Below are 142735 nucleotides of genomic sequence, written 5' to 3' on the forward strand. Positions count from 1 at the left end.
TGAACAGTCCCCAGCTCACACAACGGCTGCATCCGGCATCTTCTTTGCAGCTCTCAGTTTCCACAAAACAACAGCCTCCTAGTTATAAATCCTTGTGGAAAACCCACGACCCTTCATCCTGTAGGTGAACTCTGAGATGCCCTGGGCCTCTCAGCCAGGGGCGCCTGGGGATGTATTTTCATTAATGGCTAGATTTTTTTTTAATTTTATTTTATTTATTTATTCCCTTTTGTTGCCCCCGTTGTTTTATTGTTGTAGTCACTATTGTTGTTGTCGTTGTTGGATAGGACAGAGAGAAATGGAGAGAGGAGGGGAAGACAGAGGGGAGGAGAGAAAGATAGACACCTGCAGACCTGCTTCACCGCCTGTGAAGCGACTCCCCTGCAGGTGGGGAGCCGGGGTTCGAACCGGGATCCTTATGCCGGTCCTTGTGCTTTGTGCCACCTGCGCTTAACCCACTGCGCTACAGCCCGACTCCCTATGGCTAGATTTTTAAGGAATTTTTGTTTGTTTGTTTGTTTGTTTGTTTTCTGTGTCTGAGAAGGCATAAAACCCTTCACAAACAATCTGACATCAGAACTGGTGAAATAGCTCACCTTTTCCATATGAGAGACCCAAGTTCAAGCCCAGCTCCCACCACATTGAAGGAAGCTTGGGTGCTGTGGCCCCTTTCACTCTTTCTCTCTCCCTCTTTGTCCCTATCAAACCAACATAATGGTTATGCAAATAGACTCTCAATTCCTGAGGCTCTGCGATACCAAATTCAATCCCTGCCCTGTGCTGACCAGTGCTCTAGTAAAATAACAATAATAAATAAATAAATAAATAAATAAACAGGAAAACCTAGAAAACATTCAGATATTTGACTTTCAAGTGGGAGATACGTGACAGGGTCTGAAATCGAAATTGTTTACAACTGTGTGTCTCAACCATCCCCCCTCTAAAAGGAGGGGTGCAAAGTGCTCATCACGGCAGCCTGAGCTCTGTTCCTATCAGCCACCACGATGTCCCGACTGCTGTTTGGAGGTTCCTAGTAGTCTCCTGAGAGGCTGTAGCAGAAGACACTAACCAGCCCCCTGAAGAAGGGGTCTCCGTCTCTGCCCCTGCACTGAATGTCCCAGTGGTTGACCCTTCACACCTGCCATTTGTATGCGAGAAGAGGGGTTTACAGAATTGATTTACAAAAGTGGGATTACGGTACCAAAGGGGGCTTCTGTCAGTCCGAGGGGCTGGTCCCTGCAGGGATGAAGCCATCTCGCCTGCCCCCAGGCTGCAGCTACAGCTGAGAGCCTCTTCCCCCTGAATGAGAACACTGGGTGTCCTTTCCTGTCTCCTCGTCCCAAATAACAACCCCTCCCTTTGCTTTGCCCTTGTCCTCTGGTATTACCAGGGTTTCTCTGAGCGCCAGTGAAGCAGCTCAGGAGGAAAACAGTGCAGTATTTTTGCTTCATCAGTCACCAGAGTTATTGCTGGGGCTCAGAGACTGCACAACTCAACCCACTGTTCCCAGGGGTCATTGTTTAATTTCCTCTAATAGAAGCTAAAACACAGAGAGAGAGTACAAAAGAGATAGAGGAGGAGAGACACTACAGCAACACTCCACTGCTTGTGAAGCTCCCCCCGCAGGCACTCCCATGTGGTAGCTTGGGGCTCGAACCTGGATCCTTGTGTGTGGTGACATGTATACTCTACTGAGTGAACTGCCTGCTGGCTCCCCCACAATGATGACTTTGATGTTATTGTTGCTTCTGGGGTTTTACTTTTACAAACAGAGAGACAGTGAGATGGGGAGAGACACCACAGCACCAAAGCTTCCCCCAGTGTTGTAGTGTCCCCTGGTGGTGATCCAAGGTCTTGAACCCAATGGCACAGGTGGCAGAGCAGGCACCCTCCCCAGAGAGTGTGTAAGATGCTATGTGACCGAGTTCAAGCCCCTGCTCCCCACTTGCAGGAGGGAAAAAGCTTCACAAGTGGTGAAACAGGCTTGCAGGTTGTCTATCTTTCTCTATCCTTTTTTTTTTTTCCTCCTCCAGGGTTATTGCTGGGCTCGGTGCCTGCACCATGAATCCACCGCTCCTGGAGGCCATTTTTTTCCCCCTTTTGTTGCCCTTGTTGTAGCTTCGTTGTGGTTATTATTATTACCCTTGTTGACGCAATTCGTTGTTGGATAGGACAGAGAGAAATGGAGAGAGGAGGGGAAGACAGAGAGAGAGGGGAGAGAAAGACAGACACCTGCAGACCTGCTTCACCGCCTGTGAAGCGACTCCCCTGCAGGTGGGGAGCCGGGTGCTCGAACCGGGATCCTTACGCCGGTTCCTGCGCGCTTTGCGCCTCATGCGCTTAACTCACTGCGCCACCGCCCGACCCCCTTTCTCTATCCTTCTATCTCCCCTCCCCTCTTAATATCTCTCTGTCCTATCAAATAAAATTGAAAAGAAAAATGAAAAAATGGTCACTGGAAGTAATAGATTCATAGTGCTGGCACCAAACCCCAGTGGCAAAAAAAAAAACCAAAAAAAAAAAAAAACCTCTGTGGCAGCCCTCAGTTACAGCTCATGGGACGGAGAAGGGAGGGGGCTCCTGGAAGGATCCCTTGGAGTGAGGGGACACTGGGCCTCTTGGCTCCTCCCAGGCTGCCCTGCTGCTGTGGGTCACTTCAGCCTGGGGGGGGGGGGAGGGCTGGCACCTGTGAACCAAAGTCTCTCATTCTCCTCACTTGTTATGGGCTCCCCACCTTGGAAGGAGAGGTCTCATCCTTGAGACAGCAGGGGCAGCCTCCCCCTGCTTTTGCTTGGCTGTCTTCTGCCTGCAGAGCAAGCAGCCTTGCCAGCCCGAGGGTTTGAGGCACCCGAGGTGTTCGGTTTCCATGGCAGTGGCCCCCGGATGGGGACATGCAGCCAGGTGGCTCGGCACTGGCTCACCTGCTCGGTGGCTGGCAGCCGCCCCCCTCTCAGCTCCCCGAGCTCCCCAACAGCTTCTGTCTCTCCTGTTATGAGTCTGATCTCTGCGGACGAGGAGCTTCAAGTTGTGAGCTTAGACGAACAGGACGATGTTGTTGGGAAGAGAACTGAGAGGCAGGGATTCAGGAGGCCAGGATGGAAAAGTACCACGAGATGGCTGACTTGCCCCAAATTCAGATGATCTCCTCAGCTGAACTCCCCACAAAGAGGAGGCAAGGTACACACCTCCCACAACCCAGAGGTCACCCCCCCCAAAAAAAAAAAAAGGCCCAGGGGATTATTTTCTGCAGGTGTCCATGCACCCAGCTGTTAGAATCCGGGATCTGTCCACCCTTGCTCCATTAATGTAACTGCAGAAGGTGGTAGGTACATGGTGCAGCATCTCACCACAGCCTAGTAACTCCATTTTCATCACTGTCCATAGATTTCTGGCCAGGAGGGTGCGGTACCCTGGAGTTACCAGGAATTCAGAGTCAGGCAGAGAGAAATGGAGACTCTTAAACAAGAAACACCAAAGTCAGGTCCAAATCACTAGGACATTTTTGGCAAGTGCTTCCTGGCTTCATATCAGCAAGTGTACAGCCCCAGGAGGTGGGAGGAGTTGGTCTTGCAGGGTAGAGGGGGTCCACCTATGTGTGGGTCTTGCCCAGCAAGGACCCCAGGCTTAGGGCTCCATCCTGAGGGTGAGTTCTGGTCAACATGGACTGTTGTAATGATGGGGTAGGGACAAAGACTCTAGCTGGGAAATGAAGGTGCCGTGAGTGGATTCTCCCTGGCAGGACCCCCTCAGCGTGCAGCTCAGAACAGAGCCGTCAGGGGGGCGGAGCCAAGATGACGATGACGACTGGAAAACAGCTGCCGGCATGAGTTCTGACAACAACTGCTAGAAAGCCTTAGAGATCCTGGCCTTCAGCAGGACAAGCAAGAAAGCATTCTAAACGTGAGACCAAGGAGGTCCATGGTCATTCAACAATTTGTTTAGCTTTGTATGTTAACTCTCTTTTCAGCCACCAGGTTCCAGATGCCAGCATGATGCCGACCAGACTTCCCTGGACAGACGACCCCACCAATGTGTCCTGGAGCTCCGCTTCCCCAGAGACCCACCCTACTAGGGAAAGAGAGAGGCAGACTGGGAGTATGGATCAACCAGTCAACGCCCATGTTCAGCAGGGAAGCAATTACTGAAGCCAGACCTTCCACCTTCTGCAACCCACAATGACCCTGGGTCTATACACCCAGAGGGAGAGAGAATGGGAAAGCTATCAGGGAAGGGGATGGGATATGAAGATCGGGTGGTGGGAATTGTGTGGAACTGTACCCCTCTTATCCTATGGTTTTGTTAATGCCTCCTTTCTTAAATAAAATTTTTAAAAAATAACAGAGCCGTCCACAGCAGCTTGGGAAGTGGCCCCCAAGCCATATGTGCCTCTTGGGCATATTAGCAACAAACAGACTGCAACATATTTTTGTATTGACATGCTACTGGGGAACTGAGAAAAAAAAAAAAGAAAGAAAGAAAAGTATGCAATTGAAGCCCATGGATGAGTAAAAAACAAACAGATTTATTTACTTCCCCAAGGGGCCAAATATTCTTTGTCCTTAATAATCTACAGTAAAGTCATGAGCAATGACAATGGAATTCTGCTTGGTAAACTTCCAGACACATGAAACACATGTCTCTGGTTCCCTATTGTCACCACTGAAAGGGGGGTAAATCAGTCCATTTCGATTTCTTTGAGCAAACAGTTTTTGTACTCTCACTGTGATTTTCAGCTCTGAAGTGGGAGCTGAGTGAAGACAGACCAACCTTTGTCCCCAGGGTTGCATGGGTGTAGAGGGCATGCTGGGAAGCCAGGTGACAGGTGACATGGCTGAGGCTAAGGGAAAGTTGAAAGAAAGGAACCTAGGTTCTGGAGTGAGGCCGGTGCCAGGCATGGGGAGAAACGACAGGGGGGAGATGATTCCAGAGGGCTATGAACTCCAACTCCATCAGGACCCAGAAAGAGAAGAGGAAGTAGTAATAGGTGTAGGTGTAACTTAGAAAGGAAGAGAAGATAGGACAGTGAGGGGGTGGGCAAATGTGGAGAGCCATGTGCCGCGCCCCAAGATGGCGCCAGCCTCCTCTACCCTCCAGACCACAGGGAGAAGTAAACAACTCCATAAATGGTCTGAGACTGAGAGCGTACTTGCTTCCGCGATCGTGTGCCTATGAGCAGCTGCCTCGTGTGCCCTTGGGATTGGCTGACCCATGAGTATATAAGTTGGAGGTTAGGATATAGCGGGGCTTTTTGCTGTTCAAGGTTCCCGAATAAACTGCTTGAAGAAGAACTCGGCGTTGCGTGATCCTTGCAGGCAAGGGTGGACGCGACAGGCAAATATATATAAATATAGACAGATAGTTGTAGAAATAATACGTAACCCATATCTGCAACGTTGGGAGAACAGCTGTAGCTTCCAATGGAATCAATATTAAGCCTCCAATAAAACTAAATTAAATGTTTAAAAATGCATATATTAAAAGAAGAAACTGGGAGGGGAGAAGGAGATAGAGAGAGAAAGATAGACACCTGCAGACTTGCTTCACTGCTCTGATGCTTTCCCCCTACAGGTAGGTGGGTTCAAACCCAGGTCCTCATGGAACAGTCTTTTTTTTTTTAATATTTATTTATTTATTCCCTTTTGTTGCCCTTGTTTTAGTTATTGATGTCATCGTTTTTGGATAGGACAGAGAGAAATGGAAAGAGGAGGGGAAGACAGAGAGGGCGAGAGAAAGACACCTGCAGACCTGCTTCACTGCCTGTGAAGCGACTCCCCTACAGGTGGGGAGCCAGGGGCTCGAACCGGGATCCTTATGCCAATCCTTGTGCTTTGCGCCACGTGCGCTTAACCTACTGCACTACCACCCGACTCCCTGGAACAGTCATTGTTAACCTAGCCTCCAGTACTCAGCCAAACTAGCATGGGAATGAAAATGTAAAGCCTCTTCAAAGCACGTCACATGTGGCTTCACACCTCTTATAAACTCCTCCCCCAGAAAATCCAAGCAAAGTGTAACACAACTTATAAGCACAACCCAGGTACAATCCTAGACCTCACCACTCTGAGAGAGATTTTAGTATTGTGGTATCTTCCCTTCTGTCTGTTTCTCACTTTCTGTCTGAAAGACTAGACTCTGAGCAATGAAGCCCCAAAAGAAAGAGAGAAAGAGAGGAAACACTAAATCACGGAGTGAAAGAGAATGTTAAAACTTAAAAGAGTTGGGAAAGTGGGCTGTGGGACACCTAGAACTTTGACATGACTCTGAGGAGATGCTGATACCAGCGTGGAAAAACGGAAACAGGAAATGCATCCCTGACATGTACAAGAATGTTGATCACAACTGTATCCACAATGGAAAAGAATGTGCAAGCAACCCAAAGATTCATCAAGGAAAAAATATGTAAACAACCAGTTGTGTCTCTACGCCGTGGAAACCGACTCAACAACTGGGGGAGAAAATGGCTTTCTGAAATATGCACAACTGGGGACGGACCTCAAAACCCATGTGTTAAGGTACAGGCGCCAGCTCCAAAATAGTGCTGCTTGATGATGCGCTCACATGAAATTCAAAACTTGGATTGTTTAAAAACAAACTCAATCTTTTGGAGCAGAAAACTGAGTAGTGTGGTTGCTGGTGAGGGGAGAAGGAGGGAGCAGGGAATAGACTGAAAAGGCTGGCAGGGAGATCCTGGGGTGAAAACAGCCTCCTAGATTTTGATTGGGGTGTCAGCTCAGAAATACATAAGCATTTGTTAGAAATCAGTGAACTGGGCAGGGGTAGATAGCATAGTGGTTATGCAAAGAGACTCTCATGTCTGAGGCTCCAAAGTCCCAGGTTCAATCCCCCGTACCACCATAAGCCAAAGCTGAGCAGTGCTCTAGTCTTTCTCTCTCTGCCTCTCTCTCATAAATAAAATAATTTTTTAAAAGAAAGAAAGAAATCAGCGAACTAGGGCTGGGGAAATAATATATCGAGTTCTGCAGAATAACTTTCGTACTGGCCGGCCAGGGTAGACAGCATAATGGTTATGCAAAGAGACTGTCACGCCTGAGGCTCCAAAGTCCCAGGTTCAGTCCCTTGCACCACTATAAGCCAAAGCTGAGCAATACTCTAAAAAAAAGGAGAAGGTAGCTCAGGGAACAATGAGCAGGACTTGCAGACAAGAGATGAGATCTCAGGTTCAAGCTCCAGGACTGCAAGTGCCAGAGTGATGTTCTCGGTCTCTCTCTCTGTGTCAATAAATAGATTTTTTTTTTTTGCCTCCAGGCCTATTGCTGGGGCTCCGTGCCTGCACTACAAATCTACTGCTCCTGGAGGCTATTTTTTCCTTTTTGTTATCCTTGTTTATCATTGTTGTTGTTATTATTATTGTTGTTATTGCTGCCATTGTTGTTGTTGGATAGGACAGAGAGATATTGAGAGAGGGGGAGAGAAAGATGGTCCTTGCGCTTTGTGCCATGTGCGCTTAACCCACTGCGCTACCTCCCGGCCCCATATATATATATATATATATATATATATATATATATATATATATATATATATATATTCCCTTTTGTTGCCCTTGTTGTTTTATTGTTGTAGTTATTATTGTTGTTGTTACTGATGTTGTTGTTGTAGGATAGGACAGAGAGAAATGGAGAGAGGAGGGAAAGAGAGAGAGGGAGAAAGATAGACACCTGCAGACCTGCTTCACCACTTACAAAGCAACTCCCTTGCAGGTGGGGAGCCAGTGCTTGAACCGGGATCCTTATACCTGTCCTTGCACTTTGCACTACATGTGCTTTGCACCATGTGTGCTTAACCCACTGCTCTACTGCCCAACTCCCTAAATAGATCTTTTAAAGAGGAAATCATTGAACTGTACACTCAAAATCTATGCATTGTACTGAACCCTACCTCAAAACTCTGAGTGTGTGGAGTTGGGGAAATGAAGCTGCCACCCCCAATGAGCTCCTCTGTGGAGTGGCTCTGGGCAGACCAAGTCTGGCATCTCACAGTGAGTCCCCAGCACTGTTCATGGGGTTCAAGGTGTAGCCACATCTCTAGGGTTTTTGAGAACCCACAGAATCCACAGGAAAGAATGTGGGGGCGGGGGACAAAAACCCCCGCCTCTACATGAGCAGAGGGAAAACAGAAGCCTGGCCAGGCCCATCTGGAGCATCACAGGCCCTGGGGAGCAGGGGCACGGGGGCAGGAGGGGGTGGCAGGGAGAAGCCCTCCTCCAGTCCCTCTTATCTATTTACTTATCCTCTCTTATTTATTCTTTTTTTAATATTTTATTTATTTATTTTCTCTTTTTTGTTGCCCTTGTTTTTCAATGTTGTAGTTATTGTTGTTCTTATTGATATCGTTGTTGCTGGATAGGACCGAGAAAAATGGAGAGAGGAGGGGAAGACAGAGAGGGGGAGAGAAAGATAGACACCTGCAGACCTGCTTCACCATCTGTGAAGCGACTCCCCTGCAGGTGGAGTCGAACCGGGATCCTTCCACCCATCCTTGTGCTTTGCACCACCTGCACTTAACCTGCTGCGCTACTGCCTGACTCCCCCTCTCTTATTTATTTATTAATGAGAGAGAAAGGGAGAACCAAAACATCACTCTAGCACGTCTCAGAAATAAGGTGACAGTTCCATTCTCTGCACTTCTGGGTCCTGAAAGGTTAATTTAACTATTTGTTTTTATAGAGAGGGAGAGAGAAGGAGAGAGAGAGAGAGAAAGAGAGAGAATGAAAGTGACTGCAGCACCAAAGCTTTTTTGAATGCAGTCGGGGCTGGGCTTGAACCTGTATCATGCACATGGCAAAGCAGCACACCATCCAAGTGAACTATTTTGCCAGACCCTGATAAGCTTATAAGAAAAAGAAACCCTGGAGCTGGCTGGTGGCACATCAGGTTGAGTGAACACATTACAGTGCACAAGGACCTGGGTTCAAGTTCCCAGTCTTCACCTGCAGGGGAAAAGCTTCACAAGTAGTCAAACATTGCTGTAGGTGCCTCTCTCTCTATCTATCTCCCCCTTCCCTCTCAATCCCCCTCTGTGACGATCCAAAATAAATAAGTAAAAGTATTTTTAAAAAAGGAAAGAAAGCAACAGTGGGTGGGCCACAGTTTTTGCTTCAGGAGATCTCAGTATTCTCAAATAAATAGCATGGGCCTCAAAGAGCTTTTGATTCTATGACTTATAAGTATTACTTTCTGCTTCAGCAATTAAAGATTCAGTAATTAAATTAAGGGGACGGTTCTCCCAGGAGATAACACAGACTTGCATACCTGAGGACTCTAGGGCCCCAGGTTCAGTCCCCAGCACCACCATAAACCAGAGCTGAGCAGAGCTCTGATCTCTCTTCTCTCTCTCTCTCTCTGATCAAAATAAAAATCAATAAATATTTTTTATTCCCTTGTTGTTTTATTGTTGTAGTTATTATTGATGTCATTGTTGGGTAGTACAGAGAGAAATGGAGAGAGGAGGGGAGGAGAGAGAAAGACAGACAGCTGCAGACCTGCTTCAGTGCCTGTGAAGCGACTCCCCTACAGGTGGGGAGCCAGGGGCTCGAACCGAGATCCTTATGCAGGTCCTTGCACTTTGTGCCACGTGTGCTTAACCCACTGTGCTACCGCCTGACTCCCAATAAATCTTCATCAAGCAGACTGCAAAACGTTTGCTTATAGTGTGTCCTCAAGAGCAGCAATAAGCCCACTGCGCGTTCTTGAAGGCCTCGCACGTCTGCACATTCCTGCCGGCCTGGACTCAATGCAGGCAGCCCCACCCTCCACCCTTTGCTGCTTCTGTCTCTCCAAAGTCACAGTGTCGCCCCATCTCTGGAAAATTCCACTGTGTGCTCATGGGAGAGCAAGTCGGGGGGAAAAAAAAAAAAGCAAAAATAAAGTGCCATCTCAGTATTATTATGAGACTAGTTTTGGCCACACTTTGGAGAACTGTTAATACAGAGTATCATCACCGCCCCATAAAGACAGACAAAAAAAAAAAAAAAAAAAAAAAACTGAATAAAAGAAAGCGCTATCCTGTCACCTAGTGGTAACTTGGAGTATTACAACACCCCGTTACCTGGTGTGTGAGTGTTGTGTGCAGACCAGTGTGGTGTGATGAGCTGTGCATATGCCCCCATTCTGCTGTGATGTTTACATGTGATGGTGAAAACGGGATCCAGCACCCACTGAACCATGTGTGTTCTTGTGCAAATGAAAACATATCAGGTGTGAATTCTCGGTGGCAGCCACGCAGACAAAGCACTACAGTTTTTCATAGCTCGATTTTCTTCTTGGCTTTATGTATATTTACTTATTTATTTATTAGACAGAGACATAAATCAGGAAGGAAGGGGAAGACAGAAAAAGGAGACAGTGGTCCAGGAAGTGGTGCAGTGGATAAAGCATCGGAATCTCAATCCCCGGCAGCACATGTACCAGAGTGACGTCTGGTTCTTTCTCTCTCCTCTTATGTTTCTCATTAGTAAATAAATAAAATCTTTTAAAGAAAGAAAGAGGAGAGAGAATAACACCTGCAGAACTGCTTCAACTACTTGCAAAGCTTTCCCCCCTGTAGGTGGAGAGTGGGGAGGTGAACCCAGGTCCTTGCACACTGATCGCTGTGCACTCAACCAGGTGCACCACCACCCAGCCCCCCTAGTCTGATTTTCATCTCTGGTTCTGGCTTCTTGAAGCATGATCTAGTCCCTTGCAGGGAAATTCAGCCCCACCTGTGGTCACTTGGTCAGTCACGGCATGCCGTCCTCCCCTGCCCCAGACTTGGGGCCTTGAAGGGGTTTGCTTTTTTTTGTAAGATATGCTTATTTATGAGAGAGAGAGAGAGAGAAAGAGAGAGAGAGGATCCCCTCAAGCTCTGGCTTATGCCCAGATTAAACCTGGGAGCTCTGGGGCCTGGAACACGCAAATCCTGTGCTCTAAGGCACTGAGCTGTCTCCCCATCTCCCACCCTCCTGGTGACCCCTCTACCAGGCTCACTCCAGGAGGCTGGAGAGCTCACAAGTCAGATAGAGCTGGGAGTCTCCCCTCAGGTTCCACCACGTTCACTCCCCTCAGATGGGCAGCCCCCCACTCTCTAGAGAGCCTTGGGACACTTTCTCTTCCCCCACCCCTAAATCTGCCCTCCTTCCACCTGCTTCCTAAGACAGTTCCTCTCCCCACCCCAGCCCCAACCCCAGCCAGGCCCTCCCCCACTCCCCACGGGTTCTGCTCCAGCCACATTCTGCCCTGTCTCTGTGTCAGCAGCTCTCACCCTTCTAGAGCCTCACTGACTGATGATAAAAATACTGTCACTTCAGGAGTCGGGTGGTAGCACAGCGGGTTAAGTGCAGGTGGCGCAAAGCTCAAGAACTGGCGTAGGGATCCCAGTTCGATCCCTCAGCTCCCCACCTGCAGGGGAGTCACTTCACAGGCAGTGAAGGTGTCTCTCTTTCTCGCTCCTCCTCTCTCTTCACCTCCTTTCTCCATTTCTCTCTGTCCTATCCAACAACGACGACATCAATAACTACCACAATAAAACAAGAACAACAAAAGGGAATAAATAAATAAATAAACTTAAAAAAAAATACTGTCACGGGAGTCTAGCGGTGGCGCAGTGGGTTAAGCGCATGTGGCGCAAAGCGCAGGGAACGGCATAAGGATTCCGGTTCGAGCCCCCGGCTCCCCACCTGCAGGGGAGTCGCTTCACGGGCGGTGAAGCAGTTCTGCAGGTGTCTATCTTTCTCTCCCCTCTCTCTCTGTCTTCCCCTCCTCTCTCCATTTCTCTCTGTCCTATCCAACAACAAAGCAATGTCAACAATGGCAATAATGACCGCAACGAGGCTGCAACAACTAGGGCAACAAAAAGGGGAAAAAATGGCCTCCAGGAGCGGTGGATTCATGGTGCAGGCACCTAGCCCAGCAATAACCCTGGAGGAAAAAAAAAAAAATACTGTCACCTCAAAAGAGAAGGATGAATGTGGAATGATCTCAGTCATGGACAGAAGCTGAGAAATAAGAACAGGAGGGGGCAGGCGGTGGTACACCTGGTTGAGCACACACATTACAGTGCTCAAGGACCCTGGTTCAAGCCCCTGGTCCCCACCTGCAGAGGAAAAGCTTCACGAAGCAGGTGAAGCAGGGCTACAGGTGTCTCTCTGTCTTTCTCCTTATCTCTCGCTCCCCCTCTCAATTTCCCTCCATCTTTATCCAATAATAAAATAAGTGTTTTAAAATATTAAAAGATATTTAAATTAAAAGAGAGAGAAATAAGAACAGAAAGGGGAAACACACAACAGAACTTGGGCTGAGTTTGGTGTATTATACCAAAGTAAAGGACTCGGGTCCTAGTGCATGATGGTGGAAGAGGACGTAGGCTGGGGATGAGGGCATTTTTGCAGAAAATTGAGAAATCTTACACATGTACCAACAACTGTATTTACTGTAAACCATTAATCCCCCAATATAAATAGATAAATAAATAAATCTGTTACCTCTCCCAGCTGAAGAACGACAGCAGCCCTGCAGTGAGGCCCCTCTGGGGGCACCTCTCTGGCTCCCTCCTGCTACCTCTGTTCTATAGCTCCTCTCAGGGCACAGGATTTGCATGAGAGAAGTCCCAGGTTCCATCCCCAGCGCCACCAACAAACAGCCAGAGCTGGGGGGGGGTCCAGTCAGGGAGCATCAAGCCTTCTGCCACTGAGACCCCATAGCCTATTCTTATCACATCTCACTGCCCCATTTTGGCCTCTCCCTCCTCCCAGGGTCCCAGGCGCCAGCTTCTGCTGCTCTTTTTTTTTTTTCCTTCCAGGGTTATTTCTGGAGCTCGGAGGCCAATTTTTTTTCCCCATTTGTTGCCCTAGTTGTTACTGTTGGATAGGACAGAGTGAAATCGAGAGAGGAGGGAAATCAAGAGAGGAAGGGAGATAGGGGGAGAGGAGATCAGCTTTACCACTTGTAAAACAACCCTCCTGCAGGTGGGGAGCCGGGGGCTCGAAACTGGATCCTCAAGTCCTTGCACTTAACCCGCTGCGCTACCTCCTGGTCCCCTTCTGCTCCTCCTTTTAGAACATTCCCTCCCTGACTCCTTTCTAGCTCCCCCAGCCCCTGGCTCCCCAGATGCGGAGCGCGGGCTGCCCGCAGAGGGGCGGGTCATTTCCCAGCATGGCCAGCAGGTGGCGTTCCCGCCGCAGCTCTCCGGAGCGGTCCGCGTGGTGACAGGCAGACTTCCCCAGAATCCAGAGGTGCCTGGCCGCTGAGTCACTTGATGAAAGACAGATGTCTTGGGAGCGAGCCCAGACCCGCAGCTGGCGCCTGGGGACTGAGCTGGCCTCTCTGCACCCCCGCCGCTGAGCCCCCTGCTCCTGGTCACCGAGGAGGCCAGAGGGCTGACCAGCACTGCTCCTGGCCTGCTCTCACTGCTCCAAATACTACCTGTGTCGGCAGGGCAGGCAGCATCATGGTGATGCAAAAAAGACTCACCCCTGAGGCCTCAAGTCAGATGGTGAAAGACAAGTGCTGCATGAATCAATCCTGTCCTGCATGGAGCAGAAGGAAGTAAAGAAAACAGCCAACACAAAGCAAAAGGCAGACTCCCAGACTGGCAGGGACCACCCCACCACCCTGCATCCCCATGGTCTGATGCTTGGGAAGTGGACAGTCAAGGACATGGTGGGTGGGGGAGCAGGCATCATGGTGATGCAAACAGACTCTCATTCCTCAGGCTCCCAGGTCCTACCCACGTTCAATCCGCACCACCATAAGCCAGAACTGAGTAGTGCTTTGGGGCGGGGGGGAATGGGTCACTTCTGTGAGGGAAGCTTGGGAGCAAGACACTATTGCCACCATTCCTACCCTTGGATGACAAAGGAAGTTGGGGACAGGGAAAGGGGGGAGAGAGGGGCTAGCCACTGGGTCTCTAAGTCAGAGGAAAGAGGTACAGCTTGGACAACCGTGGTGGTTGTATGACATAAGCTTGAAATAAACTCTTGGTGTTTGAAGCCTCTACCATAGAGAGATAGTTTGCTCTGAGTGCTGGGGGCTCAGCGAGAACATCCAAATGAATAAAACTCCCACCGGTGTTGGGCTAGTGATAAGAGAGAGAGAGAGAGAGAGAGAGAGATGACCCAGGAACCAAGCTCGTGGCAGCGGGGCTGTTCAAATCTTTATTCATGAGCACCCCAGAGTCAGGTGGTAGCACACCTGGTTAAGCAAAGCACGTGGCGCAAAACACTGCAATGGCGGTGGCAGTGTCCTGGTCCACCGCGAGCTCCTCGAGCCCAGAAACCAGAAGAGCAAGTGGGAAACAGAAGTGGCTTGACAATACCATACATGGTTAGGAAAGGGGTGGAGAGAGGTAAAAGGGAAGTGGGAAAGGTAGGGACTTCCTTAGCAACTGTTGCTAGGGGGTTAACTGGTAGGATTAATAATACCCTGCGGGGAATTAGGGAGGAGACCTTTCAGGCAAAACAATGATTCTGTAGATAATAAGGGAGCAGGCCATAGCATCAGGAATGCAGGGTGTGTTGTGAGGCAGCGAGTCTGATAAGACAAGGCAAACCTTGGGGGGCGTCTCATGTCCCTCCTCGTTCAACCTCTCAGTAGAGAGAGAGAGACTGACAGGATAGATGTGCCCCTCAGGTCAAACCCTGCCAAGCTCAACCACATCCTCACAATTTCCCTGCACACAGGAAAATAAAAACACATGGTAAGTACCAAGAAGGAAAGAGATCTGGGTGGAGCAGCAAAGAGCAGTCAGATGTGGGTGGGGTGGGTTGATATTTTAGAGGAAGTTCTCTTTGAGAAGCTGAGTTGAGCCTGACTCACCGTCCTGCTGACTGAAAACTGGTCAGGTCAAGGCTGGGAGAACACTGTCCCAAGCAGAGTTGGAAACACACACACACACACACACTAAATTCGATGCATTGACAGAATGGAAACTGAAGGGAACAGGCGGTGGTGCACCTGGTTGAGCACATGTTACAAGGCGCAAGGAACTGGGTTGAAGCCCCTGGTCTCTGCCTGCAAGGAAAACAGCTTTGCAAGCGGTGAAGCAGAGCCACAGATGTCTCTCTTTCTCTCTCCCTATCTCCCCCTTCCCTCTGGATTTCTCTCTGTCTCTATCCAATACATAAATAAGTAGAAAGGAATGGAAGGAGGGAGGGAAAGATCATGTAGAACTGAACTGTATTTAAGCAAATCACCTAAAAAGATTTTAAGTGGGGTGAGGAAGACTAGCAAGGGCCCAGTCACAGACAGCTCCATTGCTGTGATGGCTACGTGAATGGGATATGGATGAAGAGTGGATACAAGAATAGGGGTGGATGCATAGATGGACAGAGGGAGGAACAGATGGAAACTATCAAATCCTGTTTTATTGATAGACTTGCAAGTCCACTTTAAACCACTAGATGGAACCAAATGTTTGACATTTGTTGTGCATCTGGGCAGACATACTTCAAAACATTTGCGACATACATGCCCTCCTGGAGAGTCAGTCAGTCTTCAACTCCCTTCACAGCGGGACAGACCTTCCCAGCTTGTATAGCTAGGGCTGTGCAGAAACACTGATGCTCTAGACCCAGGAATGACCTAGTCAGATCCTGGGGAGCCAGACTCCCCCAGTGTCTCCTCTGCAGCATACAGACACTGTCAAGTTCCATGGTGCAGAAAAGGAAGCACAGTTTTAGAGAAGCACTCATTCTGATGAAGGAGTAAAAAGAAAAAAAAAAAGAAAGAAAATGACTTGGAACTCCTCCCTGCCCTAGGAAAGTAAATACTCATACCGCACTTTAAAAATGATGTCCTGGGACTGGGGAGGTGCTGGTAGAGCACATGCTTTACCAAGTGTGAGGTTCTGGGTTCAAGCCCAAGCACTTCTTCTTCTTCTAGCATTTGCCCTTCTTCCGTAGCCAGTCAACAGCGTCAGGTTGAGCCTGATGTAAAGTTTCAAGACCTCCTTTGAATCTGGAGAGGTGGCAGTCGTTGACTATGTGGGTCATAGTCTGTCTGTAGCCGCAGGGGCAGTTCGGGTCGTCTCTGGCTCCCCAGCAATGGAACATAGCACTACATGAGAGCACCAAGGACAGAGGAAATAGAATTCAATGGATAGTTGGAGGGGTGCTTTGGTGTGTGTGTGTGTGTCTTTTTTTATTATTAATTTATTTTATTTTATTATTTTGTTGCCCTTGTTTTATTGTTGATGTAGTTGTTGTTGTTGATGATGTCATTGTTATTGGATAGGACAGAGAGAAATGGAGAGAGGAGGGGAGACACAGAGGGGGAGAGAAAGATAAGACACCTGCAGGCCTGCTTCACCACCTTTGAAGCTACTCCCCTGCAGGTGGGGAGCCGAGGGCTCAAACCGGGATCCATACACCAGTCCTTGCACTTCGTGCCATGTGGGCTTAACCCTCTGCACTACCGCCCGACCCCATGTGTTTTTCTTTGAAGCACATACATAAAAGAAAACCTGGGTTTGATCACCAGCACTCCACAAAATTTTTTAACTTTTTTTTTACTTTTTTTTAAATTATCTTTATACAGTCAGAAGTCGAGAGGGAAGGGGGAGATACAGAAAGAGAGAGACAGAGAGACAGAGAGACACCTGCAACACTGCTTCACCACTCACAAAGCTTTCCCCCCGACAGGTGGGGACCAGGGGCTTGAACCTGGGTCCTTGCACACTGTCATATGTGCACTCAACCATGTGTGTCACCACTCAGTGCCCCCCCCCACAAAATGTTCTTAAATAAAATTACAGCCAGTGAAATACCTCACTAGAATAGTGCACTGCTTTGCCATGTGTATGACCCAGGTTCTAGCCCAGCCCCTGCTACCTGAGGGAAGCTTCAGTGCTGGGGTCTCTTTCACTATATCTTTTCTAAAACAAAAGGCTGGAGAAAGGGCGGGGGCACATAGCATGATGGTTATGCAAAAAGATTCTCATGCCTGAGACTCCAAAGTCCCAGGTTGAATCCCCTACACCACCATAAGCCAGATCTGAGCAGTGCCCTGGTAGAAAGAAAGAAAGAAAGAGAGAGAAAGAAAGAAAAAGAGAGAGAGAGAGAGAAGAAAAGAAAAGAAGAGAAAAAAGACAAGACAAGACTGGGGAGACAGTACGGTGGTTCTGCTTCAGCAAAAGACTCTCATGCCTGAGACTTCAAGATCTTACGTTTAATCCCCGTAAGCAAAAATGAGTAGTAGTTTGATAAATCGATTAATTAAAATAAAACGGCGCAACGATTGCCACCTCAACATGCTTCACCTCAGACTGTGTCCAGAGACTTCACATGTGGAATGACAGCCCTTCAGCTTCATTACTCGGGTGAGACCTTTCCTTTCTTTTTTTTTTTTTTTTTTTTTTTTTAATTTAAGAAAGGATTAATTAACAAAGCCATAGGGTAGGAGGGGTACAACTCCACACAATTCCCACTGCCCAATCTCCATATCCCACCCCCTCCCCCAATAGCTTTCCCATTCTCTATCCCTCTGGGAGCATGGACCCAGGGTCATTGAGGGTTGCAGAAGGTAGAAGGTCTGGCTTCTGTAATTGCTTCCTCGCTGAACATGGGCGTTGACTGGTCGGTCCATACTCCCAGTCTGCCTCTCTCTTTCCCTAGTAGGATGGGTCTCTGGGGAAGCTGAGCTCCAGGACACATTGGTGGTATCTTCAATCCAGGGAAGTCTGGCCGGCATCCTGATGATACCTGGAACCTGGTGACTGAAAAGAGAGTTAACATACAAAGCCAAACAAATTGTTGAGCAATCATGGACCCAAAGCTTGGAAAAGTGGAGAGGAAGTATTAGGGAGGTACTCACTGCAAACTCTAGTGTACCTCTGCTTTCTTACTTTGGTGCCATACTCCAAACTCAGTCAATTTCTGCTTTGCGTTTCTACTTCTTCTTTTTTTTTTTTTACATGCATAACATTCCCCAGATTCCCATTTAACAATACAACCCCCACTATTTCATTCATCATTTTTCATGGACCTGTATTCACCCCACCCACCCACCCACCCCAGAGTCTTTTGCTTTGGTGTAATACTCCAATTCCATTTCAGGTTCGACTTGTGTTTTCTTTTCTAATCTTGTTTTTCAACTTCGGCCTGAGAGTGAGATCATCCCATATTCATCCTTCTGTTTCTGACTTATTTCACTCAACATGATTTTTTCAAGGTCCATCCAAGATCGGCTGAAAACGGTGTAGTCACCATTTTTTACAGCTGAGTAGTATTCCATTGTGTATATATACCACAACTTGCTCTGAATGACTCTGAAAATGTCCAATAGTTCTAGGTTATCTATCTCTTCATTTAGCTCCCTTATGTCTTTACTGATTTTCTTCCTGGATGATCTGTCAAGTTGAGATAGTGGGGTGTTGAAGTCCCCTACTATGACTGTGTTACTGTTAATATATTGCTGTAGCTCTTTCAGTAGAAGTTTGATGTATTTAGATGGCTTCTCATTGGGTGCATAGATATTAATAATTGTTAAGTCCTCTTGATTGACTGATCCTCTGAGCATTAAGTAGTGTCCATTCCTATCTTTTTTAATCTTATGTATTTTAAAGTCTATCATGTCAGATATGAGAATAGCTGTTCCTGCCCTTTTTTGTGGGCCATTGGCTTGAATGATAGTTTTCCATCCTTTCACTTTAAGTCTGTGTTTGTCTTGTTACGTTAGGTGAGTTTCCTGTAGACAACATATTGTTGGGTTGTGTTTTCTGATCCATCTTCCTACTCTGTGTCTTTTAATAGGTGAATTCAGGCCATTCACATTTATTGATATCAAAGATTGAAGATATTTTAACGCCATTCTTGTAGAGTTTTAGAGTGTTTTGATATATGTTCTATTTGTGGTGGTCTGGTTGTTTATAGGAAACCTTTCAGAACTTCTTTCAAGGCAGGCTTGGTGATGGTTGCTTCCTTCAACTGTTGCTTGTCTGAGAAGGTTTTGATGCTTCCATCTAGTCTGAATGACAATCTAGCAGGATATAGTATTCTTGGCTGAAAGCCTTTCTCATTGAGCACTCGATAGATATCTTGCCATTCTCTTCTGGCCTGTAGTGTTTGTATGGAGAAGTCTGCTGTTAATCTTATGGGTTTTCCTTTGTAGGTGACTCTTTGTTTTTCTCTTGCAGCCTTGAGGATCCTTTCTTTATCCTTATTCCTTTCCAATCTAAGTATGACATGTCTTGGTGTCTTTAGGTCTGGGTTAATTCTGTTTGGGACCCTCTGGGCTTCTTGAATCTTTATGTCTTTGGTGTTGTCTAGACTAGAGAAATTTTCAGCTATTATGGCCTGGAGAATGTTTTCTTCCTCCCCTTCTCTTTCTTCCTCTGGTAAGCCAATAATGCGTATATTGTTTCTTTTGAAGTCATCCCATAGGACTCTGTTGTTGTTTTCAGCATCTCTTAATCTCTTTTTGAGATCTCTTACTTCTTTTTTAGTTGTCTCTAATTCATCCTCAATCTTGCTAATTCTGTCTTCAGCCTCATTGATTCTATTCTCTCTGCCCTCTACTGCTTTCTGGAGTTCATCTATTTTGTTGCCCTGCTCTGATACTGTTTTAGCTTGTTCAGCTAGTTGCCTTCTTAGCTCATCGATTTCAGCTTTCAGCTCTCTAATAACCATGAGATTATTAGAATTTTCTTCCATATTCTCATTTGTTGTTCCTGCATTTCTGATTACAATTTTTTCAAATTCTTTACTCACTCCTGTTATTATTTCCTTGGCTAATGTTTGGATGTTGAACTCGTTGTTTTGTGCTTCACCCTCTGGAGGACTTTTAGCTGGACTCTTGTCCTGGTTCGAGTCTCCAATATTTTTTCTTGTTGTTTTAACCATTTTATATAAGTTAACAGTTTTTTCAATCCCTGAGTTGGAGTTCAGTGGTGTAAAAGCCTTTTCTTTTTCCCCCTGTAGGCTATGGGAGCCTGAGGGCTTTTAAACTATCAATAGGCTTCTTTGTTTAATCACTGACTCCTGACCAAGAGATAAAGCAGGGTGTGGCAGAGATAATCCAGTAGTTATGCAAAGAGACTTTCACAGCCCCTCAGCTATGCCACAGAGGTATAGGTCTTCTCCTGAGTTTCCCGGTTAGATCTCTGTGCCCTGGTGTCCCTCCCTGTTGCTGCTCCAGATTCTGAGGGTAGTAGCAATGGAGACTCAGAGTTGCACTTGGTGAGTCTCTGGGGAGTCCTTTCCTCCCTTCAGCTGTCCCCTTGTTGGTGGAGCAGACTGGAGGTGGTGTCTCCACTGACAAACTGTTGAACTGTGAGCAGTCACTTAATCTCTCCTTAGGCCCCTCTCTCCTCTCTGTCACCAGCCACGCGTGTTTGTACTCACGGGTGATTTACTGGGTTCCTGTGGTCATTCTAGTCCTGTCTTGTTTCGGTCCGGGTGGTCTCCTTTGGTATTCCTAGTTGATCCGGGAGAGGATAGGAGAGGAGAGAAAGCGATCTGCTCGAGACCTTTCCTTTCATAGTATACTCTAATTCCATCTCAGGTGGTTCACTTTCTAACATAAAGTCCCAAAACCTAGATATACACCAGTTTCTGTGAGAGAGAGCTTATGTTCACACATATCCATAAACTACTGCAAAATATATACCTGAAAGCAGAAGTACACTAGAGTTTGCAGTGAGTACCCCCCTAACATTTCCTCTCCACTATTCCAAGCTTGGGATCCATGATTGCTCAACAAATTGTTTGGCTTCGTATGTTAACTCTCTTTTCAATCACCAGGTTCCAGATGCCACCAGGATGCTGGCCAGGCTTCCCTGGACTGAAGACCCCACCAATGTGTCCTGGAGCTCAGCTTCCCAGAGACACACCTTACTAGGGAAAGAGAGAGGCAGACTGGGAGTATGGACCGACCAGTCAACGCCCATGTTCAGCGGGGAAGCAATTACAGAAGCCAGACCTTCTACCTTCTGCAACCCTCAATGACCCTGGGTCCATGCTCCCAGAGGGCTAGAGAATGGGAAAGCTATCATGGGAGGGGGTGGGTTATGGAGATTGGTTGGTGGGAATTGTGTGGAGTTGTACCCCTCCTACCTTATGTTTTTGTTCATTGATCCTTAAATAAAAAATTAAAAAATAATAATAATAAAATAAAATAATAAAACGGGGGGCAGTAGCACAGTGGGTTAAGCGCACATGGTGCAAAGTGCACAGACTGGCATAAGGATCCTTGTTTGAGCCCCCAGCTCCCCACCTTCAGGGGGGGTTGTTTCACACACACAAGCAGTGAAGCAGGTCTGCAGGTGTCTGTCTATCTCTCTCTCCCTCTGTCTCCCCTCCTCTCTTGATTTCTCTGTCCTATCCAACAACAACTGCAGTAATAATAACAGCAAGGGCAACAAAACTGGGAAAAACAAATGACCTCCAGGAGCAGTGGATTTGTAGTGCAAGCACCGAACTTCAGTGATAACCCTGGAGGCAAAAATAAATAAATCTAAGATGGGGGTCAGGTGGTAGCACAGCTGGTTAAGTACACATGGCACAAAGCACAAGGACGGGCATAAGGATCCCGGTTTGAGCCCCCAGCTCCCCACCTGCAGGGGAGTTGCCTCACAAGCTGTGAAGCAGGTCTGCAGGTGTCTATCTTTCTCTCCCCCTCTCTATCTTCCCCTCCTCTCTCCATTTCTCTCTGTCCGATCCAACAACAAAAACATCAATAAAAACAACAATAACCACAACAATGATAAAACAACAAGGGCAACAAAAGGGGGGGATAGGCTCCAGGAGCAGTGGATTCGTGGTATAGTCACTGAGACCCAGCAATAACCCTGGAGAAAATAAATAAATAAATCTAAGATAAATCTTAATAATAAACAAAAATTAAATTTCTGTGGCTAGGGAGGTAGAATGTATGCCTGCCATGCATTAGGACCCTAGTTCAAACCCTGCCATGGCATCTAACTGAACAGTGCCACAGTCTCTCTCATAAAGTAAATTAATCCAATTAAAACATAGCATTATTCCTTCCCAAACAAACTTAATGACTCCACTTTGAGTCAGATGTGAACTGTATGATGCTGTGTCTTGATACCATGTGCTTTTTTCCAGAAAAAAAAAAAAAGAATTCAGCACTTATTCATCCTCTGCTCATTCTAAATACTACCATATGGTTGCAAACACAGAATACAAAACAAACTTTTTCTCATGGTTTTTGTTTTCATTATTCTAAATAAAACTTCGCCAAGACTTTTGTGGGGATTATTTTCTCCTGTTTATGAAATATTGATTCATATGAGTCACTATCCATGGTGGTTGTATCTTTTTAGTATAAAGATTCAGGCATTCTTGGGCTAGTGGCATAGCTCAGATAGTCCACTGCTTCAGCATGTACGTGGCATAGGTTCAAGCCTGTCCTCATCAAGGGAAGCTTTGATGCTGTGGTCTCTCATTTCTCTTTCTCTCTCTCTCTCTCTCTGCTTCTTCTCTATCTAAATAATAATAACAACAATTATCGGGAGTGGGGCGGTAGTGCAGCGGGTTAAGCGCACGTGGCCCAAAGTGCAAGGACTGGTGTAAGGATCCCGGTTCAAGCCCCCGGCCCCCCACCTGTAAGGTAGTCCCTTCACAGGCAGTGAAGCAGGTCTGAAGGTGTCTTTCTCTCCCCCCTCTGTCTTCCCCTCCTCTTTACATTTCTCTCTGTCCTGTGCAATAACAACAACAATAATAACTACAACAATGAAAAACAAGGGCAACAAAAGGGAAAATAAATATTTTAAAATTTTAAAAAATAAAGGGCGTCGGGCGGTGGCGCAGTGGGTTAAGCGCATGTGGCGCAAAGCGCAGGAACCGGCGTAAGGATCCCGGTTTGAGCCCCCGGCTCCCCACCTGCAGGGGAGTCGCTTCACAGGCGGTGAAGCAGGTCTGCAGGTGTCTATCTTTCTCTCCCCCTCTCTGTCTTCCCCTCCTCTCTCCATTTCTCTCTGTCCTATCCAACAACGAATTGCGTCAACAAGGGCAATAATAATAACCACAACGAAGCTACAACAAGGGCAACAAAAGGGGGGAAAAAATGGCCTCCAGGAGCGGTGGATTCATGGTGCAGGCACCGAGCCCAGCAATAACCCTGGAGGAGGAAAAATAATAAATAATAATAACAATTATCATTATTACTATTTAAAGAGTCAAGCATTAAGAAAAGCAGAGGCAGTATCAAAACACTCATGTAAAAAATAAATAAATAAATAAATAAATAAATAAATAAATAAATAAATAAATAAAACTCTCATGTACTTGTTCCCTAGATTTAAAAGCCATCAAGCCTGGGGCCCGGTGGGGGTGGTGTACCTAGTTGAGTGCACACATTACCATGCACAAGGACCCAGGTTCGAGCCTCCCTCCCCACCTGCAGGGAGATGTTTCATGAGCAGTGAAGCAGGTCTGCAGGTATCTGTCTCTCTTCCACTCTATCTACCCCACCCCTCAACTTCTTTCTGTCCTATCAAAATAAAGCATAAAGAAAAAAATGGCTCCCAGGAGCGGTGTGCTCCTAGTGCCAGCACTAAGCCCAAGCAATAACCCTGGTGACGATAATAACAATAGTAATAATAATAAATAAATAAATGCCATCAAGTCCTGCCATGTTTGCCTCATCTGGTTTCTTTTGCTGAAATGTTTTAAAGTGGAAGTAAGGCAACAGAGTCACAGTCAGGAGGAGAATGTCAACTGGGGAACAGCTAGGCAGAGGAAATAGGTCTGCAGCAGAGAAGAGTAAAAGGAACAAGCCACACAGAAGACGTTGGACAAGCAAGTCAGATAGAGGAGGGGCTGAGCCACATCTGTAGAGGGAGGCTTTTTAGTTATTACAAAACATTTAAGCATGTGGGAAATTATAGGAAATCTCCATACCCTTTTGTTTGGATATCATTTCAATTCTGTTATTTGCACCAAAATAATCACAGACACCCTTCTTGAGCAAAACCCTTTCCACCTAGCTTTCTCCAAAGCTGATCTTACTTGAAGGAAAACGTGCAAGGACTTAGAGGTGTCGTGTTTGTTGCAACGAAACGAATAATCACGTACAAATTCGATTCCCCTTGATTCAGACAGGCGACATACATCTTAATGTCTCAGTCACCAAAAGAGACGCTGGGATTTTTATCAAAATGACAAATAACACGAGGCTCTGAACAAATCGATCTCGTCGCTTTCTGGGGAAATGGAGGTGCCTTTTAGGGTGGTCAGGACACTGCTCACCCACATTCCCAGTTCTCCTTTCCCCAGACCCTAGACCTTCTCATCTGTCCCTCAAAGTGAGAGGTGACATGTGATTGGCTTGAGCCAGTGAAAAGCAGGTGAGGAGAGTTTGTCACCTTAGGGCTCTAGGTGGGTCGTCTTGATGCAAAACTGCTCCAAGGGCTGAGAATTTGCTCCAGCAGCCTGCACACCTGGGTGAGGCTGACACAGTAAGAAACAAGCTTGAACATGGGGGGCTCTCACTCATGGACAGAAGTTGAGAAGAAAGGCGAAACACAAAGTAGAACTTGGACGGTGTATTGCACCAAAATAAAAGACGAGGGGGAAGGGGGCTTTCTGGTCCTGGTGCAGGATGGTGGAGAAGAACTGGGTGTAAGAAATTTTACACAAGGAGTCAGGTGCTAGTGCAGTGGGTTAAGCACACGTGGTGCAAAGCGCAAGGAAGGGCAAAAGGATCCCAGTTCGAGCCCCCAGCTCCCCACCTGCAGGGGTGTCGCCTCACAAGCGATGAAGCAGGTCTGCAGGTGTCTATCTTTCTCTCCCCCTCCTCTGTCTTCCCCTCCTCTGTCCATTGCTCTCTGCCCTATCCAGCCATGACGACATCAATAACTATAACAACAAAACAAGAACAACAAAAGGAAATAAATGTTTTTTTAAAAAAGAAATTTTAGCTCCTTCTCCTCTTCCTCCGTTTCCTCCTCCTCCATCTCCTCTTTCTCTTCTTCCTCCTCCATCTCCTCATTCTCCTCTTCCTTTTCCTCTATCTCCTCCTCTTCCTCTATATCCTTCTCCTCTTCCTCCATCTCTCTCCTCATTCTCCTCTACCTCCTCCTCCTCCTCTTCCTTCATCTCCTTTTCCTCTACCTCCTCCTCTTCTTTTTCCTCCATCTCCTCCTTCTCATCTTCCTCCATCTCCTCCTTCTCCTTCTCTTCCTCTTCCTTGTTCCTCTTCTTCCTCCTTCTCCTCCTCCATTTCCTCCTCCTCTTTCTCTAACTCTTCCTCCAAATAAAAAAAGAAATTTTACACATATACCAACAACTGTATTTACTATAGAACACTAATCCCCCAATAAAATATATTTTTTAGATTTTTGTTTATTTTCCCTTTTGTTGCCCTTGTTGATTTATTGTTGTAGTTATTATTGTTGTCGTTGTTGGATAGGAAAGAGAGAAATGGAGAGAGGAGGGGAAGACAGAGAGGGGGAGAGAATGATAGACACCTGCAGACCTGCTTCACCGTCTGTGAAGCGACTCCCCTGCAGGTGGGGAGCCGGGGTTCGAACCAGGATCCTTATGCCGGTCCTTGCGCTTTGCGCCACCTGCACTTGACCCGCTGCGCTACAGCCCAACTCCCTATAATGCCTTTTTTACTTCCTTTTGTTGCCCTTGTTTTTTTTTATTGTTGTACTTAATGTTGTTATTATTGATGTCATTGTTGTTGGATAGGACAGAGAGAAATGGCGAGAGGAGGGGAAGCCAGAGTAGGGAGAGAAAGACAGACACCTGCAGACCTGCTTCACCGCTTGTGAAGCGATTCCCCTGCAGGTGGGGAGCCAGGGGCTTGAACTGGGATCCTTAGGCCGGTCCTTGCGCTTCACACCATGTACGCTTAACCCTCTGCGCTACCGCCCGACTCCCCCCAATAAAATATTTTTAAAATAAATTAAATGTGACAGACTTTTTTGAAAAAGGACAGAAACAAAATTTTGGTAGCCGGGTGGTGGTGCACCCAGTTAAGCAACACATTACCATGTGTGAAGACCCCATGTTCGAGTCCTTGCTCCCCGCCTACAGAGGTGAAGCTTCATGAGTGGTGAAGCAGTTCTGTGAGTGTCTCTTCTCTCTCTCTCTTCCCATCTTCCCCTTCCCTCTCAGTTTCTCTGCCCTATCTAATAAAAAATAAATAAAAGGAACAATGTCCCCTCCCCCCATGGAAATTTGTTGTGCAGGCATGGAGCCCCAGCAATAACCCTGGTGGCAACTTAAAAAAAAAAAGAGAGAGAGAGAGAAGGAAAGAGAAAGAACGGTGGAAAGGAAAGAGGGCCAAACGGTGGACCTGCACAAGGACCCAGGTTTGAGCCCCTGCTCCCTACCAGCAATGGGGAAGTTTAACAAGTGGTAAAGCAGGCCTGCAGGTGTCTTTATCTTTCTCTCTCTTTTTTTTTTAAATATTTATTTTATTTATTTATTCCCTTTTGTTGCCCTTGTTGTTTTATTGTTGTAGTTATTATTGTTGTTGTTGTTGTTGGATAGGACAGAGAGAAATGGAGAGAGGAGGGGGAAGACAGAGAGGAGGAGAGAAAGATAGACACCTGCAGACCTGCTTCACCGCCTGTGAAGCGACTCCCCTGCAGGTGGGGAGCCGGGGTTCGAACCCGGATCCTTATGCCGGTCCTTGTGCTTTGTGCCACCTGCGCTTAACCCGCTGTGCTACAGCCCGACTCCCCTCTTTCTCTCTTTTTCTTTATTCCCTCTCAATTTCTCTCTTTCTCTCTATTACTCCCCCTCTCAATTTCTCTTTCCTACAGGGAAAAAAAAAATAGGAAAAAATGGCCACCAGGAGCCATGGGTTTGTAGTGCTGGCGCTAAAATCCAGCAATAATCCTGGAGGCAAAAAAGAAGGGAGGGAAGGAGAGAGAAAGAGAGAGAAGAAACAAACTTTGGCTACATTAAGTCACTATCAGATTCCTGGGTTATATTTTTTAATTTTTTATTATCTTTATTTATTTATTTATTGGATAGAGACAGCCAGAAATCAATAGGGAAGGGGGCGTACAGAGAGGAAGAGAGACAGAGAGACACCTGCAGCACTGCTTCACTACTCATAAAGCTTTCCCCCTGCAGGTGGGGACTGGGGACTCGAACCTGGGTCCTTACACATTGTAATGTGCCCTCAACCAGGTGCACCACCATCTGGCCCCCAGATTCCTGGGTTCTTTGTTGCAGAAGCATAACCTAGCCTGGTAGATTTTTAAAATATTTTTATTTATTTATTTTGGATAGAAACAGAGAGAAATTGAAATTGAAGGGTGAGGAAGAGAGGGAGACCCCCACGGTACACTGCTTGCCACCTCACTGCAGGTGGGGAATAGGGGCTGGAACCCAGGTCCTTGCACACTGCACGATGTGCACTCAGTTGGGTGAACCACCACCCAGCTCCCTGGTAGAATATTTTAAACGTCCTTTTTTTAAAAGAAAGTTATTTGTCAGGCTGACAACACAGCTCACTTGGATAGTGTGCTGCTTTGCCATGTACACAGCCCAGATTCAAGCCTTTTCACTCCCTTCGCCTGTTTCTATAGAAGGAAGGGAGGAAGGCGGGAAGGAAGGGAGGGAGGGAGGGGAGAAAGAAATTTGCTTTGTGCAAAACAGAATGAGGGCCCAAGGTCAGATCATTATAAACAAGCATTTCACTAGGTGATGGTCCAGCAACACTGCGAAATCATGAAGGAACCAGGGCCACTTCTTGTTATTCCTGACTTGCTAGTACCTGTCCTCCCCAGGCCAGGAGGCTCATCGTGACACCCACCCGCCACTGCACCGAGAACAGTAACCTTCAGCACCAGACAGATGCTGAAAACTAGGGTGGAAGGCTGGACCCAGAAGCACAGAGAACCCCAGCAGCCACACCCTCAGCTAGTTCACTGCCATCAGGAAACACAGGGGCCCCCAGGCCTTCCCATGTTGCAAAGCTTAAAATCCAGACTTTTACACATAAATATATGTGCTAGATGTCTGCTATAACAACTTTTTGCTATATTTTGCTGTTGGGGCTTCATGCCTGTCCAATTCCACCTCTACTGGAGTATTCTTTTTCTTTCTTCTTTTCTTTTTTATTTTATTTTTATTTTTAAGTTGGTTTTCTCTTTCTTTTTTTGCCTCCAGGGTTATCACTGGGGCTCGGTGCCTGCATTACAAATCCACTGCTCCTGGAGGCTATTTTTTCCCCTATTGTTGCCCTTGTTGTTTATCATTGTTGTTATTGTAGTTGGATAGGACAGAGAGAAATGGAGAGGGGATGGGGAAGGCAGAGAGGGGAAGAGAAAGACACCTGAAGACCTGCTTCACCACTTGTGAAGTGACCCCCTCCCCCCCCCCCCCCCCCCCGCAGGTGGGGAGCCAGGGGCTGAACCGGGATCCTTACGCCGGTCCTTGCGCTTCACGCCATGTGCAATTAGCGCTACCACCCAGCCCCTTTTCTTTTTTTCCACAGAAAGACAGAAGAGAGGAGACATGGAGAGGAGAGACATCACAGCACAGCTCCACCATTCCTCAAGTTTCCCCTTTGCATGGTGTGCATCTTCCTGTCCCAGTTTTTTGTATTATTATTATTATTGTTATTATTATTATTATTTCAACTCTAAACACTTTGGAAGTCCATCAAGTCACTTCTGCTGACTTGGAGGCATATGAGGGGTACTTTGCAAAGGGCGGGATGTCTAGAAAACTGGAGTCTCCCCATTGGTCAAATCCCTCATGCTTGTCCAAGCCAAGAAAACATACACTAATTCTGAAGGAGGATGCGGGGGCATGTGCTCACTCCTTCAGGCAAAAATCTCATTTTTAATTGATTCCCTTCTGTTACCAGCCCCATGTGTAATAACTGATAAAGGAACTGGACATTCTGGAGCAAGGAAGCAGCATAATGGTTGCACAAGACTCCCATGCCTGAGGTTCTGAAGTCCCAAGTTCAGTCCCCCACATCTCCTTAGGCCAGAGCTGAGCAGGATTCTGTGTGTGTGTGTGTGTGTGTTTCTGTATCTTTCTCATTAAAATAAATAAATAAAACACTGTTTTGTTTTAAAGAAGATGAACCGGTTCTTCTGGTTCTTTCCTTGCAAGCTGTGTGGAACCACCTGCAGAACAGCTCTGCCTTCCTGCCCTGAGCGGCCCCACTCCCTCCCAGAGCCAGTTTCCAAGGCAGAAAAGTGAGAAAGGGGCCAGGTGGTGGCGCACCCGGCGGGCGGATGCAGGTGTCTCTCTGGCCCTCTCTATATCACCCTTCCTCTCTATTTCTAGTTCTGTTATCAAATAAATAAAAAGTTTTAAAAAATTAAATTATAGACCGGCGTAAGGATCCATGTTCGCGCCCCGGGCTCCCCACCTGCAGGGGAGTAGCTTCAAAGGCAGTGAAGCAGGTCTGCAGGTGTCTATCTTTCTCTCCCCCTCTCTGTCTTCCCCTCCTCTCTCCATTTCTCTCTGTCCTATCCGACAACGACTACAACAATAAAACAACAAAGGCAGCAAAAGAGAACAAATAGATAGATAAATATAAAAAATTAAGTTATTAAAATTTTAAGTTATTTTTAAAAAGGAGGGGCGGGCGGTTGCACACCTTGCATATTACTGTGTGTGTATTACCATGTGCAAGGACCTGGGCTCAAACCCCTGCTCTCCACCTGCAGGGGGGAAGCTTGACTAGTGGTAAAGCAGTGCTGCAGGTGTCTCTCTGTCTCTCTGTCTCTCTCTATATATATACATCACCCTTTCTCTTGATTTCTGGTTGTCTCTATCAAATAAAGACAATAAAAAAATTCTTACGTTATAAAAAAGAGAGAGGGGGGCGTGCGGTGGCACACACATTACCACGTGCAAGGACCTGGGTTCAAACCCCTGCTCCCCACCTGCAGGGGGGAAGTTTCACAAGTGGTGAAGCCCGTCTTCAGGTCTCTCTCTCTTCCCCCTTCCCTCTCAATTTCTCTCTGTCCTATCAAATTAAATTATATATATTTCAAAAGGAAGATATGTGAGGAAGGAGCCTACGAGAGGCTGGGGCTCCCCGGGACCGTGCACCCCCGTCACGCCCCCCCCCACCCAAGCCCGGGCCCTGGGAGCAGGAGGAAGCTGCGCGGAGGGCGAGCTCCGAGCAGAAAAGCCGCCCGCCCGCCCCGTCCGGCCGCTGCGCCCGCCCGCCCCGCGCCCGCCGCCCGGTCACGTGACGCGGCCAACATGGCTGACGGGGGAGGTGACTGCCCCGCGGGGCCAGAGTCGGAGCCGGAGCCGGAGCCGGGGTCGGGGTCGGCGCCAGAGCCGGCGGAGGACTTCGAGTTCGTGGACCAGAGCCAGCTGCCCGGCCCGGGCGAGCTCCGAGGCGCGGCGAGGCCCCGAGCGGCGGAGGGGTGGTCGGCGCCCATCCTGACCCTGGCGCGCAGAGCCACCGGCAACCTGTCCGCCAGCTGCGGGAACGCGCTGCGCGCGGCCGCGGGGCTGGGGGGCGCGGACGGCGGCGCGGACGGCGTGGCGCGCGCAGGTAGGCCGGCCCGGCGGGCGGACAGACAGACAGGGCGACAGGTGGCGGCGGGCGGCGGGGCGGCGGGGCGGCGGGGCGGCGGGGCGGCGGGGCGGCGGGGCGGCGGGGCGGCGGGGCGGCGGGGCGGCGGGGCGGCCTCGGCCGGCCTCGGCCGGCCCGGGTGGGGCTCACCTACCGGGCCTGCCCGACGGGAGTTCGGAAGACCGACCGCTTAGCTCGCCTTCTCGCTCCGCTCACCGCCAGGCCGGGTGCGAGTGGGTGCCCTGCCCAGGTGGGGCGACTCCCAGGCCTTCACGACGCACCGCTTCCCCCCGACGGTGTGGAGTTGCAGGAATGCGCTGTGCACACCTAGCGCACTACTTTTTTTTAATTTATTTTTTTCAATTTATTATTGCCTTTATTTACAGGGTAGAGACAGCTAGAAATCGAGAAGGAAGGGAAGAGAGAGAGACACCTGCAGCACTGCTTTACCACTCGCAAAGCTTTACCCCTGCATGTTGGGGACGGGGGCTTGAACCCGGGTCCTTGCACATTGTAACATGTGCGCTCAACCAGGTGCACCACCCCCCGGCCCTGCGCATTAGTTTTCTATGGAGGAGAAAGTGTTTCAAGGAATCCAGCAACTAGCTCTACTCTCAAAATGATGCAAATGTCAGAAAGACCGCCCAGCTCCCACCTGCAGGTGTCACAGCACACCCCAGCCCCGCAGGGTCAGCGCACCGCGGTGGGTGTCAGGAGGTGTTAGTTCCATGCCACCTAGACCCTTGGCTCGCAGTGTGGTGTAGACAGCTCACAATATTTCCCAGTCTGTAAAATAGAAAGAGGTTTTGGAATTTTTTTTTGTTTGTTTTTAATTCATTCAGTGAGACTTTTTCAAGTCCTTGTCATCCCTTGTCATGTATTAGTAGGATAGTTTCAGCACATCAGTAAGAAAGGAAACAAGACCAGAGAGCTCATCTGAGAAGGTGCCCGCTTTGCCATATGCCAGCAGTTCAGGTTCCAGGCCTGCGGCCCCAGCCTACTGAGGAATTTCAGTGCTGTGGTGTCTTTTTCTTCTCTGTCTTCTATATGAAAAAGTCTGCCTAGAAGTGGTGAAGCCCTACTAACTAGTAAGAAAAAGAAAAAGGAAGGAAGGAAGGAAGGGGAAAAGGGGGACCCGATGGTGTCGCACCTGGTTAAGCCCACTGAGCAACTCTGCTCCACCACCACCACCACCCCCAGGGGAAAAACTTGCAAGTGGTGAAGCAGTGCTACAGGTATCTTTCTTCCTTTCTCTCCCCCTTCCCTCTGAATTACTGGCTGTCTCTGTCCAATAATTAAATAAAGTTAATTTAAAAAAAGTAAATAAAAGAAAAAAAACTTTTAGGATCTGTCCACAGAAATAAGCAACACAATGAAATGAACTCAGAGCTTAAAAGAGAACTTTATGTAAAAGTTTATTCAGAGTTAAACTAAGGACCTCCAACACTTGAGGGACAGTCAACAGATTTCTCTGAGTGACCTACCTTCACAGGGTGGGTCTCAGTTCAGATAAATTGCTCTCCAGAAAAGACATTATCTAGACTATTTCTACTGTTTTCAGGTAACTGAAAATGGTTATCTTCTTTGTTTATTTTTTGTTTGTTTTTAATTTAGATTATAGAGACACACACACACACACACAGAGAACCAGAACATCACTCTGGCACATGTGATGCCAGGGATCTCATGCCTGCTGGTCTGGTGCTTTATCCTTTGTACCACCTTCCAGACTATAAAAGGTTAGTATCTAACATTCTTAGTTAATCATAAAAGAAAAGCACCAGAGGCCAGGTAGTGGTGCACCTGGTTGACAGGTTACAGTGTGCAAGGACCTGGGTTCAAGCCCCCATCCCTACCTGAAGGGGGACACCTTATTGAGTGGTGAAGCAGGGCTGCAGGTGTCTCATTGTCTCTCTCTCTCTCTATCACCCCCTTCCCTCTCAATTTCTGGCTGTCTCTATCCAATAAATAAATAAATTTTTTTTTTTAAAAAGTGACAGAAAAAGAAAAGCACCATTCATTACTTTACATTAGTCTTACCTAATCAGTTTTACCAGAACTATGTTCAGGCTGTTATCTCAGGCTTCCTCCAAGTTGGACTGGACTTGAGCCTTCCTGTCATTTTCATCACGGGCCTCTTCACAGCAAACAGAGCCACTGTCTGGCTGACTTCAGCCTCCAGGGCTGCCCTATGGGGGTGAAGGACACATTTCCAGAAGAACAAAGTTTAGAATTTTATTTTATTTTTCCCCAGAGCACTGACTCAGCTCTCTGGCTTATAGTGGTATGGAGGATTAAACCTGGGACTTTTGGAGCCTCTGGCATGAGAGTCTTTTTGCATAATCATTATGCTATCTATCCTCCAAAATGTAGAATTTCTTTTGCTGCCTTTTTTTTTCCTGCCTTTCATTTATTATTTATATTTTGCCCACAGATATTAAGAGTGTTGCATTAAAAGCCCTGTTAAGACAGATATTGAGGGCTATACTAACCAGCATGATAGCCACCACCTTTGTGTGACTTTTTTTCACTGTCTCAACCAACTTTTTTTTTTTTAATTTCTTTATTGGGGAATTAATGTTTTACATTCAACAGTAAATACAATAGTTTGTACATGCATAACATTTCCCAGTTTTCCATATAACAATACAAATCCCACTAGGTCCTCTGTTTTGTGTGACTATTTTAAAGATTTATCTATTATTGGGAGTCGGGCTGTAGCGCAGCGGGTTAAGCGCAGGTGGCGCAAAGCACAAGGACCGGCATAAGGATCCCGGTTCGAACCCCAGCTCCCCACCTGCAGGGGAGTCGCTTCACAGGCGGTGAAGCAGGTCTGCAGGTGTCTATCTTTCTCTCCCCCTCTCTGTCTTCCCCTCCTCTCTCCATTTCTCTCTGTCCTATCCAACAATGACAACAACACTAATAACTACAACAATAAAACAACAAGGGCAACAAAAAGGAATAAATAAACTAAATAAATATTTAAAAAATAAAAAAATAAAAAAAAAAAAGATTTATCTATTATTAAAGAGACAGAGACAATCAGAGCATCACACATGGCATATGTGATGCTAGGGATTGAAGTTGAGACTTCATGCTTCCAAGCTCAGTGCCTACCCACTATACCATCTCCTAGTCCTCAGAATTTTTTTAATATGGTTCCCAAAAATGAACTCAGGGCCTCGAGCTAGTTCATGGCACAAGGTAAACAAATCAATATAAGTTGACCACTGGTAAGATATGTCCCAGTGCCTAGAACTGTTAGTAGCACAGGAAAAAAAATAAGTTTTTAAAAAAAAAAAATATATATATATATATACAGCACTGTTCCACAACTTGTGAAGCTTCCCCCTGCAGGTGGGGACCAGGGACATGAACCTTGGTCCTCCTGCATATGACATGTGTGCTCTACCAGATGTACCACCCCCGGCACCCTACATGCACACACAAAATTTATGTGTAATATGAATATTATACAAATACTTATTCCGGGAGTCAGGTGGTAACGCAGTAGATTAAGCGCACGTGGCACAAAGCACAAGGACTGGCATAAGGATCCCTGTTTGAGCCCCCGGCTCCCCACATGCAGGGAGTTGGTTAGGAGTTGCTTCACAAGCGGTAAAGCAGGTCTGCAGGTGTCTATCTTTCTTTCCCTGTCTCTCTGTCTTCCCTTCCTCTTTCCATTTCTCTCTGTCCTATCCAATAACAACGATATAAATAAAACAATAATAATAACTACAATAAAACAAGGGCACCAAAAGGGAATAATGTTTTTTTTTTAATTTTTTTCCCTTTTGTTGCCCTTGTTTTTTTGTTGTTGTTGTTGTTATAGTTATTATTGTTTTTTTTTTTATTTAAGAAAGGATTAATTAACAAAACCATAGGGTAGGAGGGGTACAACTCCACACAATTCCCACCGCCCAATCTCCATATCCCACCCCCTCCCCCAATAGCTTTCCCATTCTCTATCCCTCTGGGAGCATGGACCCAGGGTCATTGAGGGTTGCAGAAGGTAGAAGGTCTGGCTTCTGTAATTGCTTCCTCGCTGAACATGGGCGTTGACTGGTCGGTCCATACTCCCAGTCTGCCTCTCTCTTTCCCTAGTAGGATGAGTCTCTGGGGAAGCTGAGCTCCAGGACACATTGGTGGTGTCTTCAATCCAGGGAAGTCTGGCCGGCATCCTGATGATACCTGGAACCTGGTGACTGAAAAGAGAGTTAACATACAAAGCCAAACAAATTGTTGAGCAATCATGGACCCAAAGCTTGGAAAAGTGGAGAGGAAGTATTAGGGAGGTACTCACTGCAAACTCTAGTATACTTCTGCTTTCTTACTTTGGTGCCATACTCCAAACTCAGTCAATTTCTGCTTTGCGTTTCTACTTCTTTTTTTTTTTTTTTACATGCATAACATTCCCCAGATTCCCATTTAGCAATAAAACCCCCACTATTTCATTCATCATTTTTCATGGACCTGTATTCTCCCCACCCACCCACCCCAGAGTCTTTTACTTTGGTGTAATACTCCAATTCCATTTCAGGTTCGACTTGTGTTTTCTTTTCTAATCTTGTTTTTCAACTTCGGCCTGAGAGTGAGATCATCCCATATTCATCCTTCTGTTTCTGACTTATTTCACTCAACATGATTTTTTCAAGGTCCATCCAAGATCGGCTGAAAACGGTGAAGTCACCATTTTTTACAGCTGAGTAGTATTCCATTGTGTATATATACCACAACTTGCTCTGAATGACTCTGAAAATGTCCAATAGTTCTAGGTTATCTATCTCTTCATTTAGCTCCCTTATGTCTTTACTGATTTTCTTCCTGGATGATCTGTCGAGATAGTGGGGTGTTGAAGTCCCCTACTATGATTGTGTTACTGTTAATATATTGCTGTAGCTCTTTCAGTAGAAGTTTGATGTATTTAGATGGCTTCTCATTGGGTGCATAGATATTAATAATTGTTAAGTCCTCTTGATTGACTGATCCTCTGAGCATTTAGTAGTGTCCATTCCTATCTTTTTTAATCTTATGTATTTTAAAGTCTATCATGTCAGATATGAGAATAGCTGTTCCTGCCCTTTTTTGTGGGCCATTGGCTTGAATGATAGTTTTCCATCCTTTCACTTTAAGTCTGTGTTTGTCTTGTTGCGTTAGGTGAGTTTCCTGTAGACAACATATTGTTGGGTTGTGTTTTCTGATCCATCTTCCTACTCTGTGTCTTTTAATAGGTGAATTCAGGCCATTCACATTTATTGATATCAAAGATTGAAGATATTTTAACGCCATTCTTGTAGAGTTTTAGAGTGTTTTGATATATGTTCTATTTGTGGTGGTCTGGTTGTTTATAGGAAACCTTTCAGAACTTCTTTCAAGGCAGGCTTGGTGATGGTTGCTTCCTTCAACTGTTGCTTGTCTGAGAAGGTTTTGATGCTTCCATCTAGTCTGAATGACAGTCTAGCAGGATATAGTATTCTTGGCTGAAAGCCTTTCTCATTGAGCACTCGATAGATATCTTGCCATTCTCTTCTGGCCTGTAGTGTTTGTATGGAGAAGTCTGCTGCTAATCTTATGGGTTTTCCTCTGTAGGTGACTCTTTGTTTTTCTCTTGCAGCCTTGAGGATCCTTTCTTTATCCTTATTCCTTTCCAATCTAAGTATGACATGTCTTGGTGTCTTTAGGTCTGGGTTAATTCTGTTTGGGACCCTCTGGGCTTCTTGAATCTTTATGTCTTTGGTGTTGTCTAGACTAGAGAAATTTTCAGCTATTATGGCCTGGAGAACGCTTTCTTCCTCCCCTTCTCTTTCTTCCTCTGGTAAGCCAATAATGCGTATATTGTTTCTTTTGAAGTCATCCCATAGGACTCTGTTGTTGTTTTCAGCATCTCTTAATCTCTTTTTGAGATCTCTTACTTCTTCTTTAGTTGTCTCTAATTCATCCTCAATCTTGCTAATTCTGTCTTCAGCCTCATTGATTCTGTTCTCTCTGCCCTCTACTGCTTTCTGGAGTTCATCTATTTTGTTGCCCTGCTCTGATACTGTTTTAGCTTGTTCAGCTAGTTGCCTTCTTAGCTCAGCAATTTCAGCTTTCAGCTCTCTAATAACCATGAGATAATTAGAATTTTCTTCCATATTCTCATTTGTTGTTCCTGCAGTTCTGATTACAATTTTTTCAAATTCTTTACTCACTCCTGTTATTATTTCCTTAGCTAATGTTTGGATGTTGAACTCGTTGTTTTGTGCTTTGCCCTCTGGAGGACTTTTAGCTGGACTCTTGTCCTGGTTCGAGTCTCCATTATTTTTTCTTGTTGTTTTAACCATTTTATATAAGTTAAGAGGTTTTTCAATCCCTGAGTTGGAGTTCAGTGGTGTAAAAGCCTTTTTTTTTTTCCCTGTAGGCTATGGTAGCCTGAGGGCTTTTAAACTATCAATAGGCTTCTTGACTTAATCAATGACTCCTGACCAAGAGATAAAGCAGGGTGTGGCAGAGATAATCCATTGGTTATGCAAAGAGACTTTCACAGCCCTTCAGCTATGCCACCGAGGTATAGGTCTTCTCCTAAGTTTCCCGGTTAGATCTCTGTGCCCTGGTGTCCCTCCCTGTTGCTGCTCCAGATTCTGAGGGTAGTAGCAATGGAGACTCAGAGTTGTACTTGGTGAGTCTCTGGGGAGTCCTTTCCTCCCTTCAGCTGTCCCCTTGTTGGTGGAGCAGACTGGAGGTGGTGTCTCCACTGACAAACTGTCGAACTGTTAGCAGTCACTTAATCTCTCCTTAGGCCCCTATCTCCTCTCTGTCACCAGCCACGCGTGTTTGTACTCACGGGTGATTTACTGGGTTTCTGTGGTCATTCTAGTCCTGTCTTGTTTCGGTCCGGGTGGTCTCCTTTGGTATTCCTAGTTGATCCCAATGTTTTTTTTTTAAAAAATAATTCTTCCATATGTAGTACTGTTATAAATTACAGCGTTTATATTGTGCCAGCTCCCACAGAGTCAGTGGTGAGATATGCGTGTTCCTGGGAATGGAATGTGCTAGACATAGTGTCCATCACACAGGTACTCAATGAAGAAGACTTTCTTTCCGCCTGAAGCTCTCTGAATGTAAACAGGAGACCCTCTGGCAAACATCCCATCACTCAGTGTCATCTCATTATAAAGTCAATGAGAAAAAAGCCATCACACCCACATGATTTGATGTGAGGAAAGACCTGCTTTCCACTTGAAGTCAGAGCCTATGAGCCCGTGTGTAACGTTAAGGGAGGACTCTTTGTTTGCTCCCAGGGAGGGGATGTTACAGTGACCTCCTCGGTTCTCTTTCACAGCTAACTGAACCCCCCTGCACAGGTGGTGTAGCTCCTTCCAAAATACAGCACAGTAACTTCTCATTTCCCCTACTGCACAGTTCCAGTCAGATGACACTGAGCTATTGGGAGATTGAGATGACCCATGCAAATTAATAAGGCAATGCAGGATGATACTCTTCTACAAAGATCTTTCAAGGCACCAAAGAGCTACTCAAAACTAAAACTCAATTTTATAAGGACTCTAGTCATGTCTCTATAATCCAGAACCCAATAACAACAAAAAGAGTTCATGGATTCTACCCTGTCTTATAGCAGAGGTCATAAATTGGCAGCTCTTTGAACTATTTGTGGATGGGATTACCTTTTTTAGTTTTTTTTTTAATATTTATTTTCCCTTTTGTTGCCCTTGTTTTTTTTTTTTATTATTGTTGTAGTTATTGTTGTCATCGTTGTTAGATAGGACAGAGAAATGAAGAGAGGAGGGGAAGACAGAGAGGGGGAGAGAAAAACACCTGTAAACCTGCTTCACTGCCTGTTAAGCAACTCCCCTGTAGGTGGGGAGCCGGGGGCTTGAACCCAGTTCCTTACTCTGGTCCTTGAGCTTTGTGCCACGTGGGCTTAACCCGCTGTGTTACCGCCCAACTCCCTTTTTTTTTTCTTCCTTTCTTCTATCCCACACAGTATCGAAGCTTTTTATTTATTTATTTTTTTTTTATTTAAGAAAGGATAAATTAACAAAACCATAGGGTAGGAGAGGTACAACTCCACACAATTCCCACCACCCAATATCCATATCCCATCCCCTCCCCTGATAGCTTTCCCATTCTATATCCCTCTGGGAGCATGGACCCAGGGTCGTTGTAGGTTGGAAGCTTTTTTATTTTTTAAAATTTATTTATTCCCTTTTGTTGCCCTTGTTGTTTTATTGTTGTAGTTGTTGATGATGTCGTCGTTGTCGTTGGTTAGGACAGAGAGAAATGGAGAGAGGAGGGGAAGACAGAGAGGGGGAGAGAAAGACAGACACCTGCAGGCCTGCTTCACTGCTTGTGAAGTGACTCCCCTGCAGGTGGAGAGCCGGGGGCTTGAACCAGGATCCTTGCACGGGTCCTTGTGCTTTGCTCCACCTTCGCTTAACCGGCTGCGCTACCGCCCAACCCCTGGAAGCTTTTTTATAGTCTGGCAAAATAGCTCACCACTACCCTAGCTCAAATATGGGCTTTTAAAAACAAAATTTGGGGCAAGACAACTCGCTTGGATAATGCACTTGCTTTGTCATGGGCACAACCCAGGTTCAGGCATGACACCCACCTTTACTGAGAGAAGCTTTGCTGCTATGATGTCTTTTTCTGACCTCTCTCTCTCTTTTTAAATATTTATTTTACTGATTACATAAGAGAGTTTCACATGAGACAGAAAGAAGATAAAGAAGCCAGAGCACATTTCTGTACATGTGGTTCTGGAAAATGAATCGGAAAGCCCAACACCCTACCAGTAGAGCCATCTCTCCAGTCACAAAGACATTAACATTTTTCTTTATGCCTTTTTTTTGTTGTTTTTATTTTGGTTTTTTTTTTTTTATGCCTTTTATTTTGTACCATCATATATATATATATTCTTCTTTTTTCTTTGACCGGAGCGCTGCTCAGCTCTGGTTTATGATGGTATTGGAGATTGAACCTGGGAGCTTTGGTACCTCTGGCATGAAAGCCTGTTGTACAAATCGCTGTGCTCTCCCAAGCCCCTCTATCTGACGGGGAGGGGGGCATCAATAGGCAGGTAATTGAAGAAATACTGGGAGAGTGAAGATGAAGGCTGCTTAGGCGGTCATAAAGAGATGACTTGACAGAACCGTGCCCGCAGCCCATGCAACTGGCAAATGCTGAGGCCGGCGCTGCTGCCTGCAGGACCCGGGGCTGGGGCTCTCCGCTCAGCCTCTGGGTGGGTTTCCCAGCACTTTCGAGAAATTTCTACTTAATTTCTAGAATGACCGCTTGCTGGCCTTGAGGGGGTCGTTTGGTAAGCACTTAACATGGATATTTAATGTGCACTACAAGCCCTTCCCTTTTTAATCCTTAAGGTGACAAGAGTAAGAGTTGGAATGTCAGTGCAGCCGAGCTCATTTGATTCTGTCAGTTTTACTTGTATTTAAAAAAATAACTCAAACCCGTGATCGTACGCTGATGGGGGGACAACGAGAATTTGCGTCTGGATTTGAAGGGGGCGGCAAGTACATCCCGGATCCCCGAACCCCCAACCCTAACCCGCCCGCTGGGGCCAGCCTCTTAAAGGAGCATAGAACCCAAAATGGCGCTTGCCTGTTTCGTGGGCGTGGCCTCATAGTGATTCGTCCAATGGTATTGCTGCGGGCGGGACATAGTTCCCGCACGTCCTCAAGTGAGGGCAGGGCTTCCTGGAGTTTACGCTTTCCCATTGGTGAAAAAGTACAACACCGTGTATTGAAGAACCAATCGCGAGAAGCTTTAGATAGCCGTCGCCCTGGCAACGCGCGGAGGCGACTGGGAGGGCCCGGTGGAGTGTGACCCGTGGCAGCGGCTTCCCGGGTGCCAATCTGACCTCCAGGGTTTCGGGACGGCAGGACTGTGAACCCCACCTGTCAGCCCGCCGGGACATCGGTGCTCTGAGCAGACCACCCGGCCGTCTGTCTCTCCCCACCCCCCCGACGGCGCTCAGTGCGCTGACGGAGCTGCCCCTGCTTGTGCCCCGACAGCCTCCAGGTGCCAGATGATGGAGGAGCGCGCCAACCTGATGCACATGATGAAGCTCAGCATCAAGGTCCTGCTCCAGTCTGCCCTGAGCCTGGGCCGCAGCCTGGATGCCGACCATGCCCCCTTGCAGCAGTTTTTTGTAGTCATGGAGCACTGCCTCAAACACGGGTTGAAAGGTGAGCTTGAGGGGGCGCGGGGGTGGGGGGGTTGCGTACAGACTCGGGCTTCTTGCTGGGGGTCTGACTGTCGTTGACCGACGTCTGTCCGGGCGCTGGGAGGCCGCGGACAGTGTGGAGCAGCGTTCCCGCTGGGAACGCCAGGCAAGAGACAAGTGTTACCCTAATGTCCTCCTAACCACTTTTGGGTTGAGATTTCATTGATTCCTGTTGATCTAGAAAATTTTCACTTTGACACAGAATCAGCACTGAAAAGTCCTATAAAAAATACTTTTCATCCTAGTGCGAAGGCTTAAAGAAACAAACATCTCAGTTGCACTGCACAGGTGACTGGCTAATGATTACCTTGGACAACACACGAATAGAGGAGGACACAGGAATGCAGAAACGTGTAATTATTATGCAAGTGCTACAAATTCAAGCGAGCAAAGTAGGGTAAATAATAGAGTAGGCTGGACGAGAGCTCAGTGGTAAAGCAGAGAGTGTGCCAGAGGCCCCAGGCTGATTGCTGGTGCCAGAGGTGAGTGGTCTTGGGCCTCTCTTCTCTCACTCACAATAAATAACTAATTAGAAAATATATTTTCAAAGTAAAATAATTAAATCTGTTGAAAAGGAGTTATTTATTAATGAGGGAGAGAGACCCTGAGAATCATTCTGGTATATGTACCCCCCCCCCCAAGGATCAAACTCAGGACCTCATGCTTAGAAGTCCAGCATTCCACCTGCTGCACCACCGCCTGTGCCACAGAAATAAATACATAAATCCCTGACAACAACAACAAATTAAGACTAGTTCTATTAGAGTTGAAGATATAGCTTTTCCACTAGAGTTAATGAGAAAGATCTTTCTCATTGGAAAGAGGCAGCCTTACAGAAATTTGGGGCAAGGGCATTGCTGGGGGGAAAAAAGTGTGGTCAGGAGGTGGTACAGTGGGTAAAGCATTGTACCCTCACGCATGAGGTCCCAAGTTCAATCCCTGGCAGCATATGTACCAGAGTAATGTCTGGTTCTTTCTTTTTTCCTACCTTACTCACTAATAAATAAAATATTTTATTTTATTATTATTATTTTGTGTGTTTTTTTCCTTTTGTTGCCTTTGTTGTTTTATTATTGTAGTTATTACTGTTGTTGTTATTGATGTCATCCTTGTTGGATAGGACAGAGAGAAATGGAGAGAAGAGGGAAAGACAGAGGGGGAGAGAAAGATAGACACCTGCAGACCCGCTTCACCGCTTGTGAAGCGACCCCCGCTGCAGGTGAGGAGCCGGGGGCTTGAGCTGGGATCCTTATACCAGACCTTGCGCTTCATACCATGTGCGCTTTACCTACTGTGCTACTGCCCGGCCCCCTGTTTTGTATTTTTTACCAGAGTACTGTTCAGCTCTGGTTTATGGTGGTACAGAGGACTGAGTTTGAAACTGTGGAGCCTCAGTCATGAGAATCTCTTTGCATAGCCATTATGCTATCTACCCCTGTCCTAAACAAAATCTTTAAAAAAAAAAAAAAGTTTAAAGATCCTGAGTGGGATGGTCCAGGAGGTGGCACAGTAGATAAAGCATTGGATTCTCAACCATGAGGTCCTGAGTTCAGTCCCCGGCTACATGTACCAGAGTGATGTCTGGTTCCTTCTCTCCTATCTTTCTCATGAATAAATAAATAAATTCTTTTTTTAAAAAAGACCCTGAGTGGGACCCACTTTGGTTTGAGAAAGATATCAGGTAACCCATGAAAGCATCCTGAGGAAAGCGGGAGGGGTTGGATTTTATTCTAAGTATATTTGAAGTAGTTTATACAAGAGGAGAAGAAGGAAGGGGGACACAACAGGCAACCGAAGTGGCAAGGTGAATAGGGCGCTAGACATGGAAGCATGACGTTCCGAGTTTGATCCCTGGCATCCCATATACCAGAATGATGCTTTGGTGTTCTTTCTCTCTCTCTCTCAACAAATAAATACAGTATGGGGGGGGGGGGGCAGAGGGGTGCACCTGGTTAAGCATGCATAATACGAAAAGCAGGGGTCCCAATTCGAGCCCCCAGCTCTCCACCTGCAGGGAGGTTGCCTCACAAGTAGTGAAGCAGGGCTGTAGGCGTCTCTCCCTCTCTCTCCACCTCCTCTCTCAATTTCTCTCTGTCTTACCCAATAAAAAGAAAAAAATGGGTGGTCCAGGAGGTGGCGCAGTGAATAAAACATTGGACTCTAAAGTATGAGGTCCTGAGTTCAATCCATGGCAGCACATGTACCAGAGTGATGTAATAATCTTTAAAAAAAAAAAGGGGGGTGGGGGAGTCGGGCGGTAGCGCAGCAGGTTAAGTGCAGGTGGCACAAAGCGTAAGGACTGGCAAGGATCCCGGTTCGAGCCCCCGGCTCCCCACCTGCAGGAGTCGCTTCACAGGTGGTGAAGCAGGTCTGCAGGTGTCTATCTTTCTCTCCCCCTCTCTTTCTTCCCCGCTTCTCTCCATTTTTCTCTGTCCTATCCAACAACAATAACATCAATAATAACTACAACAATAAAACAAGGGTAACAAAAGGGAATAAGTAGATAAATATAAAAGAAAAAATAATGGCCACCAGGAGCAGTGGATTTGTAATGCCAGCACCAAGCCCCAGCAGTAACCCTGGGGGGAAGGACGTGCTGGGGAGACAGCATCATGGTTCTGCAAGACTTTCGAACCAGGACAAGAGTCCAGCTAAAAGTCCTCCAGAGGGTGAAGCACAAAACAACGAGTTCAACATCCAAACATTAGCTAAGGAAATAATAACAGGAGTGAGTAAAGAATCTGAAAAAATTGTAATCAAAAATGCAGGAACAACAAATGAGAATATGGAAGAAAATTCTAATTATCTCATGGTTAAAAAAAAATCGCCGAGCTAAGAAGGCAACTAGCTGAACAAGGTAAAACAGTATCAGAGCAGGGGCAACAAAATAGATGAACTCCAGAAAGCAGTAGAGGGCAGAGAGAATAGAATCAATGAGGCTGAAGACAGAATTAGCAAGATTGAGGATGAATTAGAGACAACTAAAAAAGAAGTAAGAGATCTCAAAAAGAGATTAAGAGATGCTGAAAACAACAACAGAGTCCTATGGGATGACTTCAAAAGAAACAATATACGCATTATTGGCTTACCAGAGAAAGAAAGAGAAGGGGAGGAAGAAAGCGTTCTCCAGGCCATAATAGCTGAAAATTTCTCTAGTCTAGACAACACCAAAGACATAAAGATTGAAGAAGCCCAGAGGGTCCCAAACAGAATTAACCCAGACCTAAAGACACCAAGACATGTCATACTTAGATTGGAAAGGAATAAGGATAAAGAAAGGATCCTCAAGGCTGCAAGAGAAAAACAAAGAGTCACCTACAGAGGAAAACCCATAAGATTAGCAGCAGACTTCTCCATACAAACACTACAGGCCAGAAGAGAATGGCAAGATATCTATCGAGTGCTCAATGAGAAAGGCTTTCAGCCAAGAAAACTATATCCTGCTAGACTGTCATTCAGACTAGATGGAAGCATCAAAACCTTCTCAGACAAGCAACAGTTGAAGGAAGCAACCATCACCAAGCCTGGCCTGAAAGAAGTTCTGAAAGGTCTCCTATAAACAACCAGACCACCACAAATAGGACATATATCAAAACACTCTAAAACTCTACAAGAATGGCGTTAAAATATCTTCAATCTTTGATATCAATAAATGTGAATGGCCTGAATTCACCTATTAAAAGACACAGAGTAGGAAGATGGATCAGAAAACACAACCCAACAATATGTTGTCTACAGGAAACTCACCTAACGCAACAAGACAAACACAGACTTAAAGTGAAAGGATGGAAAACTATCATTCAAGCCAATGGCCCACAAAAAAGGGCAGGAACAGCTATTCTCATATCTGACATGATAGACTTTAAAATACATAAGATTAAAAAAGATTTAAAAAGATAGGAATGGACACTACTTAATGCTCAGAGGATCAGTCAATCAAGAGGACTTAACAATTATTAATATCTATGCACCCAATGAGAAGCCATCTAAATACATCAAACTTCTACTGAAAGAGCTACAGCAATATATTAACAGTAACACAATCATAGTAGGGGACTTCAACACCCCACTATCTCAACTTGACAGATCATCCATGAAGAAAATCAGTAAAGACATAAGGGAGCTAAATGAAGAGATAGATAAACTAGAACTATTGGACATTTTCAGAGTCATTCATCCCAAGAAACTGGAATACACATTTTACTCAAATCCACATGGATCATTCTCAAGGATAGACCATATGTTAGGCCACAAAGACAGCATCAGCCTATTCAAGAGCACTGAAATCATCCCAAGCATCTTCTCAGACCACATTGGAATTAAACTAACACTTAACAATCAACAAAAGATTAGTAACAGTGCCAAAATGTGGAAGCTCAACAGTACACTTCTTAACAACTTCTGGGTCAAAGAGGAAATCAAGGAAGAAATCAAAATGTTTCGAGACTTCAATGAAAATGAAGACACAAGCTATCAAAATATTTGGGACACAGCTAAAGCAGTCCTAAGAGGGAAGTTCATAGCTATACAAGCACACATTAGGAAACAAGAAAAGGCACAAATAAACAGCCTGATTGCACATCTTAAAGACCTAGAAGAAGAACAACAAAGGAATCCTAAAGCAACCAGAAGGACAGAAATTACTAAAGTTAGGGCAGAAATAAATAACATTGAGAATAGGAAAACCATACAAAAGATCAATGAAAGTAAATGTTGGTTCTTCAAAAGAGTAAACAAAATCGACAAACCTTTAGCCAGACTCACAAAACAAAAAAGGGAGAAGACCCAAATAAATCGGATAGTAAATGAAAGAGGAGAAATCACAACAGACACTGCAGAAATTCAACATATCATGCAAGGCTTCTATGAACAACTATATGCCACCAAGCTAGAGAACCTGGAAGAAATGAATGATTTCCTAGATACCTACCAACTTCCAAAACTAAGTAAAGAGGAAGTGGATAACATGAACAGGCCCATCACAGCTAATGAAATTGAAACAGTTATCAAAAATCTTCCCAAAAATAAAAGTCCTGGACCAGATGGTTTTACAAATGAATTCTACAAAACTTTCAAAGAAGAACTAATACCTCTACTTTTAAAAGTCTTCCAGAAGATTGAAGACACTGGAATACTCCCTGCCAGCTTCTATGAAGCCAACATCACCCTGATACCAAAAGCAGAAAGGGACACAACCAAAAAAGAAAACTACAGACCAATATCTCTGATGAACATAGATGCAAAAATATTGAACAAAATTCTAGCCAACCGGATACAGCAGTATATCAAAAAACTTGTTCATCATGACCAAGTGGGGTTTATCCCAGGCATGCAAGGTTGGTTTAATATACGTAAATCAATCAATGTGATCCACCACATCAACAAAAGCAAGACCAAAAACCACATGGTCATATCAATAGATGCAGAGAAAGCCTTTGACAAAATACAACACCCCTTTATGATCAAAACACTACAAAAAATAGGAATAGGTGGAAAATTCCTGAAGATAGTGGAGTCTATATATAGCAAACCTACAGCCAACATCATACTCAATGGTGAAAAACTGGAAGCATTTCCCCTCAGATCAGGTACTAGACAGGGCTGCCCACTATCACCATTACTATTCAACATAGTGTTGGAAGTTCTTGCCATAGCAATCAGGCAGGAGCAAGGAATTAAAGGCATACAGATTGGAAGAGAAGAAGTCAAACTCTCCTTATTTGCAGATGACATGATAGTATACATGGAAAAACCTAAGGAATCCAGCAAGAAGCTTTTGGAAATCATCAGGCAATACAGTAATGTGTCAGGCTATAAAATTAACATTCAAAAGTCAGTGGCATTCCTCTATGCAAACACTAAGAAGAAATTGAAATCCAGAAATCAGTTCCTTTTTCTATAGCAACAAAAACAATAAAATATCTAGGAGTAAACCTAACCAAAGAAGTGAAAGACTTGTATACTGAAAATTATGAGTCACTACTCAAAGAAATTGAAAAAGACACAAAGAAGTGGAAAGATATTCCATGTTCATGGGTTGGAAGAATTAACATCATCAAAATGAATATATTACCCAGAGCCATCTACAAATTTAATGCTATCCCCATCAAGATCCCAAGCACATTTTTTAGGAGAATAGAAAAAATGCTACAAATGTTTATCTGGAACCAGAAAAGACCTAGAATTCCCAAAACAATCTTGAGAAAAAAGAACAGAACCGGAGGCATCACACTCCCAGATCTCAAACTGTATTATAGGGCCATTGTCATCAAAACTGCTTGGTACTGGAACATGAACAGACACACTGACCAGTGGAATAGAATTGAGAGCCCAGAAATGAGGCCCCACACGTATGGACATCTAATCTTTGACAAAGGGGCCCAGACTATTATATGGGGGAAGCAGAGTCTCTTCAACAAATGGTGTTGGAAACAATGGGTTGAAACATGCAGAAGAATGAAACTGAATCACTGTATTTCACCAAATACAAAAGTAAATTCCAAGTGGATCAAGGACTTGGATGTTAGACCAGAAACTATCAGATACTTAGAGGAAAATATTGGAAGAACTTTTTTCCGCATAAATTTTAAAGACATTTTCAATGAAACGAATCCAATTACAAGGAAGACTAAGGCAAGTATAAACCTATGGGACTACATCAAATTAAAAAGCTTCTTCACAGCAAAAGAAACCACTACCCAAACCAAGAAACCCCTCACAGAATGGGAGAAGATCTTTACATGCCATACATCAGATAAGAGTTTAATAACCAACATATATAAAGAGCTTGCCAGACTCAACAAGAAGACAACAAATAACCCCATCCAAAAATGGGGGGAGGACTTGGACAGAATATTCACCACAGAAGAGATCCAAAAGGCCGAGAAACACATGAAAAAATGCTCCAAGTCTCTGATTGTCAGAGAAATGCAAATCAAGACAACAATGAGATATCACTTCACTCCTGTGAGAATGTCACACATCAGAAAAGGTAACAGCAGCAAATGCTGGAGAGGATGTGGGGTCAAAGGAACCCTCCTGCACTGCTGGTGGGAATGTCAATTGGTCCAACCTCTGTGGAGAACAGTCTGGAGAACTCTCAGAAGGCTAGAAATGGACCTACCCTATGACCCTGCAATTCCCCTCCTGGGGATATATCCTAAGGAACCCAACACATCCATCCAAAAAGATCTGTGTACACATATGTTCTTGGCAGCACAATTTGTAATAGCCAAAACCTGGAAGCAACCCAGGTGTCCAACAACAGATGAGTGGCTGAGCAAGTTGTGGTATATATACACAATGGAATACTACTCAGCTGTAAAAAATGGTGACTTCACCGTTTTCAGCCCATCTTGGATGGACCTTGAAAAAATCATGTTGAGTGAAATAAGTCAGAAACAGGATGAATATGGGATGATCTCACTCTCAGGCCGAAGTTGAAAAACAAGATTAGAAAAGAAAACACAAGTCGAACCTGAAATGGAATTGGAGTATTACACCAAAGTAAAAGACTCTGGGGTGGGTGGGTGGTGGGGAGAATACAGGTCCATGAAAAATGATGAATGAAATAGTGGGGGTTGTATTGTTAAATGGGAATCCGGGGAATGTTATACATGTAAAAAAAAAAAGAAAAAAGAAGTAGAAACGCAAAGCAGAAATTGACTGAGTTTGGAGTATGGCACCAAAGTAAGAAAGCAGAAGTACACTAGAGTTTGCAGTGAGTATCCCCCTAATACTTCCTCTCCACTTTTCCAAGCTTTGGGTCCATGATTGCTCAACAATTTGTTTGGCTTTGTATGTTAACTCTCTTTTCAGTCACCAGGTTCCAGGTGTCATCAGGATGCCGGCCAGACTTCCCTGGATTGAAGACCCCACCAATATGTCCTGGAGCTCAGCTTCCCCAGAGACTCATCCTACTAGGGAAAGAGAGAGGCAGACTGGGAGTATGGACCGACCAGTCAACGCCCATGTTCAGCGGGGAAGCAATTACAGAAGCCAGACCTTCTACCTTCTGCAACCCACAATGACCCTGGGTCCATGCTCCCAGAGGGATAGAGAATGGGAAAGCTATCGGGGGAGGGGGTGGGATATGGAGATTGGGCGGTGGGAATTGTGTGGAGTTGTACCCCTCCTACCCTATGGTTTTGTTAATTAATCCTTTCTTAAATAAAAAAAAAATTAAATAAATAAATAAAACAAAATAAAGGGAAAAACGGGACCTGACTTACAGATTTAAAAGACCTTCTAGGGTTGGGGAGATACATAATAGTGATTATGCAGAAGATTTTTCACACCTGAGGCTCCACAGTCCCAGGTTCTATCTCTGGCTCCACCATAAGCCAGAGCTTGAGCAGTGCTTTGGTTAAAATAAAAACAAAAATGAAAAACTTTCCTACCCTGTGGAGAACAGAATGTAAAGGTGGGGAAGTGGCAACTTTTAGGGATCCAGTAGGAGGCATCGCAGCTTTAGATGAGAGACGGTGGTGATGGTATGAAACCAACCCTGACTGGGCCTCAGGCAGGTGGGACTTCCCAGGTGATCACTCCTCTGAGCCATGTGTTTTACTTCATGGTCAGCAAGTACTCAGAGAAATAGTAGGTTGGGTGTATCAGAGAAACCGTGTCACCAGAGGAAGGACTAGTGCATCTCTCTCCTGTCCCTCCCAGTCCCCAAGGCTGCATCAGAAGGATTCAAAGGCCCATTTAGTTTTGGTGGAAAAGACTCTGATCCCAAAGAAATTCTGCAGCCTTTTCATTCAAATAGCCCTTTTGTTTTTTTCCTTTCAGTTAAGAAGAGTTTTATTGGCCAAAATAAGTCCTTCTTCGGTCCCTTGGAGCTGGTGGAGAAACTTTGTCCAGAAGCCACAGATATCGCCACCAGCGTCAGGAATCTGCCAGAACTAAAGTGAGTGGGAAATAGTAAACAGGGGTTGGATATTTTAAATGGATTCCTCAGGGAGAATGAATGAATTTTTTCTTTTACTTATTTATTTTCCCTTTTGTTGCCCTTTTTTTTTTATTGTTGTTGTAGTTGTTGTTATTGATGTTGTCATTGTTAGATAGGACAGAGAAATGGAGAGAGGAGGGGAAGACAGAGGGAGGAGAAAGACAGACACCTGCAGACTAAGCGACGCCTCTGCAGGTTGGGAGCCGAGGACTCAAACTGGGATCCTTATGCCAGTCCTTAACCCACTGCGCTACCGCCCGACTCCCTGAATGAATTCTTTAACTCTCCTGGGGTGGCCACCACACTGGATCCGTGGTGGTGATGTGATGAGACTTAGAGACTTAATCAAGATGTAAAGCTTACTTCTAAAAGTCACAGTGTAGGGAGTCGGGTGGTAGCACAGCGGGTTAAGCACACGTGGCACAAAGCACAAGGACCAGTGTAAGGATCCCGGTTCGAACCCCCAGCTCCCCACCTGCAGGGGAGTCGCGTCACAGGTGGTGAAGCAGGTCTGCAGGTGTCTGTCTTTCTCTCCCCCTCTCTGTCTTCCCCTCCTCTCTTCATTTCTCTGTCCTATCCAACAATGATATCAATAACAACAACAGTAATAACTACAACAATAAAACAACCAGGGCAACAAAAGGGAATAAATAAATAAATATTTTTTTTAAAAATTCACAGTGTTATAAAACCCACAGTGAGTCAATGGAATTTTAATTCAAAGATGGAAATACAATAAATTTTTTCCCTGATATTAACTCATTTCCTAGTTCCTGGCTGGAAAAAAAAAAGAAGCACGTTCTACTGCAGATAAATCATAGTATGAACCACACTCTTCTTGGACTTAACTCCAGCTCCTCTGCTCTTTTCTCCAGGGGATCTTGGGCAAGCCTTGCCCTTCTAGAAGGAGCCTGTTTCCTTTTCTTGTCTTTAATTATAATAACTGCAGTTTCCATTGCTGTATGTGGTCTAGGAGTACAAGCCAGGAGATATTACTGCACATCTGGAGCCACTGCTTCAGGTACTAGGAAATATTCTGAGTAGAACAATTCTCTTTACTAATAAAACCCAAATTGCTGGGAGTTGGGCAGTAGTGCAGCAGGTTAAGCACACATGGTGCAAAGCACAAGGACTGAAGTAAGGATTCCGGTTAGAGCCCCCAACTCCCCACCTGCAGGGGAGTTGCTTCACAGGCGCTGAAGCAGGTCTGCAGGTGTCTATCTTTCTCTCCCCCTCTGTCTTCCCCTCCTCTTTCCATTTCTCTCTGTCCTATCCAACAACTATGACATCAATAACAACTACAACAATAAAAAATAAAAACAAAGGCAACAAAAGGGAATAAATAAATATTTTAAAAAATAAATAAATAAAAGAGGCTGGGGAGGTAGTGCACCAGACTTTTATATCTGAGGTCCCAGAATTCCCTGCTTCAATTCCTGGCCATAAGCCAGAGCTGAGTAGTGCTCTGGCCTTTTTCTCTCTTATTAAAATAAAATAAGTAAATCTTTTTAAAAAAAAAAAAAAATTGTCAGGAGCCAGGCAGTGGTGCACCTGGATAAGCGCTGACATTACAGTGCACAAGGACCCAGGTTCAAGTCCCTGGTCCCTACCTACAGAGGCAAAGTTTCACAAGTGGTGAAGTAGTACTACGGGTGTCTCTCTGTCTTTTTCCCTCTCTTATCTCCCCTCCCCTCTCAACTTCTCTCTGTCTCCAATAATAAATTTTAAAAAACATTTAAAAATAAATAAATTAAGTCTACAGAAAACTAGAGTCCTGCAGGCTCAAAGCCCAAGTAAGGCTCTAGCAGTAAATGTCTATGTATAATGTATGCATTTCTTTTGATAATATAAAAGGGGCCCTTGAGTGTGGTCCGGGAGGTGGCGCAGTGACAAGGCTTTGGACTCTCAAGCATGAGGTCTCAAGTTTGATCCCCGGCAGCACATGTGCCAGAGTGCTGTCTGGTTCTTTCTCTCTCCTCCTGTATTTCTCATAAATAAACAACAACAAAAAAATCTTTTAAAAAAAAAGGGGGGGTCCTTGATATAGCCCAGGAGGTGACACAGACACAGCAAGTAGAGTGACAGACCTGCAAGCATGAGGTCTAGGATTTAATTCCTCTCACTGAATGTGCCAAGTAATTCTCTGGTTCTCTCTTGGTTGACAGATAAATATTTAGAAGGGGCCCTCGAGACCACTGGGCCATGGGGAAGGCCCCAGCAGAGTCTCCCCCAAGGACCTAGACTTTCCAGCCTCTGCACCCCACCCCCCCTCCTAAGATGCCTGTTCTACTTTGAGAAATTAGCAAAATCCTCACTCCACCCTTTACCATGGAGCCTGCCATGTGCCAGGCAGTGTGCTCAGGACACTCGGCTACCTACTTAACCCTCCATGGCAAGCCTGGAGAAAAGCTGTTGGTCTCCCCCTGCCAGTGCAGATAGAAGCTCAGAAAGCTTACATAGCCTACCCACAGTCCCTCAGGAGAGGACACTGGACTCTGACTCTGTGACTTTGAACTCCCACACAACCCCACTGTGGTATGGGCGCCTGCAGCCTCCTCCAGACAGAACAGAGCCCTCTGTCCTGCCCTGGCTCAGGGCAGGTGGCATCCTAGTGACTTCTTAGGAGCCTCCACATCGCCTTCCTTATTTCTTTTTCTCTGTATTTATTTATTTATTTATTTATTTATTTATTGCCTCCAGGGATATCACTGGTGCTCAGTGCCAACATTATGAATCCACTGCTTCTGGAGGCTATTTTTTCCCTTTTTTTATTTTTTTTTTTATTATCTTTATTTTATTTGATAGAAACAGCCAGAAATCAAGAGGGAAAGGGATGATAGGGAGAGAGATAGAGAGATACCTGCAACACTGCTTCACCACTTGCAAAGCTTTCCCCCTGCAGGTGGGGGCCAGGGGCTCAAACCCAGGTCCTCATGCACTATAACGTGTGCGCTCAACCAGGTGCACCACCACCCAGCTTCCTTTTTTTTTTTTTAAATAGGATAGGACAGAGAGAAATTCAGAGAAGGGGAAGATAAAGAGGGAGAGAGAGACAACAAGGGCAACAAAAGGGAAAAAATAGCCTTCAGGAGCAGTGAATTCATAGTTCAGGTACTGAGCCCCAGCGATAACCCTGGAGGCAAAAAAAAAAAGGAAAAAAAAAAAAGGTAAGAGAAAGATACCTGTAGACCTACTTCACTGCTTGTGAAGCGATTCCCCCCTTCGGGAGCCCTGGGATCCTGGCACGGGTCCTTGCGCTTTGTACTATGTGCACTTAACCCGGTGTGCAACCACCTGGCCCCATTGTATTTATTTGGAAGAGAAGCAGAGAACCAGAGAGGATCACATATGTGATGCTTGGGACCAGACTCGGAGCCTCATACTCTTAGGTCCAGTGCTCTAGCCACTGCTCCACCTCCCGGACCATGAATATCTCCTTTGTCTAACAGAAGCAAATATATATATATTACAGGGGCTGGGTGGTGACATATCTGATTGAGCACACATGCAACAACTCACAAAGATTCAGGTTCAAGTCCTTAGTCCCCATCTACAGGTGTCTCTATCTTCTCCCCTCTCAATGTCTCTCTATTCTTAATCAGATTAAAATATACATATATATATATATATGTATATATATATATATATATATATATATATATATATATATATATATATAAATATATCGGAATGACCTGTCAACCCAAAATGTGTTCATTAACTTCATGTAATAGCTTACCACTGAGGTACCTCTTTACATAAAGAATATCAAATTCATATATTGACACTTAGAGCCATACAAGACTTCTCTCCCTCCCTCCGTCCCCCTCTCCCCCTTTTTTTCTTCCTCTCCTCCCTCTTCTCATTGTTTGAAATTTTCTCAATTTAGAAATTAAAAAATCAGAGAGCTGGGCGGTAGCGCAGTGGGTTAAGCTCACATGGTACAAAATGCCAGGACAGGCAAAAGGATCCCAGTTCGAGGCCCCGTCTCCCCACCTACAGCGGGGGTCGCTTCACAGGCAGTGAAGCAAGTCTACAGGTGTCTATCTTTCTCTCCCCTTATCTGTCTTCCCCTCCTCTCTCCATTTCTCTGTCCTATCTAACAATGATGACATCAGTAACAACAATAATGACTACAACAACGAAAAGGGCAACAAGAGGGAAAATAAATAAATATTTTTAAAAAATTTAAAAAGAAATGGAAAAATCTCAGAAGAAAACAAATGAATAAAACATACAGCTGTTGTTTTTTTTTTTTTAACACCCAAATCTGTCAAATCCTCACATGTTCACCAACCCCCAGGATGAAACAGTCTTCTGAAAAGGTGTTCAGCCACCAACAGTGATACTCTTAATAGGGATGTGGATGAATTTCACAAAAGAAAAATGAATTTTGTTATAGCAAGTCCTATAGCTGTTGCCATGGCAATCTCCTGCAGTTCTTTTCAACTAATTTGAGTGCATCTTTTAACCAGCTGAATCAAGTCCTGCAGGAACTGGCGAGATTGGCTCTAAGGACTGTATTACCTTCCTGCCAGCCCCTGGGAAGCCAGAGTCTGTCTATCTGATATATATATTTCTGTCATGTATATATTCCTATTAATTTTTAATTTAAGAATAAAAAGCAAGCCAAAAAACACCCTCTTCATTTGTATCAAATTAAAAAAAAAAAAAGCTTACAATTATTATCTAAGTTAGTACCCTTCCAGATCTTTCGAATGCATGGCCAAACTCTTCTGCTCCCCCTCCCACCATGGCCTCATATCTTCATATTTCACTCCTGGTGGAGAACACTTTGGGACTATCTGCTCAAATGACCCTCTGCCATTTGGCAGAAATTCCTCTGAATTCCTCTGAAATTCCTCTTCTAACCATTGTACCTTGCAAATGTGACAGCAGGAAAATGGTGAATATACAGTTGTCTACTGCAACATTATTTCTTTTTTTTTATTTTTTTAATATTTATTCCCTTTTGTTGTCCTTGTTTTTTCATTTATTTTATTTATTCCCTTTCGTTGCCCTTGTTGTTTTATTGTTGTAGTTATTGTTGTTGTTATTGATCTTGTTGTCGTTGTTGGATAAGACAGAGAGAAATGGAGAGAGGAAGGGAAGACAGAGAGAGGAAGAGAAAGACAGATACCTGCAGACCTGCTTCACCGCCTGTGAAGTGACTCCCCTGCAGGTGGGGAGCCGAGGGCTCAAACCAGGATTCTCACACCAGTCCTTGCGCTTTGCACCATGTGCACTTAACCCGCCGCCCTACTGCCCGACTCCCATTTCTTATCTTTTCTTTTTTTTTCCCCCAGAGCACTATTCAGCTGTGACTTACAGTGGTGCAGGGGAGTGAACCTAAGACTTTGGAGCCTCAGGCAGGACAGTCTTTTTGTATAACCCTACCCGGCATCTTTATGCCTCGTAGCTAAAGACTTGAGGCAGGCTAGCTTTAAAATTGGCCAAGTAAGTGATGGTGTGGCCCAGTTGTGAGGCAGGCTAACGCTGTGACACTGGGTAAGAGGCTTCGTGTATGTGGAAAGACTTTCAAGATGGCAGATGCTCAGATAAGCAGCAGAACAACATGTAGAGCACATTGACTTTTTTTAATGCAGGAGAGAGGAAAATAAGAATGTACATTTGTGGGAGTCGGGCTGTAGCGCAGCAGGTTAAGTGCAGGTGGCACAAAGTGCAAGGACCGGCTTACGGATCCCGGTTCGAGCCCCCAGCTCCCCACCTGCAGGGAAGTCGCTTCACAGGCGGTGAAGCAGGTCTGCAGGTGTCTGTCTTTCTCTCCCCCTCTCTGTCTTCCCCTCCTCTCTCCATTTCTCTCTGTCCTATCCAACAACGACGATATCAGTAACTACATCAATAACTACAACAATGAAAAACCAGGGCAACAAAAGGGGAAATAAATAAATAAATAATAAAAAAATATTAAAAAAAAAAAAAAAGAATGTACATTTGTTCCCACACACATAAAAATGTTTTGGAAGGGAACCCAAAGTAAGAACAGTTTGTTAATGTCTGGGGGAAATTCAGTCCTGAACTGTACCGATCATCCTGTAGCCTTTGTTCCATGGAGTGGGCGGGCTTAAGATTTATTTTCTTTCTTACATATAAGAGAGAAAATCTCGGGAGTTGGGCAGTAGCGCAGCGGGTTAAGCGCACATGGCACAAAGCACAAGAGCTGGTGCAAGGATCCCCGTTCGAGCCCACCTGCAGGGGGGTCACTTCACAGGCGGTGAAGCAGGTCTGCAGGTGTCTGTCTTTCTCTCCCCTCTCTGTCTTCCCCTCCTCTCTCCATTTCTCTCTGTCCTATCCAACAACGACGACATCAGTAACAACAACAACAATGTTAAAACAACAAGGACAACAAAAGGGAAAAAATAGCCTCCAGGAGCAGTGGATTTGTGATGCAGGCACCAAGCCCCAGCAATAACCCTGGAAGCAAAAAAAAAAGAAAGAGAGAGACTTAAGAAGAGAGGGGGGACCGGGTGGTGGTGCACCTGGCTGAACAAACATGTTACAATGCACAAGGACCCAGGATCAAGCCCCTGGTCCCCACCTGCAAGGGGAAAACTTCACAAGTGGTGAAACAGTGCTGCAGGTATCCCTCTGTCTCTCTCCCTCTAAGTCTCTTCCCTCCTCTCAGTTTCTGTCAGTCTCTATCAAATGAATAAAAGATAATAAAAATATGTATTAAATTTAAAAGAGGAAGAGAGAGAAGACAGAGCTCAGGTATGTACAATACTGAGGATCCTTAACCAGGTATCCAGCTTCTCAAGCTCATATGCCATCAGGTAAGCCACCTCCCCAGTTGCTTGGTAAGAGGTTTGTTTTATTTAAATTTATTTATGGGATAGAAACAGAGAGAAATTGAGAGGGAAGGGAAAGAGACCAGAAAAGAAAGAGAAGTGGCAGCACTGCTTTATCACCAGTGAAGCTTTTCACCTGCAGCTGGGGACCGTGGACTTGAACCCAGGTCCTTGCACACTGTGGTGTATACAGTTAACTGAGTGTGCTGCAGCCCAGCTCCCAGTAGGGAGTGTGAACCTCTTTGCCTATCAGATACTCTTCGATAGCAGCACACGTGCTGGTGGTGTGTGTGCAGTGTGTGTGTGTGTGTGTGTGTGTGTGTGTGTGTGTGTGTGTGTGTGTGTGTGTGTGTGCTTGCGTCTACAAAGCTGGGGCCTCACATGCTGGCAGTTCCCTAGCCTAGTCCACTTAATTTTTTTCATTCAGAGAGAAGAAACCACAACACTGCCCTTCCCCCAATGCCTCCCATGTGGCGCCAGGTCTGGAGCCTGGGCCGGGCACATGCCAAGGCACACACCCTACTGGTGAGCTCTCTCTCCAGCCTCCTCAACATCATCTGAAGTAGACACATAACCCCTCGCCATGTAGCTCACTTGAACTCTGTAGCCGGCTTCACATTCTCACCATCTGAGTTGTTCCCTGGCCCCTATGTGGAGGGCATGAGAGCTGGCCTGCCTGCTCTAACTGTCTTATCTTTCTACTCTGTGTCCTATCCTTCCTGCTCCTTTATTGGGTATGGAGGAGAGGGCTTATATAGATGAAGTTAGATGGACCCTTCTGAGTCTGGCTCCTAAAACCCCCAAGTGTGCCCGCAGCCTGGCCACCAGCCATCAGATGCAGGTACTGGTTGTGATAGTCTACTGAGTCGCCTGTTTACAACCTTTTTGGGTGGGAGGGTGGGAAGATGGTTCACTTTGATGCCTGAAACCCCAATGGCCCTAGGTTCAATCTCCAACACCACCGTATGCCAGAGCTGAACAGTACTCTGGTGTGTTTCTCTTTCTCTCTTTCTCTATCTCCTATAAAAAAATAAATCTTTGTTATCACATTTAAAAATTAGATTTCTGGGAGCCGGGCGGTAGTGCAGCGGGTTAAGCACACATGGCGCGAAGCACAAGGACCGGCAGAAGGATACTGGTTCAAGCCCCCGGCTCCCCACCTGCAGGAGAACTGCTTCACAAGCGGTGAAGCAGGTCTGCAGGTGTCTATCTTTCTCTCTCTCCCTCTCTGTCTTCCCCTCCTCTTCCCATTTCTCTCTGTCCTATCCAACAATGACGACATCAATAACAACAACAACAATAATAATTACAACAATAAAACAACAAGGGTAACAAAAGGGAATAAAAAAACTTTTTTAAAAAATTAGATTTCCCAAGCCTGAGAGGTGGCTTATTGGTTACTGACACTGCCTGGTTCCCTGAGAATCTACCTCTGTGCAAAGTCTGTATCTAAATGTGTTTGTTCCTGAAATCTGATTATTGTGGCTTAAGGGGTTTTGTTGTTGTTGTTGTGTTTGTGTGTGTGTATGTTTCCATTTTTGTTGGGGAAACAAATAACATGCCCATGTTACAAAATGCAAGCAGTAGCCAGAGATGTGCAGTGAGCTGCCTACTAAGGTTGCCCCTGCCCTCCTGCAGACCCTCCCCCAAAAGCTACTGTCCATTCCCTGTCATCACAGTTGTGTGTAAGAGAGAAAGAGCATCTCTCTCTCTCTCTCTTTTTCCTCTTAGTTTTCTTCTTGTTGTCGTCCCCTAACAGTGTGGTTCTCTGCTTTAATTCTAGGACTGCTGTGGGAAGAGGCCGAGCTTGGCTCTATCTTGCACTCATGCAAAAGAAGCTGGCAGATTATCTGAAGGTGCTGATAGACAACAAGCATCTCCTGAGGTACTTCACCACCTGCCCTGGCCTGCCTTTTGCCTTGTAGATGACTAGAGCGTTGTTTTGGGGCTCATTCTAAATCATCACAGTATGTACTGTACACGATGTTTTTTTCAATTTTATTCATTTATTTTTAAGCAAACCTTTTTAAATAGTGTTCTTTTTATTATTGTCATATTTATGTATTGGATAGAGACAGCCAGAAATCAAGAGGGAAGGGGGTGATAAAGAGAGAATGAGATACCTGCAGCACTGCTCACTACTTGCAAAGCTTTACCCCTGCAGGTGGGGACCAGAAGCTTGAGCCTAGTCCCTTGCGCATTGTAACGTGCGCTCAACCAGATGCGCCACCACCCAGCCCGTATTTACGTATTTATTTTATTTGATAGGACATAAATTTGGAGTGAAGGGGGATAGAGAAGAAGAGAGACACATGTAGACCTTCACTGCTTATGAAGCAACCCCCCTGCAGGTGGGGACGAGGGGTTTGAACCCAGATCCTTCTGTACTGTAATGTGTGTACTTAACCAGGTGCACTGCAGCCCTGCCCCACGTTTTTTTGTTTGTTTGTTTGTTAAGATTTATTTATTTTTTAGTGAGAGAGAATAGAGAGCCAGAGCATCATTCTGGCACATGTGATGCTGGGGATTGAACTCAGAGCCTCATGCTTGAGAGTCTCAGCACTTTATCCTCTGTGGCATCTCCCAGGCAACCTGAAATCATTCTTTCATTTTTTATTTATTATTGAGACAGAGGAAAATTGAGAGAGGGAGACAGAGAGACACCTGCAGCCATGCTTCACCACTCATGAAGCTTTCTACCTGCAGGTGGGGACCAGGTGCTTGAACCTAGGTCCTTGTGGACTGTAATGTGAGTGCTTAACCAGGAGTGGCACCGCCTGGCCCTGCAACCTGAAACCATTCTTTTTTTTTTTTTTTCCTCCAGGGTTATTGCTGGGCTCAGTGCCTGCACCATGAATCCACCGCTCCTGGAGGCCATTTTTCCCCCTTTTTGTTGCCCTAGTTGTTGCAGCCTCATTGCGATTATTATTGCCATTGTTGACGTTGCTTTGTTGTTAGATAGGACAGAGAGAAATGGAGAGAGGAGGGGAAGACAGAGAGGGGGAGAGAAAGACAGACACCTGCAGACCTGCTTCACCGCCTATGAAGCGACTCCCCTGCAGGTGGGGAGCCGGGGGCTCGAACCGGGATCCTTACGCCGGTCCCTGCGCTTTGCGCCATGTGCGCTTTACCCACTGCGCCACCGCCCGACCCCCTGAAACCATTCTTTAGACAGTAAGTCCTAGGGTGGAGGAGATAGCATAGTGGTATGCAAAGAGACAGTCATGCCTGAGGCTCTGAGGTCCCAGGTTCAATCCCCAGCACTACTATAAGCCAGAGCAAAGAAGTGCTCTGGTGTCCCTCTCACTTTCTTTGTCTCTCTTTCTCAGTCTTTCCCTCTGTACCTCACTTTCTCATTAAAAAAATTATATACTGTTTTTTTAATAAAGTGAATGGAAAGTTCTCTTCTAATATATATATATATTAAGACAATAAGTTCTAGAAGCCCAGGAGGTGGTGATGCAATGGATAGATTGTTGAACTCTTGAGCATGAGGTCCTGAATTTTATCCCCAGTATTGCATGTGTTAGAGTGACTCTCTAATTCTCTCTCCCTCTCTTCCCCCACTCCATTAATAAATAAGCCTTAAGAAAAAAAAAAAAAGACAATAAGTTCTTGTGGACATGCACACACACACATACTCACACAGTGGTGTATTAGCACACCACTGGTGACCAGAAGTGGCGATAGCCAGAGGATGGTGCTGAGGTCAAGTAGGAGGTAAGGAACTGGAGTAGTTCAGTGGGGCATAGGGAGAGGGGAGAGTTCTTTAGTTCTTGGATGCAGAGACGCTGCAGGTCTCCAGTCTAGCTGCCTTAAGTGGAAGTACAGACATGATCCATGGTGATTCAGAAGTAGGAGGCAGTGGGGAATATAGAATGAGGGGCAGGAATGATAGTCAAGAAGAGGTGAGAAGGACCCGGGTCTAGGCAGAGGAGCTGGCCTTAGACTCAAAGTGGGATAGGAGTCCATTCAAGCCCCAGGAAAGGGCCAGGTGGTGGCACACCTGGTTGAGTGCACAGGTTACAGGACCCAGGTTCAAGCCCCTGGTCCCCACCAGCAGGGGGGGAAAGGTCTGTGAGCGTGAAGCAGGGCTGCAAGTGTGTGTCTCTCTGTCTCCCCCTCACCTCTCAATTTCTGGCTGTCTCTCTCCAATAAATAAGTAAATATAAAGATAATAATAACAATAATAATAATAATGCCCCAGGAAGAGAAGACAGGCCAAAACAGAAGCAGCAGCACCAGAAGTATGACATAGCAGGAAATCCCATGTAGTGGGGCTCCAGGAGCCATTCTGGCATCTGAGGGGAAAAGCAGGGAGAGGTTAGGGGCGGGAATCCTGTGAGCTCTGTCATGTCTTTTCTTCCAGCGAATTCTATGAGCCTGAGGCATTAATGATAGAGGAAGAAGGGACCGTAATTGTCGGTCTGCTGGTTGGACTAAATGTCCTCGACGCCAATCTCTGCCTAAAGGGAGAAGACTTAGATTCCCAGGTAAAGTAGGCACTCAGCTCTGGTGTGTGTGTGGGGGTAGGGGGAAGGTCCTGTAAGCCCTACATGCACATGCTGTGCTTGCTAGAGGAGCACCAAACCCAAGTGTCTGACAGCAGGCTGTTCTCAGCACTGTGTGATCCAGAGGTCTCAGGAGGGGAGAGGGCCAGTTCAACCCCTGGCATCCCATGTACCAGAGTGATTTTCTGGTTCCCTAAAAAAAGAGGTGTCTGGGCGGTAGCACAATGGGACAAGTGCAAGGACTGTCTTAAGAACCCCGGTTCAAGCCCCCGGCTCCCCACCTGCAGGGGAGTCGCTTCACAAGCAGTGAAGCAGGTCTGCAGGTATCTATCTTTCTCTCCCCCTGTCTTCCCCTCCTATCTCAGTTTCCCTCTGTCCTATCCAACAGTGATAGCAATAACAACAATGATAAACAAGGGCCACAAAAGGGAAAAAATAACCTCCAGGAGCAGTGGATTCATAGTGCAGGTGCTGAGGCCCAGCAATAACCCTGGAGGCAAAAAGGTGGGGGACTGGGTGGTGGTGCACCTGGTTGACTGCACACATTGCAGTGCACAAGGACCCAGGTTCAAGCTCCTTTTCCCACCTGTAGGAGGAAAGCTTCACAAGTGGTGATGCAGTGTTACAGGTGCCCCCCTCCCTTCCACCCTCCCTCCCTCTCCATCTCCCCTTTCCTCTCAATTTCTTTCTGTCTGTGTCCAATAATAAATAAAGGGGGAGGACAGGCAACAGAACATTGAGCAACTAGTCCCCCCAATTGAATTGGAGTGAAACACCTCGGCAGGGTTCTAGGCATTTAGGTTGACTGGGTGAGAGCAGGCAGCAGGTTTCGGGGTGCCCTGTGGGTGGGTGGGGAACCGCTTTCGTGGGATGAGCCTTCTTCCTGCAGGAGAGCAGGCAACCAGGGCTGAAGACTCAACTCCTTCTAGAAGGTGACAGGTTCTTCTCTCAGGTTGTTTATTTGGCTGAGGGGTACGTTGCCAAGCTGGGGAGCCTCACTCAGTGCTTACAGGAGAGAGGTGTCTGCCCCAGGTCTGCAAGACCTGCACGGTGCCTGGGTCATTACTTTTCACCCCAGCTTGTGTGTTTGCTTTTCATCAGGTGGGAGTGATTGATTTCTCCCTCTACCTCAAGGACGTGCAGGAGCTGGATGGCGGCAAGGAGTAAGTTCTGCTTCCCCGCAGCTCTCCTCCACGGCCTCAATGCGAGCCTGCCAGGGAACGCTGCTCCTCAGCTGGCTTCCTGGAGATGATGCAGGGCAGTCCCGTTGTCTGAGGGGCAGAGCTCTGCAGGGCAGAGTATACATGAAATCCCCCACACACCTCACCTCCTCTTCCCTTCCCTTCCTCTTATTCTTCCAGAGGAAACTGCTCGAGTCTCCCTTCTTCCTCTTCCTCCTCTTCTTTTTCCTCTTCTTAAATATTTTATTTATTGATTAAACAGAGACAGAGAAATCAAGAGGGAATGAAGAGATAGAGATGGAGAGAGAGAGACCTGCAGTACTGCTTTACTACTCATGAAACTTCCCCCCCGCAGATGGGGACCAGGGGCTTGAACGTGGCTCCTTGTGCACTGTAACCTGTCTGGCCCCTCCAGTCTCCTTCTAAACCTCTACTTATGTATTTATTCATTCACCAGAACACTGCTCAGCTCTGGCTTATGGTGGGGCTGGGAATGGAACATAGGACCTAGAAGCTTCAAGTGTGAAAGTTTTTGGCAGAACCATGATGCTGTGTCCCCAGCCCTCCATCTGTGCCTTTGCTCACCACTTGGCAGGTTCAAGTTTATAGGGAGAGAGGGAAAGGGTGTGTGTGTGTTTTGCCTTCCTCCTACCTGCAGTGTAAATGGAGTTGTTCTGTGATGCTTGAGTGTCTTCACTGACATTTTGTGTCTTCACTGACATTCTACCACTCCAGGCTGACTTGTTCAGGTGGGGTAATGAGTGGGACTACAGGCACCAAAGTCTCTTCCAGTGTAACGGGGCTGCAGGTGGACCTGTTTAAGTATCTTTTCATACCCTGTGTAACTCTCCTTCATCTTTGTTAGCAAACACTTTATTGTCAAAGAAATTATCCTGGAGGAAAAAAGAAAGACAATGTGTTTAACATTTTCTTTTTTACAAGTCAGGAATTTATTTTCAATTTTTACAAAGTCTTTAAAGAAACCCTTTAAATTTTACTTTTAGGAACAAAATACAGCCCCTCCCTCCCAAATTCATGAACTAGGATAGCATTGGGGGAGTACTCAGTGTTATGAGCACAAAACATGCTATGAGGCCATGAGTTTGACCAGCTGTGGACCCCCCACAATTTGTGTGTGCTCCTTTAGAAGATGCAGAGAAGCCTTCCAGCATTTTCCTGGTCATATTCTTGATATCTGCTACAAGATTGAGGATGGTGTACTGGTCTGTCTGGTGAGGTCACCACACTATTTGGTGATCAGATCTCTCAGATGATCATCTAGCTCTGGATGCTGGGCTGGTTGGTAACCTGGATGTGGACAGACAGACGTCAGACATTCCAGAAGGTCATTGTCACAGGCTAACAGTCACCTTCCCCTTAAATGGTGAGCCATCACTCTTCATCCAGCGTGGATAAACAGCAGTCTTCGGGTCACAGGGTCACCCTGAAATTTGAGGGCAGGCAGGAACTAAGGAAGAACTAGAGCTTTTATACGACAGGATTCAGGTTGCCAATAAACACGCATTAACAGGTGGGAGCAGTGTGTTGAGTGTCAGACTGTCAATCACCCAGTGTCTCACAGGCCAGAGCACTGGGCATAGACAAGCCTCTCCTCTCTGCCACCTAATGACACGCATGTGACACAGCAGTCACATGTAACTGTAACGTCCTTAGGGGCAGGGGTGTTTAACATTTTCATGGTAAAAAGACATTACAAAGGGCTGGGGAGACAACATAATCGATATACACACTGCTTCATGCCTGAGGCTCTTGAGGTCCCAGGTTCAGTCCTCAGCACCGCCATCCGCCAGAGCTGAGCAGTGCTCTGGTAAAATAAATTAATAAAATAAAAAGACAATACAGGACTGGAGAGGTAACTCAGCAGGTTGGGGCTTACCACATGCACAGCCCAGGTTTGAGCTCCAGAGCCATGTTGGAAATGCAAGGCACCAGGGGAAGGTCTGATGTTGAGGTGTGTCTTTCAGAGCAAAAAAAAAAAAGTCAGCCTGGGAGTGGTGAGACTATATATGGATGAGGCCCCAGCTCTGTTAAGAAAAAAAAAAAGGGGAGTCGGGCGGTAGCGCAGTGGGTTAAGCACATGTGGCGTGAAGCACAAGGACTAGCGTAACGATCCCGGTTTGAGCCTCCGGCTCCCCACCTGCAGGGGAGTCGCTTCACAGGCGGTGAAGCAGGTTTGCAGGTGTCTGTCTTTCTCTCCTTCTCTCTCTCCATTTCTCTCTGTCCTATCTAACAACAACATCAATAACAACAGCAATAAAAACTACAGCAACAATAAAAAACAAGAAGAGCAACAAAAGGGAAAATAAATAAATAAATAAATAAAATTTTTAAATATATATTTAAAAAAAAAGAGGAGGAAGAAAGTTTCTATTTATTTACTTACTTTTACCAGAGTACTTATCAGCTCTGGCTTATGATGGTACAGAGGAATTAAACCTGGGACTTCAGAGCCTCAGGCATGAGACTCTCTTTGCATAACCATTATGCTATCTACCCTGCCCAAGAATAAATGTTTTTAAAGCAACATTTTCTTATATTATCTCTTTTTTATTATGTATGTATATTTATTTACTGGGTAGAGACAGCCAGAAATTGAGGAAGGGGAGAGAGACACCCGCAGCCCTGCTTCACCACTTGCAAAGCTTTCCCCCTGCGGGTGGGGACTAGGAGCTAGAACCTGGGTCCTTGCGCACTGTAACACGTGTGCTTAACCAGGTGCACCACCACCCGGCCCCCAAGAAGAAATTTTTTATATGTGTGCTTCCATACACTCAGACCATTTCTGCAGTGGCAATTCACCCTGATAGCAGTGGCTGCCTCATGGCCAGAAGCTGTGAGGCTGAACTGAAGGGAGGGAGGGTCACTGTAGACCCCGAGATAGTCCTCCAGCTGTTTGCGTCGTGCATCTGTCACATCTATTCTTACACATCTTCCTAGCAAGGACTTTCTGGCCTCGGTGCTCCAGGAGTGCTTCTTACCATCAGAATGAAAGAAAGAAGACATTTCTTTAAAAAAAAAAAAAAAAGTGACCGTGAGGACAGAGGTAGATAGCACAGTGGTTATGCAGAGACTCTCATGCCTGAGGCTTCGAAGTCCCAGGTTCAGTCCTGAGCACCATCTTTTAAGTCATAGCTGAGAAGTGCTCTAGTAATAAGTAAATAATACTGACCATGAGTAAAAAATCCTTTCTCCCTCATGCTTGCTTGCTTTCTTTTAAGGCATGAAAGAATCACCGATGTCCTCGATCAAAAGAATTACGTGGAAGAACTTAACCGGCATTTGAGGTAGGACACCCTGCTCTGTCCACCATTGCAGCTAAGTGTGCAGCAAAAATACCTGCATCAGGCCTCCTCTGGGCTGCTGTGTTTGCAGCTATCTGCCAAACAAAAGCAAGCAAACAAACAAACAAAACTTACCATACAGACTGGGCAAGTCAGTTTCATAACAGAGCTTTGGAGGATTCTTCTGTTTTGTTTTTAATATTTATTTACTTCTATGACAAGGCAGAGAGAAACTGAGAAGGGAAGGAGAGATAGGGAGGGAGAAAGAGAGACAGTGGATAGAGTGCCTGACTTGCAAACACCAAGTCCTGAGTTCAGTTCCCAGCATTGCATATGCCAGAGGACAAAGCACAAGGACCCACACAAAGAGACCAGCGCAAGGCCCCGGCTCCCCACCTGCAGGGCGGTCGCTTCACAGGCGGTAGAGCAGCTCTGCTGGTGTCTGTCTTTCTCTCTCCCTCTCCATCTTCCCCTCCTCTCTCAATTTCTCTCAGTCCTATCCAAAAATAAATAAATACATAAATGGCCACAGGAGCAGTGGATTCATAGTGCAGGCACTGAGCCCAGCAATAACCCTGGAGGCAAAAAAAAAAAAAAAAAGACATTTCCATTCTAGTTGGCCAAGAAAGAAATGGATAGTGTCTATTGGAAAGAAAACTGTCACTAGAGAGGGACCAGGCTGTGGTGCATTCAGTAGAGCAGACATGTTACAACACACAAGAACCCAAATTCAAGTCCCCACCTGCAGGGGGAAAGCTTCACAAGCAGTGAAGCAGTGCTCTGTCTCCCTTTCTCTTTCTTAATTTCTCTCCATCTCTACCAATAAATAAATAAACTGTCACTAGCTGCACACACACAAACAGGGAGAGATCTTTAGAATCCTTGTCTTTGAGCCCATTAGAGACGGGGCTCACTTGGGGGGGCGGGAGGGAGTCGAGGTCTCCATTCTCACTGTCCACAGGCTGGACAACAGCTTTGGCAGCATGCGGTTACTAACTCTTTTTGTATCTTCTACAGCTGCACCGTTGGAGACCTTCAGACTAAGATTGAAGGCTTGGAAAAGACCAACTCAAAGTTGCAAGAAGAGGTTGGTGACTGGTGACATTCTTTGAGTCGAGGTCACACAGTGGTATAGCAGAAGGGCCCCCACCCACCCAGGCTGCCTGCCAATGGAACGGGAATCTCAAACCTGGGCTGAGAGCCACCCGGGGACGGGCATTAGCACCATGCCACCTGCAGGTGCTGGGAGCTAGTTCTCAGTGACGTAGGTCCTATCACTTCCCAGAACCCCATGGAGGACAGTGCTGATGAGGAAGCCCAGCTCCCGTGTGGATGTGCCTTCTCACTGTATCCCCCTATCCTGCCCTCTCTACTCCAGAAAGGTCCCCCAGGCCCCCCTTTTTGCCAGGGCCTCTCTGGAGCACACAGCCACCCCCACACACACACACACACACACACACACAGTGTGGCCTTTCTCTGCTTTCTCACTAGGAAGAGAGGGTGACAGGACAGGAAGGAAGAAGGAGGGCCAGGGCCAAGGAAGACAGCTTGCTGCCCACTGCCAGGCCATCTCTTTGGTGGATGCACCTTGTCTCTCTGAGGCTTTCCACAGGTAGCGGTCCATAGCTGCTCAGGCCTCCCCACGAAGGACCAGGTTCCATGAGAAGGGCTGTGAGTCAGGGAGTATGGGAGAGAGGTCCATGGGGACAGGGCCCCTTCAGCTCCAGGCCCACAGCAGGCCAACTGCTCTTTCCTGAGGCCAGCCTGGCAGATGTTTTGGACAGGACCTCAGGTCTGTGTGAGGAAGATGTTTAAAGGCCATGTGTATCATGGCTCAGCGTCAAGGGAGAGACTCCCCTTAGGCCCAGAAGGTTCAGCTTCACTGAGGGATGGGGGCAGGGGACGGTGAGCCTAGGTTTAGGTGGGTAGGTCTTCCGAGCCTCACTGTTCTCATCGCTAAGTCAGGTGATAAGATAAACCTTACAGTATTGTGGTGAAGATTAAATTAAGACAGGTGGGGGTAGATAGCATAACGGTTATGCAAAAAGACTCTCATGCCTGAGGCTCCAAAGTCCTAGGTTCAATCTCTTGCACCACTTTAACCCAGAGCTAAATGGTACTCTAATTCAAAAAGAAAAAGATTGGGGAGTTGGGTGGTAGGTGCAGCGGGTTAAGCGAGGTGGCACAAAGTGCAAGGACAGGCATAAGGATCCCAGTTCGAGCCCCCAGCTCCTCACCTGCAGGGGAGTCGTTTCACAAGTGGTGAAGCTGGTCTGCAGGTGTCTACCTATCTTTCCCCCTGTCTTCCCTTCCTCTCTCCATTTCTCTCTGTCCTACCCAACAATATCAATAATAACAAGGGCAACAAAAGGAAATAAATATTAAAGAAAAGAAAAAGATTGAATTGGGGGCGGGGTAAATAACATAATGGTTATGCAAACAGACTCTCTTTTTTTTACCAGAGCACTGTTCAGCTCTGGCTTATGGTGGTGTGGGGGATTGAACCTGGGACTTTGGAGCCTCAGGCATGAGAGTCTGTTTGCATAACCATTATGCTATCTAGCCTTCGTCTGCAAACAGACTCTCTTACCTGATGCTCTAAAGTCCTAGGTTCAATCCCCCATAAACCAGAGCTGAGCAATGCTCTGGGGAAAAAGAGAAAAAGAAAAAAAAAAAGATTCAGTTAGGAGCTGGGGAGATAATGATTATCAAATGACTTTCAATCTTGGGGTCTGAGGTCCCAGCTTCAATCCCAGCACCACCATAAGTCAGAGCTGAGCAGTGCTATGATCTTTCCTTCTCTCTCTTTTTCTGTATCTCCCTCATTAAAATGAATAAAATGTTTTTTATTTTTTGATATTTATTTATTGATTCTCTTTTGCTCCCTTTGTTGTTTTTGAGTAAAATATTTTTTTAAATGGAAGGAATTATTGGGGAGTCGGGCTGTAGCACAATGGGTTAAGCACACATGGTACAAAGCATAAGGATCCCAGTTCGAGCCCCCAGCTCCCCACCTGCAGGGTAGTCGCTTCACAAGTGGTGAAGCAGGTGTCTATCTTTCTCTCCCCCTCTCTGTCTTCCCGTCCTCTTTTCATTTCTCTGTCCTATCCAATAACAACGACAATAACAATAACTACAACAAGGGCAACAAAAGGAAATAAATAAATACTAAAAAAAAAAAAAAAAAAAGGAATTATTTAAGAAGTAGAGATGAGGGTCAATAGCATAATGGTTCTGCAAAGAGACTCTCATGCCTGAGTCTCTGAAGTCCCAGGTTTAATCCCCTGCACCACCATGAGCCAGAGCTGAGTACTGCTCTGGTAAAAATTAAATAAATAAATAAAGGACCTGGTGAAACACCTCCCATCACCAGCCCAGATTCAAGCCCCCAGCTCCATGTGGAAAGTACTATGGCACCGGAGGAAGCTCTAGGCCTGTGGTGTCTCTCCTCCTCTCTGACCCCAGCTGAATGAAAAAGCAGCCCGGGGGGCCAGGAGGTGGTACAACCTGGTTAAGCGCACACATTACAGTGCACAAGGTCCCAGTTTCAAGCCCCCGGTCCCCGCCTGTAGGGGGAAGGCTTCACAAGTGGTGAAGTAGGGCTGCAGGTGTCTCTCTCCCCCACTCCTCTCAATTTCTCTCTGTCTCTATCCAATAATAAATAAATTAAAATATTTTTTAAAAAGAAAAGATGAAAAAAGCAGCCTGGGAGCAATGCAATTATACCCAACGAGAAAGAAAAGAAGGGAGACAAAGGTTAGAAGAGCACTGTCATACAGAAGTTCCTTGCATAATACTTGCTCTGGAATAGCACTCGGTATCTGTTATTGGCCGGTTGAGCCCCTGGCTCCCCACCTGCAGGGGGGTCGCTTCACAAGTGGTGAAGCAGGTCTTCAGGTGTCTTTCTCTCCCCCTCTATGTCTTCCCCTCCTCTCTCCATTTCTCTCTGTCCTATCTAATAACAATAATAACTACAACAACAAGAGCAATAAAAGGGAAAATAAATAAATAGATTTTTTTTTTTTAATCTATTATTGGGTGGCCCAGGGAAGCAATGCAGAAAGAACACAGGACTTGCATCCTTGAGGCCCCAGATTTGATTCCTAGCACCACATAGGCTAGATTAGATTGAGTTGTTTTTGTATTCTTCTTCTCCTCCTTCTCCTTCTCCTCCTCCTCCTCCTCCTTCTTCTTCTCCTTCTTCTCCTTCTTCTCCTCCTTTTTTCTCCTCCTCCTCTTCCTCTTCCTCCTCCTCTCTCTCTCTTGCCACTAGGATTATCACTGGGACAGGCTGGTCATGCTCCACTCTTGGTCCCTTTTTCTTTTTCGTTACTATTTTATGTAACAGATCAGAGAGAAATTAAGAAGGGAGGGGAGATAGAGAGAGACACCTGCAGCCCTACTTAACCACTCGTGAAGCTTTCCCCCTGCAAATGGGCACTGGGGACTTGAACCTCAATCCTTGCACTCAACTGAGAGTACCACTGCCCAGCCCCTCCCCTCAGTAAGTTTGAAGAAAGAGAGAAGTTTTAGTAGTCACTCTTCATTCTCCCAGCAGAGACGACAGCAGCTTTGAGTGAAGGTCAGACTTTTAAGAGGAAGCAACAGGTGCTTTTTCTGAAAGGTCAAACAAGTATGAAAGAAAAGATGCCTTTGGGGTGGTGGAGGAGTGCCCCCTTTTTCTGCCTTTTTCAGAGAGCGCCCGGGGGTTCTCTACACACCTGTGAAACCCTTGTGGTTTCTCATGAAGCCACTGAGCCTAATTGGCAGCCCCTGGCTCCCAGTCGAGTGCAGAGCATTGTGGGTGCTGTTGACAAGGCGTCAGCAAAGCAAGGCCCCTTTAGCAAGGAGCACTGATTGCGCAGATGAGCACCCAGGCCACCGCATCTGCTATCACCGCCCCCTCTAGTCCCTCCTCCTCTGCTAGGTCTCCCTGATAATACAGGAGGGCACCCCTCCTGGACAAGCTGTCTCCTCAACTGTGATAACTCACCCAGGGAGAAGAGAGGGTCTGCCTTGGGCATGGCTCTCACCTTCTGGTTGTGGTTCCTGACCCTTCCCTCCCCAAAATTCTCTCATTCTCCCTCTAATTATAAAAAGATAACCTCTTACTCACAGTCTAGAAGAAAGAATGAAAAACAGAGAAAAGCCTGTCATCTCCTTATGTTACACTGTGGTTGGTTTGGTTTTTGCTTTGCTTTTTGATAGAGAAAGAGGGAAATTGAAAGGAGGAGATAATGAGAAAAAGTGAGGGGTCGGGTAGTGTTGCACTGGGTTAAGCGCACATAGTACAAAGCACAAGGACCTGCACAAGGATCCCAGTTTGAGCCCCTGGCTACCCAACTGCACTCGGGTCGCTTCACAAGCAGGTCTGCAGGTGTCTCTCTGTCTCTTCCTCTCTGTCTTTCCCTCTCCTCTCAATTTCTCTCTGTCCTATCCAAAATAAATTAAGTAATTAATAAAGAGGAAAAAAATGGCCACAGGAGCGGTGGATTCATAGTGCAGACACAGAGTCCTAGCAATAACCCTGGAGCCAAAAAAAAAAGGAGAAAATAAATGAAAGACATTTGCAGTATTGCTTCACCACTTGTGAAGCTTCTCCTTGCAGGTAGGGACCGGGTCATTGAGCACTGTAATGTGAGTCCTGAACCAGGTGCACCACTGCCCAGGCCCTGCTCTTTCCCCTCTTAGTGTCCTAAGTAGGTTCTCAAGTCACCAAAAACTTCTATAAATATTTTGATAACTGCTTATTTTTGTTTTATGCTTTCAGAACAATTAATTAGGTCATTTTTTCCAGTTCTAGACTTTCAGATTGCTCCTGGGTGTGTGTGTGTGTGTGTGTGTGTATGTAGATCTTTGCCCACAATTAGCAGCTTGCTCTGGTTTTTGTAAAAGGGGAGAAAATCTGGGAGGCAGAGGTGGCTTAGAGAGAGGAAGGGGGAGCCGTGTTACAATCTGCATGCTCATACTTTGGAATCTGCAACCACGTGACTATGTAATCTCTTCCAAACAAAGAAATCAAACATCACCCCTGTGAGAGTACATTGCGAATTATAAGATGCCCAGTGTTAGCGTCTGTCTTGGCACAGGACGATCAGTGATGACGTTGAGAAATCTAAAAATGTTTTCTTTTTTTTTAAATTTATTCCCTTTTGTTGCCCTTGTTGTTTTATTGTTGTAGTTGTTATTGTTGTTATTGATGTCATCGTTGTCATATAGGAGAGAGAGAAATGGAGAGAGGAGGGGAAGACAGAGGGGGAGAGAAAGATAGACACCTGCAGACCTGCTTCACCGCTTGTGAAGTGACTTCCCTGCAAGTGGGGAGCCGGGATCCTTACGACAGTCCTTGTGCTTTTCACCACCTGTGCTTGACTAAAAATGTTTTCTTAATCAGCTTTCAGCTGCAACAGACCGGATCTGCTCACTTCAGGAAGAGCAGCAACAGCTCCGAGAACAAAACGAGTTGATCCGAGAGAGGAGTGAGAAGAGCGTAGAGGTGAGAGCCTGGCCCGACGACAGGTGGCGCAAGTGTCACCAGACAACACCCGTCACCACGTCAAGTCCATGGTCTTATCATGGCCTGTCCTAAGGACCCAAAAGTGCCCATTATCACCCCCATCACTCAGGCCAGCAGGACCAGCTAGGGTTTCTACATGCACCTGCACCCTTAGCTCTAGTGGCCTATGTAAGAGAATGTTCCTTCTGCTTTTCTTCAGCTGTCTCACACGTTGTGCTGGCCTCTGGCTTCCCTGGGTGGCCTCCGACCCTCCTCCTCCTCCTCCCACATTCCCAGGACTCCTCAGTTTACATTGCCTTCTCTCCGCCTCAGAATCTGTTGGTTGTTTGGTAGAATTGCTGGTTTGCAGCTATTTCACCCAGTGACTGGAGGGAAGACTGATTCAACTGCAAATTCACTTGTGCTCAATAAATACTGGAGTGGGGGCTTTTCTTTCTTCCTTTTTATTTATTTTTTCTTTTCCTTTTTTGCTACCAAAGTCATCTCTGGGCTCAGTGGTGCCTACACAATAAATACTTCTGGTGGTTTTTTTCTTGTCTTCTTTTTTTTTTAATTTATTTATTTTCCCTTTTGTTGCCCTTGTTGTTTTATTGTTGTTGTAGTTATTATTGTTCTTGTTAGTGATGTCATTGTTGTTGGATAAGACAGAGAGAAATTGAGAGAGGAGGGGAAGACAGAGATGGGGAGAGAAAGATAGACCTGCAGACCTGCTTCACCCCTTGTGAAGTGACCCCCCTGCAGATGGGGAGTTGGGGGCTCAAACCAGGATCTTTACATAGGTCCTTGTGCTTGGCACCACCTGCGCTTAGACTGCTGCGCTACTGCCCGACTCCCTTCTTTTCTTTATTATTTGATTAAGAGAGGAGTAGGGGATAGAGAAGGAGAGAGACAAAGTCCCAGGTTCAATCCCCCAAACCACCATCAGCCAGAGTTGAGCAGTGTGCTCTGGTAATAAAAAAAATAAAAATAAAATAAAGAGTCAGAGAGACACCTGAAATACTTGCTTCTTTACCCCTTGTGAAACCCCCCCTACCCCCCACAGGTAGGAGTCAGGGGCTTGAACCTTGGTCCTTGCACATGGGAACATGTTCACTCAGCTGGGTATGCCACCACCCAGCTCCCAGGGGCTTTTCTCAGTAAGAGACACTATTATGTGTGAGGGGCAGGGAGATATTCACCCTGTATAGCACACTTTACCACATGCAAGGGCCTAGGTTCAAATAGCAGTCCAGGAGGTGGCGCAGTGGATATAACATTGGGCTCTCAGGCATAAGTTCCTGAGTTTGATCCCCTGCAATGCATGCACCAGAGTAATGTCTGGTTCTCTTTCTGTGACCCCTCCCCCATTATTTATCTCACGAGTAAATAAAATAAAATGAAATATTTAAAAATAAATAAAAAAAGGGAAAAAAAAACGGGTCGGGTGGTAGTGCAGTGGGTTAAACACATATGCCGCAAAGCGCAAAGACCAGCGTTAAGGATCCCAGTTCAAGCCCTCGGCTCCCCACCTGCAGGGTTTAGCTTCACAAGCAGTGAAGCAGGTCTGCAGGTGTCTTATCTGTCTCTCTTCCCCCACCCCATCTTCCCCTCCTCTCTCCATTTCTCTCTGTCCTATCCAACAACAATGATATCAACAACAAGAGCAATAAGGGCAACAAAAATGGGGAAAAAATAGCCTCTAGGAGCAGTGGTTTCACAGTGCCTGTACCAAGCCCCAGCAATAACTCTGAAGGCAAAAAAAAAAAGGGAAAAGTCCACATGCAGCAGTGGAATTATTCTATTATTCTGGCACCAAGTCCCATTAACAATCCTGACAGGAAGAAAAAGAAAGAGCATTGCTATGTGTGAAAGAAAATCAGGGGTACAGGCAGTAGCACAGTGGGTTAAGCACACAGGATGCAGAGAGCAAGGACTGGCGTTCAAGCCCCTGGCTCCCTACCTGCAGGGAGGTCACTTCACAAGTGGTGAAGCAGGTCTGCAGGTGTCTATCTTTCTCTTCCCCTCTCTCGATTTCTCTCTGTCCTATCCAACAACAATGACAGCAATAACAATAATAATAACAACAACAACAGTAAACAACAAGGGCAACAAAAGGGAAAAGGTGGGCTCCAGGAGCAGTGGATTCATAGTGCAGGCACCGAGTCCCAGCAATAACCCTGGAGGCAAAAAAAAAAAAAAATCATATAAATCACTTCATAAACCTGAAGTGGTGTTTGTTTTTCGATAGAGACAGAGAGAAATAGAGAAGGGAGGGAGAAAGAAGGAGAGGTACTTGCAGCCCTGCTTCACTGCTCATGAAGCTTTCCTCTTGCAGGTGGGGACTAGGGGCTTGATCCTGGGTCTTTCTGCATTATAACACATGTGCACTATCACGCTGCCCCACAAACCTGTCTCTTGTTGGCTTGCTCCCATCCCACAAGTTCAAATATATCCCAAAATATCTTTTTTTTATTATTTATTTATTTTCCCTTTTGTTGACCTTTTTTATTGTGTTATAGTTATTATTGTTATTATTGTCATTGTTGTTGAATAGGACAGAGAGAAATGGAAAGAGGAGGGGAAGACAGAGAAGGGGAGAGAAAGAGAGACACCTGCCGACCTCCTTCACCGCCTGTGAAGTGACTCCCCTGTAGGTGGGGAGCCGGGGGCTGGAACTGGGATTCTTACACCGGTCCTTGTGCTTTGCACCACATGAGCTTAACCCACTGCGCTACCACCCGACTCCCCCAAAATATCTTTAAACTCTTAACCTCTCTCAAGCATCAGCTTAAAAACTGAAGCCTCGTGGTCCGGGAGGTGGTGCAGTGGCTAAGGCACTAGACTCTTAAAGCATGAGGTCCTGAGTTCGATCCATAGCAGCACATGTACGAGAGTGATGGCTGGTTCTTTCACTCCTCCTATCTTTCTCATGAATAAATAAATAAATTCTTTAAAAGGGGAGGGCAGGCATTGGCGCACCTGGTTGAGTGCACACATTACAGTGCACAAGGACCTGGATTAAAACCCCTGGTCCCCACCTGCAAGGGGAAAGCTTCATGAGTGGTAGAGTAGAGCTGCAGGTGTCTCTCTGTCTCTCCCTCTTTCCATGTCCCCCTCTCCCTCTCAATTTCTGGCTGTCTCTTCCAATAAATAAATAAAGATTTTAAAAAAATTTTTTTTTAAACTGAAGCCTCTAGAGGTTAGCTGGTGTCGCACCTGGATGAGCACACATGTTACAATGTGCAAGGACTCACATTCAAGCCCCCATCTCACCTCCAGGGGGAAAAAGCTTCACACGTGGTGAAACAGGGCTATAGGTGACTCTTCCTCCTTCTACCACCCCTTTCCCACTGAATTTCTGGCTGTCTCTATCCAATAAATGAAAGTTAGGCAAAAAAAAAACAAAACAAAAACTGAAGCCTCCTATGTTTTGAAAGCATGTGATATTTATTAAAATGCTCTATAGTCAGCCTGCTTTCCCTGAATGATGACCCCATGTCCCTGGGTGTTCTCATCTGACACAGATAACAAAACAAGACACAAAGGTTGAGCTGGAGACGTACAAGCAGACCCGGCAAGGTCTGGACGAAATGTACAGCGACGTGTGGAAGCAGCTGAAAGAAGAGAAGAAAGTCCGTCTGGTGAGTGAGACCTAGTGCCACCAGGGAGAGTTCCCCTTTTCTCTCCAGGAGGTAGATCACACAAAGCACAAAGATTAAGTGTAGATCACATAAAGCACAAGGACCGGCGTAGGGATCCCAGTTCGAGTCCCTGGCTCCCCACCTGCAGGGGGTCACTTCACAAGCAGTGAAGTAGATCTGCAGGTGTCTGTCTTTCTCTCCCCCTCTGTCTCCCCTTCCCCTCTTGATTTCTCTCTGTCCTGTCCAACAACATCAGTGACAACAATAACAACAAGAAGGACAACAAAATGGGAAAAAATGGCCTCCAGGAGCAGTGGCACCAAACCCCAGCAATAACCCTGGAGGCAAAAAAAAAAAAGGGGGGGAGCATTTTCTCCACCGAGGGCCCAGGCTTTTCTAACTTCCCCAGCCTCTTCTGCCCATCACTTTTTTTTTTTTTTTTGGTGGAGGGTTATACTCAAGCTTCCACCTCCACTAACCACTTATCTGTTGTCCACGTTCATGACACCTCCCTTGCTGATGCCTCTCTAGGAGCTTGAAAAAGAGCTGGAGTTGCAAATCGGCATGAAGACGGAGATGGAAATCGCAATGAAGTTGCTGGAAAAGGACACCCACGAGAAGCAGGACACACTTGTGGCCCTCCGCCAGCAGCTGGAAGAAGTCAAGGAGATCAACCTACAGATGTTTCACAAGGTTCAGGTGGGGCTTGGCAGCACACTCTGGTTTCCTGCTGCTTGACCCCGGTGGGGAGAGAGCATGTCACTCACTGCCTCACCTCTTTCTTCTTATCTCCTGCAGAGGGAGAAAATAACAGACACACCTGTGGGGCCCTAGTACAGCTCACACTTGGTCCCAGGCCCTATTACATGTCACTGCTTTCATTAAAAGTCTCCCCACCATCCCTAAGAACTGTTTGAAAAGAGAGAGGGAGTAAGCAAGGCAGAACCTAGTGACTGAACCTTTTGCCCCTAGTGGCAGAGCTGATAAAAATGACAGAAGGGAGGTAGGGAGACAGCATAATGGTAATATAAAAAGATTTTTAGTGGGGGTTGGGAAGTAGCACAGCAGGTTAAGTCCATATGGCGCAAAGCACAAGGACCGGCATAGGATCCCGGTTTGAGACCCCGGCTCCCCACCTGCAGGGGAGTCGCTTCACAGGCGGTGAAGCAGGTCTGCAGGTTTCTATCTTTCTCTCCCCTTCTCTGTCTTCCCCTCCTCTCTCCATTTCTCTCTGTCCTATCCAACAACGAATGACATCAACAACAACAATAATAACTACAACAACAAGGGCAACAGAAAGGGGGGGGGGGGGAATGGCCTCCAGGAGCAGTGGATTCATGGTACAGGCACCAAGCCCCAGCAATAACCCTGGAGACAAAAAAAAAAATGTAGGGGCCAGTCGTGACATACCCAGTTGAGCACACACATTTCATTGTACAAGGACTGGGGTTCAGGACTCTGGCCCCCACCTGCTGTGAGGAAACTTCACTAGCAGTAAAACAGTACTGTTTTCTGCCTCTCTATTTCCCCTTTTCTCTCAGTTGCTGTCTGTATCCAAAATAAATAATATTTTAAATATTAAAAATAATTTAAAAGGAGGATCAGGCAGTAGCACAGCAGGTTAAGTACACGTGGAGCGAAGTGTAAGGATCCCAGTTCAAGCCCGTGGCTCCCCACCTGCAGGGGGGTCACTTAACAGGCAGTGAAGCAGGTCTGCAGGTGTCTTATCTTTCTCTCCCCTTCTCTGACTCCCCCTCCTCTCTCAGTTTCTCTCTGTCCTACCCAACAACAACAGCAATGACAACAATAATGATGTCAACAACAAAGGTAACAAAATGGGAAAAATGGCCTACAGGAGCAGTGGATTCGTAGTGCAGGCACCAAGCCCCAGCAATAACCCTGGAGGCAAAATAATAATAACTAAAGAAAAATGATCCAGGAGGTGGTACAGTGAATAAAGCATTGAAGTCTCAAGCATGAGGTCCTGAGCTCAATCCTGGGCAGCATATGTGATGTCAGGCCTTTCTCTTTCTCCTATCTTTCTCATTAATAAATAAAATCTGTTTAAAAATAAAATAATTTCATGCATGAGGATCCAAGGTCCCAGGTTCAATCCCCAGCACCAGTATTTCCAGAGCTAAGCAGTACTCTGGTCTTTTTGTGTGTTCCTCTCTGTATCTCTCTCTCTCTCATACTAAATAAAATGTTTAAAAATAACCAAATAAAAGGACAGGAAGGCAAGGGAGATAGCATAATGGCTATGTGACAGACTCTTATGCTTAAGACTCTGAAAAAAAAAAAGAAAAGAAATGCTGAGCCCCTTTCTTTGCCTTTGCAGACTGCAGAAAGCAGCTTACAGCAGAAAGATGAAGCCATCACATGCTTTGAAGAAAAAACCAAGCAAGTGATGTCCAGCATGAAGCAAATGGAAGAAAGGTAATCATGGCCCCTGACGATGCACAGTCCCTGACAGGTGCTGGTTCCTCTGAGAGCAAGTAGCCTGTGCTCAGGAGGGCTGCCATTTGGGGCCACAGTGTTGTCCAGAGAGGGGACCAGGTTCCCCAGTCTAAGCGTAAGCGTATCTTCACTCCCTGGGTCTCTTGGCTACTACATCTGTTTTGTCTTCTCAGGGGAACATGACACATAGAACGAGTCCCTCATCACTGTCACATTCAAATATCAGCTCTGTATGAAAATAGACCCACATACAATAATAACAGTAGAAATGAACTCATAAATATAGGCAACAGATTTTGTTTGTTTTGTCTTATACCAAAGCATTGCTCAACTCTGGCTTATGATGATGCCAGGGATTAAACCTAGGACCTTTGGTGCCTCAAACATAGTTTTTTTGTTTTGTTTTTTGCCTCCAGGGTTATTGATGGGACTCAGTGCCTGCACTACAAATCCACTGCTCCTGGAGGCCATTTTTTCCCATTTCGTTGCCCTCGTTGCTGCCCTTGTTGTTGTTGGATAGGACAGACAGAAATCGAGAGAGGAGGGGAAGACAGAGAGGGGGAGAGAAAGATAAGACACTTGCAGACCTGCTTCACTGCCTGTGAAGCGAGCCCCCTGCAGGTGGGGAGCCAGGGGCTCAAACCGAGATCCTTACACTGGTCTTAGAGCTTTGTTCCATGTGTGTTTAACCTGCTGCACTACCACCCAGCCCCCAGACATAAAGGTCTTTTTTTTTTTTTAAAGAATTTATTTATTCATTCATGAGAAATATAGGAGAGAGAGAGAAAGAACCAGAGATCACTCTGGTACATGTGCTGCTGGGGATTGAACTCGGGACTTCATGGTGAGAATCCAACACTTTATCCACTGTGCCGTCTCCTGGACCACCAGACATAAAGGTTTTTGTTTTTTTTCCTTTTTCGCCTCCAGGGTTATCTGGAGCTCGGTGCCTGCACTACGAATCCACTGCCCCTGGAGGCTATTTTTTCCCTTCTGTTGCCTTTGTTCTTTATCATTTTTGTTATTATTATTATTGTCATTGCTGTCACTGTTGTTGGATAGGACAGAGAAATCCAGAGTGTGGGGGAGAGAAAAAGAGATACCTGCACACCTGCTTCACTGCTTGTGAAGGACCCCCCTGCAGGTGGGGAGCCGGGGCGTCTTCATCTGGGATCCTTAAGCCAATCCTCGCGCTTTGCACCATGTGCACTTAACCTGCTGCGCTACAGCCCGACCCCCCATCAAGGTCTCTTTACATAACCTTTATGCGTCTTTCCAGCCCTAGTTTTAGATTTTTTTAAAAGATTTTATTTATTAATGAAAATGATAGCAGAGAGAAAGTATCAGACACCATTCTAGTACATGTGCTGCTTTGGTTTGAACTCAGGACCTTATGCTTGAGAGTCCAATGCTTTATCTATTGTGCCATCTCCCGGACCACCCCAGATTTTTTTTTTAGATATTTTTTCTAGATTTTTTTCCCCAAAGATACACAGGCAGTTCTCAGGAGAAAGGATATCTTTTATTTCTAACATACACAGAAGCTTGGCTTGCTCTCAGTGACATTACTCTGAGAGAAGGAAGCCAGTCTGAACTGGTTGTGCATTTGTATAAATGCCATTATACAGGGCTGGGGAGATAGCTCAGCAGTTGATGAACAGACTGTCATGCCTGAGGCTGGCGAGTCCCAGGGTCCCGTCCCTGGCACCACTATAAGCCAAAACTGAGAAGTGCTAGTAACAACAACAATAGCTAAAATAACATAATTTAAAACAAAATAAGAATAAATGCATTCCGGAGAAGACAAAGCCTGGGGTCAGAAGGGGAGCAGGTGTGACCAGGGGTCATCTAGGGGATGTGGGCGGGGGGTGGCGGCAGCACTTCTGTGAGCACGCATCTGAGCACGTGACACGCACACAGGCACTGCCTTTACTGGGGATGGGGAGAATGTTCCAGCAGAGTCCAGTCGCTTACCACCGCCTCTTCTCTGTCCAGGCTGCTGCAGGCGGAGCAGGCGCGGCAGGGCGCAGAGGAGCGCAGCCAGCGGCTGCAGCAGGAGCTGGGCGGCCGCACGGGGGCGCTGCAGCGCCAGCTCTCCCAGCTGCACAACCAGTGGTAGGAGCGATAGGAGCCCCACCCCTGGGAGCCCTCTCAGAGAGCACCCCCAAGAGGCCAGAATGGGGGGGGGGGTGGAGATGGCAAAGCCCGGGGGAGAGGGTGAGGACAGAGATGAGAAAGCACCACCAGGGTGCAGTGAGGTCTGTCTGAGCGCCCCTCGGGTGCAGAGCGGGGTGTCAGTACCCTCACAGCCCAATGTGGGGGTCAGGGAGCAGAAACCATGTTGCCTCCCCTCTGGTGCCACTGTGGCCCAGGGTGCCCTGTGCCCGCTCCCTAGGGAGAGGGACCCTTGCTCCTGGCTTCCTTGAGGGTTTAGTTACTCGCATGCAGTCCAAGCTCCCTGGCTCCTGCTGTGTGTGGTGGCCTGGGTTCTCCACAGACTCACTGACATTCCTTTCGGGAAAACAGCTCAAGTCTAGAGAAAGAGCTGAAATCCGAAAAAGAGCAAAGACAAGCTCTGCAGCGAGAACTGCAGCACGAGAAAGACAACTCCTCCCTACTCAGAACAGAACTGCAGCAAGTGGAGGGGTTAAAAAAGGTAAGGAGAGGGAGGCAGGCAGTGGCACACCTGGTTAAGCACACACACTACAGTGTGCAAGGACCCAGGTTCAAACTCCTGATCCCCCCTGAAGGGAGAAAGCTTCACAAGTGATGAAGCAGGGCTGCAGGTGTCTCTTTTTCTCTCTCCCTATCCCTCCCTCTTAACTTCTATCTCTAGCCAATAATAATTTTTTTTTTTTTAAAGGAACATGATGGCAAAGGACCTAGTGAGGGTTCTATGCTGTGCATGTACAAACTATTGTACATACTGTCAACTGTAAAACATTAATTCCCCAATAAAGAAATTAAAAAAAAAAAAAGGTAAGGAGAGTGTGGGGAGGAAGGACAGGGCCCTGCTGGAAGAGCACGTCACTTTCCTGTCTGAGGTGCCTGTTTGACCCCCGTCACCACATAGACTAGAGTGGTACTCTAGCCTGTCTTTCCTTCTCTTTGCCTTATGTGAACTCTTGTATATAATAAATGAAATAAAAGCTTTTTAAATAATATATATATATATATATATATATATATATTTTTTTTTTTTACAAAATAATAAGAGAGATACAGAAAGGAGAACAGAGAGAAAGACAGCAGAGAACTGCTCAGCTCTGGCTTATGGTGATGTTAGGGGTTGAACCTGGAGGTTCCAGGTTCAAGCCCCAATACCAACTTATTCCAGAGCTGAGCCTTACTCTGATATCACTTCTCTCTCTGATCTCTTTCTCATAAAAGAAAAGTTCTTTAAAAAGTTAAAATGAAAGTAAAGAAGATAGTCCTAGGAGGACAAGAGCTCCTGGCAGCTTCAGAAATTCCTGCTAAAGGCGCTGGAGAGACAGCATAATGGTTATGCAAAAAAAGACTTTCATGCCTGAGGCTCCAAAGTCTGCAGTTCCATCCCCAACATCACCATAAGCCACAGCTGAGCAGTGTTCAGTTGGGGGGGGGGGGGGGGGAGGAGACCAACGACAATTCTCCAAGGTCAACTTTGAACCAAGAAGTGGTACAGTAACATTGAACTTGAATCCATAAGTTCCAAAGTTCCAAGTTCAGTCCCCAGCATCACATGTGCCAAAGTGGTGCTCTGGTGTCATTTCTCTCCCCCCCCCATTTTCATTAATTAATTTGAAAAAAATAAAAAGATAAATTCCCTTCTGGTAGATGAGCATCTCTCTTTCTTTCTCTCTCCCCTTCCCTCACCCTCTCTCCCTCCCTCCTTCCTTCCCTCTCCTGGATTCTATTCTTCTCTGGGAGCAAGAGCAAATGGCAGTGGAATCACAAGCTAGAGAGTAAAGCAGGTGATCTCAGTGGTGAGCACAAGGAAGAGGCCAGAACAGCTGGGTGCTCCCAGTGGGACAGGGTTTAAATGGTGGTTCTTCCAGGAAGCATGCGGCTCAGTCAGGCTGAGGAATACTGAGCTTTCTCCAGTGGAGTGGAGACCAGGCTCAATCTGGGTCCTATACCTGGCAGAGCACACTGTCTAGGTAGCCGTCTCGATAGCCCGCATTTCCCTGTTGTTTCTGAGCTAGAGAGAGACCATAGTTAGGGCTGAGGAGACAGCATAATAGCTGTGCAAACAGATCTTCATGCCTAACCGTCAGAGAGACAACACTAAAGCTTGCTTCAGTGTGGTGGGGGCCCCATATATATATTTTTTTTTTCCAGTTGGCACCAAGGAATGAACCAGGGCCTTACACAGGAGCAGTACTGATCAGTGGCCTGCCCAGCCCAATTTTTTAGCTTTATCTCTGTCTCTCTCTCTTCCTTCCTCACTTTCTTTTTCATTTCTTCTTCCTGACCAGAGCTGCACTGTTCAGTTCTGGTTTAAGATGGTGCTAGGAGGGAGTCTGGTGGTAGCACAGTGGGTTAAGCGCATGTGGTGCAAAGCACAAGGGCTGGAGTAAGGATCCCGGTTCAAGTCCCTGGCTCCCCACCTGCAGGGGGGGAGTGGCTTCATATTACCATTATGCTGTCTCCCTACCTCCCTTCTGTCATTTTTATCAGCTCTGCCACTAGGGGCAAAAGGTTCAGTCACTAGGTTCTGCCTTGCTTACTCCCTCTCTCTTTTCAAACAGTTCTTAGGGATGGTGGGGAGACTTTTAATGAAAGCAGTGACATGTAATAGGGCCTGGGACCAAGTGTGAGCTCCCCATCTCAGTCTTCTCCTCCTCTCTCCATTTCTCTTTGTCCTATCCAACAATGACAACATCAATAACAACAATAAAAACTATAACAAAAGCAACAAGGGCAACAAAAGGGAATAAATAAATATTTTTGAAAAAAGAAAAGATGGGACCTTGGAGCCTCAGGCATGAAAGTCTTACTAGTGCTATCTTCTAGATCCTCATTCATTTCTGGGGGTGGGGTACACAGCGTAATGCTACCAAGCATCAAGCTACCCAGTGCTTTCCATGTTGCTGCCACATAATGCCGAGACTTGAACTCAGGGCCTCACACATACAAGGCTTGCACTCTACCAGGTGAGCTAGCACCTGACCCCTCACCAAAAATAATAAAAAAATAAAATTGGTGAGCTCAGAGCCACCACTATAAATCTACTGCCCCCAGAAGCCTTTTTCTTTCTTTTTATCTTTCTTTCTTGCTTCTTTGCAGTTTTATCTGACAGCACAGAGAGGAATTGAGCAGGGAGGGGGAGAGAGGGAGAGCCAAGGAGAGATGCCTGCAGGTTCTTGCACATAGTAACATGTGCGCTCAACTGGGTGCGCTCAACCTGTCTCCTTTTGAGATAACTTCATTCCTTGCCAAATAACAACAACTCTGTCAGTTCTTAGGTGTGTGGATTGTTCATTGCAGGAGCTTCGGGAGCTCCAGGAAGAGAAGGCGGAGTTACAGAAGGTGTGTGAAGAGCAAGAACAGGCCCTCCAGGAGATGGGGCTGCACCTCAGCCAGTAAGAACCCACTCCCCCGTCCATTCTCACCCCCATCAGGGCCCCAGTCCCCCTGTTACCACATCACATAGCCCCAAACCCGGGAAGGCCTGCTGTGGGGGCAGGGGTGACCCGCCAGGGGAGTCAGGCCTGGGGACACAGCTCTGATGTGAGTGAACTCCAATCCCATGGGGCTGACTTCTCCGGTTTGCAGCGTTGTTCAGAGAGGACCGGCCCAGTGTTGGGGTCACCCCCCTTCCCAGCAGAGAGTCATTTGTCCCAGTACACCCTCCCAGTGGGCCATCAGCCCTAGAAACATGGAGGTGTAGTCCCTGCCCTCAGTGCATCCCTTATGATCAGCTCACTAGGACATTGCTGGGACCTGGCTGGACTTCCCCAGGGAGATTCCTTTGTTTTGTGCTCCCACACACACACACCTCACCATATGACAAGGAAGGCCTACAGACACCTTCCCAGTTTTTATTAATTTGCTAGAGAGAGAAATTGAGAGGACTGAGGGCTTGAACCCTGATCTTTGTGCATGGTAACATGTACTCTCAACCAGGTGTGCCACCATCCAGCCCCTAGAAACTATTCTTTAACAAGAATGGAGCAAAGAAATAGCTTACCCCACTAAGTGGGCAATTTATCCCTCACAAGGACTTGGATTCAAGACCCTGGTCCTTATATGGGAACATCGTGCACCATGCATGGGGGCACCTTCACAGCAGCTGAGAGTGGTATAGTGGTATCTCTCTTCTTTCTCCCTGTCTCTTACCTCCTCTGGGGGAAAAAAAAAATTACACCAGGTACAGTGTAATGACACCAGTACAAAGCTGGGCTGAAAAATAATATGTGATGATTTTGAAAAAAAAAAAATGGAGTAGGAACAAGTGACTTCACCCCTGAGCCTGATGCTTCTCCAGTGAGGAAGCACAGGAAAGGGGCCAGGAGAAGCCCCCAGATTCCGAACAAGCAAAGCACTTTAAGTGCCAGTCTCACACAGGAACGGTTGCCCAGAGAAACCAGAAACCTGGGCTCCAAAGAGACAATGCTCAATTTTTAAATGACTGTACCTATTTCAGTCTCCTCCAGTCCTGCAGGGTACACAGTCTGTTCCTGGACCAGATTCAGGCCCCAGGCTCAGCCACCACCCACGGCAGACATGGGAGCCAGTGCCCTGAGCTGACTCGAGTGGCAGGCAGAAAGCTCTAGAACAACTCCTCTCAAGTCCCTGGAAACTGCTTCAGGTTCTCTTTGCTGAGTTTTTGAGCCTCTTTCTCATTGCTGTGACTTTTTTCCTCCCCTAGGTCAAAGCTGAAGATGGAAGATATAAAAGAAGTGAATAAGGCACTGAAGGTATTGGACCTTTAATATTGTTAGCATGAAAATCACTGCTCCCTGCTCATGCCACCAGTCCAGCCTACTCTCAACTCTGGGAACTGGTTGGTGGATTGTTTTAGAAAGATTGGGGAGGGGGGCTATTGGTGGGGGTAGGGTCCAGAGCTTCAAACTAACACTGGGATGCTGGGGGTGCTCAGGACCTCATGCTTGCATCCAAAGTTCTATCTTCATCTATCAGCTCCTAGACCCCAGGAGTTGTGGTTGTTACTTCTTTGCAGAGAAGAAATTGCTGCTCAGGGCCAGGTAACCCAGCAGAGATGGGGGCTGGTGAGTGACAGGGCCCAGTTCACATTCCAGCTCCTCTGTCAGCCTCGGCCACTCCAGGCCTCAATCATTAGGCTCGGAAGAAGAAAGCAGCAGCAGCAGAGAGCAAGCAAGGGATTTTTTTTTTTTTCTCAAACAGTGAAAGACCCTCCCTCCAGAGGCCACCTTGCCCCAGCCCCACTGCAGGCAGAGCCAGTGCCAATTCTGGGGACCACTCATACCCAGGCTAGGCCCAGTCTAGAGCATTTGGGGGAGCAGAGAATGATGCAAACCACCTAAGGAGGGAGAGCATGCTGACCAAGTGGGACGGAGGCAGAGGGGGTTGTGGCAAGCAGTAGCCTGGACTTCATGGAATGATAGTGTCCCATCTGTGACTCAGTGTGTCACGTGACATAGCTGTTCTTAATGTCCCCTGCACTGCACACAAGTGTTTGTGTGCAACAGCTCACAGAGGAGAAAGGATAGAAGTCAGTATGCAGGAAAGCAGGGAGACATCTGGCGGAGGCTGAAGGCCCCTTGAGTAGCCCACCACACTCAGATCACTGTCTTCAGGAAATTCAGGTCTAGTAAACACCCAGGACTCAAAAAAGACATCAGGCCTGTCATCCCTTTGAATACATCACAGCTCCTCCTTCCTCAGGAAAACCTCCAGAAAGGGAACTTAAAAAGAAAAGTGATGTTTATAAGCTTTATTTTTACCAGAGCACTGCTCAGCTCTAGCTTATGTTGGTGCTAGGGGTTGAACCTGTGACCTGCTATAAAGCCTCACCTCTGTGGGTCCGTGGGCATGCGCATGTGTAGCACTCCCATCCCAGGCAAGGTACCTTGCCTTCTGCCTCTCAGCAGTGACCTGCTGATACCCCAGTCTGGCTATTTCCCACCTGCTAATTCAGCTAACATTTCAGCCAGGGTTTGGAGTTGCAAATACCAGATCCTGATTCAAGGAACTTTGTCTCGGGGTGTCAGGAGGCTAGAGACTGACTGAAGGCTAGAACCCCCCCCCCCCCCCCCCCCCCCGCAGCCTGCCAGACATGGGATGGTAGGGAGCCAGAGCTCAGATAATGGGCCAGAAGCATAGCCATGACCCGGGATCGTGGGGTCTTTTTTCTCAGGGTCACGCTTGGTTGAAAGATGATGAAGCCACACACTGTAAACAGTGTGAGAAGGAGTTCTCCATTTCGCGGAGGAAGGTACGTGGGGGGCCATCCACCAACTCACACAGACTCTGGACATGTGTCCTGGTTCCACCTGCTAATTCAGATAACATTTCAGCTAGGGTTTGGAGTGGCAAACGGGAGTCGGGCTATTTGTGTGTGGATCCGCTGTAGGCGAGTGTGTCACTGATAAGTCTCTGGAGGCAGTAGGACCTCTCAAGAGCCAGCTAAGCTGGCCAGATGGAATCTATGCAGAATCTGAGACCAGGCCCCCAGGTGACAGGGCCAGAGAGAAACCAGGATGGCTGAAAGGGATGCCCACCACCTCCCCAACCCAACCCATGTGGCTCTCCCTCTCTGCTGCTAACAGTCTGTGAAAGAGGAACAAGTCTTCCAGAATTTTTGCAGTAGGTTCACAGATGGCCTCTGAGATCACACCCCAGAGGTTGGGAACAGGCCTGTCCCCATTTCAGGGTCCACTCTGTAACCTGAAGGAGGCAGGCCTGGCAGCAAAAGTAGCGAAGGGCCAAATTTCTAAATCACAACTCCCCACCCCCCTCATCAGGAGCGATGCAATGCAGCAGTTACAGAGAATAAAGCAGGCCATGTAGTATGAATTTCCCAATTAAAAGGTTTATTGATGAGAGATCTACAGTGTTACTCTGACACACACAACAGCAAGGGTCAAGCTCTACCTCACGCTGGAGACTCCAATGCTATCCACTGTGCCTCTTCCAAGGCCACACTACTGAATCCTGACAAACACCTCTTCACTGAGGAAAAGCACAGCCCTCTGCCAGCACTCTAGGTGTCTAGAACTTGCCTGGGGCGGGTGTGGGTGTTGGTGAGCAGGGCCAGAAGTGATACTTCTCTCCCATTCTCCAGCACCACTGCCGCAACTGTGGCCACATCTTCTGCAACACATGCTCCAGCAACGAGCTGGCCCTGCCCTCCTACCCCAAGCCAGTGCGTGTCTGTGACAACTGCCACACGCTGCTACTACAGCGCTGCTCCTCCACGGGCTCCTAGGGGGCACCAGCCTGGCCTTGCAGCAGCCTGGAAACAGTGCCAAACTCTGAGTCTCAGGGGACAGCTGGTTACACGGAATCAAAGGGGATCCCGACCTCCAGGCCTGGCCACTGGCACTGTCTCACAGCAGGTCTTTCCCAGCATATGACCTGCCCCCTCCTGGATTCAGCCTCTTCTCCAGGCTCTGTCACCAGCTTTGGTTCACAAGTAACACCATGACTTGACTATTGTCATTTTCCACTTTTAAAAGGATTGACCTACTTTCTAGGGGTGTACCAGAATAGCGAGTCATGGAATGTCTTCTCTCCCTGTGCCTTCCCCACTTCAGCTAAGCAGTCTACCTGCCATCTCACACCCATAAACATCTGTGACTGCCCTGCAATAAATCATTTATTTTTCATGTGGGTGCAGAAGGCGCATCAGCTTTGTGTCCACGTTCTCAAGAATGGCCTCCGAGGGGTGAACCATGCAGAGGTGTGAGCACGGGAAAATGCTGGGTACAGGCTATAATTGTCCTGTGGGGTCAAGGACAAACTGAAGTGGGGTGGCTAGATAGTGCTTATTCAGAGACTCATGCCTGAGGTCATGAAGTCACAGGTTCAATCCCCGATACCACCATAAGCCAGAGCTGGGCAGTGTTCTGGTTAAAAATAAAAAACCCAAGCTCAACTTTTAGCATTAAAATAGGGACTTGGGGTAATTATGGCACAGGGATTGTCAACAGCGGCGAGAGCTGGCTCCTCCAGAGTCACCTGTGTACCTGCTGCCTTCTCCCTGCCACCAGGCCCTGAGTAAAGCTTCTACGCCTGCTCCCTGATCTGGGGTGAGCACCCTGTGAGAGACTCAACAAAGGCTTTGAAACGGTGCCCAGCTCGCCAGCTGTGTTCCTTCAAAACTAACTGATATCCTCCCCACCTCCCACCCAACTAACTGCCCCCCCAAAAAAAAAAACTCATCTATACACAGAAAGCCAGCAAGATCACACCTTCCTATTTCAAAACTGTGCTGACAGCTCAACACAGTAAGTTCCTGTCAAAGCTTCAGTTAAGTGCCCTTCCTCTCTCAGACCTTCTCCCCTTGCTCAAGCTCTCATACCCACCCACCAAGTAACACTTTAGAGTCCAGTGGACCTGTGAGTTGATGGCCACCTTCAGGGATGTGGGAGCCCTATCTTCTCATGCACCCCACCCCACACTTTTGGACCAGTTTGTCCCTGAGCTGTGCAGTCAGCAACGCCCCAAGTATGGAGCTTGCTCAAGATTAAACAGAGGCCACCAGGGTGTCTGGAGGTTCTAACCAGTTCCTAACTGATGCAAGGACCATAAAATTATAGAGAGCCAATCTTTACAAAAGCCAAGGAATTATGGTTTCTCCATGGGGTTTTGTTTTTGCCACTAAGGTTACAACTGGGCCTCAGTGCCTGCACAACTCCAGTGCTCCCAGTGGTCATTTTTGTTCCCTCTACCAGAGGGGAGAGACCAGGGCACTGCTCATGAAGCTTCCCCACTGCAGGCTTTTGTGGGATGTCCCAGGGCTTGAACCTGAGTCCTTAAATGTGGGAATGAGCCACCTGTTCCTTACAGACCAAGGCAGAGTAGTGGATCAAGTTTTTGAATTGCAAGCTTGAGGTCTAGGTGTGATGTCTGGCAGTGCAAGTGTGAGTTAACTCCTGCCATGGGGCCATCACTGCACAATTCCACCACTCCCTGTGGATAGAGGTGATACAGGAGGGCACTTAACTTGACCTGAGTTTCATCTTCAACACCTGTTATTCCAGAACAAGGCTCTGGTTCTGTATCTCATGTTAATGGAGACCACCTGCTCAGCTTCAGCACTTATGAAGCTAAGCTCCTTCTATACAGTACTCCTCCCATGTGATGGTCAGGAGGGACTCACATGTGGTTAAGACTGCACTCTGCCCCAGAAAATAAAGCATTTAATGTGTTTATCACCTATCACCCAGACTTGAGCCTGGTCCCACATTAAAGGAAGCTTTGGTGTTTAGCTCTGCAAGTCTTTCAACCTGAAAAGCTGGCCTGAAGTGAGGAAGGAAGCTTCCACTCCGCAGAGTGTTGAGCTGGTGTAGTGGCTTTGGCCATGGTCTGACGCAGCTTCTGGTTCAAAGCCTGTCCCCGCCAGAAGCCAGTGGCTCATCACTCTGGGACAAAATGGAAGCTCCCACCCCCAACCCCCTGCTCGCCCCCAGTAAGAAAGAAAAAATTGGGAGAACCAGACCGTGGCTCTGACAATACAGGTAAAACACTGAGTTCTTCCAAGTGCTGAACTTAATATCTCAGCCCACTGGCACTTATCCTTCATGAGCAGGTCGGGAGGGGCTATAAGGCCTTTTGCACAACTATGCAGTGTGGCCACCCCGTTGCTACCTTCACCTGGGATTGAATTTGGAAAGCCTTCAACACTTCAATTAAAAAAGTAATACATGCCTTGCTTCAAACAGCACAAGTCTATATGTATCTCAAATCCTATTAAATATATATTTCATTTGAAACAGGTGTCTTACATGAGAAGCCAAAGCACCACTCTAGTGCAAGCAGTGCTAGGGACTGAACTGGGAGTTTCAGACATTCAAGTTTGATACCACCAACTAAGTGTTTTGACAGCCGCTGCCATTCTAAATCGTAATTCCAAGACAGGATTTTTTAGACCAGTTAACTACCAGCCCCCATTTCAATGGGATCTCCATAACTACCATGCTTTATGTGACCAGGGAAACAACCAGTGGTGCAACAGATTTTCATCTAGCGCCAATCCCCTGCACTACCGTAAATCAGAGCTGAGCAGTGCTTCGGGTGAACTGCTTAATGTGACTTTCAACTTCATTGTTATAAAAACTTCTTAAAGATGGGGGGCCCCCCGCTGGTAGTGGCACACCAAAAGTACACATTACCATAGGCAAAGATCACCACTTTCCACCAGCAGGGGAGACTTGTCAAGAGCAGTTAAGTAGGTCTGCAGATGTCTTCTCTCCCACTCCCAATTTCTGTCCTATCCAATTAATAAAAGGAAAAAGTGGCCACCGGCAACAGTGGACTCCTGGTACAGCAGCACAGAGCCCCAGCAATAACCCTGGTGGCAGAAAACAAACTTTTTAAAGATGTACAGAATCAAAGGACCACTAACACATGCAATGCAGGGGATGGGGCTCAAGACTTCATGCTGCTAACCACTGTGCCCCTCCCGACATTTCAATTACTGAATTAGGACTAGTGATTTTTGCTCTTGGGATTTATAAGTGAACTTATCTTCAACAGGCAAAAATACCAATGCTTGGAAGCACTCGGCAAGTGTTTTCTTTAAAACTACCCAACACCCCCCCCCCATAGTAAAGCAAAGTTGAAAGGTGCCTTACAGCCCCTCGGGGAGCTCTCTCCTGCCTTGTCATCCATACTCGCCATGCCCAAAGGTCTCCAGGGACATGCAGACATGCAGTGAAGGTGCCCATGCCTCTCCTGGGCCAAGTGCTCAGCAAGTCAGCTCAGAATCAGGTTCTGTGTGCAGCCAGGCCCAAGGTAACAGCCCTTCCACATGGGCCCCCAAAGCTACCTTTACCTTCTGTTGCACTGTAGGCAAGATGTGATGTCATCTACACAACAGCCTGAACTGCCGAGCCCTCTGCCAATCACCTACGCCCCAGCAGGAAGAGAGCACCAAGAAACAGTCCACATGACACTGAAGCATAGACAAGACAAAGTGCAGTTTTTAAAAGGAAGATTTATTTGACAAGTTTCACTTAGCGCAATACACCTAAAGGAAGTCACAATACAATGAAGATTTAAATCAAGGCCTCAGAATTTAATACAAACACCAAGACCAAAATCCTAAGTATTGGTATTGCATCTCAAATTTCCCCCATTAACTTAAAAAGCTTAAACTTACGTGCCTTAGAGTAAATGAAACTAGGATTAACAAACATGCCAAATGTTTCACCTTTAATTGGACACAGCTCCTATATATTGAGTTTTACAAAAAGCATGTCTTTCAACATGCATCCAAACAGTGTTCAATGTGATGTAGTATAAGAGCAACACTCAACATAATTCAACTGCTTTAACCTAAATACACTTACTGCTTAAGTACATCCTACAATATAACTAACTTGAGAAAAGCTGAAAATTGTTTTAACAGTTATAGTTTACTCAATGTTGTTGTTACATCCTAGGTTGTCTGTCAGGTTGTCTGTTTAATACCGAACCTTAAATCTTTTAAAACAATCCTGATTTCCATTTAAAGCAAGCATAAATCACAAGCTTGTACTGCGAGACTGTTAAACTTTCATTTTTTTTCTTTAAAAAATGTTGACCAAGAGTCAGTGATCAGGATCAATTACATTCCCCATCCACCACTCATACTGGACATGCTAGACATCCCGCCCATTCCGTTCACGCCCATAGATGCACGGCTTCCGCTACTGTAGTAGCTGCTGTTCACTGTTCCTTGGCTACCTGTAAAGAGATCAAGGCTAAGTTAGAAAACGTGTCAGCTTACCAGCCAAATCAAATATAGCATTCCAAGAAAAAGTTTAAAAGGTATACGAGTACAAATGGCTGCTGTCCAAGTGGCGAGAAGCATGTTTGGGAAAGGGGGATCCCGACTCCAAACAAGTCTCAAATTAACCCCTTTTCTCTGCAGTACCAACTTGCCAGTCTCTTGTGCTACCATTTAACTGGATGTCTCAGGATCAACATGGAAAATTAAGTTTAAAGGAAAACTAGTGTTTTTCAAAAATTGCAAAAATTACTTTTTTTAAAAGCTAAACAAGGTCTTAAAAAAATTTTACCATAAACATTCACAATATGTCCATCGAATGGCATTTATGAATAGGGAGCACAGGGACAGTCTTGCTTTTCCTATTCATGGTGGGCAAGTGAAACAAAGCTGGGCTAAAGGCAACTCACTATGCCCAAAATGGCAGCCTCCATGGAGTTAAGTCAGAGCCATTGACTGCTAGAAGTATTATTATGACATCAGTATGTGCTATTGGGAATTTATATTTTTTGAGAAAATATTTACCTATGCAATGTTTGATTGAAAATCACTGGAGTTTTCCTGTAAAACTTGGTCTGCAAAAGGATTTTGTAGGGTAAGACTATAATACCAAAATCACCATTCTTTAGACCAATTGAAAAAAATTAAATAAAATCAACCCTAGTTAACTAGTAAATACGGTCCAAAACCCAACCACCATTCTATTAAAAAAAAAAAATCTCCCTCCATCTAAAAATGACTTAATGCTAGTCAAGACCGAAAAGTAAACTATTTGTTTTAATAAATGGAGGCAGATGTTTTCTGGCTCAACATTATTTCAAGTCGCAATAATCAATTTTTTTATTTTAGAACTCCCCCACCCAAAGATCGGTTCTGAAAATTAAGCTACTAGTAAGTTATATTAGGATCAAAAGTATACATTTAAGTAACCCAGTTCCACACACACCAAAAAAAAGCCTACAGAGCCCAACTAAAGAAAACTACCTATGACTTCTTCTAAATATACAGAAAGAAAAACACACTCACCATATCCGCTCATGCTGCTCTGGCCGCCATAGCCACCTCCATAACCACCACTCAGCTGCTGGCTGGCTGGGCCACCATAACTGGATTGGTTTGCTGTTAAGTTAAGAGAACATTAGAGCCTTGTTCCTTAAGTAAAGTGGTACCTAAAGGTACCGAGCTTGTAATTCTAAATCTAATGATTTCCAGTCTTGATTTTTTTATATTATTGTAACCTTCTGCCTCCCTCTGCCTGTTGTCTATAAACATACTAGTAGTCTTCTACATAATCAAAGATACATAAACCATATGGTCAAAGTACACACACCAGCAAGATTAAATCCACATGATTCCATAAATAAAGGCATTTTATGAAGAACCTTATGAAACCGTTTACTTGGATTTAGCAGGTTTTCCCCCTTAATGTTACACAGTTAAGTCAATATACAGGTATCACTCCATACCTAATTATGCCCAAAACTCGATTCCTTACATCCTGTGCTTTTAAAATTCTATCAATTTTAGACTTACACATTACACTTTTTTAAGCAATCTAACTTGTTTACTCTCTATAGTGCCCCTCCCCCCTCAAACTCATAAAATAGAATTATCTGTATCTAGTCTTAGGTATAACAAGGATTTAAGTCAGACACAAAACTCAAACTTCTTTGCCTAACTTAAATTATGCTAAATTAAATATAAATCAACTTATCTTACATAATCGACTTATAAATTTTTGGTTTTTAAAAAAACTAACGATATTTACACAAGCCCATGCCTCCCATCATTTGGCTACCATAAGCACCACCGCTTGCTCCTGCTGTAGAATTCAAGAAGAGTTCTACATATCTGTGTTCTGAAATGAGAGAAAAGGCATACAAGGTTAGCTTAAAAAAAAGACACTAAAGTGATATTTACACAAACCCATGCCTCCTAGCATTTGGCTACCGTAAGCACCACCGCTTGCTCCTGCTGTAGAATTCAAGAAGAGTTCTACATATCTGTGTTCTGAAATGAGAAAAAGAAAAAGTGTATGTTGGCAAAAGGTAAGACAGACAAGCTGCTACATAAACTTCAAATGCTTTTGGTTAAAATAATCTAGCTGTAGGGAGTTGGGCGGTAGGCACAGCGGGTTAAGCACACATGGTGCAAAGCGTGAGGACCGGCAAGAATCCCGGTTTGAGCCCCCAGCTCCCCACCTGCAGGGGGGTTGCTTCAGAAGGTGAAGCAGGTCTGCAGGTGTCTGTCTTTCTCCCCTGACCAATTCTTTCTGTCCTATCTAACAATGACAACATCAGTAACAATAGTAACTACAACAACAATGAAAAACAAGGACAACAAAAGATAAATTATTTATAAAATAAGCTGTTTCTAAGATGAACATACTGTTTTCAAAAATCCTATGTAAATTCCATTCATTAAATCTGACTAGGGAGTAGTGCAGCAGGTTCATAGTTCTAGGCCCCCAACTTCCCCATTTGCAGGGGAGTCACTTTACAAGCAGTGAAGCAGGTCTGCAGGTGTCTATCTTTCTCTCCCAGTCTTCCCCTCCTCCCTCCATTTCTGTCCTATCCAACGACGACATCAATAACTACAACAATAAAACAAGGGCAACAAAAAGGGATAAACAAACAAAAACCTGTGACTAAGTACAGGTCTGTATAAATCTACTACACTATCTTACACTTTTAGAAAATGCTGCTGCTTTCTGGAGAGCAGTCAGAGACCAAATTCTTTGTATTTCCTTAGTACTCCTCAGTTCATTTCACTTCCTGGTCAAGAAACCAGAATACTGAAAAGCACACTTACGCATATTGGCTTTGTCTTTTGACATAGCTGCCACCGCATCTTCATGAGTTGCAAACTCAACATCTGCTTCACCAGTTACTCTACCATCAGGACCAATTTCAATATGTACTCTCACAGGGTTGAGTGGTGAAAAAAACTAAGGAAATGTCGAGAGAATCATGTTACAAATACTAAATCCATCACATGCTACCTCATTTAAGAGCATGCTAGTGAGATGACCCGTCATGAATTCATCTTTCTTACGTTATAAATGTCATTCTCGGTTGCTCTGTAAGGTAGTCCCCTCATGTGTACACAGTGACCTGTGGTGCTCTGGAAAGTAGAACCACCATCTCCATATCTGTGATCAGACATTCCTGAAAAACAGTAATTGAGGTCTAGATGGACAAGAGTGTGAATACCCTTCAGTTGAGAAATTCAATTCTTACTTTACCTCTTCCAAATCTATCTGACCCAAATCCATAGCCATCATTATAGCCATTATAATCATCATAGCCTCCATAACCTGAAAAACAAACAAAAAATAAAGTCAACCAAATAAAAACAGTTGAGGGCAGACGCCCCCACCAATGTCTCCTGAAGCCCCGTTTCCCCAGAGCCCTGCCCCACTAGGGGAAGAGACAGGATGAGAGTATGGATCAACCTGCCAACTCCCATGTTTAACGGGGAAGCATTTACAGAAGCTAGACCTTCCACCTTCTGCACCCCAAAATAATTCTGGGTCCATACTCCCAGAAGAATAAAGAATAGCAAGGCTATCGAGGGAGGGGATGGGATAGGGAGTTCTGGTGGTGGGACATGTGTGGAATTGTACCCTTCTTACCCTATGAACTGTCGATACTTCCATTTTATAAATAAGAATTATAAAAATTAAAAAAAAACAGCTGACAAACCCTTGCACACCCTCACGTACCTCCACCATAAGCACCACGCCGCATCCTTTCAAAGCCAGCTCCTCTGCCAATGCTGTTATATCCCCTGCCAGCCCCAGGTCTGTCATAGGGACCTGGCCGCTGCATGGCCATTAGCTTTCGTGGTGGGTCATAGTGAGTTCTAACTTCAGCTCGGCTGCTCTTAAAGATTTCAATATACCTAAAGCATTTTTCATGAGGAAAGGGGTAGGGAGGGGAGAGAAACATTAGTTTACTTCATACAGGTATTTTATTACACAAGAAAACAATATAGTCATAGCCATGAAACTGACTAGTATTTAAAGCCAGATTTCTTATATTTGCATAGGCAATGACCAGAAATTCACTCAATTTTAAGATTACTTAATGTAAACTTTATTTTAAAAAAACACTCCTCTGGGCAGAGCCCAACCTTAGGGGTATAGAGGAGGACTATAAATAAATGTTTAAGGAGGGAATGAATTCCACTCAACTTTCAACATTTCATATCTTAAATCCATTGGCAGCATGTAATAACATGTGGGCTATAAAGCCAGCCTACGCCAGCAGTCTAGCCCACAGCACACATTTCTTTTTTGCCAAGAAATACCCCAGCCTATGCTTTTAGTAAGAATCAGCATAGGTAAGCGCATGCTTCAATGAAAAATAGTCACAAGCAAAGAGAATAAACCTTTTGTGACAATTTCTTGAAAGCTATGCTTATTTATATGCAGAATATTTATACAGCAAGAAAAAGTTTGTTGCATTTCAACTTTAAAAACAAGATCAGAAAGTATCACATTTTCTTATGGTAATATTAATTTACGAGGTTGGGAGTTATTACAGCTAGTCAGATTTACATCAATGTTTTTTAAAGCCATAGTCTCTCAATGCACTGACTGGGACAAATTAAGGATTTCACAGAATTATAGGAGACCAAATTAGCTGGGGGCAATTTGAAAGCTTAAAATTTGGTTGGAATGCAATACAAAATTGACACAGAGAACGTTTGAAAACTGGGGCAAAACATCAATTAACTGGGACTAGAAAATAGACCAATTTTTTTAAGCAGAGAGAATATGGATTTAATTGTTTACCATAAGAAAAGTGACAAATCCAACCAACCATCCATCCCCACCTGTGCCCTATTCTTTCCTTGTGTTTCTTTAGAGCCTTTTCAGCTATTTCCTGTGAAGCAAACTGCACGAAGGCCTCCCCCGTACTCCTCCCCTGGAAGTCCACCGGCAATGTTATCCCATTTGGCACGATTTCCAACCCTTCAACCCAAGGACAAATAACCCCAGTAGGGGGGCAATATTAACATCACAAGCCCAGAAATGATTCTTCTTATAGCTTTAAATAAACCAGAATTTAACTTTAGGCGAATGGTATACTTTCAACAAGTATTTTTAAAATATGCATTGCAGTAATATGAAGTTCCATTATTACAAAATATAGCAACTCAATTCTTAACACACCCCATGGCATAAACAGCTTGAACACGGGCTGCATTAAGAATTCATTAAGAATAATATCTATGCAAGTTAATGTGGAAAATATACAAAAAATACAATTAAGCATTAAACAAAACAGTTCTAAAATTCAAGACACTTTTTACCTCATCTTATATATTTAAATGTTTTAAATTAGCGGAACTTCAAGTTAAAAAACTTACATTTAAACATAAACAGATTCAAACATAGCTTTAGTCATATAACTGACAAACATACAATCTAACTTTCAACAGACAGCTCATCTACACAGTACAGTCATGCACTCTTATGCTCTAATAGTAGTTTGATTCACTTCTGGTAATTCCGTCTATGAAAAATCCTTTCCGTGGATACATTCCCAAGCTTACAAAAAGGGCATAAAGCACTTTCCTAGAAGATACGAAATCATGTTCATATTTAACGTTGACAGATAGCATTCAATTCTCACCAATTTAGATCAAAACAATAAAAAACAGACTTGATTCAAGAATTCTGGCAGAACAGGACTTGAAACATAACTAATAGTCAGATTTGAATACATATTATGCTAAACCATGAAAGGATTTGTTATTCGTTATCACATTATGAATATTAACAGTACTTAAAAATATGTAATTAACATTTTGCTATGAACATGCAATTTTATCAGCTCTTCAGCATAAAAACATTCAAATACTTTAGGCCCAAAACAATGTCAAAACTTTCTATTTCTGATGCTGAGAACACAGAACGCTCACTTCTACTACTGACTTGCAATAAATTCATAGTTCCCTTACTAAACCACCTCTATCAATCTACATAGAGAATGAACACTTCTGGATCCATGATCCATGTGTCTACTAACACACCTGCCACATCACAACAACCTAACTACTAATCTGATGTAAAGGGATCTTACCTTAAACTTGAAGCACTTTGCTGAACAACATTGTGCAGAAAGTAGTTAAGCTGATGAGGACAATCCCCAAGTATCTACTCTGAACTGCTTCTAAATACAGGCAAACTGAGCATTTTCTAAGTATTTAATTTCCACCTTTAAGATGGGCTTAAATTATTTGAAGGTCTCCAGGAAGAAGAAAACATTAGTTCATCTGCAAATACTCGAACTGTTTAAACATCTAAGCTAGTTAACTTAAAAGTCTACTGAATCATGTTGCCAGAAGCTAACCAGACCTCACTGCTCAGCAACAAGCACAACTACATACCTGAGAAGAACTGAACAATTTCTTCCTTGCTACATCCAAAGGGGAGTCCTCTAAGTCGTACAAAGCCATCATTGGCCGTGTCAGGACTATTTGGACCAGTATGCTTCAACACCCAATCCATTTCAACGTTGTTTGACTTGAATACTGAAAGAGGTGCTTAGAATTAGTCAATTTTGGAAAATCAGAGAACAAAGTTCAGACTTCCTAGGTCTTTAGATAATCTAGGAAGAGCTGCCATAAACTCCCTTAGATGACCTTTTCCATGCGGTCAATACCTAAAAGTCAGAAGGGGTAAGATCTCTATGTGTTTAATGTCTTATTTACTGTTACTAGGGCAACATAAATCAAACCTTCAACATATCTGTGTCCCATAGTTTCTCTGTCTTTTTTCAGGGCCAATTTGACTTCATCTTCTGATTCAAGTTCAACAAAAGCCTCGCCACTCGGTCTGCCTTCTCTGGTGTAGATGAACCGAATACCTTGGGCCCCATTTTGAATTTTGCAGTCTGGAAAGAAAACAACCGTTAATACAGAATTTAAAACTTCAAACCACCTCTGGGTGATACAGATGAAATACCTAGGTTATGATTCACTACAACACAGATCTCCGCAAAGGTTCAACAACAGTATTGTCATTGCCTAGGTCTTTCCTGCAATCAAGTAACAATAATCATGGCAGGGGTGGGCGTGAGGTGGCACACTGGGTTAACATAGCACAAAGACCTGCCCAAGGATCCCAGTTGGAGCCCCCAGCTCCCCACCTGCAGAGGGGTCACATCAAGTGGTGAAGCAGCTATCTTTCTCCCCCTCCCTCTCTCCGCTCCCCTCAAACTTCTCTGTCCTACCCAATAAAACAAAAAAAGAAAAAAAAACAATCATCAGGAATAAGCCCTTGGCTACCTCACAAGAGAATAGTTTCAGTCAGTCAAGAAAAGCAGACATTCAAAAGAAACTACCAAGTCCTTTCTACCCAAAGGTCAATATTCAATTTCCCAAGGGGGGAGAAACAGCATAATGGTTGTGCAAAAAGACTCATGCCAGAGTCTCTGAAGGCCCAGGTTCAATTCCCCATCACAAGCCAGTGATAAGTGTTCTGGTTAATAAAAGTTAAACTTCCTAAATAAGTTATCAGCAAACAGTGAAACCTGTACTTTGTGAGTTCATGGCAATTTCCATATATATTTAGTTTCCAGTTTTGGTCAGGGATAGTTTCAGCTTTACCCTACGAGCCCTACTACAAACTTCTTCATATCTCAATTGCAGAGCCAACACTCACCTTCAAGGGGAATCAGTTACCAAGCTAAAAACCGCTCCCAGTCACACAGCTGAAACTAAGCCCAGCCTTGCCCCAACTGCATGTCGGCTTCCAAGTACTTGGTTTTGGCTTTTACCACAGGTAAATTCAATCCTACAGATAGCCTTCCAAAATCTACAGGCTGTTTCCAAATATCTTATCTTTCACAACAGTGAGAACATTGTTAGTAGAAACTACACTGGGAGCTGGGTAGTGGTGCACCTGGTAAAACGCTTATTGCCAAGGACCTGGATTCCACCTGCAGGGGGAAGAAGCTTCCTGAGTGGTGAAGGTCTGCAGATGTCTTATCTTTCCAGCTATCTCCCATCCCCTCTCAGTTTCTCTGTCCTGTCCAGTGAATAGAAAAACGGGAAAAATGGCTTCCGGGAGTGGTGCATTCATAGTTCAGGTAGAGTCCATGTGAAGGGAAGAGACAAACTTGTCTAGAAACCTATAAACTTAACACAATCTACTCATAAAGAGATTACTTTCCCAGGGTTGCCAGAGAACTTGACCACCCAAATCCCGAAAGGAAAACTGAATGGTATCAAGCAGTGGTGCAGTGGTGCGCCTGGTCAAATGCACACATTACAAAGTGTAATGAGCCAGGTTCAAGCCCCCGCTTCCAATCTGCAGAGGGAAATGCTTTTCTAAAGTGCTGGAGCAGGGCTGCAGGTACCTCTTTGTAGCCCCCCCCCCACTTTCCCTTTGTCTCTATCCAAGAAACATAGTAAAAGATTAACCCTACATTTAAAAAAATTGAGAGCTGGGTTGTGTCACATGTGGTTGAGCACACGTTACAATGTGCAAGGACCCAGGTTCCAGCCCCCGATCTCCACCTGCAGGGGGAGAGCTTCACAAGTAGTGAAGCAGGGCTGCAGGTATCTGTCTCTACCCAATAAACAGACAATAAAAAAATTTTTTTGTCTTAGGAGGCCAGGTGGTGGTACATCTGGTTGAGCTCACATGTTACAGTGCAAAAGGACCCAGGTTCGAGCCCCTGGTCCCCCACCTGCAAGGGGAAAGCTTCATGAGTGAAGCAGGGCTGCAGGTGTCTCCCTCTATCCTCCCCTCCCCTCTCGACTTCTGGCTATTTCTATCCAATTAAAGATAAAAAAATTAGAACCAAGTTGTCTTTACTGCACAGAGAGCGCCAGAAATTGAAAGGGGGCAACAGAAAGGGAGACCACTCGTGAGACCTTCCCCCTACAGGTGGGGACCATGGGCTTGAACCTGTGTCCTTGCGCATTAGAACAGATGCCAACCGGACCCAAGACCAAAGAGTAGTGACTACATGGTTGGCTCTTAATGATGTCTGGCATGGATGCACAATAAAATTATTAAAAAATGCTACGACTAAGTCATTGTGTTTTTAACTAATCAACTACTAATCAACCACACCTATTTTTATCCCCGAAAAAGACTGACTCTTGAGAAACAGACCGAAATGCGGGTGTGAAGGGGGAGGGAGGACTGTCGGCCTAGTTTTCAGCAGAACACTGCCCTCGATCCTTTGTTCAAGGCGCCCAAGACGGCGAGCAGGGAGCAGGGTGGCAGCGCCATCTCCGTCTAGGCCTGGGGCGCGCAGCCACCCGAGCTCAGGCCGCGCCTGGAGGCCGGGAGCCACCGGGAAGACCCGCCCGGGCGGCCGCGCAGCCCCCGGGGCCCGGAGGAGGGAGGGCGGGGCTCCCGCAATTTCCATTGCGCAACGTGGGCGGCGGGGCGCGAGCAGCCCGGCGGGAACGGCTTCCGCCCGCGCCCCGCCAGGGGGCGCCCCTGCCCGACCTGGATCCCCCCCCTCGCCCGCCCGCCCGCCCGCCGCCTGCGCCTCACTCACCCGAAAAAAAGCGCTGCACTTCGTCGGCCGAGCAGGACCAGGGCAAGCCCCGCACCTTCACCACGAAGCCCTCTCCGCCTTCGGTGCCCAGCATCATCGTGTCTTCCGAGGCCGGCTCCGCACTCAGGCTGTGGGACGGGGAGGAGTCAGCCCGGGGCGCCCCGCCCTCCCGCCCGCAGCAGCCAGGGCCCCCCCCCCAAACCCATCAAGCGGCAACAGGGGGCCCCCCCACCAGCCGCCCCGGGCACTGAGGACCCGGCCCCGGACCGAGGGGGGGCCGGCTGGGCGCCCGCGCTGAGGCGAGGAAATGGCGGCGGGCGCTTCCGCTCCGCCTCCTCCGACAGCACACACAATAGAGGCGGCGCGGCCTACAGGCCCCGGCTCCCCGCTGCCGCGCGGCCGCCCCTACACAGCTCCCAGCGCCAACCTGCACCTCGTCAAAGCCCCCTTGGGGTCAGTAGCCGAGCAATCCCAGCAAAAAATCGGTCCCACAGGGGACCACAGGAGGACGAGCCGGGAGAACTCACCTGCAAACACGACTCGAGCGTGGCTGGAGAGAAATGACCAGCCGGCGCCTGCGCAACCTAAATAAAGCCCTTTGTACGAGCTGTGCGCATGCGCACTCGGGCGCCCGCGCCGCCCCTTTGCGTCACAGAGAGCTGGGACGCATGCGTCATTTCACAAAGCGTCCCATCCCTCAGGCCGCAGTTCATTCTACGCATGCGTGGAGGCTTAGTCGACAAACGCCCCCCCCACCTTTATAAGTCGCGGAGCTCCTTTGCGCCTGCGCCTTCCCGCGATTATTGAATTTGGAGCCTCAGCGGTTTATAATTGAGTTTTCTCGCGCATGCGTCTTCCTGCAAACCGTTCTCGCCCCTTACCCGCCTGAATGGGGGAGGGGAATGGCGGCAATCAGTACTCCGGGTCGGTGGGCGCGGTCTGTGTTGTGGTGGGATGGACCCGCTACACACCCCTATTTCCCGCCCTGTCCGCTCCCCTGGGCGATCTGAAGGGATGGACTCGCCCTTCTCAGCGGCGGCCTCCGGGATGAGGGGCAGAGGCTGCCCACGTCCGAGTCGCCCGGGCCCCGGGCCGTACCCCGCCTTTGCCCGAACGTGTCCCCGAGGGTCCGCGGGCCCTGGACGCCGCCCGGCGCTCACGAGGGGCCGCGGGCTGGGTTGAGAGGACACGTTAGGCACCAAACACCCAGGGTCCCGCCTCCCGGGACATTCCTTGCCGCCCAGACTCCCTCGACCAGGTCCCTGACCCTCCACCCCACACAACTGCCTCCCCTGGGTGCCCTGATTATCCACCCTCCATCCTGCCCCCCGACCCTCCTCCCCCATCCTGCCCCCGACCCTCCTCCTATCCTGCCCCTGGCCATCCGCCCCCAGCCATCCTCCCCCATCCTGCCCCCCGGCCATCCTCCCCCATCCTGCCCCTGACCATCCTCCTCCATCCTGCCCCCTGACCATCCTTCTCCATCCTGCCCCCCGGCCATCCTCCCCCATCCTGCCCCCGACCATCCTTCTCCATCCTGCCCCTGACCATCCTCCCCATCCTGCCCCCGGCCATCCTCCCCCATCCTGCCCCCCCCCAGGCCATCCTCCCCATCCTGCCCCTGACCCTCCTCCTATCCTGCCCCTGGCCATCCTCCTCCATCCTGCCCCCGACCATCCTCCCCCATCCTGCCCCCGACCATCCTCCCCCATCCTGCCCCCGGCCATCCTCCCCCATCCTGCCCCCCCGACCATCCTTCTCCATCCTGCCCCCGGCCATCCTCCCCCATCCTGCCCCCCGACCATCCTCCTATCCTGCCCTTGGCCATCCTCCCCATCCTGCCCCTGGCCATCCTCACCATCCTGCCCCTGGCCATCCTCCCCCATCCTGCCCCCGACCCTCCTCCTATCCTGCCCCTGGCCATCCTCCCCATCCTGCCCCTGACCATCCTCCTCCATCCTGCCCCTGGCCATCCTCCCCATCCTGCCCCCGGCCATCCTCCCCCATCCTGCCCCCCGACCATCCTCCTATCCTGCCCTTGGCCATCCTCCCCATCCTGCCCCTGGCCATCCTCACCATCCTGCCCCTGACCATCCTCCTCCATCCTGCCCCTGGCCATCCTCCCCATCCTGCCCCCGGCCATCCTCCCCCATCCTGCCCCCCCCCCCCGCCATCCTCCCCCATCCTGCCCCCGACCATCCTCCTATCCTGCCCCTGGCCATCCTCCCCATCCTGCCCCCGGCCATCCTCCCCCATCCTGCCCCCCCCATCCTCCCCATCCTGCCCCCGGCCATCCTCCCCCATCCTGCCCCCCCCCCGGCCATCCTCCCCCATCCTGCCCCCCCCCCCCCGGCCATCCTCCCCCATCCTGCCCCCGACCATCCTCCTATCCTGCCCCTGGCCATCCTCAACAAAGAGCAGATGAATGTGGGGCTGTTGGGCAGGGTCCACAGGGAATGCCACTGTAGTAAAGCAGGTTTCCCTTCAGTTTGTACCACTTCAAGAAAAGTGGAGGGGACCTTAATGGAAGGGCAACAACACAGGGCCCCTGAGGCAGGCAGGGCCTGATCCCCAAAGGCCCACTAGACTTTAACAAGAGTGTGAATGCTAAAAGCACAAGGAAGGCTGTAACAGGTGCTTTTTGAAAAGGAAGTATGTTGAGGTGAGAATTGGGGGTGAAGACATTCCCCATCAGAGAAGGGAGTTAGAGAAAAGGGGAAGTATCTGGACTGACATCGCAAGCTGTGGGGTTCTTCAAGCTCCAGGCAGGCCTGCGCATTTGCATGACTGGAAAGGAAAGAACCACTCCTGGACCCTCTCCAGGACCTCAGTGAGGCCAGTAGCAGGTTGCAACACTGGAGAACTCTGGTCTCCCCAGAGGCCCCCAGAGCCCTCACTTAACTGAGGGAAAGCCACGGACCCCTGTCTTGGTAGCCTGCTTAAAAGCATGTTTTGCACCAGGGGAGGTGGATCTATGGGCAATGTATTCTTTGCACCTCTCTTTTATTTTTTTACTTATTTATTTATTTATCTGCCTCCAGGGTTATTGCTGGGGCTCCGTGCCTGCACTATGAATCCACTGCTGGAGGGCATTTATTTTATCTTTTGTCGCCCTTGTTGTGTATTGTTATTATTGTTGTTCTTATTGCTGTCATCATTGTTGGATAGGACAGAAAGAAATGGAGAGAGGAGGGGAAGACAGAGGGGGAGAGAAAGATAGACCCCTGCAGACCTGCTTCACTACTTGTAAGGTGACACCCCTGCGGGTGGGGAGCCAGGGGCTCGAACTGAGATCCTTAAGCCTGTCCCTGTACTTTGCATCATGTGCGCTTAACCCGCTGCGTTACAGCCCGGCCTCCTCTTTTATTTTTAAAATATACACTTTATTTATTTTTGCTTTTATTTTTTAATATTTATTTTGTTGCCCTTGTTTTATTGTTGTAATTATTGCTGTTGTTATTGATGTCGTCGTTGTTGGATAGGACAGAGAGAAATAGAGATAGGAGGGAAAGACAGAGGGGGAGAGAAAGAAGATAGAGAGGTGGTCCAGGAGGTGGTACAGTGGATAAAGCATTGGATTCTCAACCATGAGGTCCCAAGTTCAATCCCCAGGAGTACATGTACCAGAGTGATGTCTGGTTCTTTCTCTCTCTCCTCATATCTTTCTCATAAATGAATAAATAAATAAAATATTTTTTAAAGTGAATCTGTTTAAAGAAAATGATTAAACCTGCACAAGTGAAGGTGGTCTGGGGCCACAGAGAAAGCATAGGACTTGCATGTGAGAGGGCCCCAGTTTGAGCCCCAGCATCACCAATAACCAAAGAATAGTCCGAGAAGAGTGATGCCTTGGGGAAGGAAAGCAATCATAATGGGGGCTGATCAGTGGCACAACCGGCTAAGTACTATGTACAAGCACCCAGGTAGGACCCCTACTCCCCACCTGCAGTGGGGAGGCTTCATGAGTGGTAAAGCAGGTCTGCAGGTGTCTCTTTTTCCCTCTTCCTCTCTCTGTTTCTTTCTAAGAATTTATTTATTCATGAGAAATACAGGAGAGAGAGAGAGAACTAGACATCACTCAGTATACATGCTGCCAGGAATTGAACTCGGGACCTCATGGTTGAGAATCTGATGCTCTTTTTTTTTTTTAATTTGATAATATGCAGTGATTTACTGTCTTTACTCTTTTTTTAAATTAATTTATTTCCTTTTGTTGTCCTTGTTTTTTTATCGTTGCTAGATAGGACAGAGAGAAATGGAGAGAGGAGGGGAAGACAGAGAGGAGGAGAGAAAGATAGACCCCTGCAGACCTGCTTCACCGCCTGTGAAGCGACTCCCCTGCAGCTGGTAAGCCCGGGGCTCGAACCAGGATCCTTGCGCGGGTCCTTGCGCTTTGCGCCATGTGCCCAAAGTCCCCTTTTTTGCTTTTATTTTAACGAAAGAGATAACAGAGAGAAAAATAGAGACCAAAGCACTGCTCAGCTCTGCCTTATGGTGGCGCAGGCTACTGAGCCGGGGACTTTGGGACTTTCAGGTGTGAGCTTTTTACATAATCATTATGCTATCTGCCTTGCCCCTTCTCTTGTTTATTTATTTATTTTACCAGAGCACTGCTCAGCTCTGGCTTATGGAGGTGTGGGGGATTAAACCTGGGACTTGAGAGCCTCAGGCATGAAAGTCTCTTTGCATAACCATTATGCTATACCCCCCCACCCTCGCTTGCTTATTTATTTTTTATTTGCATTTATTATTGGATAGGAACAGAGAGAAATTGAGAGGGGAGGAGGCAATAGGGACAAACACCTGCAGCCCTGCTTCACCACTCATGAAGCTTTCCCCCTGCAGGTGAGGACCAGGGGCCTGAACACCTGCGCTTGTGCCCTGTAATATGTGCATTTAACCAGGTGTGCCACCACCTGGCCCCTCTTCTCTCATTGAAAGATTTACATATTTAGGAGAAAAGGGAGCCAGAGCATCACTCTGGCATTTGCAATGCAGGGGATGGACCTCATTTTATGAGTCCAGTGCTTTATCTACATCCTGAGGCACTGTCTGGCTGTTTACCTGTCTGACAAAGTCAGCTGGGAGCAGTGAAACCCCTGCAACAATGTGAAATGTTGCAAAAATCAAGAGCTACATAATGGAATATTTGGTTAATAAAAATAGTGATTTGGGGGGCTTTGGAAATAGCACAAAGGTTAGGCAAAAATACTTTCACGGGGGCCTGGCAGTGGCACACCCCTTTTTTAAGGTTTCTTTTTTTTTAAGATTTTATTTATTTATTAATGAGAAAGATACGAAGAGAGAGAGAGAGAAAGAACCAGATATCACTCTGGTACATGTGCTGCCAGGGATTGAACTCATGCTTGAGAATCCAGTGCTTTATCCACTGCGCCACCTCCTGGACCACGGTTTCTTTTTTTTTTTTTTTTAAGTGTATTTCTTTTCTTTTTTCTTTTTTTTTTTTTTAGTTTATTTTATTTTCCTTTTTTTTTTTTTTTAATTAACTGCTCAACTCTGGCTTATGGTGGTGCGGGGGGATTGAACCTGGGACTTCAGAGCCTCAGGCATGACGGTTTGTTTGCATAACCATTATGCTATCTACCCCCACACACACCCTTATCTTTTTTATTTATTGGATAGACAACCAGAAATTGAGAGGAAAGGGCATGATAGAGAGGGAGAGAGACAGAGACACCTGCAGTCCTGCTTCACCACTCATGAAGCATTCCCCTTACCGGTGGAGACCAGGGGCTCAAACCTGGATCCTTCTGCATTGTAACATGTGGTGTACCCTTTAAGTGCACTTAGTACTAAGCACAAGGCTCCCCAGGCTCCCCACCTACAGCAGGGACATTTCACAAGTGGTATCTCTCTTTCTTTCTCTCTCCTTCTCTATCTCCCTTCCTCTCTCAATTTCTCTTTCCTATCAAATAAAATGGAAAAATGACCACCGGGAACACTGGATTGATTCATAGTGCCACCAAGCCCCAGGTGGCAAAAAAAAAAAAGGGGGGGGAGTTGGGTGGTAGCGAAGCAGGTTAAGCGCATGTGGCTCAAAGTGCAAGGACCTATGTAAGGATCCCAGTTCAAGCCTCCGGCTCCCTACCTGCAGGGTGGTTGCTTCACAAGTGGTGAAGCAGGTCTGCAGGTGTCTATCTTTCTCTCCCCTCTCTGTCTTCCACTCCTCTCTCCATTTTTCTCTGTCCTATCCAACAACAACGACATCAATAAAACAACAAGGGCAACAAAAGGGAATGAATAAATAAATATTAAAAAAAAAACAACAGACTTCTGAGGCACCAAAGGCTTAAATACCCAGCACCACCATAAACCAGAGCTGAGCAATGCTCTAGTAAAAAAATAATTAATGGGGGAGTCGGGCAGTAGCGCAGTGAGTTAAGTGCACGTGGTGCAAAGTGCAGGGACCAGTGTGAGGATCCCAGTTGGAGCCAAGGCTCCCCACCTGGAGGGGAGTCACTTCACAGGTGGTGAAGCAAGTCTGCAGGTGTCTTATCTTTCTCTCCTCCTCTCTCTATTTCTCTCTTTCCTAACCAACAACGATGACATCAATAACGACAATAATAACTACAACAAGGGCAACAAAAAGGAAATAAATAAATATAAAAAAATTAAAAAGAATAAAATAAATTTCTTTATGGGGGTCAGGCAGTTGCACACCAGATTAAACGCATATAGTGCTAAGTGCAAGGATGGCTCAAGAAACCTGGTTCAAATCCCCAGCTCCCCACCTGAAGGGGAGTCACTTCACAGGCAGTGAAGCAGGTCTGCAGGTGTCTATATCTTTCTCTCCTTTCTGTCTTCCCCTCTTCTCTCAATTTCTCTCTGTCCTATCCAACAAAAAGAACAGCTATAACAACAAGGGCAACAAAATGGGGAAAATGGCCTCTAGGAGCAGTGGATAACTGAGCCCCAGAGATAACTTTTGGGGCAAAGTAAATAAATAAATAAATAAATAATTTCATGGGCAGGAAGATGACACATGAAGTCAGGAGGTCCTGACTTCAATACCCACCACTGCATATGCCATGATGTTTTGATCTCTCTGTGTGTATCATTAGTAAAAAAAAAAAAAAAAAAAAAGATTGGGTTTCAGTTCTGACTGTACCCTTTCAAGAGGCAGGTTCTTTTAAAAATGATAATTGTGGGCAGGGGTAGATAGCATAATGGTTATGCAAAGAGATTCTCATGCCTGAGGCTCCAAAGTCCCAGGTTCAATTCTCTGCACCACCACTGGTAAAAATAATAATAATAATAGTAAGATTGAAAAAAGTTATATTTGTTTATTTATTTATTTGCCTCCAGAGTTATCACTGGAGCTTGGTGCCTGCACTACAAATCCACTGCTCCTGGAGACCATTTTTTTCCCCCATTTTTGTTGGCCTTGTTACTCTTTTGTTTTTTTTCTTACCAAAGCACTTATCAACTCTGGCTTATGGTGGTGCAGGGGATTGAACCTATAGGACTTGGGAGCCTCAGACATGAGAGTCTCTTAGCATAACCATTATGCTGTCTACCCCCACCTGTTACTATTGTTATTATTGTCATTGCTGCCATTGTTGTTGAGTTGGACAGAGAGAAATGGAGAGAGGAAGGGAAGACGGGGAGAGAAAGACAGACACCTGCAGACCTCCTTCATCACTTGTGAAGTGACCCCCCTGCAGGTGGGGAGCTGGGGGCTTGAACCAAGATCCTTATGCCAGTCTTTGTGCTTCACGCTAAGTGTGCTTAACTTGCTGCACTATTGTCCAACCCCCCAAATTATATTTATATTTTATTAAATTATTTTTTTAATAGATGAATCTTTTTTATTATCTTTATTTACTTATTGGGTAGAAAAAGGCAGGAATTGAGAGGGAAGGGGGTGATAAAGAGATAAAAGGAAGGGAGTGATAGAGTGGGATAAAGAGAGATACCTGCAAAGAAACTGCAGATGGGGCCCAGGGGCTCGAACCTGTGTACTTGTGCACTGTACTGTGTGCACTCAACAAGGTACGCCACCACCCAGCCCCCTAAATTATTATTTTTACCATAGCAGTGCTCAGTTCTCTGGTTTATGGTGGTGCTGAGAATAGAACCTAGGACATTGGAGCCTCCAAACTGAGTTTCTTTGCATAACCATTATGCTTTCTCCCTAGTCCAATTCTTTCTTATTACTTTATGGGGGGGCGGTTAATGGTTTATAGTACAGTTACTGAAAAATGAGTAAAGTGTTGCATCTGGCTATGATAGATGTCTGCAAAACACTCCCACTCCTGACTGAACTTAGGTCCTTTTTTAAAAATATTTATTTTATTTATTTATTCCCTTTTGTTGCCCTTTTTTTTTATTGTTGTAGTTATTATTGTTGTCGTTGTTGCTGTACAGGACAGAGAGAAATGGAGAGAGAAGACAGAGAGGGAGAGAGAAAGATAGACACCTGTAGACCTGCTTCACCACCTGTGAAGCGACTCCTTTGCAGGTGGGGAGCTGGGGTCTCGAACCAAGTTCCTTACACCGGCCCTTGCACTTTGCGCCACTTGCGCTTAACCTGCTGCGTTACCACAGACTCCCTTAGGTCCTTTTCTATCACCATGGAATGATTGCTGTTTTTGTTTGTTTGTTTAACATTTTTAGTTACTTATGAAGAAGATTGGCAGAGAGAGAGAGAAAGAACCAGACATCACTCTGGTACATGTGCTGCTCAGGACCTCATGCTTGAGAGTTCAATGCTTTATCCACTGTACCACTTCCTGGGCCGTTTGTTTTTCCAGAGCACTGCTCAGCTCTGGTTTATGATGGTGCAAGGGACTGAACCTGGGACTATGGAGCCTCGGGCCTGAGAGTCTCTTTAACCATTATGCTATCAAACCCCCCCTTTGTCTTTTTATAAGATGCATTTATGTTCGAGAGAAAAAGAGAGAGAAAGAGAGAAATGGAGCCAGAGCATCACTCTGGCGCTGGCAATGCCAGCGGGATGGGACTCAGGACCTCCTGCTTTCAAAAGCTCTAGCCGCAGCACCACCTCCCAGGCCGCTATCCTGGCTTTCTGGGACTGGTTTATTTTTGCTTCTCGGTGTTTCCTGTTCTCAGTGCTGACGGACCGACCTGTACCTGCACGCAGGAAGGTCTGCAGTTCAGAATGGCTATATCCCCGGCTCTGGCACCGCAGAGCGGGGGGTACCAGCCCTCCCTCCCCGCAGCAGGTCCAGGACCGCTCCGCCGGGCCTGCAGACTTGGGAACAATAGCTGGAGCAAATTCTGCTGCTGCGGAGCTGGAGACAAAGGCCGCGGGCGCCGGAGGCGGAGCCTCGCCCTGGGCGCGGGTGCGGGCGGTGGGGGCTGGGCCGCTCGCCTCTCGGCTAGCAAGGGAGTCCCAGCGCGCCCTCTGCTGTTCGCTGGGAGCATCTCCAGGCAGAGCCGGACGACCGTTAGCTTGGTTTGATTTGAAATTTGAGACAATAGATGAGAGCATTGCTCCGGCGGGCGGGCATCTGAGGGGCTGGGGATCTAACCGCTCTCGTCTAGTCCTGCGCTTTACCCACTGAGACACCTGCCCTGATGCTAGTAGTCTACATCTTCCATTTCTCCTTTTTAAATATATATTGATTTTACTGTAGAGCTGGGGAGAGCGTGTAATGGTTATGCAAAAAGATTTTTTTTTTAAATATCCCCTTTTGTTGCCCTTGTTTTTTGTTGTTGTAGTTATTATTGTTGTCATCGTTGTTGGGTAGGACAGAAAGAAATGGAGAGAGGAGGGGAAGACAGACGGGGCACCGCCTGTGAAGCGACTTCCCTGCAGGAGGGGAGCCGGAGGCTCGAACCGGGCTCCTCATGCTGGTCTGTGCGCTTTGCGCCGTGTGCGCTTAACTCACTGCACTATAGCTTGGTCCCCCTCTTTTTTTTTTTTTTTTTAAGATTTTATTTCTTTATTCATGAGAAAGATAGGAGAAGAGAGAAAGAACCAGACATTGCTCTGGTACATGTGCTGCCGAGGATTGAACTTTGGACCTCATGCTTGAAAGTCCAATGCTTTATCTATTACACAACCTCCTGGACCACTCCCCTATTTCTCTCTGTCCTACCAAAGTATAAAAAATTATTGGGGGGGGGGGCGGGCGGTGGCGCAACGGGTTACCCTCCTCTGTCCATTTCTCTCTGTCCTATCCAACAATGAACAACATCAACAAGAACAATAGGCTACAACAACAAGGGCAACAAAAGGGGAAAAAATGGCCTCCAAGATCGGTGGACTCATGGTGCAGGCACTGAGCCCCAGCAATAACCCTGGAGGCAAAAAAAATATTTTAGGGGTGGGGGTAGATAACATAATGGTTATGCAAAGAGACTCTCAAGCCTGAGGCTCTGAAGTCCCAGGGTCAATGCCCACCCACCCACCACCCACACCACCATAAGCCAGAGCTGGGCAGTGCTCTGGTGTTTCTCTAAAATAAATAAATAAATAATAAAATAAAATAATAGAAAATTATTTTATTTATTCCATATGAGATGACTTCAAATGAGAGAGAGAAGCCAGAACATCCCTTCTGTATATGTAGCTCTGGAGGTTGAACACGAAGCCCAGCCATGCAAGGCCTCTGCTGTAGCACCTGAACTATTTCCAAGATGATTTTTTTTTTTTTCTCCTCCAGGGTTATTGCTGGGCTGGGTGCCTGCACCATGAATCCACCGCTCCTGGAGGCCATTTTTTCCCCCCTTTTGTTGCCCTTGTTGTAGCTTCGTTGTGGTTATTATTATTATTGCCCTTGTTGATGCAATTCGTTGTTGGATAGGACAGAGAGAAATGGAGAGAGGAGGGGAAGACAGAGAAGGGGAGAGAAAGATAGACACCTGCTTCACCGCCTGTGAAGCGACTCCCCTGCAGGTGAGGAGCCGGGGGCTGGAACCAGGATCCTTACGCCGGTCCCTGCGCTTTGCGCCACATGCGCTTAACCCACTGTGCCACCGCCCAACCCCCTCAAGATGATTTCTTTTTCCTTTGTTTTCCTTTCCTCTTTGCATAAGGCACAGCTATATTCTTTTTTTTTTTTTTTCCTAGAGGGATGAACCTCTGGCTTCCGGTGAGAACAGGGTTTGAACCTGAAGCTCTATCTGCCTCAGAGCCCATTTGTAGGGCCACTAAACCAGGGCAGCACTCTGCACATGGCTGTATTTCAATACACAACATCTATACAAACAATAAAATAATGGCAAAAGCATAACATTCTATTTGCTTGCATTAGGAAGTCAACTTGTTTTTTTTTTTTCTTTTACCAGAGCACTGTTCAGCTCTGGCTTGTGGTGGTACAGGGGATTGAACCTGGGACTTTGGAGCCTTAGGCATGAGAGTCTATTAGCATAACCATTATGCTATCTACCCTCTGCCCAGGAAATGAACTTAATCACAAATGAGCAGTTGGAAAATAGTGATAAGGCAACTAATATCCAAATGGAAATGAAAAATCAAGTAGAAGAAAAATGAGGGTGGGGGTAGATAGCATAATGGTTATGCAAAGAGACTGTCATGCCTGAGGCTCCGAAGTCCCAGGTTCAATCCCCTACACCACCATAAGCCAGAGCTGAGCAGTGCTCTGGTGTTAAAAAAAAATAATAATAAATAAATAATAATAATAAAAGAAGAAAAATGAATTTCCTTTGTTTGCTTCTGTTTCTGATCATGTCTCAGGTTCAAGCCTCAGCACCAGCATAAACTTGAGCAGAGCAAGCAATGTTCTGGATATATACATATATCTTGACCCAGGAGATCACTTGGCAGTTTCACACATGTGCAAGGTCAAGTTCATTCCTGGTGCAGGATTCAGACAGGATGTCAAAAACATGAAGCTATCCTGTGGACCTTGAAGGAGAACTAGAAATGTATTGGTGAGTGACAGGATTGACCACCCAGGGCACGTCTGTGTTTCTGTACACACACCAGAGAGCAAGTGCTTCTTGCAGTACAAGTAGAGCATCTGCTTAGTAGCAAGCTGACGTCCCTTAAGCCTTTGGACAGTTTTCTCAGTCAGCACCCATTCGGCCTGGCAGGAGGTAGAGGACATCACCAAGACTTCAGGGAGTCCAGGCTGGCCACTAACTCCCTGCTCTCACCTAGGCCTTTCCTTCCTCATCTTCCTCACTCTTCCTCCTGAGTTTTCCCCATTCAGGCCTGAGTCAACAGGCTGAGTCTTTTAAACCTGGAACTTAAGGGAGTGGGGCGGTAGCACAGCGGGTTAAGCTCACATGGCGCAAAGCACAAGGACCAGTGTAGTGGTGAAGCAGGTCTGCAGTTGTCTATCTTTCTCTCCCCCTCCTCTGTCTTCCCCTCCTCTCTCCATTTCTCGCTGTCCTATCCAACAATAACTACAACAATAAACCAACAAGGTCAGTAAACCGGAACTTACCAAGTAATTTATTAGTTTGTTTTATTGCTCAGCTCTGGCTTATGGTGGAGCTGGGGACCAAACCTGGGACCTTTGGTGCTTCAGGCCTGAAAGTCTTTTTTTAATTTTTATTTCTTTATTGGGAAATTAATGTTTTACATTCAACAGTAAATACAATAGTTTGTACATGCATAACATTTCCCAGTTTTCCATATAACAATACAACCCCCACTAGGCCCTCTGTCATCCTTCATGGATCTGTATTCTCGCCACCTACCCACCCCAGAGTCTTTTACTTTGGTGCGATACACCAATTCCATTTCAGGTTCTACTTCTGTTTTCTCATCTTGTTTTTCAACTTCTGCCTGAGAGTGAGATCATCCCATATTCATCCTTCTGTTTCTGACTTATTTCACTCACATGAATTTTTCAAGGTCCATCCAAGATCGGCTGAAAACGGTGAAGTCACCATTTTTTACAGCTGAGTAGTATTCCATTGTGTATACCACAACTTGCTCAACCACTCATCTGTTGTTGGACACCTGGGTTGCTTCCAGGTTTTGGCTATTACAAATTGTGCTGCTAAGAACATATGTGTACACAGATCTTTTTGGATGGCTGTGTTGGGTTCCTTAGGATATATCCCCAGGAGAGGAATTGCAGGGTCATAGGGTAGGTCCATTTCTAGCCTTCTGAGAGTTCTCCAGACTGTTCTCCACAGAGGTTGGACCCATTGACATTCCCACCAGCAGTGTAGGAGGGTTCCTTTGACCCCACACCCTCTCCAGCATTTGCTGCTGTTACCTTTTCTGATGTATGACATTCTCACAGGAGTGAAGTGGTATCTCATTGTTGTCTTTATTTGCATTTCCCTGACAAGCAGAAACTTGGAGCATTTTTTCATGTGTTTCTCAGCCTTTGGATCTCTTCTGTGGTGAATATTCTGTCCATGTCCTCCCCCCATTTTTGGATGGGGTTATTTGTTGTCTTGTTGAGATTTGCAAGTTCTTTATATATTCTGGTTATATATCTTCTCCCATTCTGTGAGGGGTATCTTGGTTTGGGTAGTAGTTTCTTTAGCTGTGCAGAAGCTTTTTAATTTTATGTAGTCCCATAGGTTTATGCTTGTCTTAGTCTTCTTTGTAATTGGATTTGTTTCATTGACGATGTCTTTAAAATTTATGCGGAAAAGAGTTCTGCCAATATTTTCCTCTAAGTATCTGATGAAAGTCTTTTTGTATAACCATTATACTGTCTCCCCAGCCCCTAGTTCTTTTTTTAATTTTCTTTTTTTGTTGTTGTTGTTGCCTCCAGGGTTATTGCTGGGACTTAGTGCCTGCACTACAAATCCACTGCTCCTGGAGGCTATTTTTTTAATATTTATTTATTCCCTTTTGTTGCCCTTGTTGTTTTATTGTTGTAGTTATTATTGTTGTTGTTATTGATGTCGTCATTGTTGGATAGAACAGAGAGAAATGGAGAGAGGAGGGAAAGACAGAGAGGAGGAGAGAAAGATAGACATCTGCAGACCTGCTTCACCGCCTATGAAGCGACTCCCCTGCAGGGACTCCCCTGCAGGTGGGAAGCTGGGGGCTCGAACCGGGACCTTAAGCCGGTCCTTGTGCTTCGTGCCATGTGTGCTTAACCCACTGTGCTACCGCCCAACTCCCTACTGGAGGCTATTTTTCCCCTTTTGTTGCCCTTGTGTTTATCATTGTTGTTATTATTATGTTGTTATTGTCGTTGTTGATGATGTTGGATAGGACAGAAAGAAATCGAGAGGACTGGAAGAAAGAGGGGGAGGGAAAGATAGACACCTGCAGACCTGCTTCACCGCCTGTGAAGCAAAGGTGGGAAGCTGGGTGCTCCAACTGGGATTCTTAACGCTGGTCTTTGCACTTTTTGCAATGTGTGCTTAACCCACTCCACTACCACCCGGTCCCCAATTTTTTTTAATTTTTTAATCAGAGAGATGAGAAAGACAGACCAGAGTGTTGCTCAACTCTGGTTTATGGTGGTGCTGGGGATTGAACCTGGGACCTCAGAACTTTAGGCATGAAAATATTTAACCATTATGCTGTCTCACCAGCTCCCCCCCCCTTTTTCTATGGAATTGCCAGAGATTGAACTCAGTACCTCATGCTTTTTAAAAAATATTTATTTATTTATTCCCTTTAGTTGTCCTTATTGTTTTATTATTGTAGTTATTATTGGTGTCATTGTTGGATAGGACAGAGAGAAATGGAGAGAGGAGGAGAAGACAGGGGGGGAGAGAAAGATAGACACCTGTAGACCTGCTTCACCGCCTGTGAAGCGACTCCCCTGCAGGTGGAGAGCCTGTGGCTTGAACCGGGATCCTTACGCCAGTCCTTGCACTTTGCACCACTTGCGCTTAACCGGCTGCGCTACCTCCCGACCCCCCCTTTTTTTTTTAAGGCAAGAGCAGAGTACCACTCAGCTCCAATATATGCAGTTCTAGGGATGGAACCAAGTACCTCAGGCATGCAAGACCTATGCTCTACCACTGAGATTCCCCAGCCCCAGAATTTTGGAGCTGAGTCACTGCTGAGTCAGTAAGTGTCAGGACATTTAGACACTCTCAGCTATTATGATCTTGAGTTACACAAAGGTAAAAGGAAGTGGTGCGGGTGATGGCACACCTGGTAGAGCACACATGTTACCGTGAGGACCTGGGTTCAAGCCCCTAGCCCCCACCTGAAGGAGGGTGCGGGTTGTCCTGGGGCTCTCTGTCTCCCTGGTCAATGGCTGCAGAGAGTGGGGTGGCCCCTGGGGGTCCAGGGAGACCCTGTCGATGAGGGATAGTGCTGTGGAGAGGAAGGAAACACACGACCTGCTCTGGGAGAAGCCTCATGGGCGATTTACTTATTGGGGGATGCAAGCAGATACATATACCCAAAAGGTCTGAGAGAAGTTAAGATAATCATTAAGCTATACACACAATGCAGAGTTAAATCTTGACCTGTCAGGTGTTTGATCTTAGCTGGGAAGTTAACTTATAGAGTCTGGTCATGAGCTCACAATACATAGGTAAGGTTTTTTCTCTAGGGGTGAATTACAAGCACCTCCCGGGCAGGGGGGAAGGGGACAGTTGAACAAAGCCAGGATATTTGTGGTGGGTTTCGGTTGGCCATACACGGAAATTCATGGCTTTAGTTCAAAGGCAATGAGGAAGCATGTGCAGGAAAGTTCCCAGTCTGAGAAAGACCATCTGTCATAAGTTCCTGAGGTCAGGAGGGACCTACCTATCTGCCCACAGGGAGGGGGCTCAGGGTCAACCGCTCAGACTCTCATGGTAATAATGGCTTGGGAGATTCGACTTCCGGAGGCGGAGCTACGAGCAGCAGATCGCTTTCTCTCCTCTCCTCTCCTCTCCTGGATCAACTAGGAATACCAAAGGAGACCACCCGGACCGAAACAAGACAGGACTAGAATGACCACAGAAACCCAGTAAATCACCCATGAGTACAAACACGCGTGGCTGGAGACAGAGAGGAGAGAGGGGCCTAAGGAGAGATTAAGTGACTGCTAACAGTTTGACAGTTTGTCAGTGGAGACACCACCTCCAGTCTGCTCCACCAACAAGGGGACAACTGAAGGGAGGAAAGGACTCCCCAGAGACTCACCAAGTGCAACTCTGAGTCTCCATTGCTACTACCCTCAGAATCTGGAGCAGCGACAGGGAGGGACACCAGGGTACAGAGATCTAACCAGGAAACTCAGGAGAAGACCTATACCTCGGTGGCATAGCTGAGGGGCTGTGAAAGTCTCTTTGCAAAACCACTGGATTATCTCTGCCACACCCTGCTTTATCTCTTGGTCAGGAGTCAGTGATTAAGCCAAGAAGCCTATTGATAGTTTAAAAGCCCTCAGGCTACCATAGCCTATAGGGGAAAAAAAAAAAAAGGCTTTTACACCACTGAACTCTAACTCAGGGATTAAAAAAAAACTGTTAACTTATATAAAATGGTTAAAACAACAAGAAAAAATAATGGAGACTCGAACCAGGACAAGAGTCCAGCTAAAAGTCCTCCAGAGGGCGAAGCACAAAACAACGAGTTCAACATCCAAACATTAGCTAAGGAAATAATAACAGGAGTGAGTAAAGAATTTGAAAAAATTGTAATCAGAACTGCAGGAACAACAAATGAGAATATGGAAGAAAATTCTAATAATCTCATGGTTATTAGAGAGCTGAAAGCTGAAATTGCTGAGCTAAGAAGGCAACTAGCTGAACAAGCTAAAACAGTATCAGAGCAGGGCAACAAAATAGATGAACTCCAGAAAGCAGTAGAGGGCAGAGAGAATAGAATCAATGAGGCTGAAGACAGAATTAGCAAGATTGAGGATGAATTAGAGACAACTAAAAAAGAAGTAAGAGATCTCAAAAAGAGATTAAGAGATGCTGAAAACAACAACAGAGTCCTATGGGATGACTTCAAAAGAAACAATATACGCATTATTGGCTTACCAGAGGAAGAAAGAGAAGGGGAGGAAGAAAGCGTTCTCCAGGCCATAATAGCTGAAAATTTCTCTAGTCTAGACAACACCAAAGACATAAAGATTCAAGAAGCCCAGAGGGTCCCAAACAGAATTAACCCAGACCTAAAGACACCAAGACATGTCATACTTAGATTGGAAAGGAATAAGGATAAAGAAAGGATCCTCAAGGCTGTAAGAGAAAAACAAAGAGTCACCTACAAAGGAAAACCCATAAGATTAGCAGCAGACTTCTCCATACAAACACTACAGGACAGAAGAGAATGGCAAGATATCTATCGAGTGCTCAATGAGAAAGGCTTTCAGCCAAGAATACTATATCCTGCTAGATTGTCATTCAGACTAGATGGAAGCATCAAAACCTTCTCAGACAAGCAACAGTTGAAGGAAGCAACCATCACCAAGCCTGCCTTGAAAGAAGTTCTGAAAGGTTTCCTATAAACAACCAGACCACCACAAATAGAACATATATCAAAACACTCTAAAACTCTACAAGAATGGCGTTAAAATATCTTCAATCTTTGATATCAATAAATGTGAATGGCCTGAATTCACCTATTAAAAGACACAGAGTAGGAAGATGGATCAGAAAACACAACCCAACAATATGTTGTCTACAGGAAACTCACCTAACGCAACAAGACAAACACAGACTTAAAGTGAAAGGATGGAAAACTATCATTCAAGCCAATGGCCCACAAAAAAGGGCAGGAACAGCTATTCTCATATCTGACATGATAGACTTTAAAATACATAAGATTAAAAAAGATAGGAATGGACACTACTTAATGCTCAGAGGATCAGTCAATCAAGAGGACTTAACAATTATTAATATCTATGCACCCAATGAGAAGCCGTCTAAATACATCAAACTTCTACTGAAAGAGCTACAGCAATATATTAACAGTAACACAATCATAGTAGGGGACTTCAACACCCCACTATCTCAACTTGACAGATCATCCAGGAAGAAAATCAGTAAAGACATAAGGGAGCTAAATGAAGAGATAGATAAACTAGAACTATTGGACATTTTCAGAGTCATTCATCCCAAGAAACTGGAATACACATTTTACTCAAATCCACATGGATCATTCTCAAGAATAGACCATATGTTAGGCCACAAAGACAGCATCAGCCTATTCAAGAGCACTGAAATCATCCCAAGCATCTTCTCAGACCACAGTGGAATTAAACTAACACTTAACAATCAACAAAAGATTAGTAACAGTCCCAAAATGTGGAAGCTCAACAGTACACTTCTTAACAACTTCTGGGTCAAAGAGGAAATCAAGGAAGAAATCAAAATGTTTCCAGAATTCAATGAAAATGAAGACACAAGCTATCAAAATATTTGGGACACAGCTAAAGCAGTCCTAAGAGGGAAGTTCATAGCTATACAAGCACACATTAGGAAACAAGAAAAGGCACAAATAAACAACCTGATTGCACATCTTAAAGACCTAGAAGAAGAAAAAAAAATAAATAAAAATAATGGCTTGGACTTCCTAGACAGTGGGCCCTTTCCCCACAGGAGAGGAATCTTCAAGTGCAGTGCTGCAAGTGTCCTGTCTTTCTCTGTCCATCTCTATTTCTCTCTGTCTCTGTGTGAAAAGGAAAGGAAAAGGAACACTGGAGTGCAGGCACCAAGCCCTAGGAAAAAGTAAGGGGAATCCCAGGCTTAGGCTCAAGGGCAGGACAGTCATACGGAGTGAGTGGGAGGAAGTGGGCATTTGGGGGTGGGGCGGGGGACACCTGCTGAGAGGGGCTACAAAGGGGTGAGGGTGGGTATTCAGGTTAATGTGGGTTCAGGTAGTGGGGTTCACTTACTGGGGGCTCCACCATTTCTGTCTCCTTGGGGATCTCTCAGTAATCAGAATCTCCAATAAATGGGCTCAGAAACGCACAATGAGCCAGCAAAAGAGCAAAGCTGAACGAACCTCCAGGCTAGTCTAATACCAGCGCCTCTTCCACCACCAGGCCCGAAGCTGAGGGAGAAGCATGCAGGCTGAAGCAGAAACCCGCAGTCCCACGCACAGCCTCTAAACTGTGCCTCTAGCCTCTCCCCATGGGCCCGGCGCATGACCAGCAGGGGGCGAGCGGTCCCTGCGTTCCCGCCTGAACCTCCTGGGGCTTCAGAACCACCCTTTCTGCCCTGCGCTTGGAAAGTGGAAACTCTTGCACTGGGGAACTAACTGCAGGGAGTGGGGGGAGGTTGTGTCTTTGAAGCCTGCTCTGCAAATACTAAATTCGCTGTCTGACAGGTTTCCAAGCCGAGGAGGCTCTGATCCAGGGCACAGTCTGTATCTGACTTGGCCTGGGTACCCCCAGGGAATCAGAGCCTGAGGGGTGGAGGTGATTAGGAGGAGACTAAGAGGAGCATCAGAGCCTGCAGAATTCTGCCTCAAGTCTCATAAACAGACTTAAGAAATTTGCCTCAGAACCTGTAGGCATGCCTGAGGCTTCAAGGTCCCTAGTTCAATCCTCCACGCCACCATAAACCAGAGTTGAGCAGAATTGAAAGCCCAGAACTAAACCCCCACACCTATGGACATCTAATCTTTGATAAGTGGGCCCAAAGTATTAAATGGAGGAAGGAGGCTCTCTTCAATAAATTGTGCTGGGAAAACTGGATTGAAACATGCAGAAGAATGAAACCGAACCACCTTATCTCACCAGAAACAAAAATCAACTCCAGGGAGTCCGGCTGTAGCGCAGCGGGTTAAGCGAAGGTGGAGCAAAGCACAAGGACCAGCATAAGGATCCTGGTTCGAACCCCGGCTCCCCACCTGCAGGGGAGTCGCTTCACAGGCAGTGAAGCAGGTCTGCAGGTGTCTATCTTTCTCTCCTCCTCTCTGTCTTCCCCTCCTTTCTCCATTTCTCTCTGTCCTATCCAACAACGACAACAACAATAATAACTACAACAATAAAACAACAAGGGCAACAAAAGGGAATAAATAAATAAAATAAAATATTTTTTAAAAAATCAACTCCAAATGGATCAAGGACCTGGATGTTAGACCAGAAACTATCAAATACTTAGAGGAAAACATTGACAGAACACTTTCCCACCTAAACCTCAAGGACATCTTTGATGAAACAAACCCAACTGCAAGGAAAACTAAAGCAGAAAAAAACCAGTGGGACTACATCAAATTGAAAAGCTTCTGCACAGCCAAAGAAACTATCACACAAACAAAGAGACCCCTCACAGAATGGGAGAAGATCTTCACATGCCATACATCAGACAAGAGACTCATCACCAATATATACAAAGAGCTCAGCAAACTTAGCAACAAAAAAGTAAATGATCCCATTCAAAAATGGGCAAAGGATTCACTACAGAGGAGATCCAAAAGGCTAACAAACATTGCTCCAGGTCGCTGATTGTCAGAGAAATGCAAATTAAAACAACATTGAGATAGCACCTCACTTCTGTGAGAATGGCATACATCAAAAAGGACAGCAGCAACAAATGCTGGAGAGGCAGTGGGGACAGAGGAACCCTTCTGCACTGCTGGTGGGAATGTAAATTGGTCCAGCCTCTGTGGAGAGCAGTCTGGAGAACTCTCACAAGGCTAGACATGTCCTTCCATATGATCCAGTAATCCCTCTCCTGGGGATATACCCTAAGGACTCCCTAACACCCATCCAAAAAGATATGTGTACACCTATGTTCATAGCAGCACAATTCATAATAGCTAAAACCTGGAAGCAACCTAGGTGCCTAACAACAGATGAGTGGCTGAGAAAGCTGTGGTATACTATGCAGCTATTAAGAACAATAAACTCACCTTCTCTGACCCATTGTGGATGGAGCTAGAAGAAATTATGTTAAGTGAGCTAAGTCAGAAAGATAAAGATGAGTATGGGATGATCCCACTCATAAACAGAAGTTGAGACAGAAGAACAGAAAGGGAAATTCAAAGCAGGAGTTGACTGAATTTGAAGTAGGGCACCAAAGAAAAAACTCTGGATGGAGGGTGAGGGTGAATATTCAGCTTCATGGGGCAGGAGCCGGGGGGGGGGGGGGGGGGGGGATGGGACACAGTCTTTTGGTGGTGGGAATGGTGTTTCTGTACACTCCTCTATCAATTTGCAGCCATATAAATCACTATTTAACTAATATGAGAGGGGAAAAATTGAATATCAAAAAAATAGAAAAAAAATTCTTGGGGTCAGATGGTGGTGCACCTAGTTGATAGCACATGTTACAGTGCATAAGGACCCAGGCTCGAGCCCCCAGTCCCCACCTGCAGGGGGAAAGCTTCACAAGTGGTGAAGCTGTGCTGCAGGTGTCTCTCTCCCTCTCTCATCCCCTTCCCTCTCAATTTCTAACTGTCTGTATCCATCAAATAAAGATTTAATTTCTGGGGGTCGGGCGGTGGCGCAGTGGGTTAAGCGCATGTGGCGCAAAGCGCAGGGACCGGCGTAAGGATCCTGGTTCGAGCCCCCGGCTCCCCACCTGCAGGGGAGTCGCTTCACAGGCGGTGAAGCAGGTCTGCAGGTGTCTATCTTTCTCTCCCCTCCTCTGTCTTCCCCTCCTCTCTCCATTTCTCTCTGTCCTATCCAACAACGAATTGTGTCAACAAGGGCAATAATAATAATAACCACAATGAAGCTACAACAAGGGCAACAAAAGGGGGGAAAAAATGGCCTCCAGGAGCGGTGGATTCATGGTGCAGGCACCCAGCCCAGCAATAACCCTGGAGGAGGAAAAAAAAAAATTAAATTTTTAAAAAATATTTCTTAATGAGAGAGAGGAGGAAAGATAGAATCTGTCTGATTCATGTGATGCTGAAGATCAAACTTAGGACCTCATGTTTTTTAATCTAAGACTTTATCCACTGCACCTACTCCCAAATCACTATTTATCTTTCTATTTTTTCTACTTTATTTTTTTAATATTTATTTATTCCCTTATGCTGCCCCTGTTTTATTGTTGTAGTTATTATTTTTTATTATTTTATATTTATTTATTTTTCCTTTTGTTGCCCTTGTTTTTCATTGTTGTTGTAGTTATTATTGTTGTTATTGTACAGGACAGAGAGAAATGGAGAGAGGAGGGGAAGACAGAGAGGGGGAGAGAAAGATAGACACCTTCAGACCTGCTTCACCACCTGTGAAGCGACTCCACTGCAGGTGGGGAGCCAGGGCTCGAACCGGGATCCTTATGCCGGTCCTTGTGCTTTGTGCCACCTGTACTTAACCTGCTAAGCTACAGCCCGACTCCCCGGTTTTGTTTTTTTTTTTAAGTATTTATTTATGAAAGAGAGAAAACCAGAGCATCACTCTGACACATGTAATCATGTAATGTTGGAGATTAAACTCAGTTCAGTACTTTACCCACTGTAACACCTTCCAGGCCTCTTTCTCTTTCTTTTTTGCTTACCAGAGCACTGCTCAATTCTTGTTTAAAGTTGTTCAGAGATTGAACCTGGAACCTTGGAGCCTCAGGCATAAAAGTCCCTTTGCATAACCATTATGCTATCTCCCCCATACTTTTTCTTTCTTCCCTTCTTTCTTTTTTATAGGGACACTCTGAATAGAGGCAGAGGGGGAGAGTGAAAGAAACCACAGCACCAGGGGGCCAGGCAGTAGCACTGCGGGTTAAGCGCATATGTTCACAAAGCCCAAGGACCAATGTAAGGATCCTTGCTCCTCACCTGTGGGGGCAGGGGTCACTTCACAAGAGGTGAAGGAGGTCTGCAGGTGTCTTATCTTTCTCTCCCCCTCTCTTTCTTCCCCTCCCCTCTTGATTTCTCTGTCCTATCCAACAATGACAGCAATGACAACAATAACAATAAATACAACAACAAGGGCAACAAAGTGGAAAAAAAAACAAAAAGACTTCTAAGAGCAGTGGATTCATAGTGCAGGCACTGAGCCCCAGTGATAACACTGGAGGCAAAAAAAAAAAAGGAAAGAAAAGGGGAGTCCTGCAGTACCACAGTGGATTAAGCACAGGTGGCGCAAAGCGCAAGGACTGGCTAAGGGAACCCGGCTAGAGCCCCCTGGTTCCCCACCTGCAGGGAAGTTGCTTCACAGGTAATGAAGCAGGTCTGCAGGTGTCTATCTTTCTCTTCCCCTCTTTGTCTTCCCCTCCTCTCTCCATTTCTCTCTGTCCTATCCAACAATGACAACATCAATAACAACGACAATCATAACTACAACAAAACAAGGGCAACAAAAGGAAATAAATACATATTTAAAAAAAGAAAAGAGACTCTACTTTAAAAAAAAAGGAAAGAAAGAAACCACGGCGCCAAAAGTTTCTTCACTGAGTTGGGGCTAGGCTTGAAACTGAGTCACACACATAACAAAGCAGCATGCTATCCAAGTGACCTATTCCTTTTTTTAAAAAATTTTTTTATTTATCAATAAGAGGGATAGGAAGAGAGAGAAAGAACCAGACATCACTCTGGTACATATGCTGCTGGGGATTAAACTTGGCACCTCATGCTTGAGAGTTAAATGCTTTATCTACTGTACCACCTCCTGGACCACACCTTTTTCTTTTGGTTTAGTTATTTTGATAGAAGAGAGAAATTGAGAAGGGGGATAGAGAGGGAAGGAGTAAGACACCTGCAACACTGCTTCACTACTTGTGAAGCTTCCCTCTACAGGTGGGGACCAGGGACTTGAACCTGGGTGCTTTAGCATAGTAATATGAGCTAAGGGGTATGCCACTACCTGTCCCCCCCTACACACATACACGTAAACTATTTCCCCAGTTCTTTTCTTTTTCTTCTTCTCCTCCTTCTTCTTCCTCCTTTTTAAAAATTATCTTTATTTGTTGCATAGAGGCAGCCAGAAATTGAAAGGGAAAGGGAGCTAGAGAGATACCTGCAGCACTGTTTCACCAGTTGCAAAGCTTTCCTCCTGCAGGTGGGGACTGGGGGCTTTAACCCAGGTCCTTGCGCACTGTAACACGTACGTTCAACCAGGTGCGCCACCACCCGGCCCCCTTCTCTTCTTTTTAGTGACAGAATCTCTTTATTATTATTATTATCATCCTTATTTAGGATAGAAACAGCCAGAAATGAAGAGGGAAGGTGTGACAGAGAGGGAAAGAGACAGGGCAGGGTAGATAGCTTAATGGTTATACAGAGGGACTCTCATGCCTGAGACTCCAAATTTCAGGTTCAATCCCCCACACTACCATAAGCCAAAACTGAACAGTGCTCTGGTGTAAAAGAGAGAGTAAGAGAGAAAGGTGAAGAGGGAAAGAGACAGAGAGACACCAGCAACACGACTTCACCACTCACAAAGCTTTCCCCCTGCAGGTGAAGACCAGGGCTTGGAACCCAGGTCCTTGCACATTGTAATATGTATGCTCAACCAGGTGCACCACCACCTAGCTCCTGACCCTTTGATCTTTTTTTTTCAATATTTTATTTATTTATTAATGAAAAACATGGGAGGAGAGAAGAACGAACCAGGCATCACCCTAGTACATGTGCTGCCAGGGATTAAACTCAGGACCTCATGCTTGAGAGTCTGATGCTTTATCCACTGCACTACCTCCTGGACCACAGGACCCTTTAATCTTTAATGACAGGAATATATATATATATATGTATATGTATATGTATATGTATATGTATATGTATATGTATATGTATATGTATATGTATATGTATATGTATATGTATATGTATATGTATATGTATATGTATATGTATATGTATATGTATATGTATGTATATGGCAGAATCTCACGCACACATATACCCGCAGGCTGGGACTAGGGACTTGAACCCCAGGTTCTTTCTCACACAGAGTAATTATTGTGTGTGCTCTTTCAGGTGTACCACCACCTGGGCCCTGGTTTTCTTTTTCAAAAGGTCCTTGCCTAGCTTTGTTCTCAAGGGTGATGAGCTGAAAAATGTTCTTTCTCTCTGTTCTCCAGAAGAATTTGTGCCTTTCTGGTTGGGATATTCTGTTCCTTGACAGTTTGGTCGCACTTGCAGAGGAAGCCAGGAAGCCTATTATTTTCACTGTGGGGAGGTTTCTGAATTGCCAGTTAAACCTCTTTAACATTTACAAGGAAAATTCAGGCTTCTTTTTACCCTCTCCCTTTGCAAACATTTTATTATGGAAACTGTCAACCACAGAACACCTTGGAGCAAACGGTATGGTGAGGCTTCATGTACCCATCAGATTATAGCCAAATCTTTTTCATCTGTACTCCCACCACCAGCCAGCCCTCATCTCTTCTGTTCCAGGCCAACTACTTTTTTTGGAGATGATAGACAGACAGACAGATGGTTTGGAAACAGGTTCCATACAGTTTATCATTTTCTCTATGAATGTTCAGGTAGTTTATTTAGTTATGAAAAAGGGAGAGGAGAAGGGAGAGGGAGAAAGAACCAAAACAACATTCTGGCACTTGTGATGCTGATGCTGGGGATCCAACTTGGGACCCTGTGCTTTTCCGTCCAGTGCTTTAGCCACTGTGCCACCTCCCAGGTCATGAAGTAGCTTTCTTTCTTTTCTTTTTTTAATCTTTTTATATTTATTTACTTTTCCCTTTTACTGCTCTTGTTTGTATTTTATTGTTATTATTGCTGTTATTGATGTCATTGCTGGATAAGATAGAGAGAAATGGAGAGAGGAGGGGAAGACAGAGAAGGGGAGAGAAAGACAGACGCCTGCAGACCTGCTTCACCTCCTGTGAATCGACTTCCCTGTAGGTGGAGAGCCGGGGGCTTGACCCGGGATCCTTACGCCAGTCCTTGTGCTTTGCACCACCTGCACTTAACCCACTGCACTGCCACCCAACTCCCTGTCCTATCAAATTTAAAAAGTATTAATAAATAAATATTTAGAAAGAGAAAAGTAGGGGAGTGTTGTTGTGGCGGTCTGGTGTTGGGCTGCACCGCGGAGAAGAGAGTGGACGTCCAGAGCAAAGGGGTACACAAATCTTTATTATAGGATGGGGGGGGTTTGGTTCAGACCACTTGGGGCCAGCCGGCAATGGCCGTCCCCACTACCTGACCATGGGGGGAGAGCAGGGGGCGAGATCTGAGAGAGGGGGAGCTGAGAGCCCAGAGAGAGAGGGGGGGTGTGAGGGGGCTTTTTATTGGGCGACAACCAGGGGTGACATGTGGGGCCAGGATTGGTTGAAGGGGGCACTGCTAAGATTTCGCAAGGCATAGTAAAACCTGGGGGCGGAGACTGCATCATAATAACTCCTCAGCAACAGGGGAGTCAGGCGGGAGCACAGCTGGTTAAGTGCAAGTGGCGCCAAGTGCAAGTACAGGAGTAAGGATCCAGGTTCAAGCCCCCGACTCTCCCCACCTGTAGGGGAGTCACTTCACAGTTGGTGAAGCAGGTCTGTAGGTGTCGGTCTTTCCCTCTTTCTGTCTTCCCCTCTTCTCTCCATTTCTCTCTGTCCTATCCGACAACGATGACATCAATAACAACAACAATAATTATAAAACAATAAACATCAAGGGCAACAAAAGGGAATATAATATAATTTTTTTTTTTAATTTCCAGAAAGAGATAAGTAGGAAGAAATAGAGAGTACAAAGAAGAGGCAGAGAGAAGAGACACCTGCAATACTGCTCCGCCACTTGGGAAGCTCGCGGACACTCCTCCAGCATGGTGGTGTGTGTGCTCCCTTGAGTGAACCACCAGCCGACCCCCATCTCTTCTGCTCCAAGCTCACTACTTTTTTTTGGATAATCAGTAGCATAATGGTTATGCAAAGAGACTGTCATGCCTGAGGCTCTGAAGTCCCAGGTTCAGTCCCCCACACCGCCATAAACCAGAGCTGAGCAGTGCTCTTGTTAAAAGGGAGAGAGACAGAGACAGAGAGACACTATAGAATGGACAGCTGGAGACTTGAATATAAGCAAACTTCTGGAATTTAGTTCTCAAGTCAAGAAATGGGGCTATAGCAGGAAGGTAGGGGTGAAGAAGGGATTCTCCCCACCCCCACCCCCATGAATGAAAGACCTACCAGCACCTAAACTCTTGTTTCCTTTCATCTTTGCTAAAGACATGTCTCCAGCCTCTGAACTACCTCCACAGGTCTGAAAATATTTCTGCAAACCTCTAAACCTCTGTTCCCCACAAAGAGTTCTTTGTTCCTGCCCTCAGTTCTGCTGGTCCCCTCCCTGGGGAGATGGGGAGTGGGGAGTGAGCTTGGCTGCCTCATGAGGGGGTGAAATTCCAGAGCAGAGAGAACAAAGTCAGGCTGTCTCAAAGTATCATCCTGACCTTTCATCAGGCCTGTTAGCCACGCTCAGCCTGCGGGCCTGCAGCTCCACTGGCTGCTGAAGCTGTTCTCTAACCTAGATCTGCCAGTTTTCAAGTCAACTGACCACAGCGATAACCCCCAAACTTCAGGCATTTCGGGGTCACCTTTATGATCTGTGTTATTTTCCTCCTCTTTCTTTTCTTCCTCTTTTCCTTCTCCTTCCCACTGTCCTCCTCCTCTCATTTTCCCCTCCGCCATGACTCTACCAGACTTTCCGTGACCACGTAATTCTAGCGCTCCAGATTTCTTTCTTTGTTTTCCCCATTTTTTTTTTTTTTTTTTTTGCCATCAGGGTTATTGCTGGGCTCGGTGCCTGCATCATGAATCCACTGCTCCTGGAGGCCATTTTCCCTCCTTTTGTTGCCCTTGTTGTTGTAGCCTTGTTGTGGTTATTATTGTTATTGTTGATGTCGTTCGTTGTTGGATAGGACAGAGAGAAATGGAGAGAGGAGGGTAAGACAGAGAGGGGAGAGAAAGACACACCTGCAGACCTGCTTCACCGCCTGTGAAGCGACTCCCCTGCAGGTAGGGAGCTGGGGCTCAAACCGGGGTCCTTACGCCCCATCTGCCAGGCTAGTGTGGGGGTGCCTTCTTCCCAGGTGCGTACTCTCTGGGTTGGAGAGAACTTGACTGGAGCCAGCCTGGACTGCTGCTTACTCAGCGACATGGGAGAGAGACCAGGAACTTGTGGTGGAGCAGGAAAGCAATGTGTCTTTATTGACCAGAGACAAAGCTTTTATCTATTAGAACCAGAAGCAGCAAGTCAGAAGAGGAAATGGCTAGGAAAGGGGGTGGAGAAAAGAAAAGAGAGGGCTAAGGTAGAAACTCCCTTAGCAACTGTTGTGAAGTTTTTTTTTTTTTTCTTTATTGGGGAATTAATGTTTTACATTCAACAGTAAATACAATAGTTTGTACATGCATAACATTCCCCAGTTTCCCATATGACAATACAACCCCCCCAGGTCCTCTGTCATCCTTCTTGGACCTGTATTCTCCCCACCCACCCACCTCCACCCCAGTGTCTTTTACTTTGGTGCGATACACCAATTCCATTTCAGGTTCTACTTGTGGTTTTTTTTTTTTTTTCCTGATCTTGTTTTTCAACTTCTGCCTGAGAGTGAGATCATCCCATACTCATCCTTCTGTTTCTGACTTATTTCACTCAACATGAATTTTTCAAGGTCCATCCAAGATGGGCTGAAAACGGTGAAGTCACCATTTTTTACAGCTGAGTAGTATTCCATTGTGTATATAGACCACAACTTGCTCAACCACTCATCTGTTGTTGGACACCTGGGTTGCTTCCAGGTTTTGGCTATTACAAATTGTGCTGCTAAGAACATATGTGTACACAGATCTTTTTGGATGGCTGTGTTGGGTTCCTTAGGATATATCCCCAGGAGAGGAATTGCAGGGTCATAGGGTAGGTCCATTTCTAGCCTTCTGAGAGTTCTCCAGACTGTTTTCCACAGAGGCTGGACCCATTGACATTCCCACCAGCAGTGTAGGAGGGTTCCTTTGACCCCACACCCTCTCCAGCATTTGCTGCTGTTACTTTTTCTGATGTATGACATTCTCACAGGAGTGAAGTGGTATCTCATTGTTGTCTTTATTTGCATTTCCCTGACAAGCAGAAACTTGGAGCATTTTTTCATGTGTTTCTCAGCCTTTGGATCTCTTCTGTGGTGAATATTCTGTCCATGTTCTCCCCCCATTTTTGGATGGGGTTATTTGTTGTCTTGTTGTTGAGTTTGGCAAGCTCTTTATATATGTTGGTTATTAAACTCTAGTCTGATGTATGGCATGTAAAGATCTTCTCCCATTCTGTGAGGGGTCTCTTGGTTTAGGTAGTGGTTTCTTTTGCTGTGAAGAAGCTTTTTAATTTGATGTAGTCCCATAGGTTTATACTTACCTTAGTCTTCTTTGTAATTGGATTCATTTCATTGAAGACATCTTTGAAATTTATGTGGAAAAGAGTTTCTGCCAATATTTTCCTCTAAGTATCTAATAGTTTCTGGTCTAACATCCAAGTTCTTGATCCACTTGGAATTTACTTTTATATTTGGGTTGGAGTCACTGCTCCCCACCTGTACGGGGGACACTTTACAAGGGGTGAAGCAGGTCTGCAGGTGTGTCTCTTTCTCCTTCTGTAACTCTCCTCTATCAGTTTCTCTCTGTCTTATCAGGTAAATAAGAAACGGGGGAAAAAGGAAAAAGAAAAGAAAATGGTCATCAGGAGTAGTGCTGGCACCAAGCCCCAGTGATAACCTGGTAGCAATTGAAAAAAGGAAAAATGCCCCGACCAGCGGGGTGAGAACGGGGCTAGGAACCCAGAGACCTGGAATGAATGAGACAAGAGACACAAGGAACAGACAGCAAGACAGGATTCTGATCAAGCTGCAAAATTTTATTGTGCTTACAGGCATTATAAGGCTTTGGGGAAGGGGGAGGCGGAGATTGTGGTGGAGGGTCCCTTGCAACAAGACCGAAACTATTTCTGTTAAACTATAACTATGTGGTATGTCACTTAATTTCTGGTAAACATCCTTCCTACGGGAAATTGGAAAGTTATCTTGAGGGCTTTCATTGTTTCAAGGCTTATCCTCTATCAAGCAGGGAATGGCTCCTGGCAGAAAAAGAAAGGAAAAGTTACTGTAGTACTTCAGGACAGTGCGGGCAGGGCTCAAACCTGGGTCACATGTTGGCAGAGCAGCTCGCAATGCGTTAGCTATTTTATTATATATATAAATATATATATTTAGATATGTATTTATATGTGTTTGTGAGGGTTAAGGCGATAAACGGAATATTATTCTGCTTGGAATGCCAGGTGGTGGCGCATGTGGTTGAGCAAACATGTTACAATGCGCAAGGACCTGGGTTTGAGCCCCTGGTCCCCACCTGCAGGGGGAAAGCTTTGCAAGTGGTGAAGCAGGATTGCAGGTGTCTTTCTGTCTCTCTCCCTTTCCATCACCCCTTTCTCTCTTAATTTCTGGCTGTCTCTATCCAATAAATAAATAAAGATAATTTAAAAAAAAAAACACTTTCTTGGATTAACCCTTTACGCAGATAGGATTTACTTGACCCATGTTGTAAAATTTTGTATCAGTTGCCAACAGTTAAGAATCTTGGGGTGGGAGTTGGGCAAGCAGTGATACATCTGGTTTCGTGCTCACATTACAGCTCACAAGGAACCAAGTTCAAGTCCCTGGTCCCCACCTGCAGGGGAGAAGCTTCAGGACTGGTAAAGCAGGGTGGCAGTGCTCTCCTGCTCCTTCTCTATCTCTCTAGTGTTTTGCGTCCAGGGATATAGCTGGGGCTTGATGCTAGCACTACAAATATACATACTGCTCCTGGTGGCCTTTTTTTTTAATGGATAGGACAGAGAGAATTGAGAAGGGGAGAAAAAGATATACGCCTATAGACCTGCTTCACTGCTTGTGAACTGACCCCCCTGTAGGTAGAAAGCGAATGGTGCGGGGGGGTGAGGGGTGGAGGTTGGGGCTGGAACCCAGATCCTTGTGCATGGCACTATGTGCGCTTAACTGGGTGTCCACAGCCTGGCCCCCTGTCTCTCTCCCTCTCTATCTCCTCTTCCTCTCTCAGTTCTCTGTCTCTGTCCAGTAATAAATAACATGTTAAGTAAATATAATAAATATAATATAACATAACATAATATAATTCATATAATATATATTTGGAGACAGCCTAATGGTTATACAAAAGACTCATGCCTGAGACTTTAGGGTCCCAGGTTCAATCCCCAGCACTACCAAAAGCCAGAGCTGATCCAAGAAGGATGACAGAGGACCTAGTGGTGGTTGTATTGTTATATGGGAAACTGGGGAATGTTATGCATGTACAAACTATTGTATTTACTGTTGAATGTGAAACATTAATTCCCCAATAAAGAAATTAAAAGTGGTCCCAGAGGTGGCGCAGTGGATAAAGCACTGGATTCTCAAGCATGAGGTCCCGAGTTCAATCCCCGGTTGCACATGTACCAGAGTGATATCTGGTTCTTTCTCTCTCTCCTCCTATCTTTCTCATTAATAAATAAATAAAATCTTAAAAAAAAAAAGAAATTTAAAAAAAAATCCAGAGCTGAGCAGTGGTCTGGTCTTTCTCTGTATCTTTCACTTTATATCTTTTTTCATAGAAAAAATAAATACTGGGAGTGGGGTGGTAGTAGAGCTGGTTAAAAGCACGTGGCGCAAAGCCCAAGGAACAGTGTAAGGATGCCGGTTTGAGCGCCTGGCTCCCCACTTACAGGTAAGTCGCTTCACAAGCGGTGAAGCAGATCTTTAGATGTCTTTCTTTTTAAAAAAAAAATTAAAAAAAAATATTTACTTTCCCTTTTGTTGCCCTTGTTGTTGTTATTGTTGGATAGGACAGAGAGAAATGGAGTGAGGAGGGAAGACGGGGAGAGAAAGACAGACACCTACTTCACCGCCTGTGAAGTGACTCGAGGTGGGGAGAGGAGCCGGGAGCTCAAACGGGTCATTCCGCGGTCCATGCGCCCTTCTTGCGCTTGGGGCCACCTGCGCTTAACCCACTGCACTACCGCCTGACTCCCTGCAGGTGTCTTTCTTTCCCCCTCTCTGTCTTCCCCTCCTCTCTCCATTTCTCCCTGTCCTATCCAACAACAACGGCATCAATATCGACAACAATAACTACAACAATAAAACAAGGGCAACAAAAGGGAATAAATATTTTTTTTTAATCTTTAAAAAAAATAAATACTGGCGGTAGCACAGAGGGTTAAGTGCATGTGGCGCCAAGCGCAAGGACTGGCGTAAGGATCCTAGTTCCAGCCCCTGGCTGCCCACCTACAGGGGCGTCGCTTCATAGGCCATGAAGCAGGTCTGCAGGTGTCTATCTTTCTCTCCCCCTCTGTCTTCCCCTCCTCTCTCCATTTCTCTCTATCTTATCCAGCAATGACATCAATAACAGCAATAATAATAGCTACAACAATTAAAAAACAAGGGCAACAAAAGGGAATAAATAAATAAAATTTATAATGAATATAATTTAAATTTTTTAAAAAATTTATTATCCCTTTTGTTGCCCTTGTTTTTTTACTATTACTATTGTTTTTTTACTATTACTATTATTTTATTACTATTGCTATTGATGTCATCGTTGTTGGATAGGACTGAGAGAAATGGAGAGAGGAGGGGAAGACAGAGAGGGGAGAGAAAGACACTTGCAGACCTACTTCACCGCTTGTGAGGTGACTACCCTGTATGTGGGGAGCCGGGGCTCGAACCAGGATCCTTACTCTGGTCCTTGCACTTTGCGCTATGTGAGCTTAACCCACTGCGCTACTGCCTGACTTCCAATAAATGCTATGTTAAAAATGAATTTGGCACATGTACAAACTATTGTATTTGTTGTCGAATGTAAAATATTAGTTCCCCAATAAAGAAATAAAAAAAAAAAATAGGTCGCTTATGAGGTAACTTACAAAGAGAAGAATATAGGTTTGTAAAAAAAAAAAATTAATTTGGCATGGGTTGGGAAGGTAGCATAATGCTTACACAAAAGATTTTCATGGGAGTTGGGATGTAGGCACAGCGGGTTAAGCGCATGTGGCACAAAATGCAAGAACCGGTTAGAATCCCGGTTCAAGCCTCCAACTCCCTACCTGCAGGGGAGTTGCTTTACAGGTGGTGAAGCAGGTCTGCAGGTGTCTCTCTGTCTCTCTTTCTATCTCCCCCTTCTCTCTCAATTTCTCTGTCTCTATCCAATAACAAATTTTAAAAATAAATAAAAGATTTTCATGCCTAAAGCTCAGAAGTCTGAGGTTCAATCACCATAAACTAGAGCTGAGCAGTGCTCTCATTAAAAATAAATAAATAATAAATAAATAAATAAGGAACGAATTTCAAGCAGCCAGAAAGGTGACACAGCAGAGCACAGAACTTGTTAAGTGTGAAGTCTTGAGTTCTATCTTTGACACTACATATGTCAATGATGGCTTGTTCTTTCTCATTAATAAATAAGTACTTAAGGGTGGGGTAGATAGCATAATGGTTATGCAAACAGACTGTCATGCCTGAGGTTTTAAAAGTCCCAGGTTCAATCCCCTGCATTTACATAAGTCAGAGCTAAGCAGGGCTCTGGTAAAAAAAAAAAGAAAAGAAAAAAATGGGAGCTGGGCAGTGGCACAGCAGGCTAAGCGCACATGGTCGAAAGCACAAGGACCAGCATCAGGAACCTGGTTTGAGCCCCCAGCTCCCCACCTGCATAGGGGTCCCTTTACAGGTGGTGAAGCAGGTCTGCAGGTGTCTTTGTCTCTCCCTCTCTTTCTTCCCCTCTTCTCTCAATTTCTCTCTGTCCTATTCAACAACGACAGTAATAACAATAATTGTGAGGTTAAAGACAAGCCCCAAATATTGAGAACAGCCATTAGCCCGAAACCAACTGTTCCTTGTTCTGCGTAAATAATTTCCACCTGTACCCACCCTGTGATAACTATACAAAGGTGGAATGAGAAATGATCGGGGTCGCAGACTCTTTCCTTGCATGGAAGGTATCGGCAGCCCAAGCTTAAGCTTGCTAATAAAGGCTCTTGCTATTGCATGTGATTCTGGTCTTCTTTGTGTGAGATCAGGACTCGAACCTCTGGGCACAACATAATAACAACAACAGCGATAAACAACAAGGGCAACAAAAAAAGGGGGAAAAGCATTTTAAAAAGTTTGGGAAAGTCTGGGAGCTGGGAGACAGCTCACTCAATAGAGCACACATTTTATCGTGCATGAAGAAGACCTAGATCTGAGCCGCCTTAAGCCAGAGCTGAGCAATGCTCCGGTGAAAAAAAATAAGAAAAAAAAGCAACCAAACTAAACATTAAACATTAAAACTAAACAGAAAAGGAAATGAGAAAAAGGATCAAAATGACACACTAGAGGATAAGTCAAAAGCAAGGTACTAGTGGGCAAATCATACTAAGTGAAAGAAATCACAGAGGTCCACATATTGTATGATTGTGCTTTTATGAAATATCCAGAATAGGCAAATTTCCAGAGACAAAACATTGACAGTCACTAAGGGTTGAGAGTCAGTAAGTGGGAGTGGATATTTAATAGATGTGGAGGTTCCTTCTATGGTGATGAAAATATTTTGGAATTACAGTAGTTATGATCATGCACTGAATTGTAGTTTTTAATATTTATTTTTTGGATACAGACAGCCAGAAATCGAGAGGGAAAGGGGTTTTATATAGATAGATAGATAGATAGATAGATAGAGACATCTGCAACACTGTTTCACTGCTTGCAAAGTCTTCCCCCTGCAGTTAGGGACCAGGGACTCGAACCCGGGTCCTCTTCATTGTAATGCACACTCAACCAGGTGCACACCACCCGGCCCCTCTTTTTTTTTTTTTTTACCACCTTATCACTGGGACTTGGTGCCAGTATGACAACTTCACCATTCCCGGTGGCTATTTTCTTTCTTCTTGACAGACACAGAAATAAAGAGAAAGACACTTGCAGCACTGCTCCACTTCTAGTGAAGCTTTCCCCCTGCAAGTGGGGACTAGAAGCTTGAGTCCTGTCTTTGCCCATGGTAATAGGTTTGCTCTAGCTAGTGCACAAACTCCTGACACCCTAAATTGTACATTTTAAAACTAAGTCTTTTTTTTTTTTTTTTTTTACCAGAGCACTGCTCAGCTCTGGTTTATGGTGGTGCATGGGATTGAACCTGGGACTTTGGAGCCTCAGGCATGGGAGTATGTTTACATAACCATTATGCTATCTACCCCTGCCCTAAAACTAAGTTTTGTGGTCCCGGAGGTGGTGCAGTGGTAAAGCTTTGGACTCTCAAGCATGAGGTCCCGAGTTCGATCCCCTGCAGTACATGTGCCAGAGTGATGTCTGATTCTTTCTCTCTCCTCCTATCTTTCTCATAAATAAAATCTTAAAAAGAACAAAACAAAAAACACTAAGTCTTGCAGGTCTTCAGGTGGCATGGTGGGAGAGCTCTCAAAAGTACGATGTTACAACAACAAGGACAACAAAATGGAAAAAATGGCCTCCAGGTGCAGTGGATTCCTAGCACAGACACCTAGCCCCAGCAATAACCCTGTAGGCAAAACAAACAAACAAACAAACAAAACGAGGTCCTGAGCTAGATCCCCAGCACTGCCTGTGCAGTGTTGCTTCAACTAGTCTTTCTCCCATTTATCTTTTTAAAAATCAGTTCTATTTATTACTGAACAGAGACAGAGAGAATTGAGAGGGGAGGGGAAGATAGAGAGGGAGAGAGAGACAGCACTCCCATCACCACTCATGCAGCTTCACCACCTGCAGCTCTACCTTCACCACCCCTGCAGGTGGAGACAAGGGACTTGAACCCGGGTCCTTAACCAGATGTGCCACTACCTGACCCCTTCTCTCTCCATTTCTTATGAAAAAAAAAAATATATATATATATAAATGGTAAGGATTGTGTGAATTTTACAGTAAAAATGCATCTTGGGGGGCCGGGTGATGGCGCACCTGGTTGAGCCCACATGTTGCAATGTGCAAGGGCCCGGGTTCGAGGCCTGGTCCCCACCTGCAAGGGGAAAGCTTTGCAAGTGGTGAAGCAGGGCTGCAGGTGTCTCTTCGTCTATCTCCCCATTCCCTCTGGATTTCTGTCTCTATCCAATAATTTTTTAAAGAATTTTTATATTAATTTATTTTCCCTTTGGTTGCCCTTGCTTTTTATTGTAGTTGTTGTTTTCATTGATGTTGTCGTTAGATAGGACAGAGAGAAATGGAGAGAGGAGGGGAAGACAGAGAGGGAGAGAAAGACAGACACCTGCAGACCTGCTTCACCACCTGTGAAGTGACTCCCCTGCAGGTGGGGAGCCGAGGGCTCGAACCGGGATCCTTACGCCGGTCCTTGAGCTTTGTGCCACGTGCACTTAACCCGCTGCGCTACCAACCGACTCCCACAATAATTTTTTTTTTAAGTATTAAAAAACACATCTTGGTGTGTCCGGAGAGAGGCGCCCTGGAGAAGGGGTCTGGAGCAGGGTATTTTCAGCGTCACAGTGATGCTCTCTCCCTTTCTCTTTCTTCTCATGCGCCTGCCCCAGCTCCCATCCCGGCCAGCCTGCCGCCCACTCCGCCCCCAAAGGGTGCCCCAAGCCAGTCCGCCCGCCCGGAAGCCCGCTCGGGCTCCCGTCTTAAGAAGGGGCCGGACAGACAGCGAGGAGCGCAGCGCGCCTGCGTCGTCGTAGGGCTTTATTGCGTCACCGCGCCGACTCCAGCGCGCGCTGCTCGAGCAGGAGCAGGCCTCCCGCGCCGTCGCGCCTGCGCATCTTTCGCTGCCAGGCGCGCGCCGCCCCCGAACCAGCCTCGGCCTCGCGCAGCTCCTCCAGCAGGCGCATGCGCGCCGTGGTCTCGGTCAGCATGTCCATGAGTAGCTCCTGCTGTAGCCGCAGGTAGTAGTTCTCCTCCAGCCGCGCCTGGCCGGGGCCGCGCTCCGCCGGCGGACGCAGATGTGCGGCCTCGGGCGCCCAGCGGCCGCCGCGGAATACGAAGGCCTCATCGCTGAGGCGCGTGCGCGGCGCCCCGTAGCAGAGGCCCAGCTCGGCCTGGCGCGTGCGCTGGTCCAGCAGGTAGAAGGTGGACATGGACGACAGGCGGCGCAGCGGCGGGCGCCGCGGCGAGAAGCGCCGCGAGAAGTGGTCGGCCCAGAACTGCCGCAGCAGAGCCCACAGGCGGCGCGCGCGGCCCGAGCCCGGGCCCCCGAAGGCCTCCAGGGCGGGGTCCTGAATAGTGAAGGCGAGCCAGGGGCGCTGCGGGACAGAGCCGGGCTGAGCCCCCCAGAGCCGGGCACGGAGCCCCGCACCCAGCAGCCTCCCCGAGAACACTGGCCCCGCAGAGCCCTGGCGCAGCCCAGGGGCAGAGGCAGGTGAAGGCCGGCTGACTAGGCCGGGCCGGGCGGGGATCCGATCCGGCAGCCGGACAGGTGCACAGCGGCAGCCAGCCACAGCTGGCCGGACTCACGGAGCTGTGGGGTAGGGCTGGTGCCGGGACCCAGGCGGGGACAGTAGACACGGGGCCCCAGGGCACTTCGTGGGGTGCTGCACAGGCGAACTTAGTTTAGACCTGGAGGCCGGGTGAAGTGCACCGGCGTAAGCGCACATAGTACCAAGCGCGGGGATCCGGGTTCCAGCCCCGGGCTTCCCGCACCTGCGGGTGGGGAGTGGTGAAGCAGGTGTGCAGGTGTCAATCTTCCTTTCACCCTACCTCCCCTCCTCTCTCAATTTCTCTCTATATAATGAAACGGAAAAAAGAATTGGCCTCAGAAAAAAAGTTTAGACCTGTGACTGGATGGTGGCACACACCTACTTGAACGCACATGTTACAGTGCTCAAAAACCCGGCTTCGAGTCTCCAGTCCCTTCCTACAGGGGGAAAGCTTTGTGAATGGTGAAGCAGTGTTGCAGGTGGCTCTTTCCCCCTCTCTATCTCCCCCTTCCCTCTCGATTTCTGGCTGTCTCTATCCAATAAATAAAGATAATAAGTTTTAGTGCCAGTCGGTGGCCCACCTGGTTAGGCGCACACATTACAGTGTGCAAGGACCTCTCTTCAAGCCATTGATCCCTACCTGCAGCCAGGACACTTGACGAGTGGTGAAATAGGGCTGCAGGTGTCTGTCTCTTTCCCTATTTCCCCCTCCTTTTGCAATTTCTCTGTCTCTATTCAATAGTAAAGAAATAAATTTTTTTAAAAAAATTAGACCTCATGATTAAAATTATACCTGTAGGTCATGGTTGAAGAACACAGTGAGGACGAGCCCCCGCTTCTGAGAAGTGCAAAGTGGGGTGTCTACCATAACCCACAGCATGCGGGTCGTTTGCAAGCTTAGCTGCTTTGGGCCTGCTTTGGGCCTGGCTCCTGCTAGTCAAACCAAGGGTTGGTTTCCAGCACTGTGCTACCCTCCAAGTGCCCCTGGCCCACCTGGCAAGCCATATATGTGCATGGGTCAAGGTCCAGTGTACTCAGTGACTCCCCCCCACCCAGGGGCATGTGCTAGGATTTGCACTTAAGTCTCCAGGTAACAGACCAGATCTGCCTTCTGCCTCCAAGCAGATCACATCCTCAAGGAAGCAGAATCCAGATACTTAGGTCCCATCATCCCTCTCCCCCAACCCCACACATGCTAATGCAGTTGTAAGGGGCAGAACACCCAGACAGGCCCTCTCTGGCATTCATTCAATAGATGCTTACTCTTCACACAGCTGGGTAGGGATAGGGGCTACTCTTCCCCAGATCTGCCTCTGGAAGCCCATGGAAGACCTAAGAACGCCAACCAGGCCAACCCTAGAGGTTGCTTCTTTGCAAAGGACCCTCCCCCGTAGTTGTGCCTCACCTGGAGGATATGTTGGAGCCGCTGAGCTGCTGTCCCAGGCCTGGGCCCATCTCAGCCTCTCCACTGCTATGACTCACAATGGCTGCAGGCCCGGCCATCCCACCCCACAGGGTCCTAGCAGCTGAGCTATAAACCAGACCCAACACACTGCCCTGTAGGCTGTCTACACGTCTACAGAGCACTTACTGTGTCCCAGCCACCTTCTGAGGAAGTAGAGAATATGTTCCTTTAAGCTGCCATTCTTGGGGCAGAGGGCTCGTCCTCAGTGTACCCAAGGCAAGGGTTTCTTTTAGGGGAATAAATGTAGCCCCTCACAAAGCTAACATAGGGTGTCATGGATCAGGTACCCCCAGAAGCAGAGCCCAAGTTGAGAATTGTGATGGTGAAGTAGCCAGGCAGAAACTGCACTAAGGGATTGGATGTCGCTTCAGGGGAGCCAGCTATTCGTCAAGTACCTGCTCTCTTTTCAGCCATTATTGGCAGAAACACCCCTCTCCCCATGAATTATGAACCAGTACTTAAGGGCCCTGTAGAGCGCCAACAGAACAGAAGAAGGAGGAAGGGCATAAACGATTAAGAGCTTCTGATTGTGAAATGTGCAATGCAAACAATATTGACCATGTGCTAGAGGACCCAGGTTCAAGCCCCCAGTTCCCACCTGCAGGGGGGATGCTGCATTGGTGATGAAGCAGTGCTGCAAGTGTGTCTCTCCCCCCTCTTTCTTTATGTATTATTGGATATAAAGAAAAGGAGATAGAGAGGAAAAGTGACAGAGACACATGCAGCTGTGCTTCACCACCTGTGAAACTCCCCCTGCAAGTGGAGACCAGGGTTGAACCTGGGTTCTTATGCATTGTAATATGTGCACTTAAACAGGTGTACCACCACCTGGCCTTTTTTTTTTTTTTTAACCAGAGCACTATTCAGCTTTGGTTTATGGTGCTGACTTTTTTTCCCTCTCTGTCTCCCCTCTCAATTTCTCTCTGTCTTAAAAAATTGAAAAAATGTCTGCAGGAGAAGTGGATTTGTAGTACAGGCACTGAGCCCCAGCATTATCGCCGGAGACAAAAATAATGGTGCAAAGTGCAAGGATCAGCCTAAGGATCCCGGCTCCCCACCTGCAGGGGCGTCGCTTCACAAGCGGTGAAGCAGGTCTGCAGGTGTCTGTCTTCCTCTCCCCATCTCTGTCTTCCCCTCCTCTCTCCATTTCTTTCTGTCCTATCTAACAATGACAACAATAACTACAATAAAACAAGGGCAACAAAAGGGAATAAATAAGTAAAGATTATAAAAAATAAAATATAAAGAAAAATGGCCACCAGGAACTGTGGATTTGTAGTGCTAGCACCTAGCCCCATCAATAACCCTGGAGGCACAAACAAAAGCAGAAAGACCTGCAGACTTGCCTCACTGCTTCACTGCTCATAAAGCATCCCCTCCAGTAGATGGGTAGTGGGGACTTGAACCTGGGTCTTTGTACATGGTTGTGTGTGTGCTTAACTGGGTGCACCACTGCCCAGCCTCTCATAATTATTTTTAATTTATTTATTTTCCCTTTTGTTGCCCTTGTTTTTCATTGTTGTTGTAATTATTATTGACGTCATTGTTGGATAGGACAGAGAGAAATGGAGAGAGGAGGGGAAGACAGAGGGGGGAGAGAAAGAGAGACACCTGCATACCTGCTTCACCGCCTGTGAAGTGACTACCTTACAAATGGGGAACCAGGGATTCGAACTAGGATCCTTATGCTGGTTCTTATGCTTTGCACCACGTGTGCTTAAGCCGCTGCACTACCACCCGACTCCCAAAAGAGCCAACATAATTACTTTTAGGGATTATTTTTTCACATGAGAGAGAGAAGCCAGAACAGTACTGTGGAGCATGCTACACTGGTGATCGGGATGAACCAGACATGCAAGCCCTGGGCTCTCCCACTGAGATGTTTCCCTGGCCTCGGAGCATAACCATTTTGAGCTTCTTCCATGTTGCTGCATTTATCATCCATTCTGTTAACTGACGTAGTATTCCATTGTATGAAAGCACTACAGGTGCTGGGAGGTGACACAATAGATAGGGCATTGGATTCTCAAGTATGAGGTCCTGAGTTCAAGCCCCAGCAGCACATGTACCAGAGTAATATCTGGCTCTTTCTCTCTCTCTCTCTCCTCCTGTCTTTCTCATTAATAAATAAAATCTTTTAAAAAGAAAGCACTACAGTTTGTTTTTCCACCCACTAAATTTGTTGATGGAAATTTTAGTTGTTTTCTGTTTTTGTGCTTTATATATTTTTTAAAAATACTTCTTTTTAAACATTTATTTTATTTTAATGACAATGATACGGAGAGATCAGAGAGGAGGGAGAAAGACACCAGAGTCCTGCTTTAGCTCTGGCTTATGGTGGTGCTGGGGATTGAACCTAGGACCTTGGAGTCTCAGGCATGAGAGTCTTACAGAACCATTATGCTGTCTCCCCAGCCCAGGCTATTCTTTTAAAAAATATTTTATTTACTTATTATTGAATAGAGACAGGGAAATTGGGAGGGAAGGGGAGATAGGGAGAGAGACACCTGCAGCAGTGCTGCTTCACCAGTTGTCGTGCTTCCCCATGCAGGTGGGGATCACGGGCTTGGACCCTGAACCTTGTATTTGGTAACGTGCACTCTACCAGATGAGCCACTGCCCAGCCATCTGCCATATATATA

The 142735-nt window shown here is 46.2% G+C and overlaps 3 protein-coding genes and 1 non-coding gene across 16 annotated transcripts; 1 reads left to right on the forward strand and 3 right to left on the reverse strand.

Annotated features, from left to right (window-relative positions):
- The first annotated feature begins 30130 nt into the window (after nt 1-30130).
- On the forward strand, nt 30131-87854 carry RUFY1 (RUN and FYVE domain containing 1). Of its 2 annotated transcripts, XM_060197315.1 has the most exons (19): nt 30316-30452; nt 32088-32212; nt 40502-40675; nt 49504-49621; nt 58256-58357; nt 60842-60965; nt 62085-62146; nt 65404-65469; nt 66484-66553; nt 71861-71962; nt 75487-75603; nt 76135-76302; nt 77942-78039; nt 80056-80175; nt 80587-80716; nt 83530-83624; nt 84914-84962; nt 86384-86461; nt 87311-87854. In XM_060197315.1, the coding sequence occupies exons 2-19, from the start codon at nt 32146-32148 to the stop codon at nt 87452-87454; spliced, it is 1884 nt and encodes a 627-aa protein (XP_060053298.1). In that variant the 5' UTR covers nt 30316-30452; nt 32088-32145; the 3' UTR covers nt 87455-87854. The 2 variants fall into 2 exon arrangements, with proteins under 2 accessions (XP_060053297.1, XP_060053298.1); XM_060197314.1 differs by lacking the exon at nt 32088-32212 and having other exon boundaries at nt 30131-30452.
- Nucleotides 63713-63845, reverse strand: LOC132540644 (small nucleolar RNA SNORA17). Its single transcript, XR_009551834.1, has one exon. It is a non-coding gene; the product is annotated as a small nucleolar RNA SNORA17 (small nucleolar RNA).
- A 3314-nt stretch (nt 87855-91168) lies between the features above and the next one.
- Nucleotides 91169-102144, reverse strand: HNRNPH1 (heterogeneous nuclear ribonucleoprotein H1). 12 transcript variants are annotated; one of them, XM_060197319.1, is made up of 14 exons: nt 102018-102141; nt 101491-101618; nt 98710-98865; nt 98360-98503; nt 96800-96938; nt 95685-95863; nt 95205-95276; nt 95015-95127; nt 94772-94907; nt 93911-93970; nt 93729-93818; nt 92987-93079; nt 92486-92535; nt 91169-91917 (listed from the first exon to the last, which is right to left on the reverse strand). In XM_060197319.1, the coding sequence occupies exons 2-13, from the start codon at nt 101585-101587 to the stop codon at nt 92486-92488; spliced, it is 1329 nt and encodes a 442-aa protein (XP_060053302.1). In that variant the 5' UTR covers nt 101588-101618; nt 102018-102141; the 3' UTR covers nt 91169-91917. The 12 variants fall into 12 exon arrangements, with proteins under 12 accessions (XP_060053302.1, XP_060053303.1, XP_007527180.1 ...); XM_060197320.1 differs by having other exon boundaries at nt 93759-93818; nt 95015-95148; XM_007527118.3 differs by having other exon boundaries at nt 95015-95148; nt 102018-102140.
- Nucleotides 102145-137880: 35736 nt separating this feature from the next.
- Nucleotides 137881-138646, reverse strand: CBY3 (chibby family member 3). Its single transcript, XM_060196909.1, has one exon. It carries the CDS (start codon nt 138287-138289, stop codon nt 137906-137908), a length of 384 nt encoding a protein of 127 aa, XP_060052892.1. The 5' UTR covers nt 138290-138646; the 3' UTR covers nt 137881-137905.
- Between the last annotated feature and the right edge of the window lie 4089 nt (nt 138647-142735).

Source organism: Erinaceus europaeus, chromosome 9 (assembly GCF_950295315.1).
Source record: "Erinaceus europaeus chromosome 9, mEriEur2.1, whole genome shotgun sequence".
Classification (NCBI taxonomy): Eukaryota; Metazoa; Chordata; class Mammalia; order Eulipotyphla; family Erinaceidae; genus Erinaceus; species Erinaceus europaeus.

What these genes read in the sequence shown, in the direction of transcription:
- RUFY1 (XM_060197314.1), top strand. Translation starts at nt 30,152, where the DNA reads ATGGCTGACGGGGGAGGTGACTGCCCCGCGGGGCCAGAGTCGGAGCCG. An exon ending in GAACTTAACCGGCATTTGAG is followed by an intron (nt 65,470 to 66,483) that starts GTAGGACACCCT and finishes TATCTTCTACAG; the next exon opens with CTGCACCGTTGGAGACCTTC. An exon ending in TCCCAGCTGCACAACCAGTG is followed by an intron (nt 80,176 to 80,586) that starts GTAGGAGCGATA and finishes TCGGGAAAACAG; the next exon opens with CTCAAGTCTAGAGAAAGAGC.
- HNRNPH1 (XM_016190030.2), bottom strand. Translation starts at nt 101,587, where the DNA reads ATGATGCTGGGCACCGAAGGCGGAGAGGGCTTCGTGGTGAAGGTGCGG. An exon ending in GGGACACAGATATGTTGAAG is followed by an intron (nt 98,504 to 98,709) that starts GTTTGATTTATG and finishes CACCTCTTTCAG; the next exon opens with TATTCAAGTCAAACAACGTT. An exon ending in GATGGGAGGCATGGGCTTGT is followed by an intron (nt 93,080 to 93,728) that starts GTAAATATCGTT and finishes TTAACTTAACAG; the next exon opens with CAAACCAATCCAGTTATGGT.
- CBY3 (XM_060196909.1), bottom strand. Translation starts at nt 138,289, where the DNA reads ATGTCCACCTTCTACCTGCTGGACCAGCGCACGCGCCAGGCCGAGCTG.